We start from the raw sequence: 117,519 nt of genomic DNA, 5'->3' as shown, positions 1-117,519 counted from the left end.
GCACCACAGCAAGAGCCTTGGGGACAATCTGAGAGGGAGAGAGGGGCCAGGACAACCATGGGACCCTGCCTGGGCCACTTCCATTCTGCAGGGAGGGCTGTGCCGGCTCAGTCTCACACAGCACTTTCCCTGCTGAGAGCACGTGTGTCCACAGAGGCGACACTGAGATAGGCAGCCCCAAGTAGCAAAAATGCTGTGATGCCCATGAGGGAACAGGACCTGCTTCTCTGGGACCTTCTCATGAGCAGGTTACACCCCTGGAGAAGCCTGAGTGCTGGTGACACCCTGACCTTGACCCGGCCTGGGAGGTAGCACCATTCCCATTCCTGGGACAGAGCTGGACAGGCCCAGCAACCTAGATGCAAGCCGCCATCCCCAACACTAGGTGGCCTATTAAATCTCTGGCACCAGTGGTCCTATAACATCAATTTACACTTTACATAAAACACTCTGCAAGGTTGAGCTGTCTGTACATGGCCAACTCCCCGGGGGCTCTCGGGAAAACGGGCTGGCACAGAATCAATGGACACACAGCTGCACTCAGAACTCATCACAACACGGTGGCTTCTAATTGCAAAGCTACAAAATCAAGTCTTCAGAGAAAGTCTTCACTTTCAAAAGTGTTTTAATTACAAATGTGATCTTGAAGCCTGGATACACAACAACACCCTCTCAGAGGGAACCCACCACTCCATACAACTGTGCGTGCATGTGCCTGTGTGTGCGTGCAAGTGTGCGCACGTGCACATGAGCAGGTACACGTGCATGTGCGCACACGTGTTTGTGGGTGAGTACACAAGTACGCACATATACATGTGCATGTGTGCACATGTACACGTGTGCACGCGCGTGTATGTGAGTGCCCACACGCAGCAGATTGTCTTCCATTCAGAGTGGTACTATGATCTAAGCATTGATTATTCCTACAGAAAGAAAACAGTCACCTGAAAAGAACAAGTGCAGAGATGGACGTACACCTGTGCTTTGTTAAATAACCCTAAATCACCTGCAAGTAGCCTCTGCCCTGACCCCCCAGTGCACACCAGGTGTAGCCCACCTGTTTCCATGTTTCAAACATGCACGCTGGGGAAACAAGGACACAGTACTTCGGGTACAGGACAAATATTTTAACGAAGGACTCTCGTTTTGTGACATGGGTTTGGCCCGCAGTGACAGTGGAGCCCTGGTGACAAGAGGAGCAGACATGGCCAGAGGCCTGGCTCCCTTCAAGGCTGAAAGCCACCTGGGAACTTAGTCGACAACTCGCAGTATTTCTGGCCCCCTGGGTTGCCATGGCAATGCTTCCTTTTGTATATACAGCTGGCAATTAATGCATGTCTTGATCTTCAGCAAATCCTAGTCAAACAGTTTTAACTTAAATATTTAAATCATCTTTCCATCATTGAAGGTTGTCAAAAAACATGGAATCTGACAGCAACTCATTTCATTCAATCCAATGCTCTGAAGCACTCACTTTTGTTACCCTGATGTAGACAGCGGTTCCTGGCTATGTGCAGGGTTAGTTTCAAAATACATCTTTTCCTGTTATTGGTTCCAATTTAAACTACTTTGGACACTCCGTGATGCTGCATTCTGAGGAGCATGGTGCCCTTCCTGTTCCTTCCTCTAGTTACAAATTTATCCTCAAGGCTGCTGTCAGCTAAGCACACCCCAGCTGACCTGTCATGTGAAACTGATGAAAGAATGTTCCTTTCCAAACTTAGTGAAAACTGATGATCCCAAGGGAAGCTTTATGGAGAGACGGCTACAGTAGTGAATGTTTGGCAATCGAAAGTTCATTAGGATTAAGTCCTCAGCTGGGGATGGCAATTTCTCCATGAACTCGGTCCTCAGAAAGGCTAGCGCTGCCGTGACCGGAGCTCAGAGGAGCCAGGAGATGGAATCCGGCCTGGTAGGTGTCCCGGTCCCGGGACCACCCGGGACCTCAGTAGATGTCTGGGCAGCCTGAGAAATCCCGCTCGAAGTAGCCCCCCGAGTATAGCCAGTCGGGGGTCCCAGTGTGCGGGTTCCTGCCCTGGTGAAACCACCTGCAACACAGAGGAGAGTCAGGGAGCAGCTGGGATGGTCACACCACCACCAGCCTTCCTGGGTTAGGACAGAGCACCTCTAACTAAGCATCATCCCAGCAACGTGCATTTCTAAAGCCAGGCCGGGGCAGCCGCTCCAACTCAGCTTAGTGACATCACATCTACATTCACCCTGCACATCCCCCATGTCAGCCTCACTTCCCGACAAAACATCATGGATATGACAGAAAACACTTGGGCTGGGCCGCAACCAGAGAAGGGGTGCTGAATCTCAAGCCACCCCGTGACTTTGCGGGTAAGAACGGTCACAGTGCAGTTTCCATCCCTCTGAACATGCCAGGTCTGCACAGTCTGTTAATGGGGAGGAGGCAGGATCAAGGGCAGAGGGAGTCATGTAGCCTCCAGCTTGTCCTGTGAGCCAATCCAGTCACTGCCACCAGCTCCCAGCACAACGGTCACCGCCCGTGGCCTCTCTGTGCAGTGGGAGAGGGACGCTCTCAGTTTACCAGGGAGCGGGCTTGGAGGACTCACAACGTGGAAGTAATTTTCTCAGGACAAAATGTCATTATTTTCACAGTATATTTTTTAAATTGACTACTGTAAAAAAACAATGAAGGAACATTAACTATTTTCAAGCTATCGTTTCCTGAAACAAAGCAAATTCCATGTATCAAACTATTAAGAACATAGTATTAAATGTAACTGGAAACCCAGCCATTGAAAATTGGTTTTAAAAACGAGAGCCACATAAAAGTTACGAGGTGACGTCACTGGGCCCTGAACACAACAGCTATAGCAAATCTGGCTGGTAAACAGTGCAGAACCACACCGTTTTCTAAGACTAAAACTTTAAATTATGTGAAGTATTGCAGTCCCTATTAAATGTACTGTTGTCATGTTGACAATAAAAGAACAAATGACAACTAACTGGAGACATTCCTCCCTGGACTGCTTCCTCTGGGTAGAGGCACGTGTAGACACTCATGTGTGCACCCCGCTCACACAGCATGCAGCTCAGTGGTCACTGGATAAGTGCTCGCAGGCGTAGGAAGGGCGGCCAGCCCACTCCCCACGACGTGGCATGGCTGTGGCCTCTGTGGTGCTGTGTCATGTGGAGGGAAACGTGGGGACAGCACACTGCATGCAACAGCAGCAGGGGGCTTCCAGACACAGAGCACCACCTCTCTGAGAGCTGTTGTTTTCCCTGTTTGTGGCTTGGTTCTTGCTACATTCTTTTAAAAACGGCTATATTTGAAAAGCGCTCAGGGTCAAATACATAGGTGCCAGGGTGGGGAGGCTCGGTCTCAGGTGAGGTGCCTCTCACCAGCAGGTGGAACTACTTCTGGGAGCCTAGGCCTATCTGTGTGGTAGGCAGAGTGCAGAGCATGGGGCTGCTGCCACCATCGTAACAAACGTAGAGACAGCTTCCGGTCAGCCATAGCTGTGTGCAGGGGTCCTCCTCACTGTGCCAGGGGTGTGTATGTGTGTGTACAGGGGTTCTACTCGCTGTCCCCAGGTGTGTGTGTGGGTGCTTGTCACTGTCCCCAGGTGTGTGGGGGGTGTTCCTCACTGTCCCCAGGTGGGCGGGTGGCCTTCCTCACGTCCCCTTGCACCAGGCAAGGCCTCACCTCGTCTGCCACTCAGTGTCCTCCTGGGCACGCTCTCTCCGGGCTTCCCTCTGCTTCTCCTCCAGCCGCTCCTTCTCCTGGCTTGCCAGATCTAGGCCCAAGCATACAGGTCTGGGTAAGGAATCAGGGTGGACCGTGATGCCGCCTGTCCCCCATGTTCAAACACCATGAGAGGAACTGTCATCAAGAACCCAAGCCCAGATGCCCAGGCCTCCAGTGTTGAGAGACAACAGGGCCCCAGCCTGGCATCAACCAAGGGCACTTGCGAAGCTCCTGGGGCCATGTCACCAGCAGGGCCAGTGTCAGCAGAGCCCCAAACACGGGTCATACTCTGGGGCCGGTTCCCTCACACAGTTACATTCCACCTTAACCTTCAGGGTCTGTGGCTGCGCTATTCCCAAGGACTGAGGAGGCACCTGACCGTGAGGCCCCTCTCCTCCCGCCCTGCTGTCTGTACCCGTCCCTGAGCGGTTTCTTTACTGACACCCCCTGAAGCCAGAGCCAAGAGTGCCCTCCCAGACTCCGGGAATCCCATTCCTGACCTGGCCTAGAGTCCTACGTGGTGAGCAAGAGGCTGCCGCTCCTCACACTGACCCCTCTTGCTGCCCTGAATAGTGGTCGCCCACCGTGTGCCCCAGGTGCCAGCACAGGACCGTCTCATCCCATCTGCAGCAGGGCCCCCACAAAGACGCCCTTTCTGATAGGCAGCCCTGGTGTCTATGGAACCTAATACCAGATACCTGGGGCTTGCCTTCTGTGTGTACTCCACATCCCACTTTTCCAGTCATTTAATCTTGCTGTGATTTACAAAGGGATTGGTCAGCAATGGGCTGGAAATCTGAAAACCTGTTACCCAGGTCATTTGCAACCTCTGTGCTGGGAGACCTAACACCTTATTTGCTCATGAAAGGCCACTGGCATTCCTTCTGCTTGTCATGGGATGACTGCTGAGTCCCCAACATGCTCAGGCACGCACCCATGTTGCCGTTCTCCATGCTTCGGATGTCGGGGCGTAGGCGGCAGTCCGTGGGGGCCAGGATCTTCTCCATGCCCGTCTGCAGCTCATTGAGACTAACGGTAAAACTGGTGAAGTTATACATCTGAAGACAGACAGAAACCTGTAACCACCATGGCAGTGTCTCCTGTGCACCACCCGCTGGAGCCACACACACACAGGTTCCCTGGAGAAACCCCCGCCAAGGTCACACGGGGCAGGGCTCCATCCCTGGCCTGAGTCAAACCTGCCTCAGTCTCCTCTGGGCCCCCCGACTTGATGGCAACTTGTAGGTCTATCTCCCCAACATCTCTGGGGTGAGTGGTTTGTTTTATACATACTCTGCTATGTTACAGGACGTGATAATACAATAAAAACTATAATACACTATATATTTATTCTATCTATAACTCACAATATGAAAAATAAAACATAGCTTATTACATGTTATATTCATTACACAATTATTGTTATATATGTTATTGTATGTAAAAAGTTTATTATAAATACAAATTGCAAGTTTAATTTTCAAAAATAAATATAAAAATACATTTAAGCATCTAAATTAACAAGTCAGGAAAAGAACCCCTGCAAACCACTCTGGAACTCCTCTGAGTAAAGTGCAGAGGCGCAGACCTTCCTGGGCACACAGGGTGTCCCAAGGCCACCTCTGCCCGGTGTGCCTGGGGCCGCTGTGACACTGTGATATATGCAGACATGCGTGTCAGTTGTGTATAACATGCCACTGCGACCCCTGTAGAGAGAGCACTGCCTGTGTTGCTGGGAGGATGGGCACGGCTCACACTGCAGAGCTCAGTCCGATCAGGGGACAGAGGGCCTCTGTCTGCTCTGGGACAGTGACTGAGGTGGCTGGTGTGGACATGGGGTCAGGGCAGGTGTCGGGGGGAGCACTGACCTGGGCAGAATTGGGCGGTCGGGTATTGATCCTCCAGAGGAGCCTGCTGCCAGGAATGACCTGCACAGTGTCCTGGGCTTCAGGCACAGCGTCCACATCAGCATCAGCTTTCTCCGAGACGACGGCCTGAAATACAGAGCACACGTCAGTGGCTGGAGGGAGAAGGGCTCTGAGAGCACCTTTCAGACCCAGTACTGAGCCCGAGCAGAGCGAGATGCCCTGCTAAGGAGGGAGGTGCCTATGCCCTGCTGTCACCTGGCTGCCCTCGGTTTAAGAAGAGGCCAAGTCAGTGGTGACAGCTCTCCTCCCGGGAGCGTGGGCACCATGAAAGGATGCGCTCCCGAGTCTGATGGCAATGGCCAGGAGGCACCATCTAGAAGCTCATTCCATCCAAACTAAGGGTGACTCTAACAGCTCATTTCTGAGAGGGGGACTTCCCTCCATGCTGCCCTCAATCAAGACCTGGTCCAGACTCAATGATCTCATGGTGTCCCAGAACTTCTAGACTACACCCCACCTGGAGACCACACCTCCATAAAGATATCAAAGCCAAGGGGGCCTGGAGAAAGAAGACAGTGGTTATTCATGCAGCCCTTAGGGGGAAGGAAGTCAGTATGACAAACACAGCTTAAAGGCCTGACACCTGACTGTAGGTTACAGGGTTTGGTCGAGAGCTAAACTGGGACTAGACTCTGTCCCTTCCAGGTTACCCGGGACAGTGAAGTTCAGCATACACACTGAGGGTTATCACCCGTGGGTCTGACACACTGGTCTGCATAGTCTCTATGGAACGGAGCCTCACAGGAAAGGACACTAACGGCACAGGAGACACCACAGTGTGGAACATCGCATGGCTGGGAACGGCAGTGCGTCTGCTAAGTCAACACTGCACACCCGGGCGGTATGCCGTCTACAAAAGAGGACACCTCTGTGAACTAGTGCTCTTGGGTTCAGCTTCGAAGGCTTCAGGTCAACAGTACTGCAGAGCTCCCGGGAGAAGCCGCCCTGGCGTGGCTGTCTGACTGCCGACACATCAGGAGGATAAGTGCAGGAAGGACACTCACTCGATTTCCTAACAGGTCTCAGTTAGCAAGGGCAGGGACAAAGGGGTTTATTAAGAGGTATCCAGAACAAGGCATTTCCTGAAGAAAACAGAGGTGCCCCGGGTTCTACATCACTCGATGTGGGGGACAGACGCTGTGGCACAGGACCAGAGCCCTCCGCACTGTCAGCATCAGATACACCCTCGCCAATCCAGAGGACAACAGACAGCAGTTTCACTGACAGGCAGAGTCTGTGTATCATCTTCTCACAGGGCCCCTGCTGAGGGGTCAGGGCTGGTCTGGGGGGACTCCCCCAACAGTGCAGAGAGCCAGGACAAGAGAGAGACAGGGGCCAGGCAGCGCCTTACTGGCTGTGCCTTCCTCAGGGGCTCACTCCTCCGCTCCTGCTTCCTGAAGGAGTCATATGCTGCAGGGTCTATGCCCCACAAACATTCCGTCCACTTGCCGTAGATGATGAACAGCTTCTTTTTGCTGGAACGAAGGGGTTTATAAACCAAGTTAAAAACAATTATAAAACACCCACCCCAATGTGCAGCCCCCACTTCAACCATCAAATAAAGTCCCGTCTGGCTGTCTTCTAACCAGTCTTGGGCTATTGCTGCACAGAAAGGCAAAGAAGAAAATCTGCATTTTAGGATCTCTACTTATGCCATTTGACAATGACTATCCTAATTACCCAATGTCCTAATGGGCCAAAGCAAAAGCAAGGAGGAAGGTACAGCAGCTAACGGGGTGGAGACGGTGGGGACAAGAAGGGGCGGAAAGGTGCGTCTGTGTTTAGATGTGAAGCGCTATGTGCCTGTCCCCGACTGAATGCACTGGATTTCCAGCCCTTTCTCCATCAGCCATGCGAACAGGCCTCATACTGTCTGCTGTATCTTCATGACCACACGTCAGAGGCACTTCTGCCTGTCTGCCTCCTTGGGCAGTAATAACCTCTAGGGACCTTCCCAGATGAGCCACCTTCCAGCTCACAAAGGGGCAGCACCAGTGCTGGGCCTCTTCCTTCCTTCTGCACCTTCTGGGGGAAGAGCATAGTGGACGCTATGCTGCTGGAGATGTTGCTCTGCGAGCACAGGACCCCAGGGCACCCGAGTCGCAGGCCCAGCCTGGAGAGCCACCATTCCTCTTAGAAGACACAGCTCAGTGGACATGCTCTGTCATTAAGAGGCTCAGCATTAGGAAAGCGCTCACTTGAATTTGGGGTGGGAAAACAGAAAATCAGACCAGGGTTCACAGGCCTTTACTGAGGACTAATGGCGTGTCCTCAAGGGTGCTGCCACCCTACACACACAGTGGCACCCAGAGCCGTTCCTGTGACTCCACCAGGGAGAGGCTACCCTGACAGGGCTGCTGTGCTGTGAGGGCACAGTGGGCAGAGTCCTAAATGTAAAGGTGTTTTCCAGGCAGAACAGGCGCATTTCTGGCCCCCACAGAGCAGGACTGGGCAAAGACCTGCTGTTTCACATAGAAACTTGTTTCTAACTGAAAATGTACAGATTTTAAGAGCTGGACATGGCCCCAATTACTTATGGGGGGAAAAAATGAGAAAATTGAGACTCAAAACATAAGTAACCCAAGGGAAGGAGGCTCAGAATTTTGTTAAAAAGCTACTAACCATTTCTCTGCTCACAAAACCTATAAATTCCCTAATTTACGGACTGGAAAGAAACAGACCCATGAAGATGAAGCTCACGGAGCCATGTCTGAGCTTCGCTGATAGCCTGCCTGCCTGGTGGCGGGAGGACGCATGTCACAGTTCAAACCTCGCTCTAAGGCTGCAGCAGCATCCCTGTGGAAACCTCTCATTTCCTCGGGTCCACTTTACCTTTACCCTCGAGAGAGGATGACACGGGCCCCACCACTCACCACCCTAGAAATGGCACCAAAACTTCTTTTAGCCCCTGTTCTGCTCAGTCATTAAACGTTTTCTCCAACCAAACAAATGTTTCTCAACCAAACGTTTTCTCCATTTCCATGTGGTGAACAGACCTCACTGGGTTAACGCCCTCTTTTGCCCTCTAAGCCAACTCATATGTGGACCTACTTTTTGTCTTGAATGTGTCCTTCCACTTTGTGAAGCTCTTTTCCAAACAACCCACATGGTCTAAAGTGAAGCACACACTTATCTCCAGTCCTGTGGGAAAAGCAAACACGGGCCCTGGTTGTGGGACATGAGCCATCCAGAAAAGGAGAGGGAGAGAGGGAAAGAGGGAGACAGAGAGGGGGAGAGGAGGGAGGGAGGGAGGGAGGGAGGGAGGGAGGGAGGGGGGAGAGGGGGAGAGGGAGGGGAGGGGGGAGGGGAGGGGAGCAGATAGAGGCTGCCTGGGGCTGGGGGTGGCCCTGGGGAGTGACAGCCAAGGGCACGGGGACCTTTGCAGGGTGACTGGAAGGGTCCAACACTGCCTGGGGTGATGGCTGCACAGCTGAATACACTTATTACAGATCACTCTATCACTTAGGTGCCCACTTTAAATGGGTGGACATTACAGCATGTAAATTACATCTCAATGAGGCTGTGAAACAGAGCTGGTCAGCCATGGACATCCAGGAAGAAGGAAAGACAGCAGCATGGACAGGACAGAGGACGGTCACTGTATTGTCACTGGGAACCACACCACTCTTTAGTGTTGTTTAAAATTTCAAAATAAGCCCGGCCGGGTGTGGCTCAGCGGTTGAGCGTCGACCTAGGATCCAGGCGATCGGGGTTCGACTCCCAGTCAGGGCACATGCCCAGGTTGCAGGCTCGATCAATGACTCTCTCATCATTGATGTTTCTATCTCTCCCTCTCCTGTCCTCTCTCTGAAGTCAATAAAGATATATTTAAAATTTCAAAATAAGTTAACTTGTCATTGGGAAGAAAACTGCCTTTAACACGGAGCATGAATAGTGCCTCAATGCTGACCTGAACCGAGTCCCCCCAACCTAGGCCTGGGGACTCCCATCTGAGCGCCCAGGGTAGAAACTGAGGGGTGGAGGGACCAGGAGGGCCTGCTGAGCAGAGTGAAAGCAAGTCCCGCGGTAGCAGTCAGCGTGGCCCACAGGCAGCAGCGGGCTATTACCTGTGGTTTAGGATCTCCACTGTCCCGTACTGCTCGATCCAGAGCTTCCCGATAATCACGTTATGCACACAGCAGGTAGGGTTGGTCCAGGTGTAGGCCTCATTGTGTCTGTCAAAGAGGCCAGAAAACAAGCTCCTCAGAGCCAGCAAGCGGACACCAGCCGCAAGGCCAATTTGCCCTAATGCCTCAGCAGAGAACATTGCTTTGAACTCCCTCCAAAGGGCACTCCTTACTTAACATTCCTTTGAAATTTATTTATTCTTTCCTTTGTAGCAACAACAAAGCTTTCTACTTGATGTCAATAAAGACTGAGACAAAGAGAGCTCTCCTGTGAAGATGTGAGAGCCACCACCTTGCACCAGGCACTCCTCGTGGATGTGGGTACCTGCAGTTTGCAGCAACACTGCACACACCTCCCCTTCTGTTCCTTCTCCTCCCCAGTGGCCTGGCCCCAGGGGAAAAGCCCCACAGATGTGAGGTGAGCTGACCGCTGGATCTTTATCCCCAGGGAGGCTGTGTCAATGAGCCATATTTAAGGGCAAAAATCATCTCAGTGCAGAAGTATTTCATGACAAATATTTGCAATTCCTTGAATCTCCCAGGTGGAATTCAAACACTTGAATCAACAAGGTTTGCAACCTTTCAACTCTACATGCCGGGTCCCAGGAAAGTGAAGACCATCTGGCAGCCTAGTCTCCCTGAAGGGGCTGCTCCCCCAGATCCCCGTGGGCCTCTGGCAACCAACCAGGCTGGGCCTATGGGTAAGAGATTCCATCTGATGCTCCATTAGGAGCCTCAGCTCAGCACTGTGCCCACTGGCGTGGCCTGCACTCTGGAAGGCCAGGCGAATGCTAGAGACACCGCTTTTGCTTCAAGGTGTCTGATCAACATCGGACGAGGCATTTAGGTTTAGACTGGATGGGGGTGGGGCAACCTCAAAGGTGGCCCTCTATGTGCCTCACCTCCTGGAATACACACCCTCCTGGACTCAGGGCCAGTCTGTGTGACCAAAAGCACAAGTGGGGGGAAGGGACTCACTTCTGAGCTTAGGTCATAAAAGACACTGTGGCTTCCCTCCTGGTGGCTTCTCCCCTTGGGTCCCTGGCTCCGAGGGATGTCAGCACCAACTGCCAGGGAAGCAGGTGCTGTGCCCAGGACACCGCCTGGTCCACGTCCTGATGGCCACCTCATGGGACCCCAAGCAGAACCCCCTCCACTAGTCTGGCTGCTCAGAAACTATGTCCTGAGCTGCCGAGTGTGGGGTCCTCGCACAGGAGAGGTAACCTCTATGAGCAGTGTCCAGAGCACGTCCAGGTCAGCACTACCTGAGGGGTGTGCTTGGGGAGGGTTCTCTGCTAGAAGGCTGCCCCTGGGCACACAGTCACCTCCCTCCAGGGAAGAGCCCCCAGGGAAGAGGTTTCCTTCCACAAATAGCCACACTGCTTGGGGAGGCGGCCCAGACAAGGCTCACCTGAGAAGCTCCAGCGTGATGGTGCCCCGGGGCTCCGCCTCCACGCTCTTCCCCCAGAACTTGAGCTTTGGGTAGATGGAGCCATGGAACAGGAAGTCCTGACAGAGGCCTTCAGAGTAAAATGCACTAACGGGGGGGTGGTGGCTGACCTGCTCAGATATGAACCTGAACCCTAGGTCTTCCCTGGGTACAAAAACAAGAGAAAAGGAGAGCCCGTTAAAGAGCAAAACCTATGATGGTCGTATCAGCATGTGTCTCGGCTCTGCAGCTCGGTGGCCAAGCGCACATATGACTGCCGGGCCCTCATGTCCAGGAGAGGCACTGGGAAATGGGGCCCACTCCGCGCTGCCGCACATGGCAGAAATATGCAACATGTGTTCTGATGTCACATTTCCCTAACGCTGATAACACACACGCGTAAACTGGGCTCCGCGGGCCACTCTAAGCACACAGAGGTCTGCAAGCATCCCTGGTAGCACACTGCAGTCCCAATGCTCAAGGGCTGCCCACTGCTCCACACCACGAGCCATGGCTCCCAGCCTTTCCGAGAGCTCCTCTAAGGCTCCTGCAAGGTTTGTGATGAGGTATCTCAAGCCCCAAGATATTTCTGTGCAGGAAATAGAATTTTTAGTACACTCTCTTATTCACGAAGAATGCTATTTTTTTAATTGTTCTGGAACTGTGAATACACCTACAGTTGTAGTCAGAGTTAGTTATAAAAGCTAAACCACATAATTATTAACTTAACTGGAATCTGAATTTCCAACCATTTACAGAGGAAGAAAAGTTGAAAAATTAGATTTTAAAAGGTTGCCTGCCAAGGTATGTAATTTACAAGATAAATAGTTGTCTAAGAAAGGCAGTGCTATTTTCAGCTTTCAGGAGCAGTCAGGGAGGACTTAGTTCAGTTCTGTGGCTCCCAAACTGGAAAGCTGCTTGGGTCCCAGGGTCCAGGACGCACAATGAGTCACAGACAAGGGCACACGGGGACCTGGAACTGAGATGGGATGAGAGAACACTGGAGTTTAGAAAGAACTAGAGTCTTCTCTGTCAGTCTGTGAACAGCTGGTCTGGGCCCACCCCTGGTCAGCCTCTGGACGGGTGCAGGATGAGGTGTGCACCCCAGCACTCAGCACTTGGGCTGTCTGTCCATGCTCCTTCAACCTACGTAGCTTATTTCCTGCTGACTTCAACTCTGTCATGTCATGCTTTGACTCTCTTTTCAAGGCATTTTAAGATGCTCTGAATGAACTGAAATGCTAACCCTCTGCTAGCATCAAGAGGCGGCCAGAATCCTGCCCATGGCCCTCACGCCTGTGGATGGAGCCAGACACCTGCTCCACAGAGACATCTGGACAACACTACTGAATTCAAAACAAAGATGCCCTTAGGGGTGACTCTCGGGCAAGTCTTTGGCATCTAGGCTTCAGTTTCCCTATTTCTAAACTGAAGGTGCAGGGCTGCTCCCTGCCATCCCTCTCGCTGTGACATGCTGTAACCCATGGTCATCTGCTGCACCCGTCATCTGCGAAGAAGCCCCGGGCGGCAAATACTGCTGCTCTCTCCCAATGCATCCAGCTTTCTCCACCTGGTGAGACTTCGAGAACAGGTGCTCAACGCCAGCCAACGCAAGGTCCCACCAAAAATCCAGATGGCATTTCCACACCATCGGTGCCAGAGAAGGGGCAGCTACTGCACCATCAGGGCGAGTCAGACACAGGTCCGCCTTTGGAGCGCAAACACTAATGTGGCTGTCCCACTGCGGGAACAGTGGACCTGCAGACGTTCAGGTCTCCCACGTCTCCAATGAAGATCCGCTGCACAAGGTCTGAGACCAGAGCTGACACATGCCTGGCACACACCGTCAGCCTCCTCACACACCTGAAGAGTACCTTTTGTAAGAAGACCTACACCCCAAATCCCACAACCACTCACTCACCTGATCATCACAACACATGCGATAAAGGGCCACAACCACAGTCGGAAACTTCAAAGCAACTATGCTTCTTGGAACCCAAGATACCACTGACCACATAACACACCATCATTTTGTTTTATGAAAAAAAGAAAAAATGCTCCAAATTAAACTATGACAGGAAGAAATGCTAAAACATGAGAAATGTCTTATCATCAATGAAGGACTATAATTTAGAGTTTTTAATTGTCATGGGAAAATGAATGTGGCATAATATTAAATGAAAAAGGATACAAACTAACACTGTTGCGTTATGTAAACACGCACGCAGGAAATCTACATACGCAAGCACACACATGGGAATCACACACACACACAGGAAACCTACGTACACAAGCACACACACAGGAATCACACACACGCACACACACAGGAAATCTACGTACACAAGCACACACGGGAATCACACACACAGGAAATTTACATATACAAGCACACACACAGGAAATCTACGTACACAAGCACACACACGGGAATCACACATACACACACACACACACAGGAAATCTATGTACACAAGCACACACGGGAATCACACACACACACAGGAAATCTACGTACACAAGAACACACAGGAATCACACACACGCACACACACAGGAAATCTACGTACACAAGCACACACACGGAAATCACACACGCACACACACAGGAAATCTACGTACACAAGCACACACACGGAAATCACACACGCACACACACAGGAAATCTACGTACACAAGCACACACACGGGAATCACACATACACACACACACACAGGAAATCTATGTACACAAGCACACACGGGAATCACACACACACACAGGAAATCTACGTACACAAGAACACACAGGAATCACACACACGCACACACACAGGAAATCTACGTACACAAGCACACACACGGAAATCACACACGCACACACACAGGAAATCTACGTACACAAGCACACACATGGGAATCACTCACATGCACACACAAAGGAAATCTACGTACACAAACACACACACGGAAATCACACACACGCATGCACACACACAGGAAATCTCCGTACACAAGCGCACACACACGGAAATCACACACGCACACGCACACACACACGGAAATCTACCCAAATGTTAGCACGGATTCTTTCACAGGACTGTCCAATTCATCTTTGTCACTTTTCTTAATTTTACACATTTTCTAAGTACAGCATGCTCTTGTAAAGACGAACTTGTATTTAATAAGATTCCAACAGACTCCCCCTGGGACCCAAAGGTGGGTGAACAGGAGTTACCGTACATGCCACCAATGCTCCCACAGCCCGGCCCTGCCTGTTTCGCTCTTTGACCTGGGGGCTCACCACACTGCCTGTGGGCTCTGGGTGGGACTCTTGCCCAGCCCGACTGGCCCATGGCTCATTCTGAGTGACTGCACAGCTCTCAAGGCATCGGCCCTGGTCTCCTCCCAGGCATGTGCTGCACTCCAGGACCAGAATGAATGCTGACTTCCTGCCCCGGCTGAAGCTGCCTGGGAGAAACTCCTTTGAAAGGGATTTCAAGTGCACTTAAAATAAGGTATGGATCTGGCCAGGTGGCTCAGTTGGTTGGAGCATCTTCCCGTTCACCAAAAGGTTGCAGGTTCAGATCTTGTTCAGGGCACATGCCCAGGATGCGGGTTCGATCCCCAGTCCAGGTGCATACACGAGGCGACCAATCGATGTTTCTCTCACATTGATGTTTCTCTCTCTCTCCCCCTCCCTTCCTCTCACTCTAAAGATCAATGAAAACATATCCTCGGATGAGGATTAAAAAAATAAGGTGTGGTCTGGTCACTGCATCACCAGTGCCGGCTGGGCCTACATGCCCGCAGGTGGCTGCGTGGTTGGTGGGCGGGCGGTGGGCAGCAGAGCCCTCCGCAGTTACTCCTCTAGATCACCCTGCTCTCTGCACGGCAGTGCCTGAGATGCTTGGTGAAGGGCAAGTGTGCTACAGGACCCATCTCCACTTCAGGTCAAACTACAAGCATGCTCACAGACGCTCCCTCTCCATTTCTGAATTTGACCCAGGATCCTATTTCAGACTGCTTCACATCACTAGAGCTTCGTTACAGACAGGACACACCTGTACGCAAATGTTCTACCCCATGGTGCTCCAGGCCTGCAGTGAGCTACCCTCCAGAGGGTCTGCGATCAGAGGGCAGCCTCAAGTTGCAGGAAGAGCCACACCCACCACCCTCCACAGCACCACATTCACTCAGGAGCCTGGGTCTCACCTGATCAGCTCATACGTCTCTCCTAGGAGCGGGTTGAACGGCTTGCCAGTCCTCTCCCACTGGGAAGCCACTGCAGACACCGCGAAGGCAGCCACACACTGCAAACAACGCACAGTCCATGAGTGGTCCCCCACCACAAAAGTCTCAGCAGCTGGGCAAGACAGCACCCAGAGTGAGTGTGAACTGTGCTGGCCCTTCTCCACTGGGGAGGTGCCAGGTCCCTGCCATGACGTGACCTATCAAATGGGGTCACGTCCATTCAAAGCTGAGGTCTGGCTTCCCCCTAGCGCAGGGCCCAGCCCACCTGCATCCTCTCCAGAGCCTGGGGCTGGCAGGAAGCCCTGTGCACGAGGTAGATGTGCTCCATGTACTCCGTGATCCGCTGCAGGAAGCTGAGGGGCTCATTGAAGGCGATGGGCATTGTGATCTTGGACAGCTCCTGCAGAGACAGCAAGGAAGTCATGGGCAATTCCCAGAAAGCACAGCCCCACACCCGCCCCACTCAGTCACTTCTCGGTGGCACATGCCTGCGGGACGAGATCTGAAATCCCCGTAGGCTGGGTGAGCCGACCTGGTAGGGAAGCCATTCCCCCCACATACACACACTCACAGCGAGCTGCACCCTGTTTGCCACAGGACGGCTCCCAGTTCTCTGCCTCTCCACACCCTCCGCTCCATTCCGGACCACATGAACACCCAGATGGCAGGAGCTACCACATCAGCCACCTCCAGTGGCCCATGCACCACTGCAGTGTGTCCTTGATGCCACTTCCAGATCAGTAGTCCCAAAGCATCATTCAAAAGAGTAATTAGCAACCCATCACGTCCAGAGTGACTTGGATGCCTTAGCCTGGCAAGGGAGACCCCCCACTTGGTGGCTCCATGTGCCCAGAGGCCTTTCAAAGTTGGCAAAGGCCTGCTTTCAGGCACCATATGGCAAAGCAAACAATGCAAGGGAGCAGCTAGGAAGATACTGCAGGGACAGTGGGGCAGTGCGCTCTGCACAGAGCACTTGTGGGCTGGCGAGTAGGGGGGGCTCTGACAAACTTAGACAAGGCAGAGGCCCCTCTAGGAGGAAGCCTCTGACAAGGAAGGAGCTCAGAACCAGCGTTGGGGGAGGGGCTAGAAAAGAGGAGGAGGGAAAAAGGAGGGGAGGGAAAAGAACGCAATAGTAATTTCAGGAAGAATGCTAGCCTGGTTCACATCTGGAGGAAACCAAGTGACGACAGAGTCTACTGCTTGCCAGCTCATCAGAACCTGACATCACTGGCGTGCCGTGGGAAGCAGCCCCACACCTGCTGGAGGGAGGGCAGTGGTGCCCCCTGGATTCGCTGCATGGGGCAGAAGTGCACGTGCACTCATCCTGGGTCCAGAAACAACCTGAGGCCCAGCAGCAGGCAACAGCAGAAGGGACAGAGCAACTCGGGAGCTCTGGCCGCTGTGGGTGGGTAAGGTGGCGAGAAGCCCGTGGTCATCCAGAGAAGTGGGGAGGAGCAAGAGCAATGCGGGGAAAGATAGACCACAGAATTTTTATCAGCTGCCTCTCAGGGAAGGGGAGGAACAGGAAGATGAATATGTATATAGAGAAATACACCTTGTTTGAAAGCTTTGACTTTGGACTTTTTTAAAACAAAAGTTACACTTAGAAAAACAATCTGCACACATCAAAAATAAAATGAAACAAAGGAGCCCTACGATCCAGGACACGAACACCTAGAGAGGAACCACTGGAGGCCGAAAGCACAGAGACGGGAGATGCACCCTGAGGACGGGAAGAGCTAGGGGGGCCAACTGACTGGTGAACACACTGTTGGGTGGAGCTGATCCTGCTCCCAGAACTGCTGTGTCTATAGGATTAAGCGAGTGAGGCACTGATTACATGCTAGGCTCAGCTGGTCAGCACCAGCATTGTGAACACCTGGGAGTGTGGGTGTCCAAGAAAAGGGACATACACGAGCCAGAAGAGGCTAGATCAATCCTGTCATCCCTGAAACAAATCAAAACACAACTGCTATCTCCCCTAAAAAGACCTGGGAACAAGAGCAATCCAGAAGCCTCCCTGGGGCCCCACCATGGTACTGGGTCCTCTCTCCCTGGACAAGTGGCTGACTACAGGTCTCAGACAATAAAGGTACAGGGTGAGCCAGAGTGTCTTTTGTAAGAGATTAGGGGCCTTGAAGAGGTTCTCACCGGTCAGATAGAACAGCCTGTGCGCTGGAGCATGTCTAGCAGGTTTAACCCCATGAGTTTAAAATACATAAAAAGACACTGTTTGGTTATACTGGTCATGCTGGGTGATCTAGGGAAGCAAACACAGAACCTGAGAGCCCTAAGGAAGACCTGGCCCTTGGGGCTGACCTGCAGCCCTGATGAACACAGGGGTCTTGGTGTCTAAACACCATCCTCCAATCAAGGACCTCGGTGACAATGAGGAAGCCAAGTCAAGGGCATGGCTCAGGTGCCAGCAATGCTGCTGTGAATCCTCCCCTGGGTGAGTGCACCATGGTCACCGTGTGAGATGTGACGTTACAGGAAGTTGATGAACAGTATGCAGGAGTCACTGCTGTTTTGCAACTTTCTATAAAGTCTAAACTTTTTCCAAAATAAATAGTTTAAAAAAACCATGAAATATTCTCTAGGAAAAGACTGACATGGATAAGGTCAACACAGGCAGCATTAGGACAGGCGATGGCCTGAGAAGCAGTGGTGCACTTCTGCCTGAACCCCAAGCTGGAGGCTGAGTCTCCAATGTGGCCATAAACAAGCCCACCATGCATCTGGGAGCGCACCCTCCCAAGAAATACAGCGAGGATTCTCACCAGCAGTGGAGAAAGAAGAAAAAAAAGCCTGTGGGCTCTGGACACCAGCTATCCCCTCTCTTCTGTCACAGACTCTTGAGCACCTGAGCTCCGCCTGCAGCCCGTGTGGATGGCCTGCTGGGGTTTGCCCCTTTGTGTGTGTCTAGAAACCCCACAAACACCCCGATTTCACAAAGGCAGCCAACCAGGAGCACATCCAGAGTTTAACCTAGACAGCTGTTTCCTCCTGTCCATCAGTAAACTCGCTTCCTCACCTCCTCCCCTTACGCCTCTGTGCCCCTCCTGTTTCATTATCTTTACTCCGTGCTGTTTATACACATGCCGAGTGAACCCACGGAGGTGCAGTGCTCAGTGCCAAGCCCAGATGGCCACACTCACCAGGCCTATGCACTTCTTCAGGATGCCCCACACGCTGAAGTCGCTCCTGGTGAACATTGGGGCCGGTAAGCAGGTTCTGAAAAGCAGTAACCACAGCACATGTTGTTATTAATCCAACATGAGGTTGCCTTACCACTGGCGACTTGGCGCAATGACCATTTTCTTCTAACTTCCCTAGCATTCCTGGGAAGAAAAAGACCAGCCTGTGGGTTAAGTCCCAAAGTAAGGACTGTGCATGGACATATGGAGGGCTCCCAGGAGATAATGACCATGACCACACTGGCGGCTCTCCTTCCAGCACTGGGACAGGCTGCCTCGTCCCTGAGGGGTAGCCGTTGCCAGCAGACTACAGCATAGCAGGACCATGGACAGAGGCAAGGCCACAAGGAACCTGAGGGACCAAATTAAGAAAACTTCAGAAACAGCTGCTCACCCCTTTCAACATGGGTGTGTTCCTGAGGCACATTCCTGCACGGGCAACCTCTTGCCAGCCAGAGGCAGCCCCACAGTCATGTCTGCACCATGAGAACCTGTTTACAGCCAACTGGGTGGAGGGGCCTCTGGCTAAGGGTGGCCTGGTCTCCCTCCCAGGAATTTGGTTAGGGTAGACCCTGGCTCTATCTGGGATGGAGGTGCAGATTTGGAAGAGGCACGTGGGACCGTGATTGAAGGCTGAGCCCACGGTTCCCTGTGTCCCAGAAGCCACCTGGCATCTCCCTGTGGAACCCGGATCTGGGTCAGCTGCTCTCTTGTGTCTGCCCTCAGGACAGGAGGCCCGTAAGTGGCCACCTCCACTCTAGCATTCGGCCTGGAATGATGACAGCAGGGCTCTTGCCCTGTGGGACCCTGAGCTCCCCCTCAGGGTGTCACCTTAGGGTGGCTGGGTCAGGGCACACTGTTTATCTTCAGGAAGGAGAGGGGAGGAGGAAGGAGAGAGGAGGAGATAGAGGCAACAGGAGATAAAATGGAAAAGAAACTGCTGTTTACTGAGCACCACGTGCCAGACTGCCGGGAACTGACACCTGGTCCCTTGGGGGCTTTCATCTGGGCTGGATTGTGAGGGGCCGAGAAGGGAGCAGGGAGACAGGAGGGGAGAGGAGACAGCAGAGATGGAGGCGGCAGAGTGGGCAGGCAGGCAGAATCTGAAGTGGGGGCCCTTGAAGACCCAAGAGAGGCCCCTATGGTTAGGACCAGAGACAGCAGGGAGGGGCCGGAGGAGAGGACGCTGGCTCTCAGCCTAGAGGAGGGTGACCATAGTGTTCACTGTCCTAACTGAGGTACTTCTGAGATGGGAAGGGTGCTGTTAGTGATGCTCGGAGAGAGGGGACTATGGAGACATCCATCTGAGAGTTTTAAGGGAGGGGAGGGGGTGGATGTAGCCTGGTCAGACCTGTCCTCTGAAAAAGTGACTAACTGCTCACAGCATGAAGAAAGAGGGGGCATGGAAGCAGTTGCGGGGTGACTGCAGGAGACCCAGGGAATGGTGTGGGCTGGACTGGATGTGACAGCAGGCAGAGGGCTGGAAGGACACAGGCGTGTGCGTCAGGTGGGTGACAGGATAGGGAGGAAGGAAGGCGGCTCAGGGCTGACTGGCTGACATTTGCCTGACCAGAGTCACAGGGCGCCGAGGGAGGGCTGACAGCAGAGGTCTGGCCTGCTGTGGGCAAGGCCACCTTAGCATGCAGGAGGTGTGCCAGCATCTGAGCAAGTGACCAAACAAGTAAAGGTGTGAGTACTCTGGGGGCAGGCGTGGAGTAGGCAAATGGCCTAAAGCTCAGAGCAGGTCGGGGTGCTGGAGCCGAGATGGAAGCCCACTCGGGGTGAACAGAGCCCAACCCAGCTGAAAGGCATCAGGTAACCAAGATCAGAATCTCCTGGCTTGTGAACAAAACGCTGGGAGAAGACTGGAATGTGCACTGAAGGAGGTGGCCCCCCTGCAGTGCGCCAGGTCCCGGGCATAGCACCAGGTCATCTGCTGCACTCAGGCCTCCCAGCACTCAGGAGCAGGGTGACCCTCCCGCCTCCTACAGCCGATGGGACCAGGAGTGACACAAGCACCAGCACTGATCTCCAGCGCCAAGGAGGGCACTGCATTTGGACTCAGCACGCTGGGGGCCATCGCAGACACAATGGAAGATTCTGACACACACATGGGACGACTCACCTGTGCCTCTGAACCCCATTCTCCTGAGGGGGCCTCTCCCCAGCTTTCCTAACGCCATTACTTCTGCTGGTGTCCACAGGCAGCCCTCCTGGGACTCTCTGACTGGCTTCTGGAAATTCCCCAGAAGAGTTATCAGAGTCAAAGCCTGCAGGAGACAGAGTGGTCATTTTCGCAGGATGTGGATGATGAAAGCCTGCCTCCCAGAATTCCATGCAAACAGAATATCAGAAGCTCTGGACTCTTCTAATGGGCACGTTCAGAATAATTAAGTCTGCTCCCCAAGAACCAAGGGCAGAGGCTCAGAAACAGGAGAACTTTGGGGAGCTTCCTGAGCGAGACTCTCCACTCTGGCTGGAAATGCACTTCCTCCAGGTTCCTTTAGGCCTACTGGGGACTGTCCAGTGACCTGAGGTTCAGTCTCAGGCCCTAGAACAGCGTCCCATGGCTTTAGTCAACAGCTTACACACTTCTGGGCAGGCGCCTCTACAGCACTCAAACTTGGCCCTCAAGGTGGCAGCGTGTCCTGTCTGCACACCTCGCCCTAAGATCCAACCCACTGGACTGGCTTCTAAGGAAGGAGGACACTGAGCCATGCAACTACCAGAACTGATCGGACCAATGATGATCACCGAGCAAGCGAGTGACCAGTTTAACTAGAGCACTCCTCCAGGACCCTTCCCACCGAGGGGCTTCCTGGCAAAGGAACAGGCAACAATGGGGAAAGAGGGCATGTTCCCTCCACGAGAGCTGGTACAGTCACTGTTACACACGAGCTCTGCTCCAGGGCAAAGCAGAGGGCGCTGCAGCCCCCAGGGCAAGGCCATTCCAGCCCGGCGACGACCCAGACTACTTCAGGGGGGGCTTGCGCTCACAAGATGCTGAGGGTTCCGTCCACCGCCCCATTTCACAGAAAGGAGAGCGAGGTCCAGCGTGTAAGATTAGGCAGTAATTATTGTCAGACCCAAAAAGTACCACGTCCGCTGCTAAGCCTCCGTGGGAATACGCACAATGTCTTCTTTCACAGTCTCCTACATTGACAATTTACACAACGTGGTAAGGAGAGTCACTGGCAATGATTTTGAAAAGATGTATTAAAAATGAACTTCTTGAATGGTCACTGTTTTCTGAACAAGCCTCTAATGTTTGCTCCCAATCCCAAAAGCAACATCTACTTGACCCCCTGTCTCAACTTAGCTTGAAACGTCCCTGACTTAAGGGAATGTCCACAGGGTCTGCTCCTGCCCTATGCCGGGTGGCCTGTCCCCACACCTCCCTCCATGCTGAGAGATCTACATGGACCATTCACTTCCATTACAACCTGGACATGTGCCCAGAAACAGGCCACATGCCACTGACAATCACGTTGAGGTCCTGTCTCAAATAAAGTCAAAGCTCTGTAAACATGTATTTACTGGGGGAAAAGGGAAACATACTCAGGAGGAGAAGCCTGGAGCCCCTGTGACCTGATCCCTCAGACGCTAGCCTCTAACAGGCCAGCATGGGAAGCGTTAGCCCTCAGTCTGTACATGGTTTTCATGCACTTTAAGACCTTTCGTTTTAATGGTACTGATCCTTGGAGGAAGTAGTTGCCTGTTGAAGTCATTCATTCAGTAACTGCTGGATTTAGAGACTTTTTAGATGTTAAGAGGTGAGCCCAGCGCTTCAGACAGTGAAGCAGATGGTCTGCCTTTCTATGACTGCTTCAATGCACAGGGACACTTCCCTTGCTCTTCCTTCCACTGTTTGTTTTGGACAAATCATTCACCTGCATCTTCCCCCCTCAGGCCCACCCAAACACTGCACTTTGTGAGCTCCAGGCCTCTCCGGGAAAAACCTCTGGCAGAAGCTCAGAGACGTCCAGGGGTCTTGGTCACACTGATTCCCAGCAAAGAGGGACACACTGAGGCTGGACTCTCTGGCTGCAAGGGCCAGGAGGCCCAAGGGCAATCCCTAACTCGACACTGAGTGAGGGCTCAGTTTCGCTGAGGGCTGAGGTGTGAAGAGGTGAGTCACAGACATGCCTCATGGGGAACCTCCACAAGGCACCCCCAACCATGAGATGGCGTCAAACTGTGCCCCTTCTCCTCGGTTTCCAACAAAAGTAGGTCAGTGATCTAGGCTGCCTGTCCAGGCACCGGCTCTCACTCCTTTGGGAGGGAGAAGCTTGGCAGTGACTGAAATATACCCCAAGAGCATGCTGACAGGGCTCAGGGGACAGCAGTGTGTGTCTCGAGAACAGTGACAACTGTCACAAAGGACAGTTGTGCTGGGCACCACACCATTTTGGCAGTAACTATACAAGTGGTCCCCCTGACTGCACTCGGAGAGATCATCACTCAAAACCTGGCTGGTATGGCCCCGTGGTTAGAGTGTCGGCCAGGCACCAAAGGGTTGTGGGATCGATTCCCAGTCAAGGGCACGTACTTGGATTGCAGGTTTGATCCCTGGCCCTGGTTGGGACAGGTGCTGGAGGCAACCAACTCTCTCTCTCTTGCTTCCCCTCCATCCCTCCCTTCCACTCTCTAAAAATCAATGGAAAAAATATCCTTAGGTGAGGATTAACAAAAAAACAAAACACTTTTTTTTTAAAAAGACTAAAAACTCGGTTGCCCTTTTGTATTATCTCCTGTAGCCTAAAGCTGAGCTTTCTCCCCAAATCTGGGAGTCAGGCCTGGGAACATGCTTTCCTGACCATCCTCACATTCTGAAGATTAGGTCTGCGACCCGGGTGCAGGTATCTCGCTCCGTGAACTAGTGAATGACGGTCCAATGCATTCTCTGCGCTCACCTGTGACGGCATCGAAGAACTCCTCGTCCCCATTCATCCTCCGGCAGCCAGGAGCCCTCCCCCAATGTGCAATCTCCTACTGAATCATCGCCCTGGGTCTACATCGATGGCGTAAGGTGCTTCACAGGGGGAGCTTTGCAGGGTAAAATCCAATAGGTGGTGGAGATCTATGGGAGGGAAATATTTGGCATACTTAACTTTCAGAAGTTTTATGGCTTAGAAACATTTTTTCAACTATCCATTCATCATTTTTTAAATCAATCTCAATTACATCTTAGCAAAGAAATAAAATGATCTCATAACAAATGCATGGCCCTGGCCAAAGGGCTGAGTTGGTTGGAGCACTGTCCCATGCACCAAAAAGGTTGTGGGTTCAATTCCCTGTCACGGCACATGCCTAGGTTGCAGGTTCAATCCCCAGTTGGGGCACATATGGGAGGCAACCAATCAATGTTTCTCTCTCACAGTTATGTTTCTCTCTCTCCCTTCCTCTCTCTGAAATCAATTAAAAAGCATTTTTTAAAATAAAATAAAATAAATTTTAAAATGCATGATTTTAGAAAATATGAGAGGAAACATTTGTATATTATTGATGGATGTACAAATATCCATCAGTGAACAGATCAGTAAGTAATCACTATTTGAAGTTATTTTTATTTTAAAATTATCTTTTTTTTAAATTAAATATTTTTTTATTGATTTCAGAGAGAGGAAAGGAGAGGGAGAGAGAGAGATAGAAACATTAATGATGAGAGAGTCATTGATCGAGCCCACAACCTGGGCATGTGCCCTGACCGGGAATCGAACCCCGATCGCCTGGATCCTAGGTCGACGCTCAACTGCTGAGCCACGCCCGGCCGGGCATTTTAAAATTATCTTCTACAGTTGTATAAAGAATGATAAAACAATAATCTGGGACAGTTACACGAACAGGTAAATTTCAGTTCACACGTCAGGGGCTCCAACGCAGCTCAGGAATTGTACTGAAGGTCACTGCAGGTCTTTATCAGAGCAGGCAGGTGGTTATAAGTGAAAAATCATGTTAAAACATGTTTCACATCAACACAAAGCCAATTTTCAATTCGGAGAAGTTGCTGTGTAAGTTAGCTGCTATTAGCATGAACTGAAATCAACTTAAATTTCCTCAAAGTTATTCTGGCTCAGTATTAACTCATGCACAGGAACTTGTCCCATCACGAAGAGCAGCATCTTATAAATGGCAGGAGGCTAACGCCAAGAGCACCCTTGTCCCCAGGGTCTGGCTTCTATGAAAGTGAGCAAGGTCTAGCTGTAACTGTGACGGCAACATCAGAGGGGGCCCCGGGCTCTCCCCAGAGTGCTGAAAGGGTTGGGGGGCAGGACTCGCCCTCCATCCTCGGAGTGGCCGGACAGCCCGGTGGCTCCAAACTGTGCACACGGAGCTTCCACATGGTGAAGCAAACCAGTGTAAGCTCCCCAAATCCTTTCCTGTTTCTTTCCCACCTTCCCCCAACCCTGGGGGACAGGCACCCACGCGGCTTCTGGAAACCCTGGCAGGGCCCCACTCAATGGTGTGTGACGCTCTCCTCGGAGACTAGAGGAGCTGTCATCACTCACTTCTAGTCCCTCTCTGATACGACAAGTCCAGCTACAAGAGCCAGCCACTTGTCTGCCCTCTAGCAGCCGCCAAAGAACCCAAGGCTCCTTGGAGGAGAACGGGCTGACTCCAGGACTGGAGTCCTCCTATGCACAGCCAGAAACTGTAAGGACTACTGGTGATGTCACAACACCCAGGGCAAACCCCAGAGGCTCCCCTGTAACAACAGACAGATCTGAGCACCAATACTGTGCGCTAGACTGAAACATGACTGGTGTATTTCTGTCCTTAGTTCACAAAGATGCTGAACCAGAAACGACTGGAGATGCCAACACATTCTTTTGCAAACTAGTGAACAAGGAGAATGCACCAAGCCTCTACCTGACTGTCCTGTGCAAGCTGCCTGTATCGCCCTGCAGCCAAATGAGAGGGTGGTGCGTGTCACTTTACAGAAGAGACGATGGTGAAGGCTCGAGGCTGAGTGAGCACAGTGACGGACAGCACTGATGAACTGACACGTGGGCCACCACAGTGGCTGCCATCGTGGGACTAGTTGCATATGTTCCTCAGGTCTGCAGTGAGTACCTACTCCCAGTCTCTTCACAGGGACACCAGCTGGGGACACCCCACCGTGCCTGTCAGCTTCCCACAAAACGCCTGCTCCACTGAAAAGAGCCCATTCAGCTGGCTTTAAGGTGCCCACTCTGACTATGCCATCTGTGCTGTCAGGACCCTGTCAGACCCAAAGCGTCCCACCTCCACTCCTATGAACGCTGGTCCTCAAGTCTAACAAACCTACCTCTACATTTTTCTTAGAAAAAATATCTAGTCACTTAGGAATCAGGCGATTGGCTAAGAGCTTGTAGTCCTGGGGGCTCATGTCCATGGTTGGCTCACTAAGGAGCAGAGTTGCGTGTTCTTTCTCTTCTCTATAAAAATGGGCAAGGCGGCCAAGACGCGATCTTCACAGAGTATGGAAAGTTCACCAATGATACAAAACTCTGGACCCGCTTTGGAAGTTAAATATGAAATAAGAATTCCAATTGTTCAAAATAATATAAATTCTATTTAATAACTTAAAAATACATTAGCAAGCAACAACCATACAGAGGATAAACGAAGAGAGGACTTCCACGACTCTCTAAGCCAACGTGACCCAACAGACACACAGCACACACATCCTCCAGGGCACATGGGACACTCTCCAGGACAAGTGAGGTCACATATCCATCCCAGTAGATTCAAAAAGTCAGGTATCACGCAAAGCACCTTCTCTGACCATAAGAGGATGAGTTAGAAATCGACAAAAGTAAAACTCACAAGACTGTAGAAATTAAACAGCATCGTTCTTAACCTTAGAATCCAGGAGATCACAAGGGAAATTGAAAATGCTCGGAAAGGAGTGAAAATGAAAACACCAAGGCCAAGCAACTTAAGGAACAAGGTGAAAAGGCACTAAGGGGAAAATTTACATTAAAAATAAGAAAGGTATCAACCCAACAATCTAACTTTACAACTAAAGGAAGTAGGGAAAGAAACAATAAGTAGCAGAAGGAAAGGGAGATCTGAGCAGAGGTAAATGAAAAGCAGAGGATGGAAAAACAGAGAAACCAATCAACCTAAAAGTTGGGTCTTTGAAAAAAGTCAACAAAATTGACTAACCTTCAGCTGGATGGACAAAGAAAAAATAAGAGAACACTCAAATTACTAAAATTGGAAATGAAAGTAGGGACATTACTACCAATTCTACAGAAATAAAAAGGATTATAAGAGAGTACTAAAAACAACTGTACATCAAAAAATTGTATAGTCTCACCCTGGCCAGTGTGGCTCAGTGGTTAGCTTTGGCCTACAGACAGAAGGGTCTTGGGTTCAATTCCCCACCAAGGGCACATCCCTGGCCCCAGTCGGGGTGTGTACAAAAGGCAACCAATGGATGTGTCTATGCCTCTCCCTTCCCCTCTCTCTAAATGCAATTTTTAAAAAAGCACATTTTGCCCGGCTGGGCGTGGCTCAGCGGGTGAGCGTCGACCAGGATCCAGGCAATCGGGGTTCGATTCCCGATCAGGGTACATGCCCGGGTTGCGGGCTGCAGCCGATCAATGGCTCTCTCATCATTGATGTTTCTAGCTCTCCCTCTCCTTTCGTCTCTTTGAAATCAATAAACATATATATATTTTAAAAAAAAAAGCACATTTAAAAAAAACATACTCCTCAAAGGAATTAAAGAATATGAGTAAGTGGCAACACATCCCATGTTCATGGATCCAAAGATTAATATGGTAAAGACGTCAATACTGCCCAAAGCAACACACAGGTTCAGTGTGATAGCTATCAAAATCCCAATGATGCTTTTTGCAGAAATAGAAAAAATTCACCCTAAAATTCCTATGGAATTGCAAAGGACTCGAATAGCCAGGACAGTCCTGAGAAAGAACAAAGCTGGAGGACCCAACTTCCCGGCTTCAAAACCTACCACGAAGCTAGAGTGAGCAAAACCAAGTGGTCCCGACAGAAACGGACAAGCAGACCGACGACAGAGAGTAGAGCCCAGAAGTAAACTTTCCCATACGTGCCCAAGTGATTGCGACCAGTGTCAAGACCGTTCAAGGGGAAAGGAAAGTTTTTGCAACAAATGGTGCTGGGAAAACTGGACATCCACACGCAAAGCGGTAGAGTTGACCCTACCTCACACAAAAATTACACAAAAGTATACAAAATACACAAAAGTTAACTGGAAATGAATCCAGGACCTAAGTGTAAGAGCAAAGAGTATAAAACTCTCAGAAGAAAACAAGGGCACAGACTTCATGACACGTCTGGGCAGTGACTTCTTGGATGTGCCACCAAAGGCCTGGGAAAGAGAAGAAAAAATGGACCAATTGGACTTCATGAAAATTTTTAAACTTTGTGCACTGACACTATCATCAGAGTAAAAAGGCAACCCACAGAATGGGGGGAAATATCTGAAATCACACATCTGATAAAGAGTTAATATGCAGAATACATAGAGAACTAAAACTCAACAACAACAAAACAAAAATGGGCAAAGGGCTTGAATAGACATTTCATTTCACCAAAGAAGATGCACAAATGGCCAACAAGGGTGGCCTTGACAGACAGGCGGGGGGACACCAGCTTGGCCTGGAGGAGCCAGGGGACCAGCACTTCCTGCTGGGACCTGACAGGTTAGGGCCTACAGCCCTGCCATCCACAGGGTCCCCCAAATCCCTTCCTTCCTCTTCACCAAACTGCTTAATCAACAGTGAGTGCCAGAGGCACACCACGCACTTCAAGGAACAGGACCGTGGGATCCAGAACAATCCAGAACAAAGTGCTTCCAAACCCACACGTGATGAATGGAAGCTCTCCCATGCAAACACGTATGTGTGATGAACCCTGTCATTCTATTCCATAACACAGAGAAAAGCAGTTCCAGAGCAGGGAGAGAGGAAGGGAGCTCAGGACAGCAGCCCATCCACCAAGGCACCATGAGCCCTGAGAGCAGCAGAGAAATTAGTCAGTCAGCAGGGCGACCTGCCCTCTGCTTGTCCACCTTTAAGAGCAGAGCCAGGGCCCTGGACCAGCAGGTGGTGGCTAGATAACTGGAAGACCGGGCATTGAAGCCCTGGGGGGCGCGGAGTGTGAGGGAACCCGCTGTATCCCCACAGCACCCATCCATACAGCCCTTGGCGTCTATGCAGTGGGGCAGGATGCTTCAGATGCCATCTGCAACTGACACCCTTGCCCTTTCACCTGCTGCCCCTCCCACCCCAGGTCCTTCCTTGTCAGCCCTCACCTGAGTTCCACCTGCTCAGCCTCGGAACCGGTTTCACTGTGCTGAGAAGTCTGTCATCCTAACCCGAGACTTGCCCTGCTCACTCCCAACTGTGCTTCCTGAGCATTAGTGGGGGAGGGTTTTAAACCAAGGTCAGGAAAATCCCCAGATTACTACACCACTCCCCTAAAAATGAGAGAAAATAAAACGGAAAAAATGACAAACTTCTGTTCACATTCATTTTCCCAGGAAGATGACTCAGGCTCTCCGTTAGGTTCTCAAAGGGGTCCCTGATTCAGAACAGGGTTATGACCCTACAGGGGTCCCAAGCACTGCTGAGGGCACGGGCCACAAAGCGGGATGCGCTACTTATCCCTGGGCCACCCTCCCAAAGCCACACTTCTTATGTGGTTCCCAGCAGCTGGGGTGAAAAACCTACAAAATCAGCCAGGGATCTTCTATCCTGACAAACATCAGCGGTCAACCGCACGCATGGCTGCCTTTGAGACAGAACCTCGGCGACAGTGGGAGCCACAGCCGGCACAGGGAACTCCCATCTCCCTCCCTCCTCACAACCTGCTCCCCGTAACAAGGTGTAACATTTCCCATGGCTAATGTCTCTGTGGGATTGGCACTCGGTGCGTAACTCACGAGTTCAGTACGAGGTGGCCGGCCCTTCTTGGGTGGCTCACAGGTGCCCAGTTAACACCTGTCACTGCTGCAGTCCTTCATGTGCTACTGCTCACTCTCCAAAGAAGCCAGTTGAACATTAAATCACACAGCCACCCTGGTTTTAAGGCAGGAGTGGAAGTCACTTTCCACAAAAGCCCAGTGGTATAGGTACCAGATTACAGCTGATGTTTCCCACAACCACCCTGGAAGCAGCCTTCGTGTGTTCAGTAGAACACTCAGTGCTCACTCGTGTACCACGGCCTGCCCTCCCCACTGGCTGCCATCCTCCTTTCTAGAACCTGAAGTCAGGACAACTTCCCCACAGACTGTCCACAGGCCATCTCTCCCCAAGCACCCCACACCAGCCTGGAACAAGCTTCTCCCAGCACCTTTTAAGGCCAGTGGTCCCGCCCCTCTGGTCAAAGTACAAGCTCAGACAGATACGCCCACCTGAAGGAGCCATGGAAGGGAGGTGCCCAGGTCCACAGAAGCCCACCTTTCCCAACGCCCTCATTCTCAGACCCCACACTGCAGGGCCAGGGCTAGCTCAGCCAGGACCATCCTGGAGTCCAAGTCTCAAAATAACCCTGCAAGATTCCACTGACACACAGAGAAAGAAAGGAGAGAGACACATGCAAACATCAGGCAAAAGTCTGCCAGCGTCCCTGCTGCTCAGAGTCCCTTCCAAAGGCTACTCCACTGCCTACCTCAGGACCCAGTCAAAGCACTTGTATTACCAGAGGTCCAGGTGAAAGCATGGTGAAGCTCTGAGATTCTGCCACATATCCTAGGTACTTTTCTGAATTTGGAGAGAAAGGTAAAGAAGCACCATGACATTCACGGGCATGGTGAGGTGACCGTTTAAGCACACAGTTATGGCCCTGGCTGGTTTGGCTCAGTGGTTAGAGTGTTGGCTCGTGGACTGAAGGGTCCCAGGTTTGATTCCAGCCAAGGGCATGTACCTCGGTTGCAGGCTCAATCCCTGGCCCAGGTTGGGACATGTGCGGGAGGCAACCAATCAATGTGTCTCTCTCACATTGATGTTGCTCTGTTCCTCTCTCTCCCCCTTCCACTCTCTCTGAAAAGCAATGGAAAAAATATCCTTGGTGAGGATTAAAAAAGAGAATTAAAAATGATCACATGGTTATTAAGGAGAGCTGTGGGCATGAGCCAGTCCTCCACACCATGCCTCCAAGGTGGGCGTGACCCCAGCAGTACCAACAGCTAAGATTTACTAGCAAAAACACTTTGAAAACATAAACATTATAGCAGAGATATAGATTAACCACTGTCCATGGAAACTGAACTTTAAAATGTCAAACTGGAACCTGAAATATTAACTATTAGGACTTAAATATTCCTTAATATTTAAGTCATGTTCAAATACTAACTTCCTTTCTGTCTTAATAAGCTAAAAACCAACCTTGAAGTGCACCAAGTTTCAGAATCAAGCCTCACACTTGACAGTTAGTGCCAAACACTAAATGAACTGGAAGCACAGCAGTGACCAGGAAACACCCCGCAACCCCACTGTCGTATGCTGTCCAGGGCACTAGGCTGAGTGACAACAGGTCCTCATGGGTCCAGGGATCTTTTTACAAGCACAACCTCACTTGAACAGTCATGATTTTCAAGTATTACTGCAACATTCAATAGAATGCAAACCTGCTTACCAAAGATTTCCTTGGTTTCACTTCTAAATTGCATTTGTGTGAGTCTGTGAGTCACCGTCGGGTGGGGTCAACTTCCACGCTCTCAGGTTAGCGAATGAAGGTGAATTGAGCACCTAGTACAACACCAGACACTCCCTTACATTTTCTTCACACATACTCCTCATAATTACTCATTTTGAGGGCAAAGATGCTGGAGGGGAGAGCAGGTAAGTAACTTTCTCTTCCCAAGTTAGAGAGTGAGGGGGCCAGAACAAGAGAGCCCCCAGCCTGTGCTCTCCCCTCTGACCCCCAGAAAGAGTCTTAACCTCTCGAATAAGCCCTACATGCCTACATATGCCACAGCCAAACCCCCAGGAAAAGATGAGGCCTCGGCTACTCACAGGATTACAAAAGCAGTCACTTACAAGAGGCAGGGAATTCCTGTTCGAAGACAGTAAAAGAGTGCATAAAATGGCCCTACCCAGTTTTGCTCAGTGGTTAGAGCCGCAGGCTGAAGGGTCCCAGGTTTGATTCCGGTCAAGGGCACGTACTTCGGTTGCAGGCTCCATCCCTGGCCCTAGTCAGGGCATGTACAGGAGGCAACCTATGGCTGTGTGAGTCTCACATCGATGTTTCTCTCTCTCCCTTCTACTCTCTCTGAAAAGCAACAGAAAAAAAAATATTCTCAGGTGAGGATAAAAAAATTAATAAAATTTTTTTAAAAGTATATAAAATGTTTCAAAACTTTCCCCACCCAAAAAAAAAAAAAGAAAGTCTTTTGTAATTAGCTGGACATAGTAAAATTTCAAAGTTGAGCAACTTTTAAGCACAGATCCTATCTGAGACTCTTTTGCTAGCATTTCCTGGTGGGTATGGATAAGAGCATCTAGGATGAGTCAAGTGGCACTTTTTAAACACCAAAGTGACATTGCGCATTAAAATGTCAAACAGACAAGAGCCTGAGCCCTAAACACAGGTAAGAGGAGGAGAGGGTGCCCTCCGCGTACACTAAACAGCCACCCGCATTAAGTTCATTAACAGCCGAATCCCCAGTGACAACCTCATCCTTACACTGTGGACATCCAACATCACCCCTGCTTCTCCAACTCCCCCTTTACACCATAAACAGCAACAACTTTGCCACTAACCAAGGCAAGGGGCTTCAGTTAAGTCTGGGATAGCTCGATGGAGAATTACTTTATTTTAGAAGAAATGGTTTTATACACATTTGTGCTCACAAAAAAATGAAAATCCATTATCCCTGTAGCAAGAAACAAAGTTCAGACACACCGTAATGCAGCACACTTAGAATGTTCTAAAGAAAAATGTTGAGAGGACATTGTAAATGAAAATTTTGGTTTGAAAAGACAGAACAGAGATGTATTTATTTAAGTGTGTGAACTCTGGAGCCAGACTGCCTCCCTGCTCCATAACTCAGTGCTGTGTGATGTAGTGTAAGTTACTTAGCCTCTCTGTTCCTCAGCTCCCACATGTGTGAACTAAGGGTCACGTTAGTACTGGTTTTGCAGGCTGTTGTGAAGTCCACATGGATGAAGCGACTATAAGGTGTTCTAGCCATCCTGGAGCAACTGCCACATGTCATCATCACCTTACGGGAGGGCACAGGAAGTAAATAGGTAAGGTAAATTCTATGAAGGAGATTGATCTGTTTACTCATCACTCATAATCATGTTTTAAATGACAACACCAGGCCGGCACTGGGCCTGCTGGACAAGGAGGAAGTGCAGCAGAGAAGGCTCCGATCTTCAGCAAGAGGAAAGGGAACTAACAACTTGGAGCACCTGCCTGTGCCAGAGACTGCAGGAGACGACCTCTCCTCTGCTGCTCTGACAGCCCTGCAGGTACCTGGCACCTGGCACAGAGAAACCAAGGCCCGGAGAGATGGGAAGGCACAGCCCAGCACGGTCAGGAGCGACCTGGGCTCCCTAGCTCTGTCCTCTCGCCACCTCCGGGGGACGCAGGCAACGAGAGGGCAGGGAGTCCCAGCACACAGGCTAGGGCAAGAGCTTCGGGCTCCTGGGCCAGGGCGTGCCCCAGAGCGACCCTTCAGGGTAAGAGCCCCCGAGACCTGGGCACAGCTTCTTGGGAGGTGACCCTCGCACTCAGGAGCGCCCAGAGCGAGTGGCCACCCAGCTCCCGTCCGTCCGCAGGCCCAACAGTCGTGACCGGCGCAGGCGCCCGGAGCAGGCGGGAAGCCGAGCCGCGGGGCGCGCTCCCGGCGCCGGGAGCTGAGGCGGAGGAGGCTCTCCCCTGACGCGGGCACCTCGGGCGCGCCGCGGCGAGCTCCGCCCGGGACCCGCGGTCGGCGAGGCCGGCCCCCAAAACAACAGCGGGGCGGGGTGCGCGCGGGCACGGACGCCCCGAGATGACCACACAGGCGGCCGCGGGGGGCTGGGTCACCGGCGGGGCCCTTCCCGCCTTAGAGACGCGAGTAGCGCCAGCGGTCCAGCAGCCCCCCGGCGAGCCCGCCGTACTGAATGCCCGGACCGCGCCAGGGGCCGGCGGGCGCCCGGCCCCCGAGTTCACCCGGAACCCGACTTCCGGCTGCGCGCCTGGTCCGGCCGGGGCCGCAGCTGCCCAGGACGCGAGGTCTCGACAGCCGCCGGGGTCCCAGGCCTGCCACCCCGCCGCCGGCGCCAACTTTCCTCTCAAGTTTCCCCTGGGCCCGGACTCCGGGGTCGGGGCCGGGGCCGGGGCCGGGGCCGGGGCCGCGGGGCGGGGGCGGGGGCGGGGCGGGGCCTGGTCCCCGGGCGGTGGGCGCAGGGCTCCGGCTTCCGCGGCCCGGCCTCCCCGCCGCCTGTCCGCGGCCCGGGCCCTCCCGAGGCCGGGAGCTGTTTCTGGCTCCGTGGGGTCCGGGCCCGGGTCCCGGCCGAGGTCACTCACCTGGACCGCGGTCCGTCCGGCGGCCTCCTGGCCTCGCTGCCCGCCCCGCCCCCGCCCGGCAGGCCCGGGACCCCGCCCCGCAGGCCCGAGACCCACTGACACCGAGGCGGAAGTGCGGCCGGCCGCCCCGCCGACTGACAGCTCGCGCCAGCCACTCGAGGCGCCCCGAGCCCCGCGTATACCACCAACCACCCAATCAGCGCTCGACCTGAGAGCGTCGCTGGAAGGCGGGACTATGCTAATCACTTCGCCAAAAAGACACCTCACGCCCATGCAGAGGAGTGACGACGGGGAAAACCAATCATAGCATGGGGAGGCGGGGTTATGCAGATATTGACCCGAAGTGGGCGAGTCAGAAGTAGGAAGGGGCGAGGCTCGGAGAGCTGAGTTTACAAACACCGAGTCAGACGGCTGGCGCGCAGACGCTGCGCGTGCAAGTGGCTCTGTGCCCAGCGCTCGCAACCCACGAGGGCGGGCGGAGGCGGGAGTCATCCTCCCAAAACTGCCTCGGTCAGCGCAGGCATCTGCAGGGCTCCGCACCGCCTAAGCTCCTTGGCATGCCCTTCACCGCTCACCAAAACTCGGCGCCTATTTACCCTCTGGCTGCATTCCTGACCGTTCACTCCCGTTTAAAACCTTTGGGGGTTCCCGCTGACCTGCAGTGGCTCCGTGGTTAAGCCCAGGAGCTCTGGAGTCAGATCCCGAGCTTGCATCCTTACTAGCTGTGTGGCCTAGTGCCTATGAGCACCAAGATTTTCCTTTGCAAACCAGTGCTTTCCACCCTTATCTCATTTGAGTCTTGGGTCTGGTTGGGGGCTGGTAGAGTAGCATGAACCAGGCTGACTTAGGGGTGAGCAGGTGACCCTGTGCTGGCCAAGGAGGGTCAGCCCTGGGGCTCCTGCTGGGGGTCAGAAAGCTCAGGCCAGAGGGATGGCTGAGGTCAAATGACTCTCCCATCAGCTCACAGACCTTCCCAGAACTGAGGTAGGTGACAGAAGGATGTAAGTACAGGGCTACTGAGGCATCTTGTCACCATGAGTGGAGGGGGCACCTAGGAATGAAGCCAAACCAGAGGAAAGCACGAGCAAATACTCTTAGTCGCCTGGGACCAGCTGCGCCTTAATCAAGCTCCATTCCAGACTTTTCAGTTATCTGGCCAGCTCCCTTTTCCTTTCTGTTTAGCCAGTGAGGTGGATCTCAGAGCACTGCTGTGTCTTGGCAAAGACCCCACTCACCACTGCCTCTCCCACAAAGCCAGCCCCAGTCACTCCTCTGCGCTCCCTCCTCAGAATGTGTTTCCCCATTTCTAGCAGCGGGGGACTGATACACAGGTCGGCCCCAGCAGGAAGAGGGTACCCTGAGGTCAGGAGCAGGCTTTGGCTGTGGCCGCTGGTGCCCTGTGTAAACAGCAGGGCACAGTGAGTGGACAGGGCCTCTGTGGCAGGGGTGGGGCTTAGGCAGCATTTCTGGGATCAGAAAGCCAGCCGTACCCCATCCCCAGGCTGGGCCAGATCTCTGGTAGGCCTGCTGTCAGTGGGTGCTGGCAACATCTAGAGACTGAGAAGGATCTCTCCCAGCCTCTGCAGCCTAGAGAAACCAGAGGAAGGAGGGGCTGGGCCTCAGAAACAAAGGCATTGCCATGGTTACCCCTGAAGAAACCAACTCCAGCAGGAGAGGGGAGGGTGTGGAGTGCATGCCAGCCCTCAAGCCTGGACAAGGACAAGGCCGGTTGCCACGGAAATGCTTGCTGGCCTGGCCCAAGTCTGGTGCAGAGTCCTGGAAAACCACCACCCTCACCCTGACTAGTCCCTAAGACTCTGACCCTCATCCAAAGGACAGGCCCTGGAGAGGCTCAACCTATCAGCCCAACCCTTGGCCATGAACTTGGGGGTGAGAGATCTGGGGCCAGAGGAGAGGCTGAGGTCCAGTGAGTCCCCAGTCAGCCCGTGGACCACCCCATGTTATCCCCTTTTAAAGAGGCAATAATAAGCTGGGCTCCCAACCACTGTTACCTCCTCCAGGCAGGATTGGACAGGAACCCTCCCTCAGTTGGTGACTGGAGGGAAGATGCCTTGGGACCAACTCAGGAGCATTTTTATGATCTTCACTAGGTGAAGAGGCTAATTCCAGAGGCAAAATTCCCCAGGTATGGGATGAAGGACAGGAGCAGAAAAGAAAACAAAGGTTTGGGCCATGAAGTAATGACAGGGCAACAATGGCAGCTGGCATTATCCAGTGCCTGTGATTTATATGCCTCATCCAGTTTCACATTTGCAACAGCTGATCGAGTGGACATGTGTCACCATTCCCACTTTTCAGGTGAGCAGACTGAGTCTACAGCAGGCAAAGGGCAGACCTGGCCCGCCGTAAGGAAGTGGCCTTCAAACATCTCAGACCAGGATCAGCACCTGAACAAGATGTCCAGATGCTCCTGAATGGCTGGGGCCTCAGGGAGTTCTTGGGTCATGATGGCAACTGACTGATGACTTACTTGCTCCATGGGGGGGATCACTGTGTCCCCCATCCTGAGCACTTGGGTCTGGCTCAGGCCCTAGACTCCTCTCAGGACCCCAGGGGACCATCCATGTGTGGTCCTCAGAGTTTGAGACATGCTGGTCTGGTCTAATAGATCATTTGGGGGTGACTGCTCCCACCAGAACTGCTCTCAGACGAGGCCAACACCAGGATTGGGCCCCATAGTCCTGTCTGTCTGTGACTCCTCAGCCAGGGGTGATCAGAGCCTCCCTATCCCAACCCTTCTGAGTCAGAATCAGTGGCTATCATGGTGCATGACCCCCGGAAGGCGGCCAGCACGCCCTGTGGGCACGAAGCCTGGAATGCTGGGGTCGGAGGTCCCGCCAAGTAGGAGGGCGCGGCCTGGCTTTGCCCTGAGGAAGCATATACACGTGCATCACCCTTGAGGATGCTGAGCAGAGACGATTGCTCCACGATGGACGGGAAGCTGAGGCTCAGAATGGGGCGTTTTGCCCAGGGCCACAGAGCAGAGCAGAGCAGTGACACCAGCCCTGCCTGCAACCCACTGCCCTTTCCCTGACTCCACTCTTACCTCCCCAGCAGGTTTCTGGGCCTGGGCTAATCTCTTATCTCCGTCTGTGGCCAGAGCTGCCTTGTGAGCTCCATGAGGGCTGGGCATCCAAGAACGCTGGGGCCCGGCATTACTGACCCGGCCTTTGCCCCTGAGGGGCCAGGCCTGAGAAGCTGGCTCCTCTCCCTCCTGCCCCCACTCCCTTCTGCAGATTGCTGTGGAATCTTCCACCTAGATGCAGCCTGGGTGGCCAGAGGGCGGTGGCCACTGCATCCTGGTCCTGCCCCTCACGTGGCCCAAGCTAATCCTTTCTCACACAAATTCCAATCTCCTGTACAGCCCTCGGCAGCCTGTTGTCAGAGAGAGTATTTTTAGTGTTGAACCCACCACCTGAAGAGAGCTAAGTTATCAAAAGCAGCCTCAGAGGGCTTTTTCTTTTTTTCTCCCATGGCTTCAGGACTTGAGCAATCTGCACCTGTTAAATTCTGCCAACTTTTTGCTCCGCAGCTTTGTCACGCCATAGCCTGGCCTCTGGGAGACCAACCCGGCCAGGAAAAAGCAGGCAGGAGCCAGCCAACCCACAGGAGCAGAAAGGGTAGAGCAGAGGCCTCGCCCCAGAATAAGCAGGAATGAGGGGGCAGGGTGGATTCCGTGTCCCACTTCCAGCTCTAGTAGCAGCCCCAGCATTTATTGAACACTTTCATTGTGCAGGCACGGGGCTGTGTACCTTTCAGTGAATTGTCTCAGTTAAATGCCCCAGTCACTCTCTGAAAAGTTTCCCAAACCAGATGCCATAGAACCCCAAGACCTTTCTGTCTCTTATTCGGTATTTCTGGAGGAAAGGGTTCTGTAGTCAAGTGGGTCTGGGAAAGCTATTTAAACAAAGCCAGCCTGGCCGGGCGTGGCTCAGCGGTTAAGCATCGACCTAGGATCCAAGCAATCAGGGTTCGATTCCCGGTCGGGGCACATGCCCAGGTTGCGGGCTGCAGCCGATCGATGACTCTCTCATCATTGATGTTTCTGTCTCTCTCTCTCTCCCTCTTCTTTCCTCTCTCTGAAATCAATAAAAATATATATATTTTTAAAAAAACAAAGCCAATCAGTGACCCCCCCCAAAGCAGGGCTTCCCAGGCTCTGCCCACTCTAGTATACATTGGAGCCTCTGGGATACAAAAGGGCCTGCTGCAGACTCAGGATTTATTAAAACTGGGAGAGTTTTCTATGGAATGTCTTGCAGGGTGCTTGAGTGGCCACCCACCTTGCTGGGAGTACATTTGGGCCAACTTGGCTGCCTGCCCTTTAGAATTAGAGCTGCAGGGCAGGTAAGGTACCAGGCATCATCAGGGACCCAGTTCCTACATTATTGTACCCCACTTCTAGTGCTAGCTTTCATTCTCCTTGTTACCTCATGGCCCAATATAGCTGCTTGTGCTCCAGCCGTCACATGTATATTTGACTAGGAAGAAGGAGAGAGGAAAAGAACAAAGAGAGATGCTGCTCCACCAGGTGAGTCAGCTCCCTTTGAGGATCTGTCCCTGAAGATACACCAGGCACTTCTGCTGACATCTCACTGGCCAGAACTTCATCCCATGCTGCTCTTGGTGCGACAGCAGTGTTTTAGCTGAGTTCACTGCCAGCCTGAATAAAACAGAGGACCCACGGGAGAAGATCATGGGTGGCCATTTGTCAGAAAACCTGTACAGACCCCTGACACCACCCAGAGCCCTGTGGCTAGGCCTTCCTTTGGCCTCTAGGGGTCCTCCAGCTTCAGCCAGGGCAGATCCAGAGTTGTGGACACCTCAAGAGGTGTGGGTTCACAGCCCCTGGGAAGTGGGGCAGTGCCAGATGCAGGAAAGAACTCTCAGCTCTCAGTTCCTGACACCCTTGCCACATGCAACCTAGGCTCCTACTGCGAGCCCCAGCAGCATGCGGGGCAGGAGCCTTAGCATCTGCACTCACGGTGGGATGTGGTTTCTGTCTTCCTGGCTGTGCTCTGAGTGCTGGCAGCTGGTTTCCTCTCGCAGTATCTGCTGAACACCTGCTGCCCTGCTGGCTCTGCATGGGGCAGGTGACACCATGAGCAAGCACAGACCCAGGGGACCACAGGACAAGCAAGGAGCTCTGCTCCTTCTCTCCCCATCCTTCCCGGGGCTTCCCACGAGTGTGGGCGCATCACTGCACACACAGAGACCGGTGCGGCTGGAGGGAGCGGGAGGATAGACAGCTGGGCTGGGGGTAAATTTAACTTTCTGGAGCTGCAGGCCAGCCCCAGTGCCAGGGGAGCTGCCAGGCGCGGAGGTGGGAGGGGAAAAGTTTAAGCATGCCTGGGGAGGGGGAATGGGGGCGAGGAGGGCAGTGTGATCCATTTCTCTTCCTGCCAGCAGGGAGGGGGCTGGTGGCAGGGGCCCCGCCTCCCTTCCTGGCAAGAGCACCCATGCTCTGGAGGATGGGTAAGAGAGAGCAGACATTTGGGTCCTTCTGAGGACAGGCATGCTCTCCCCTTCCATAGGTCCATCAGTCCATGGGAAAGGAAGTGGGGGGGGCCGGACCAGACAGCAATCCAATCGTGGGCCAGGCCAGGTCAGGTCAGGTCAGGTCAGAGCGGTTGCCAGGCACACCCCAGACTTGCCTTCAGGGCTCACAGTGGAGGGCCAAAAGGGGGCCCCAGCAGTCTGGACTGTGGGCTGGGAGTGTCAGTGCTGCAACCTGGGCGGTCCTGTGGGGCTCCATGCTCAATTGATTGCTCTGCTGTCGCCATTTGAAATTCTTAACTTGGGGGAGGGGCCCGAGTCTTCATTTTGCACTGAGTCCCCCAATTCTGTAGTCATCCTGAGTGAGATGGGTTCAGTGTAGGACTTGGGGCCCACAGGGTATTATTGCTCTCTGGTTTGGGGGCTTCAGGAGTTGCATATCTCCAGCTGGGTGACTCCATCCCCTCCAGGTAGAGTGGCAGGCTGGTGAGCAGGTCAGCCTTGTTCTGGGGAAGAAGTGTAGGGGCTGGTAAGACGCTTCATGATGGGCAGTTTGCCAGCACTACCCCAGCCCAGGGAAGGCAGTCTGTCCAGGAGTCTCACGGCCCAGGGCTCAGGGGACCGTCAGGGCTGGGTCCTCTCCAAGGTACCTCCTGGAGACAAAGCTAGCCTGGCACCCCTAATCCCTCATAGGCCTCAATAACAACGTGACCTTCCAGGTTCCTAGTCAAGCTGCACATAGTAGGTGCTCAATAAATGCCCCTGGGTGCCTATAGGAGGTGGGCGGGATGATCTGGTCTGGGCAGATGGCCAGGGTTTAGATGGAGCCAGCAGCCCCATACAAGTCCAGGCTCTGCCACTTGTTAAGAGAGAGTCTCTGTGACCCTCAGTTTCCCCAGGGCTTGGCAGGGCCCAGGAAGTAAGGTGTGGGAAGCTCCTGGTCGAGGAAGACATTTGGGATGAACATGGAGGGCCAGAGGGGATGGGAGTGTCCCTGTGACAAACATCTGGTGCTCTGCTCACCATCTACCTTATCTCCTAGGAACAGTTCCAATCCTCCAGTGAAGGCCCCCACCCCCAGGCTGACCTCACCTCTAGCCCCAGACAGGGGCACGTGACTAGCACCTGGGACATCACTGCACCACTTCGGAATAGTCAGCCATGCCCTAGGCTTGGGCACAAGGCCCTGCATCTGATCCCAGGGCTGAGAGCTGTGGGATGTCAGCCTGGAGGTGCCACACCAAGGGAACAGCTGCATGGGGGGGAGGGAGGCAGGCCTGAGATAAGGGCTGAAAGACACAGGCTCTGATGGGCATCATTGGACTCCTGGATCCAGCCATACCTGAAGGAGATATACCACCAGTGTACTGTCAGATGCATGCCTGGTTGAGCCACAGTTTCTATGTCTCCTTTTCCACATGTGGGCAGGACAGCCACCTGTCTGGACAGGCCTCTGGATCCCTCCTTTCTCCATCAGGGCATCCCAGGCTGGGACCACCCTCCAGATGGTGCACAGGTGAGTCACTCAGGGTCAAACTCCCAGAAGCCCCAGATGTTTCCACCAGGTGACTTTTAACCACTGGCTTATCCACTATTGCACCATTGTACAGATGGGAAAATTGAGCCCAGGGACTAGAAGAGCCTCCTAGTGAACCTCATTACTTGTCACAGGGGCATTCCCAGCTCTGCTTGAGTCAGCCAAGTGAATTTAGAAAATGTGAGAGGATTATTCAGTGCCAGGAAATGGCGGGCCCAAACTGAGGTCTGGCAGGGGTGTGGGGGAGAGGACAGGGCCTGTGGAGAGGCCAGGGGGTCCCACCTGAGTGGCAAGCACCCCTCAACTCAGGGTCATGGGGAAAAATTAAGTGGCCTCGTTGTCAGGGCAGAGGCAGAGCTCTGGTCTGTCGCTGAGAGCTGGTACTCCACTGCCCTTAGTCCACACCCAGAGCGGCACCGTCTGCTCCTGGCCCTGGTCATCAGGTTCCTCGCTGCAGGTGAGAAGAACAAAGGCACAAAGCTGCCTGGCCAGGCAGATCCTGAGCAAGCCTACGGCCTCCTGAGCAAAACCCCAGCAAGGCTGAAGGAGGGCCTGCCTCCGGGTGTCCCAGCCCTGCCACGCCCCTGATGACCCCAGCCCCTTCCACCTGCTGAGCTCCTGCCCCAGCTTGGCCTGGTGGCTCCCAAGCATCCAGGGGGCTGCCAGGAGGGACAGCTTGTTTCCCGTGGCTGTGTGAGTGTGTGCAGCCAGTGAGCTGTCCCCACAGGGAACGGGGAGGACTAGTGCCAGCTCCCCCAGGAACCCTGTCCCTGGCCCGAGGCAGGACACACCACAGAGCTACACACAGACCCACAGACGTGAGAACAGCCAGACCCACATGCCACAATACACAAAAACGTACACACATAGACACAGACAAACACAGAGATACACACACAACTTTCTCTGCTCCTGGGAGTCACCCCAGGCCCCCTCCTCCCTCCTTCAGAGCTTCAGAGGACATCTTCATTAACTGGATCCCGAGCCCCCAGCACTAAGACAGTGACCCATTTGTTATTTTCCTGACAGGCACAGGCTCCCCAAGAAGCCACCCTGAGTCCCCGGGGACTGGGAGAGTAAACAGAGGCGCTTGGGGGCCAGGCTCTGTCTCCTCCTACAGGAAGCAGCTCCCCCCATGGGCCCCTCCTTCCAGCCCCTGTGCCCCCACAGAGGCTGCCTCTGGAGGGAGAGGGGCCCAAGGTGATGCGCAGGTCAGGGCTCTGCTCATTTGCCCAGGGGATGGGACTGGGTGGAACTGTGGACCTAAGGTCTGCAGAATGGATTGGGTCACCTCATCAGCATTGTCATCAGGGCCACCCCACCTGGTCATTGCAGGAGAGACCCAGGGCAGGACAGGAACCCCGAAGGGAGGGTGAGGCTGCGCGATGGTCAGGCTGGGATGAAGCACTCCTGCTGGAACATGCCGTGATGGTGGCACTGTGGGGAGAGGGCTCAGAGCAGGGACCCACTCCCGTGAGGGCGGGGCCTCCTATTGAAGGCAGGTGGCAGCCAGCAATGGACCAAGGGTTGGCCAAGAGTCCAGACAAAAGAATGGCTTGGTCTCCACCCCAACCAAGGCTGAGGGAAGGGAACTTTGGGCCTCCCCTGGGGGATTTCCCATAGAGCTCTCAATGCCCAGGCCCACCATCAGGAGGACAATGCCAGGGCTCCTCGGCACTGTCCACAAAGACACTATTGGGGGAAGGGCAGAGGCCCCTCACAGGCCCCCCGGGGAAGCTGCTGGGATGACTATGGCTCCACCTATCTGACACCCCTCCCCCTCCATCTTTCCTCTCCCATGTCCCACGACCTGGCCTACTGACCCACATTGCTGCAAGCCCAGGCCAGCCACCGGAATTATTTGAGCCAAGCCAACATGGCTCATTCTGGGGTGCTGTTGGCAGCTCCCTCTTCCTCCTGGGGAGTGAAGGAAAAGGCAGGAGAGCAGTGGAGCTTCAGGGAGAGCTCTCAGGGAGACAGGCCCTACTGGGAATGAGGTAAACACAGGGGAAAGACAGATGGAAAGAAGCAGCTGTTCTCCCAGCTCCTGGGTACAGCTGTGTCTGAAGCCTACCTCCTGGATTTTCCAGCCGTGGACAGCAAACAATAAACACTCCATTCCTTAAACCTCTTTGAGTTGTAGCCAAACCGCAGTAACTGTATCCTTGGTTCTCCTGTCCTCTCTCACCTTCCTGCCACTGGGACCCCGGGCAAAACTCATCCCTGTCCCTAAAGGTAGGGGAATCAGACTTGGCCTTTATTCCAAATCGGTGGCCTCAGGAACCATTCTGATCACACCAGAGCCCTGAGCTGATCAGGACACACCCGGAGCTGGCTCAGAATGTCACCAGGAAAAAAAAAGACCAGGAACAAAAAAGGAAAATCTGCATTTCCTTATTTAAATGAGCTGCTGCAGAAGGAGAAAGCAAACATCCGTCCCTTTAGAGGGGTCACAGCGCTGGCCCTCTGGAAACGCGCCTTGGCTGTAACTGGCAGGACAATTGCCCGGCAGCTGGCCTTGGCCGCCCTGCTCCGCTCATTATTTCTCATTAGTGGGCCACGTCCCCATGCACAGGGCAAGAGCTCTGTGGAGACAGCTCTGGGCCTGCAATTGGTTGAAGGAGAAAGGTTCCTGTAGCACAGTGAGAGCGTGGAGGCAGAGCCCGCTGCCCCATGACAGCGCATAGAACACACAGGACACATGGGACAGCATCTTGCTGGCCTGATGCTGTCTCTCCAGCCCAGAGTTCCTCTGGCCCCAGACCCAGAAGAGGTGGGCAGGCTGCTACTGCAACAGGCTCTGATTCCAGGGCCGGGGCTGGGCCCTGGGGGGCCTGACAACCTCCCTTCCAGAATGTCCAATGGGCATTAAGCTCAATGCACTTAAATCAGAGCACCCTGTTGTTCCCCAACCTTCTCCTCCCACAGACTCCCTGGCTCAGTCCTGTCCATGAGATCCTCCGAGATGCTTGAGCCAAAACCCTGGAGTCAGCCTTGACCTCTTTCTTTCTCCCATACTCCCCAGTGTCACCTTCAAAAGACATCCAGGATCTGGCCAGGTGTTCACTTCCATGGGGCCCTCCGCCCAGCCACCATCATCCTCACCTGGATCACGGCGGCAGCCTCCAAACTGCCTCACCCTCTAGAGACTACTGCGCCCTGAAGCTGATGGAGCCTCCAAGGTCTCTCGAAACCATCCTGGGTTCCCACTCAGCACCCTTCCTCTGAAGAGAGGACCGCGCCTGCCCTCTCCCCATGCCCACCCTCTGTGCTCCAGCCACAGATGCCCATGCGCGCCTCTCATCCCCTGCTCCTGCCTCCCTCCCTCATGCAGATCTTGGCTCCAGTCCCCTTCTCAGTGGGGCCTCCCTGGCCACCCTTTCAAAAGCAGAATCAACCCTGGCCGGTCTGGCTCAGTGGTTAGAGCATCGGCCTGTGGACTCGAAGGGCCCCGAGTTTCAAGGGAATGTATTTATGTACCTCAGTTTCAAGCTCAATCCCTGGCCCTGGTCAGGGTGTGGGTGGGATGCAACCAATCTATGCGTCCCTGTCACATCGATGTCTCTCCTCTTTCCTTCCCCTCCACTCTCCCTAAAAAATCAACGGAAAAATATCCTCAGGTGAGGATTAAAAGAAAAAAAAGCAGGACTTGGGTCATCCAGGAAGCAGCCACCAAGACAGGGTCCCAGGTTTGGAGAGCATTGAGGACACCTGCAGAAACTAAAGGGTGAGGGTGCAAGTGAGGAGCTTTGACATTGGTGCATGTGCTGACACCTGTGGGGTGGGGGGAGAAAGGAGAGGAAGGGGAGGGGAAGGGGAGGGGAAAAGGAGAGGAAGGGGGGGAGGGAAAGGAGGAGGGGAGGGGGAGGGAAAGCGGGAGGGGAGGGGGAGAAGAGGAGAGGGGAGGGGGAGGGGAAGGGGGAGGGGAGGGGAAAGGGAAGAGGAGGGGAGGGGAGGGGAGGGGGAGGGGAGGGGAAAGGGGGAGGGGAGGGGGAAGGGAAGGGGAGGGGAGGGGAAAGGGGGAGGGGAGGGGGAAGGGAAGGGGAAAGGGGGAGGGGAGGGAAAGGGGGAGGGGAGGGGAAAGGGAGGGGAGGGGGAGGAAAAGGGGAATGACAGGGGAAAGGGGAGGGGAGGAGGAGGGGAGGGGGAGGGAAGGAAAAGAGGAGGGAAAGGGGAGGGGAGGAGGAGGGCAGACTGTGGGCACCTCCGTGAAAGGCTGGGCCAGCCCAGCAGTAGCCACGGAGCAGAGAATGGCCATAGAGGAGTAACACATGGAGCCAGCACACTGCCATCCCCACTGGAAGGGACATCTGCGCAGCGCACCTCCACACGCAGCGAGCGGCTTCTTTCGCCTGCCCATGGAGGCTCCTGCAGGGATGCCCCAGCCTCTTTTCCTGGGGGTAGACGCAGAAGACAGGGGCTTGAGGCCCTTTCTTAGCCAGTGCTCGTCCCCTCCCTCCTCCACTCTCCAGCAGACGCCCCACCTCTGCTGTCACCACTGCAGGTCCTGGGGGCCCCACCTGGGACATGACCCCTGCCCTCATTCCTTTGGGGCCTGAGTGCTGGTTACTGTTTTGTCTCAGACTGTGGGAGCTGCACAACCCTCTCACAGCCACAGTCACTCAGGGCGCACTGTGGCGCCAAGGGGACCCTGATGCCACACATGGACCTTGCCTCCTCTTGCTGATGGGAACAATCAGCACCAACAGAAACAGAATCATGACTCTTGCCTGCTGCTCCCTGGGCCCGAGGGGCTCAAAATGCCCCGGAGGCAGCAGTAGTTGAGTTCAAGGAGACCCTTCCCTGTGCCCTGGGGAGAGTGTGCTCCTCGGGGAGGGGACCTTTAACCCTGCAGAGCCCAGAGGGGTGGAGGCACAATTTCCCCAGCGGGTCACTGGGAGGGAGGAGCCTCCACTTGGGCCCTGGGCGCTCACGTTCTTCTTGGAGATGCGGTCTGTGTGCGGATCTTTCAGGACGCACCCGGCAGGGTGCTGCCCATCTTCAGCCTGAGCCCTTGGGAGGCTGCTCCTGTGCCCTGTGAGGCAAGCAGCTCCAGGACAGTGTGGCAGCAGCACAGCCCTGCGGCCTCGTCTGGGAAGTGGGCCCGGGCGGGGTGCGGTCTGCACAGGATTCCACACCTGTGGATCAGGCCTCCATAAGCCCCTGGATGGTGCTGCAGCCTCTGTGGGCAGGGGTCAAGCCCACACCTGAGCAAATATGTGAGGCCTGCCCAGCACAGAAGGGCCCGGTGTGGTCAACTCGCCAACAGGTGGCGGTTTCTTCCCCTGGAAAACGTGCTGTATTTGGGGCTCAGGAGGTCTGGGTGGCTGGCGAGGCCGACATTCAGAGGTGCAGTAGCTAGAACAACCTGGGGAGGTGGGGGTCCACGCTCCTGGTCCCTGCATGGCCTCAGCGCGACCACCTCATGCCTGTTCTGGGTGGCCTGTGTCAGGGGCTCGCTAAACCACCTCTTCCGGATGGATGCCTCCTGGTGGGTGTTTGCATGTGATATGAGGGCCTTCATGCTGGGGCCACAATCACACATCCATCCACATGGTTCCAGCCCCAAATCCCTGTCTCCACCAGGTCCTTGTCCCTCCAGGCCCTGACCAGCCCTCCAAAACATTGGCCACTTTACTGCCCACACAAGGTACAAGACCAGGAGCTTGAAGTCCCAACCACTGGGAAGATAAGTCCTTTGCCTCATCTCCAGCTCAGCAGCAGACCCCAAAGGCACTGCCACCAGGGGCTGTCAGCTCACTGCACCCCACATGGAAGGCTCTCTCTCGAAGGGAAAGCTGAGTGGCACATCCAGCCCTGGGCCTGGCGCTCTCCTCCCCAGCGTTGCTTCCTTCTTCCCGGCCAGCACTTAGAGCCTGCACATGCGATCCTTATGACTGCATTGGAGGCCTCGCTGTGTCACAATGACAGCAGGGGGCCTGATGTTTAGTGGACGCTCACTAAGACCTGTGGATGGATGAATGGACGGATGGATCACTCTCTCCTGGGTGAGGGTTTGCAGGCTTTGGTTTTGTTAGTTGGCTAGGGTTCGTGTGAATGGGGCATTTTCCCAATGGCATCCTTGTTGGACTGAACATAATTGCACCCCAAATGCCGGCTTTTTCAACAATAGAGAAACCAGAGCCCCAGGCCACTCCCTCTGTTTGGGAGTCTGAGTGAGCAGAGAGTAGGGGACTGTCCTCTACCCCAACCCTCAGCCAGCCTTTGCCAGGGTCCCCCACCATCCTGGTGTCTGAACACTGACTCCTCAGGACAGATGCCCCAGGCAAGATGCACTGTGGCAGGCACATAGGGACCTGCCTTATTCACCGGGAATTCCCTTGACAGGGTTTGGCCTGACCTAGAGGACACTAGGCTCCAAGGGTTGATGCATTTGCTGGCTTCAGGGGCCTTGACCTCAGGACTTCACCAGGAGTGTGGCCAGTAAGAGAGGGGCACCTGGCCTTTGGTGGTGGTGTCTGGCTCTGTACAGGGCTCACGGGTCCTACCCACCTCATAGGGTGAATAGGGGGCTAATGAGGTCATGCATGTAAGTGCCGTGAGGGGGCGCTCACCACGTGGGCCACTGCCACCCTGAAACCTGAGCCAACCCTGTCACTTCCTCTCCCAAACACCTAGATTTACAGAGGAAGATGGTCTCACAGCTGGGTTGCCCAGTGCTTGGGTCTGACTGAGCCCATTCCCCACTCCAGCTGCTGTGGGGTGAGAGGCCACCAGGGAAAGCTACGGAAAACTGATAGCCACAAAATAGCTGAGGCTTTAAAGGGGCCGCCGCTACACAGGCTCCCCCTTTTCTCAGTTCTCCATCCTGGATGGTAAGCAACACATTCTCCTCCACTGAGACTGGGGAGGGGCTCTCAGCCGAGGAGTGCGAGAGCCAGAACTCCCTGCCCCAACCCCCACTCAACTCCCTCTGCCAAGGACAGGCCAGGGTGGGGGCCCACAGCCCCAGGTAGCCAGATCCCGCCTCGGGACGGCTGGGGAGGATCAGGGCCTGGTCGAGTCCGTTCTACACGGAGTGCGGGGAACCATGAGCCCTGGCCCAGCACCAAAGGCACAGGGAGGTCTTAGTGATGAGGGTGATGGTGTTCAGCAGCCCTCTCTGACCACTTCAGGAACTCTTTCCCTTGCCTTGTCTCACTCCCAACTAAGTGCCCAGTCCTGGCACAGAGCTGCCCACCAGTCATGTTGGGGTGCAGTGAGGGGGCAGCTGGAGGAGCTCACAGGAAGAGCAGGCTCTGCTGGTGGATGGCAGGGGTACAGCCAGGTGCTCAGGGAAGGCTTGCGGGAGGGCAAGCTGGAGCCCACACCCATGCCCCAGCACAGGCTGCAGGAAGCGTGGAATAGTGGGTCCACTATGGTGAGGGACCAGGGTCTTCTCCCCACAGCTAGTTCTGAAGAGGGGGTAGAGGGAACCCAGCCCCCCACTCCCCAAAGTTTCTGAAGCACCTCTTGGGGCTAGTGGGAGGGGTGGTGGGCAGGATCCAGGAACTGCTGTAAGTACAGGAGTGCCAGTGTGTCCCAGAGCCTGGCGGCCCCGCCCCCCACAGACACGCTCATTCCTGGCATCTCTGAGGCCGATGGCACGAGAGTGGGGAGTCCCTGCTTCCCTCCCCCTCTGGCACTGTACCCGCTGCTGTCGCTGTCTGATGTGTGTGTCTAACTGCCGTTTCGACGCCCCGGAGTGATGCCGGGTGACTGTTTCTGTGGTCTGTGGGTGTCTGTGTATCTGCACGTAGGTGTGTCTGGCTGGCTGGCTGTGAGTGTCTCAAGCTGAATCTGTTTTTGACCCCGTCTATCTGAACGCGCCTCGGGGAGGGGCCCTGCCTTCCTTTGCCTCCCCTCCCCCGCCCTTCCACGGGGCTGACGCGGCCGCGCGGCCTCGGTAGTGCCCCCAGAGCAGGGACCTCTTCTATCCCCGCAGCCGCGAGCGCCCCCCAGGGGGCCGGTTGCTGGGCTCCACGCTGCTGGACGCCCCCCGAGCCCCGGGTGCGGGCACTCCCCTCCCGCGGGCCAGCTGGCCCTCAGCTTTCCTTGTGTAACTCCACGTCCACCTGGACCCTGCGCCGGTGCCGCCCCCGGGAGGCTGAGACCCAGAGTCCCGCGCGGGCGGCGGGGGGGCGCTGTGCCTGGCAGAGCGCGGCTTCTCGGACGCCCCTACGGTCTTTTCTCTTTAAGACGTTCCTGCCTTCAGACCCGCTGGCCCCGCGGATGAATGAGGGGGTCCCGCGGGGCAAGTTGCCCCGAGCGCGGCTGTCCGCGTTCCCCCCGCCCCCACTCCAGGTCCACAGGCATCGGCGCCGACGAGGGCAAGCCACGGGCCACCCGGACCGAGGGCACGGGGCAGGCCGAACGGCCGAAAAGCTGGGTCCTGGGCGCACAGGCGCGCCGGCAGCGGGCGAAACCCCAGGCTCGCCCCGCCGCGGGCCCGGCTCCCCGCCAGCGGCGGCGAACACCCGGCGGGGCTCCGGCTGCCGGCGGGCACGCGGCGCTGTCCGTGGTGCTGCCGGCGCCGGGCGGGGCGGGGGCGGGGCGGGGGCGGGGCGAGGGCCGCAGCCAATGGCGGGGCGCTGCGCCGGGCGGGGGGCGCCGGGGCGCGGGGCTGGGCGCCGGAGCACTGGCGGCGCACCGCGGTGGCCGCACGGGCTCTCCGGCGGCGGCACGGGCTCCGGCTCCGCTCCGTCTGCAGCGGTCGTGCAGCCGGCCCCACTCGGCTTGGAATTCGGCCCCCTCGGCGCCGCCCGCCCCGGCCTCCCTCGGCGCCCGCGGACCATGCGCCGGGCACCCCCCGGGGAACCCGGCCCGGCCGAAAGCCCGCAACCATCAGGCTCCCGGGCCGGCGGCCCTCCTGGCCACCCGGCCGGCGGCCCGCGCCCTGCCCCGCGCCCCGGCGCCGCGTGAGCTGGCGGGGCCATGGAGCGCCCGCCGCCCGACGGGCCGCTGAACGCGTCGGGGACGCTGGCTGGAGAGGCGGCGGCGACGGCGGGCGGGGCGCGCGGCTTCTCCGCAGCCTGGACCGCGGTGCTGGCCGCGCTCATGGCGCTGCTCATTGTGGCCACGGTGCTGGGCAACGCGATGGTCATGCTCGCCTTCGTGGCCGACTCGAGCCTCCGCACCCAGAACAACTTCTTTTTGCTCAACCTCGCCATCTCCGACTTCCTCGTGGGTAAAGCCCCAACCCCCCCGCGTCCTGGAGCGCCTGGCCCGCCAGGCCAGCGGGAACTGGAGGGCGGGACGGGGGAGCCTTTTGTGCCCGCACGCGGCCCAGCGGGGGGCGGGGCGGCGGGGGGCGCGGGCAAAGTTCTTGGCCTCCGCGCCGCGATCGCGGGCTGGGGCGTGAAGCTCCTGGAGAAGGGCCGGGGGCGGGCGCCAGGGGGCGCGAGGCGCGGCGGCCGCGGGTGCGGCGCCGGCTCCTGCGGTAGCCAAACAAAGGCTGCGGCGGACTCCGGACGCGCGGAGGGCGCTGGGGGAAGGCTTGGGGGAGGGGACGTGGGACGGGGTTTTAGAGCCGCGCCGTGGGAGGCGCAGTGGGGAAGGCGGGCTTGGGGTTGGGGGAGATGCTCGCGGGAGAGCGTCTCACGGATCCCCGCGCGGCCGCGGGCTGCGGGGCGGGGCGCGTGGAGGGGCTGGAGCGCCAGACACCTGTTGGGCTGCGGGGAGCGCGGCCGGACGCTCCAGGGGGCTTGGCGGGAGCGGCCACGTGCCCTCCGAGTCAGGAAAAGGCCTTCTTGGTTTCCGAGCTGAAGGGGCGAGACTGCCCAAAGCCGGGGTAGGGCAGGGTCCGGCGGGCCGGAGGAGAGGGAGGAGATGCGTCCTCTCTTTGCGGACTGGGAGGGCTGGACAGAACGACGCCTGGGAAGTACTGACGGACCAAAAGGGTCCTGTACCCGAAGTCCCCCACAGGATCGTCCGCCCTGCACCCACGTCCAGGGGACGCTGGCGGGTCGGGGGCTGGGCTGGGGTCGAAGGCCAGTTCCGGGGCGGAGGGCGTGCCCAGGAGACCGCGCGGGTGGGCGAGAGGCGGTGCCTGCGGCGCCGGCCGGCTGTGGACGCCGTGGCCCTGCTCTCCCACAGGGGCCTTCTGCATTCCGCTGTATGTGCCCTATGTGCTGACGGGCCGCTGGCCTTTCAGCAGGGGCCTCTGCAAGCTGTGGCTGGTCGTGGACTACCTGCTCTGCGCGTCCTCTGTCTTCAACATCGTGCTCATCAGCTACGACCGGTTCCTGTCCGTCACCCGCGCTGTGAGTCCGTGCGGCTGCCGCTCCCACTCCTGGGGGGAGGTGGCCAGGAGTGGCCCCAGGAGGCCCTGGCAGGGGATGGCTGCTTCTGAGTTGTGGGTAGTGCCGGGTGGGTGTGTTCCCTGCTAGCTTCACGCCTGACATGCCAGGCGCTCTATACAGCCAGTGGCCATTTGCTGCTAGTAGACTGGTCCTGGGACAGGTGGGAGGCGCTGTCTGGACCGGGCGTCAGACGTTCCTGAAGAAAGGGTCACTTCTCAGGACAGGTCCAAAGTCTTCGGAGCTGAGGGAGGACCTAAGCCACAGGCCCTCGGTGGTACCCCCTTTCTGTATGTGTGTGTCCGTGTCTGTGTGTCTGTGGGCATCCCAGGAAGACAGGCATCGGCTCCGGCTCCACAAGATCCCCTTGGAGTGAGGGGCCACCATGAGCTGGGGCCCTGGACTACCTGGGCTTCCCATGTCAGCACCTCCTGGGCACAGGCTGGCAGCTGGAGAAGAGGTCTCTCCATGCCTCTTGTCTTCTCCTTGATGGCCTTATCTGGCACCCCAAGGGCCCTATGCTTGGGGGCCACATGTGTCCTGTCTAGAGAGTGTGGAACAGAGTGCAGAGAGCATGGGTTCAGGGCCAGCATGCCTGTGTCGAACCCCAGCTCTGCCCCCTTTAGCTGACCCACCTGGTCTGTCCCTCCCTCCCTGAGCCGTCAGGAAGGAAAGTGGGGAGAATACAGGGGTTGTTGTGAAGATTAAATGAGATGGTACCCAGAAGGTGCCAAGCTCAGAACCAGCATCCTGCAGGTGCTCGAGAGACAGGGACAATGACAAGCTCACAGTGGGGGGATGGTAAGTACACAGCCGGGCCATAGGACAGTGTGAGGTGCTTCAGCCAGCTCAGGACTCCTTGGGGGAGGGGAAGATGGGGGCAAGGGAGAGGAGGGAGAGGCATCCCTGCCAGGCAACAGGCCAGAGGCTGCCAGGAGCTCCCAGGCCCATAATTCTGGCTGCAGCTGGTAGCAGCTGGCGGGCCTGGGCACATCCCCTTCCCTCCTGACCCAGCATGTCCACGGCAGGTCTCTTACCGGGCCCAGCAGAGCAACACGCGGCGGGCGGTGTGGAAGATGGTGCTGGTGTGGGTGCTGGCCTTCCTGCTGTACGGGCCGGCCATCCTGAGCTGGGAGTACCTGTCGGGCAGCAGCTCCATCCCCGAGGGCCACTGCTACGCGGAGTTCTTCTACAACTGGTACTTCCTCATCACGGCCTCCACGCTCGAGTTCTTCACGCCCTTCCTCAGCGTCACCTTCTTCAACCTCAGCATCTACCTGAACATCCAGAAGCGCACCCGCGAACGGCTAGACGGGGTCCGCGAGGCCTTCGGCCCAGAGCCCCCACCCGAAGCCCAGCCCTCTCCGCAAGCCGTGCGTGGCTGCTGGGGCTGCTGGCAGAAGGGGCGGGGGGAGGCCATGCCACTGCACAGGTACAGGGCCAGGGTTGGCAAGGCAGCCCCTGGCACCCAGGCAGGGGAGGCGGCCTTGGGGGGCAGTGGTGGGGGCACCGTGGACTCACCCACCTCCAGCTCGGGGAGCTCCTCTCGGGGCACAGAGCGGCCTCGCTCACTCAAGAGGGGCTCCAAGCCATCTGCGTCCTCAGCGTCACTGGAGAAGCGCATGAAGATGGTGTCCCAGGGTATCACCCAGCGCTTTCGGCTGTCACGGGACAAGAAGGTGGCCAAGTCACTGGCTGTCATTGTGAGCATCTTTGGGTTTTGCTGGGCCCCGTACACACTCCTGATGATCATCCGGGCCGCCTGCCATGGCCACTGCATCCCAGACTACTGGTATGAGACGTCCTTCTGGCTGCTGTGGGCCAACTCGGCAGTCAACCCGGTCCTCTACCCTCTGTGCCACTACAGCTTTCGCCGCGCCTTCACCAAGCTGCTCTGCCCCCACAAGCTCAAAGTCCAGCCCCACAGCTCCCTGGAGCACTGCTGGAAGTGAGCTGCCCTCCACAGCCACTCCGCGCCCTTGTTCCCTGGGCAGCCGCCTCCCGGGTGCGAGCCACACCCTGTCTTCGGCCCACACTATGGGCTATGGTGGCCTCTCTTAGATCACCTGCCTGCAATAGAGGCAGCTTGGAGGGCTGGCCGAGGGGCTCTTGCTGCCCGAACTGGCATGTGGTGCCCACCCTTTGCACAGTTACTGCTTGGTGTTTTTCCCACAGCAAGCGCTTGGTGTGTGCTCCAGGCTTCCTGACCCAGCAGTCTGCCCCTGCACGTGTGCACACCTGCACACACCTGCACACCTTCCCTTGCTCCAGACATACCTGGGCCACTAGCTCTGCTGCCGTCTGCCCCCTGCTTAAGCCTGGGCCCTCTTTCCTCCAACTCTCTGCCCTCAAAGTGCCAACAGCTTGCTGCTGTTCTCTGCTTTTCCCTTTTGGGTGTTTCAGGAAGACAAGAAGAAAACACATCTGTGAACTCGATGTTCCTTGGATGTTTAATCAAGAGAGACAAGATTGCAGAGGAGCTCAGAGCAGGATTGGCAGGTGGGGGCTCCCACGCCCTCTCTCCTCATGCTGCTGTTTCCGGCTGAGCTATGCCAGCTGCTTCTGCCCACCCTGCCCCCAGCTTGGGTGCTGGGCCCAACTGGTGGCTCTGAGAGTGGCCAAAACTTGGGTGCCTGTTTGGTCCGTAGGCTGCCATCCCACCCCCTCTGTTCAACCAGCGTTTCCTGGGGCTGATGGGGCAGAGGGCCTCAGCCCTGCCCTGAGGGTCCCGAGGCTCTCAGGGTAGTCAGAGGGGACCAGGCTCGGGTGCCTAGTGGAGGGGCTGCTTAGCCACATCCACTTACCACATGGGTGCCCTGCATGCTCCGCTCCCACCATGCTAGCCCTGCAGACTCTGAGGTCCATAGTAAAGTGTATTTTTTTATTGGTGCTGATCCCTGAGGACTTTGTGTGTGTGGGGGGCTTCAGTGCGGCCCTAGGGAGACACAAGACCACCCCGTGGACGTGAGGCACAGGCCTGCTCCTCCCCCGGCCTCAGTGTTTTCTTCCAAGTGGGGGGACTGTGGTGGGGAGAAAAGAGCAGCCTGGTCTGAACACCAGGGTTTAATCCTAGTAAAAGGCAAGTGCCTGGCAGTGCCCTACCTGCTGGACCCCACCACCTGCTCAGGGGGAACTCACTCCAGCCTAAGAATCCACCCGTGGCCCCACCTGACGCCGCCTGCCTGCCTCCAGGACGAAATTCTCATCTTTCTTGGCCATGATCTTCCATCTGGGGAGCTTTGGGGGGGGCGGGGGGGGCTGGAGTTCAGCCTGAAGGGTGGAGGGGAGGGTGAGCAGAGGGAGGGGTGGCATCTCTGGCAGAGGAGTCCTCTTGCACAAAGGCCTGGAGGCAGGACTGAGGGTGCCAATGAAGAGGACCTGACATGATCCCAGTGGGTTCTGCAGAGGGACAGACTCTGGCCTCACACCAAGAAACAGGGCAAGACCAGCTCAACTCTGGTGATCAGACGCAGGTGGGTGGGAAGCCTCGAGGGCCCAACCTTGCCGACAGCCTCTCCTCTGTCCCCACAGTGCTGGCCCTGCCTCCTACTACTTCTGCCCACAGTCTGTCTTCCCACGAAGAGACTGTTACAGCCAATGCCATGGTCCCATGGCCTTTCTAGGGTGAGAGGCAGGTCGGTGCAGACCCTCTGCGGTGGGGGCCTTCCTAGGTCAACAATTCCTCCTCCCGCAGACATCGTGTCACCCAGCTGTATTGCACTTTTATTTCCCAGGAATCCCAGGAAACTTCCTCCAGACTCCTCAGCTGGCACCCACCCCCTCACTCACTCTCCCTGTACCTTGGGGACCCCTCTGGTCCAGGCAGGCCCCTCCCTAGTGACCAGAGAAAGGGGCTCCCCTGCAGGATGGTGCTGTCGTGAGCAGAGGCTGGAGAGGGCTGCAGGGGAAGGTGGTGCAGGGACAGTGGACACCACCATCTGCGGAGCCCAGAGCTCAGGAAAGCCCCTGCAGGTAGCTCTGGAGGCCCTGTGGTGCTCCTGCAGACTAGCCATTGGCCACTCTGCTGACCCTGCACTACCTAGCCTGAGCCCCCCCCCCCCCTCGGCCCTCTGTCCTGCAGCCCAGGGCCCAGGCCATTGGAGCCAGGACAGAGGGCCGTTCTCCATTCACCACAGTGGTGGCAGCGCAGGGGGCCACCTCCGTGCAGACACCTTCATGCCGACAGCACAGCCAGAGCCCTCCCCGCCCCTCCACCCAGCCCTGCTAAATGGCTACACATTGGAGGGTAAAAGCACAGGCTTTCAAGCGATTTTGCCTCCAATCTCTGGAAAGTGCTTCTCCGGCTCCTGCACGGGGATGGAGAGAAGAGTCACAGAGCCAAAGAAGCAACTGGGCCTGGCCCAGCAGTAAGCAAACATGCCAGAGGCCTTTCTCCTGAATCCCACACTGGGCCAGGGACAAAGCCATCCACCCACTGCCCCCTACCCCATGGGTGTTTATTGAGCACCTACTGTGTGCCAGGCCAGCTGCTAGGAGGCACATAAACAAACAGCTGGCAGGTAAATGGGGCCACTCCCGTGGTGTTGGGGCTGCAGGGCAGTAGACCCAGGGGAGGGGGTGGCCCAGTTCATAAGCCAACCAGCCTCTGGAGGAGCTGCCATCTCATTCATTCCACTCTTTGGGCAGGGTAGAGGGCTTCCTGAGAGGCACAGGCTGGGAAGGAGCAACACTGGGGACTCAGCCACAAAACTCTGCCATGCAACCCCCCTCTGCCACCTCGGTGCTGTGGATGGCCTGGCTCCCAGCAGGGTCACCTGCCAGCCTACCCTGTAGCCAGGCTGGTAGGGCCGAGGGCCAGCCCTCAAGGTGGAGGCTGCAAGGTCTTCCTAACTGGGCCCCTCAGGCTGGCACTGGCTGCAGGTGCCCTGGTGCTAGTTCAGGAGATGCCCCGGGAACAGCTGTGGGCACATGATAGGTGAGGGTCCTCCCCAGCCTAGAATAAAGACCCTATGCTCTTAGGGGGCCCAGCAGGCATCCCCTGATCTTTTCAAAACAGGCCCGGTTAATCAACAATCCTTTTGGGGAGCAGGGACATGACCGGGGAGGGCTGGGCTTGCCCCGGCAGGGATGCTGGGGCCCTGAGACATTGGGGACCCACTACCTCCCTGCATCACCCATCCCAGCCTGACCCTCATGACTGGGCTTGGGGTGCAAAGAATCTTTCCACCAACACGGCAGCACACCACATCCTTGAAGCCACCCCACAAGAAGTACTCACTCTTTCCACTATCAGACACAAGAACTGGGGCTCCAGAGATGGGTTGACACACTCACACCCCACATTCAGCAGTCGGTGGGGCCAGGACTCCACCTGCCCACTCCACTAGGTTCCCCCCTGGGCGCCACGGGGCCAGCGGCATGTGAGCTGGTCCCCACAGCATTGTGCCCTTGGGGGGACCATCTCAGTGCTCCCAGGATGGGGAACAGAGTGTATCCTGAGGCATGTCCCAGGAGGGCTCCTGGGAGCCTAGGGACCGGACCTCGGTCCTATTGGGCTGACGGGAGGATGCTGCCCCCAGGAAGGCAGGCATTGTGTCCAGAGCTAGTGCTCCAGTTTGAAGTTTGTCAGACAAATCTCAGAGGGGCACAAAATTATCCTTCAAAAGAGAAAACGGCTGAACAGCTTCAGGGCAGATGATTCTCGCGGAAATGGCTGGAAGGGTGGCAGTGGGGACGGGAGTTGAGACAGCATAGGATGGCATTTCTGGATTGAGTGACTTGGCACCCACCACTTACCTTTTGTAAATATCTTCCAACTAAACGAAACCCGGACACAACTAACACCAGCCACCCTTCACTCCATTCTACACACCTGTCTCCCATTCCCTGGGTGAGGTCCTGAGGCTGCAGGGACACAGGCGGAAACAGGACAGAGACCCTGCCCTATGGGTGTTTCTGGGGGCGAGGCAGAGTGTGTGTGGCAGGGTGCAGCCACTGAGAGGAAAGGCCTTGGACATGGCGTCCTGTGGAAGCCTCTGTGGGCCCAAGCAGTGAGCGGATTCAGACACCACCTCTGCTGTAAAACATGGTACCCATGGTGCCGCACAAGGACAGGGAAGGGCTTATGTTCCAGATGCAGGCTCGAACCCCATTTGCAGGTGCTGACCACCTTGAGAAGGACCCCTGTGGCTAACCCCCTGGGCCCGGGCCCATCTCCTGTTTCCTCCCATCACCCCACTTCCTCCCTGAAGGGCCCTCAGGGAAAGTCAGAAGCATCAGACTTTTATTTGGGGAAACTGGTTGTAGAGTAGTCTGTTGAACAAGTGAGTGGGCAGCAGCGCACGGTCCTCACTGGGACCCCTGCAGTCAGCAGGGCGGGGTGGCTTCCAGAGCACCCAGCCTCTTAGCTGCCATCACTCAGAACACAGAATTGTCCTGAACTAGCTGGCCTGTTCTCTGCACTGACCAGAGGCTGGTGACTGGTGCAGGTCCAGCAGTCTCTTTGGTCCCTGAAGTGACAGTGCAGTGGGGACCTAGCCCATGTCGGCAAAGACATGGCCCCGCATCTCCTCTCGGAGTCCAGCCACCCTGAGCTCAGTTAATAACTCGCAGATGAGCGTCAGAAGCTGTGTCCCTGGACCGGATATTGGGTGCATTCAGTCGTGAAGCCGACGCCACGTTCAGCTCCCAGAACTTGGAGAGGTCTGGGGACAACAGGGGAGGCACCTCACTGCTCAGACAGCATCTGAGCAGAGAGTGGTGCCTGCAGATGCCGCCTAACCCCAGTCACTCTGTGGGGCATGGTGACAACTGAGGACCCGCAGATCCACCTGTGACAGCTGCTCATATGCAGGCTGGCACTTAGGAATCGGACTGGTGCCTTTGGCTCTGGTGCCGTTGTAGTCTCCCGGCACACGTGGCAGCCTAGTTCCCTACTACTCAGGGCACTAATTACAGGGGGGAGCCCACCTCAGCGTGCCAGAGAGCAGGCTGCTGGTGCAGGAACACCAGGAGCAGGCTGCCAGGGAGTTGCAGGGTGGCCCAAGCTGAGCAGGAAGGCGCTACTTGCAGCTCCAACCATGAAGAGCCGCGTGCTACCACCTGAGTGGCTGGCGGCCCTGGGCCAGCTCGGTGGCCACGTGCTGGTCATGCAGCTCCTTGATGCGCAGCAGCAGCTCCTCCAGGTTCTCACCAGTGACCGCGGACAGGGCGATGGCCTTCCTGCCCAGGTGAGCCTGCAGTGCGGGCAGGTTGGCTCGCGCCTGAGGGAGGTCGATCTTATTGGCAACAACAACGTGGGGTCGCTCAGACAGGCCTGGCTTGTACTTTTCCAGCTCGTACTTCAGGTCCTCGATTTGGGTCCAGGGCTCTGGCACCGCCAGGTCCACCACGAACAGGAGGAAGCCACAGCGCTCTATGTGCCTCAGGAAGGCCAGCCCCAGGCCCCGGTTCTGGTGCGCACCTCGGATGATGCCTGGCACATCGGCCACTGCAGGAGACAGAGCAGGGGCCCATTCTGCGAGGTTTAAGACTTTCCTTTGAAGGAACACCTTAAACCCAAGTCGCATGCATCACTGCTTGGTGACTCAGGCCCACTGCCACTGAGGCATTTTGGCTTTGAGTTTCACAAAGCCTGAAAATATTTGGGTGACAGGCACAGTGACAGATCTGTCTAATAAGGAATATTTATTCACTGGAATTACACACTCATCTTTCTGGTTTCAAAAATTATTTTAAGGGGGGGAACCAGTTTCCTGTAACCCATTAATAATTTGATTACTGGTAGACGTTATCACAGAGTACTTGGTGCCATATAAACAGCGCTACCTACCAGCAGGTTTGCTATTTTTAATAAGTATGTTATCTTCTGGGAAAAGTTTCCTTCTCTCAGAACGGTACCAAGAAAGCTTTAAAATCACACATGGTCTCTGTGACTGGCCCTGCCGAGTTCCCAAGATGAAAGACAGTAAAGGCAGCAGGAAGGAACAACCTCCTCAGGTTAGAAATTTACATTCCAGTCCCTAGCTGAACCCACAGACACCAGGCACAGGGTGGGAAGGAAATGTAAACCCTAAGGAGGCGACAGAACCACAGCTGTTACTCTGGGAAGAGCAATGCTGTGGGTCAGACAGGAGGCCGTGGGCCAACGGGCCCAGCTGCCCACCTCATTTACCCCACCTCTGAGAGGATCCTGGAAGTCTACCTGCTACCTGTTGGTGGTCCTCATAGTGCACAGTGCCCACATGGGGGTTCAAGGTTGTGAATGGGTAGGCGGCCACAGCGGGCTTCGCATTGGAAATGGCCCGGAGAAGCGAGGACTTGCCTGCATTGGGGAATCCGACCTGCAAGACAGGGGATGTGCTGCCATTTCCTCCGTGTGGGACAGACCAAGATCAGGGTGAGTCTCAGGATCGCGAACCACACAGGTGAGGGCACAGCTCCCATTTGAGGCCACAGGATGCCAACCGGAGAAAGGTGAGCCACTCCTTTCCTTAGGCCAGTGGCATGTCCCACCACCAGAAACCGGTTTTCCACAGCTCAGTGCTACCTCCTCCCACCTGGGGCTTTTGGTGACACCCACCATGCCAGCGTGGGCCACGGTCTTGAGCTCCAGGAAGAGTTCTCGCTCCTGCCCGGGCTCCCCCGGGGTGCAGGTAACGGGTGCACGGTTATCGTTGGCCAGGAAAAAGCGGTTGCCCTTTCCTCCTGCCCCGCCCAAAGCAGCGACATACTCATCTCCCAGGCACGACAGGTCAGCCACGACTTCGTTTCCCTCCTTCACTAAAGTGCCCAGGGGAACCTGAAAAATAATGCAGCATTTGTTGGTTGACAGGGGAGCATGAAGATAGTGGAGAGACTAGGTGTGTTTTCCCAGTTTTGGAGGGGAGTGTGTGCGTGGGTACAGCAAGGTGCCCCTCTATAGAGCCACAGGGCTCCAGAAGAAAGGTCCCAGCCCTCCAAGGATTTCATGGGGTGATGACACCCCTGTGAACTGCATGGAAGGCTTTTCAAACTGTTTCTAACAGACTAGGTGAACTGAAACATCAGAATGCTGAGCTAACCTGAGAACAGTAACCTCCGAGCTCAGAGAGCCAGAGAGGGTGGGGACAGAAGGCGGCTCCTGGGCCCAGATGAGATTAACAGGGGACCCTGCGGGTTCTCTCTTTGTAAAATGTAATGATTTTGTGATTTTTTTGAACTGGTCACACACAAACATGGTATAAAATCAGTATGAAGTCTGAGCCAGGGTTTGCTCTGTGGGAGATGGCTGCATGGTTCAGGCCACGGGCCTCCTGTGGACCACAGCACAGAACCTGAGGAGCCTGAAGGTCTAGACTTGAAGACAGGATGGGCTCTGCAGCTGGGGCTTACCCGGACATAGAGGAGAGCGCCACTCCGCCCAAAGCAGTTTTTCCTGCCACCGTCTTCTCCATCAAAGCCCTGGTACTGGGACAGGACTGAGGACAGTGACTTGACTTGCCGGTCAACTAAAAAAAGTGAGAGCGAGAACCTTCATGTTCCTTTGTGTTAAAAACAAAAATCTGCTCCGCTTGGGCTCAGAGGATGAGCATCGACCCATCAACCTGGGGGTAATGGTTCAATTCCTAGTCAGGGCACATGCCCGGGTGGTGGGCTTGATCCCCATTAGGGGTATGTAGGAGGCAGCCTATCAATGATTCTCTTTCATCATTGATGTTTCTATATCTCCCTCTCCCTTCTTCTTCCTGAAATCGATAAAGACATATTAAGAAAAAAATCAGCTGCATACTGCATTCCTTTTGTCCAGTTTAGGAACACTAGGAATGTACATGGAGACAGAAGTTACTAAAGTAGCAACATGCTATTTTAAAAAGCTATAAATTCTTATTTTAAAAATACTACAGTTTCTGAAAAATTGTAAATTACCCATAATGTCATTAATTTAAAAATAATTGCCCTAGTTGAGTTGGCTCAGTGTTAGAGTGTCAGCCTTCAGACTGAACGGTCTTGGGTTCAATTCCAGTCAGGGGCAGGTACCTCAGTTGCAGGCTCGATCCCTGGCCCTGGTCAGGGTGCATGTGGGAGGCAACCAATTGATGTCTCTCTCATATCAATGTTTCTCTCTCTCCCTCTCTCTCTGAAAAGAGATGGAAAAAATGTCCTTGGGTGAGGATTAAAAAAAAAAATTGCTACACTTTATTATGTTGTGAATGTTTATAATTTAAAAATAGCTATATTTTACTGCTGGGGTATTTACCCACTTTTCAGTTTACTGAGCATCTGTGCTCAAAACGTGCTGAGTAATCAATACCCTCTAGACACTTACTGAGACAGTAAAACACACTTACCCTCTGACTATCTTACTGTAATGTCAGGTTTCCCGACACTAAGGTATCTCTGTAATTAATAAGAACAACCCACTATCGAAGCTGGGCTTTGCCACATTACTTAGATGTGGGTACTCACAGAATTTAGTAAGGAAAACGCATCCATTTTTGGATTCCCACTCCTGTTAGGATAAGAAGGCAGAAACGTTCTGTCCCAACATGAGCGGACACAGCAATCTTGCCCAAGCTGCCCCCAGGGCACCTGCCTCTCAGGATAACATGGCCACCGTTGCCTCCGTCGCCACCATCAGGGCCCCCGAACTCCTTCCGGGGCTCGCTATGGAAGCAGCTCACCCCATCGCCTCCACGTCCCCCTCGGACAAGCACCCGGCGATGGTCCACAAAATGCCTTTTCTGCAGAGAGCACAGTGCCCAGCTCATCATTAATGCCACAGTCCTCTAAGAGCCAAGTGGCCCTTTAAACACACATTCCTACCTACAGTGGTCTTTAAAATTAGATGTTAATGATGTTACTATCCATAACCTCTCCTAAAACGCAAATGTAAAAAACAGTTCCCAGCAAATGTGAAACACACTCAGTGACAGGCTCAACATGTCCAGCTTGAGGAAACAGGGTTTAGAAAACACTCCTGCAACAAAGCGTCTTTCCAGCTTTTTTCAAACAGAAACGGGTTACTGAAGGGTGTTTTCTGCAGACTGACTGAATAGGGCTCGTTTGTAAACATAGCGAAGCAGACAGAGCCCCTTATTGGAGGGCAAGTCTCTCTCCAGGTCCCCAAGGGAGCAACAATCCAGCTAAAGAATGGAAACAAAGCAGGTTACTGTTTAATAGTTATTTGCACACCCAAGTTCAGCTACCTGAGAAGCCAGGGTCATCCTGTCCCAGGACCCAGCCTGCTTCCTACGCTATGTGCAAGGACAGACTGGCCAGTACCGGGCCCCTCCACCCACTACCTACTCATACGCAGATCTTTTTTTTAAGAAAACATAAATATTTTAAGATTCTTTGGCACCACCACATGGAAAAAACCATAAATTACTATTTTTAAAAACTCAATATATAACTTCATCGTATGCCAACATCATCAAAATCCACCTGATGGGGAAAGCAGGCTGAGGAGCAGAGTGGAGGGTAAAGCCAAGCTCCACTTCCACAGGCGGGGCAGACAGTGCTATGGAAATTGCTCTGCCCCTTGGCGGTGTCCCCACAGGAAGCTCTGCTGACCAGGAACCCTGCTTAGGAAGAAACGAGGTGAGGCTTAAATACGGCTTCTCTTGAATTTAAGTAAAGCTCACTCGTGTTGTACATAAGTTAGGAACATCTGTGACACAGGCGGAAGGCTCACAGGCCGCAGGGAAAGAGTCTCGTTGTTACCTCTAGCCCCTTCTCTTCGAGGGCTAGTTTCTACAAGAGCTCAGGCCTCCCTTTCATTTCATCATTTTCAAGACCTACCTGTGCCCCTCCGAGAACATAATCAGGGTAAATGAAGACATGATAACCAGAACTCAAGACAAGGTCCTGTGAGAGGGAAGCTGCGGACAAGTTCCTTCCCGGTTAGAAGTCTCACCAGTTTTTTCTCGGAGAGCAGTTTCTTTCTGGAAGGTTCCTTGGCGCAGTCTGCACAGCCAAGTGAGAGCAGCTTGGGGAAAGCATGCTGCAGGAGGAGCCGGCCTAGGACTGCCTGTGGGGACAGAGTCCAGCGCCCCAGGCCCTCAAATGCACCTCGCTGTCCCGCTGAGAAAAGCCTCGAAGGTATCATGATTCCCTAACAAAAGTAAAATTGGCAAAATGAGGTTCCTGGTTTCATGTGAACATCAAACAAACCAAAATCTCCATATATATGTTCTTGAAACAAGTAAACTAATGCCTGTGACTTTTCCCCATCATCCACCACACTGGACCCTGAGTCATGAGGAGTTACCTGTCCCGTTGGCCTACATGCTACCTGAGGGCGAGATTTGTGTACACAGGGTTTATCATTAAACCTCCCTTGACCCTGGAAACATTCCTCCAGGGAATGTCAACTATGGGCTAAATGGAACTATCACAAAGGAAATCAGAGCCTCAAATCAAAATTCCTGAAGAATGAAAGCACCAGTTTACTCAAACACTGCACTGTTATCTTGTGCAGTTTAAATGTCAAACTGGAGATGGAAGAGCTCTTCCGAACAGTGCATAGGTAGAAGAAATCAACAGAAAAGTTACAAAATATCCTGACCTGAGTGATCATGAATGACACTACAACATAGCAAAGCTTATGGGATGCAGCTAACTGAGCGCTCAGGGAGAACTCACAGTCACCTGCCTCTATCCACGGGGGACACAGGGGACACGTGTCAAGACCCCCTGGATAGTAATGAACCCTACAGATACTATGTTTCTTCCTATAGTACATACCTGCGATAAAGTTCAATGAATAGATTAGACACAGTAAGGGATTAACAATAAGATGAACCATTGTAACGACATGCTGTAATAAGTCATGTGATGGTGGTGTCTCTCTCTGTGACACCGAGGCAGCTACTGAGTGACTAACTGGCAGGGCATGGAGTGTGGAGACGCTGGACAAAGGGACAGTTCACGTCTCGGGTGGGATGGAAAGGGACGGCAGCAAGAGGTCTCATCACACTGCTCAGAACTGCGTGTGATTTAAAGTTATGAATTGCTTATTTCTGAAATTTTCCATTTAACATTTCTAATGTTACCTGACTGCAGGTAACTGAAACCACGGAAAGTGAAACTGTGGGTCAGGGGGAGCAAGCGTAGCCATAAATGCTTCTGTTAGTAAAGAAGAAAGATAAAAGCTCAGTGACGTGAGGTTCCAAGTCCAGAAACCAGGAAAAGAGCAGAGAACACAGAAGGAAGGAAACAATGGAGGGTAGAGGTGGACCTAACAGGTAAGTGGCAACAGATACCGCAGTGTAGCCCAGACACATGCGGGAGCCAGGGGAGATGCTGGTCACGTGGTGAGCAAGCAGCAGAGACAGGGTGGTTAAGCTGCGAGACAAGGAGCACTTGGGTGGCCGCAGCCACCACGGAGATGAGGCTCTGCCTGCAGTCCCAGAGGGCGCGGGCCCTGCTGACATGTGACTTTGGGCTTCTAGCCTCCAGAGCAGCGAGGGGATAGACGCCTGTGGTTTTAAGCCGCCAGTCTGTGGTTATCCAGCTACCCTACGAAGCTAAGACCACGCCCAGCTCAACAACTGATGGAATGATTTGCTTATGCTTGTTTCTTGTAAATGGGGACATAACCGGCACTTAACCTTGCAGGATTGTGAGAATTAAGCGAATTAATGGTGTGAAGCCTAATAAACAGTAAGTGCTTAAAAAAAAAAAAAAAAAAAAAAGGAAGGAAGCAAAAGCAGAGCGGACAAACTTCTCACTAGAGGGGTCAAGAAAGGACACAGCCCTGGCCAGTGTGGCTCAGTAGATAGAGTTGGTGGAGCAGGGTCGCAGGGTCGATTCCCGATCAAGGGCGGGTGCCTGGGTTTTAGGTTTGCTTCCTGCCCCTGGTGGGCATGTGCGGGAGGCAACCAGTGGATGTGTCTCTCGCTCCATGCCCCCCCTTTCACTCTCTGAAAAGCAACATCCTCAGGTGAAGATTAACAAAAGAATAAAAATAAATAAAAGGAGAGGAAGAGAGCACAATCACAAGGCTGGGAGCACAAACAGCCACCCCACAAGCCCTGCAGGCACAGGGCCAGAGGACCCAGGCGGCCTGCCGCCACCTCATCGAGCTCCTAAAAGAAGCACTTACCACAGAGACACAAGGAGAAAGAAACGGAACCACAAAGAAGAGATAGGAAACCTCCACCACCCGCAACCACTAAGGGGCTAAACTTGATGAATTTGAAAAGAATGTTCTCAAAAGAAAACTCCAGGCTCAGGCTGCTTTGATGGCAAATTCTGTCAAACATTCCAGGGAAAAGGAACAGGAATCTCACGTGCACCTCTCCAAGAGACAGGACTCGAGCCGCACCAAACCAAGTCATGAGGCCAGAGGAGTCCCAGGACCCAGATCTGATATCATGGGGAAGGGATCAGGTCCCCATGACCCTCATGAATATAGAGGCAGACGATCCTGACAAAGCTGTGTCCAAATGTGTCAGGCACTTCACACCCGAGGACCAAGCAGGGTGACCCCTGGGACACAAGGTGTCATCAGCAATCAGATCCCACACGGGCCGTCACCCCCATCTGACAAAAGTCACACCCACTGATAAGTAGGGAAATGAAGCATGACTGGGACTAGAAGGGGACATCATCAACCTGACAGAGGCCACAGCCGACACCATGCTGACTGGGGAAGGACGGAACTGCTGCCTGGGGATGGAAAGGCAAGGATGCCTTGCCCACCACTTCTATGCAACACTGTCTTTTAGACACTACAATAAAGAAATTTTTTTTTAAAAAAAGGAGAGACAAAATGTAGGTCTGATTGTTTCCATAGAAATCTACAAAACCTGATTAGAATTAATCAGTGAACTGAGCAAGGTTGCAGGTTACAAGGTTAATACACAAAAATCAATTGTATTCTTATATACGAACAGCAAACAACTGCATTGGCAGTAACATGGGATGGGCAGAGGTGGAGTGTGAAAGTAGGTGGTTAAGGAAAATAAAAAACAACTCCCAATAACCAACACCCAGCTAAGCCCACTGGGAGCAACGCCATCCCTGCCAAGGTGTTGGAAACTAAGCTTCCCTGCCCTGGCAACACGAAACCTGAAGGTGGACCGCAGAGGAGGTGATCAGTGGCAAAGCCAACCAGGCCTGACCTCTCTGCCTGGCCTAATTTGGAGTACTTCTCCCCTTTCAATTTCTGGTTGGAAAACCCACTGACCTTGTACCTGCCAGGTAAGCTATTCATCTGTATCTCACACTGTTACATGGTCTTCATTTTCCTTCTAATGCAGTACCTGGCTGTCCAATAAGGTACCCACTAGCCACGTGTGACTACTAAGTTTAAATCAATTAAAATTTTTAAAAATGTAAAAACTCAGTTGCTCACTCACCTAAGCCACATTCCAAGCACTCACAGCCACATGTGGCCAGTGGGTACCAAACTAAACAGGATAGATGGGAATGTGTCTGCCACCACAGAAAGTGCTACTGGACAGCACTAGTCTACCCTGGTGGTTTACAATGTACAAATTCAGAACAGTGAACTCAAACTCCTCTCGTTTACTGGGCCAGGTGACTGGAGTACAAAAGGCAAGACTGTGAAAGCACTGGGGACAGACATCCTGGGATGGGGCTTTAGAAAGACTGGAGAGCCAGGTGGCAAGGGCTACACTTTAGACATTGCTACTTTGTTCCATCAAGTGTCAAGCTCAGTTCTACTGGGCTATGGGAATTATTATTTGCCAGGAACCTCTGCTAAAACCTCATATGGAAATTTTTATATTTACTCCTTACAACAACTGTGTAAGGGGGCAGTAGTGCATGCGGTGTATTTTGTTTGCTTTTCCAGACCCACTTTAGACCTCGCTACTTCAAGGGAGTGCCCTGCCTGACTCCCCTTAGCTACCTCTGGCAGAGACTAAAGGGAGGAGCAGGAGGCCAGGAGGGTGACCTCCCTGTCCCCCTCGAATCCCTAGACTGAAGGGGAGCCCTCTTTGCACTGCTGTCCTCTGTTACTGACCCTCCCCTTATGCTGGTGTGGAAGCAACTCCACTGTAGCTGCTCCAGGTCCAAACACCACCTCTACCATTTCCCTACAATCTCCCTTTAAAAACTCTCCTTGCCCTGGCCGGTGTGGCTCAGCGGTAGAGCACAGGCCGGCACAAGGGTCTCCAGTTTGATTCTCGGCCCACGGCGTGCATCTGTGTTGGTTTGTTCCCCCATGTAGGAGGCAACCAGTGATGTCTCTCTCTTACATCCATGTTTCTCTCTCCCCCCACCTCCCTCCCTTCCACTCTCTCCAAAAAATCAATGGAAAAAATATCCTTCCGTGAGGATTAACAAAACCAACAAACAAACAAACGAAAAAACCCTCCTTAAACTACTCTGTGATAGGGCCACGATTCCTCACCCTTACATCGCTTATGCCCGTTTTGAAGCAGGGAGGCTGAGGCTAGGGGCTAGGAGGCTTGCCGAAGGCGCACGTGCCCTCTGGCCCTGCTGGCGGGCGCGGGCCTGGGCTTCGCCCCCAGGCGGGGCTGCCCACAGCCCCGGGCAGCGCCGAGGGACCAGCGCTGCGCTGCTGAACTGCTGTGTTCTCCCCTAAAACACGTCCGAGTGCGCCTGCGCGGGAAAGGGTCACGGCCCGCCCCCCGTGGGGCCCGCGGCCGGCGTCGGCTGTGGGCTGAGGGCCCGGCCCGAGTCCCGCAGGCGGCCCGGCGGCGCCGCGGGAGGCAGCCGGCCGACGTCTCCCGCACACCCCCGAAAAGCGGTGGGTAAACATCCTTGGGTGAGGGTTAAAAAGAAATTAGAAAACAAAACTGGTGTGTGCTTACGTCTTCCTGCGCCTCTAACGGCGATGAACCACCCGCGAGAACGTTGAGCGCTTAGGTCAAAGGCCCGAGCGCCCGGGACCCGGGTGCAGCCCCGGGCGAAGCAGCGCGCGCGGGGGGCGGGCCGGCGGGTCGCTCGTGCGCGCTCCGCCGGGCGCCCGGCCACTTCCCAGGGCCCACGCCCGCGGGGACCGTCCCGCTACACGAGGGACGGGGCGGCGGGTCGCCAGGTCCGTGCCGCTGGCCCCTATTCCGAGCCCCTGCCCCCTCCCAGGTTCCCCGAGGCCCTGGTTCCCTCGCCCACACTCACCTACTGGGAAGGGCACATCACTTCCGGGGCTCGGCCGCCGCGGCGGCTCATTACTTCCGGGGCCGGTGCAGGCCGCGCCTGCGCAGGGTATCGCCCGGGCGCATGTGCGGAAGGCTGCCCAAGCTCAGCCCGCTGCGGACTCTGCGCGGCGACAGCTCGACCGCGCGGGGCCGGGGACCGGGTCGGGCCGGGGGGCGACCGGGCCTGGCCGTCCAGCGCCGGCGCCGTGCGGGTTCACGCCAGCTCCCGTCCTTAGAAGGACCCGCGGCTCGGCCAGCCCGTCGTCCCCGGTCAGGGCTGGTCTCGGGTCCTCAGCGGCCCGCCCCCACCGCACAGCCTTCGAGCCCCCCGCGGCGTCCGCCCGCTGTGGGCCGAGCTCCCAGCGAGGGGGTCCAGGGGGGGCGGGCAGGGGACAGTGCGACCGCGTCCCGCGGGCGCCGCGCCGCAGCCCAGCGGGTAGTGAGCTGACCGGACCGCCTGCCCTCTGCCCGGGGGCCCCTGGACGCTGCCCGGGCAGCAGGCCCGCCGGGAAGGGGACGCCCCAGGGAGTCACGCGGCGGACTTGGGCATCTCGTTCACTTGAGGAAAACTCACTTTTTAGGATGACTTGAAGAACCAGTTTATTAATTACACCAAAAGCATAAACAATTTATACGCCAAACTCTGGCTGGGAAAAAAGTGAACCGAGAAAGATGATCCTGAAAAAAACGTCCTGTGCTCACAACGAAGACGAACTGGGCCTGTCCGGTCAGCAGAAGGGGGGTGCTCCCGGCTCAGGGATGGGGCGCGGCAAGCAGCGCCCGAGGCGCGGGGCCCCCACAGCCCCTCCGCCTTTCAGCAGCGGGCCCGGGGCCAGCCCGAGGGGCGCGGAGCCCCCGGCGCTGCCGCAGCCGCCCCGTCCAGCGCCCCCTGCCGGGCCGGCGGGGCCTGGCCCTGCCTCTCCCGCCGCCCGCGCCCGGCGCCAGCCACTCGTTTAAGCCCGAGCTGCTGCAAACATCACAGAAGAGAAAACAGGACAGTCAGCGACAACTGCTGGCATCACCCCCCCATGTCACATAAAAACGGACAACACATTAAATAAACATTCTGTTATTAATCCTTAAATATGTTAACACCAAAAAGCATGTATAAATTAGGAAATCAATGTACAAACTATTTCACAAAGTGCTTTTTAAAATATGTACACAACATTCAAGAAATTCTTAATGTAAGACATTTCAGATTGAAGTTTTGGGATAACTTTCAAGTGTCCTTTTCTTTCAAAAAGTATCCACACAGCACTTAAAAAAAAACCACAAACCCACACACGTAAAAGGCATATTCCCAGGATGGCAAGGAATAAAAATAAACTAGATTCACAGTTATCTAAAATGTTTAACATTTTCAGTGGGAAATTTTAGTCCCTGATTAAGTTTGCAAATTAGTTCTCTTAAAACTGTCAGGAAAGGAAACAAAATCCAGAGGGAGGACGCTGCCCACCCGGTGTCACCCCGCAGGAGGACCTCCCACCCCAGCAATTCCATACAGCTATGTCCTTTTAGGCCCTTACCAGTTAAGGGCTTTTGAATAAACGCTTCTATCCCAGTAGACCTGATGTATCAAGAACTGGATGTTTTTTGTATTTATTTTTGGTTGTTCTTGGAAATATGTCAGCATTTATCCAAAGATGTTTTTAAAGGATTCACAGTTAAAGTGGATATTATTATCCAAGTAAAGACTGATAAAACATCAGTCTTAGTGAAATGTAGGATTTTCCCTCTGACCAGACTTTTCCAAGTGAGCTGTCTTTAATGTGTGCACAGAATTTAAATGGGATTTAACGTCCTGGGAATGTAAAAATTACCCAAGCTTCCTACACAGAACCTTCCTTTTCACTCAGAAGAACACAGTAAACTCACTGGGGTTCTTTTAAAAAACGAGATGTGAGTTTCAGATATTCCTAAAAGAAAAGGAATGCTTGCTTGGAGATCTAAACAAGCAGGTCCTGGAAGAAATAACAAAATGAACAACTGGCCAACTGTGTGGAAAATTTGGGATCACTATTTTTAGCTATAAATTTAGAATGGGGAATAGTAAATATTCAAATCCCCAAAATGACTATCAGATAGAAACAAGGGCTGGAGACCAATGTCAGGGAACCTCCTCTCTGCCTGCAGGTACTGCACCTCCCTGGGTCATATTTGCAACATAGTCACGATCCCTCTTTACTTTTTAAAACAAGAACATGTAACTTTTTGGATAAAGGGAATTGGCTAGAGACACAGGCCATGAGCAAGCTCTGGAAACCATGGGGCAGGGACAGTTTGCAGCTTCTCCACATGAAACATTTATGCTTTAACAGAAACAGACCCAAAATACAGATGAAGCCCCACCCCACTGAGGCACAGGAAGGGGCTGCATCCAGGGTTGTGCAAGCAGGTCCAGCTGCGGGGTCGCCAGTGACACAGGTTTACAATCCATAATACCACTGCGCGAGGAGAGCTGGACCTAAGGTCTGTTTATATGGATACACCAACTATGGCATCTTGTAGATGTCCCATTGCTGGGCACAGAATACTCTGATGGCAAGAAGACCCCTAAAGCTAACTAGAAACATTGAGGGGAACAAAAAAGGGCTGGCATTTCCATTCACTGTACGGACATGATACTATACAGAGCACCAGGCACGCCACACCGTCAGAACGAGGTCCCACGGCCCCGGTGCACACTTGGCATCATACCCAGAATGAAATGTGCACACTTCACGAGACACGTGTGGGGCGAAGGGGCAACCGACAGGCCATAGTTCATCAGAACCGCCACAGGCCCGTCCACCATGGAAGGATGCACCACTGCAAAGCTCCACCAGGAACACTGTCCTTTACTGCTGGTAATTTCCATATTGGCCCTGCAAGAGACCAGGACAGAGATTATACCCCTGTCATGAGCAGAAAGTGCTATCTCAGCCAACCTGCAGGATGAGACAAGGAAGGAGGCACAGCAGGCGAACAAGCTGATGGCCTCCTGCCCAGATCTACCAACAGGGTGGTCACTGGCTTTTTCAGCGTAGAGGGCCCCCATGCTGGTCTGAGCCAGCCCAGCCACCCTTCACTCTGTCCCTTGGCCCCTCTGGGCCCTCCTTCCTAGAACTATTGGCCTGACTCCATCCCAGCCCCCAGGCAGCGTCCAGCTCTAAAGGCGCGGCCACCTGTGTGTAGCTGCTGTGTGTCCCCAGCTCTCAGCTGGGAGGCACACATGAGCCTCCACGGCAGGGGAGGATGCTGGAATCTGAGAGGTTAGGAAGCACAAAACCAGCTGTCCGGTCAGGGTGAGCTGTCGAGGTAATTTATAAAACCTTACAGGGTCAGAGATCAGCCCCCTGGAAGCCAGCCGGTTCATCGCATCACTCCTTGTGACCACAGAGAACCTTGGTTGTGTTCTGACGGACACGCAGACCTGCACGAGGGGAAAGCTTGCCTGCTCGTAGCCATAGGGCCGCTGCTGCTGTGCGGACGGGCCGGTCTGCGACGCCCTGTAGCTCCCATACTGTTGGCCTTGTCCTTGCTGGTAGCTGGAGTACTGCGAGGGGGCTCCCTGGGCTGGCCCTGGGAACACACCAGCCGTGAGGCCACCCCAGTGCTCCCCGCCCCCTGGAAAGCTCCGGACGACAGACCCAGGCTCCTCAGCAAGCGGGCACAGCCAGTGCGCTCCCTGGGCCAGGCTGGCTGTGCTGCACCCCCAGCCGAGCCGCTGTCCAGCACCCCCGCTGCCCCACACACTCCACATCACATGCAGTGGTGACTATCACCAGGTGAGTTCACAGCAGCGGGTGGGCACACTAGCAAGGGGCAGACAGTGATCACTCCTGTGGAAACTAAGCTGAAGGTTGTGGGAAGAATTCAGAAAAGCTGGGCGGGGGCAGCACTGTGGTCCCAGAAGTAAATAAGTGCTCGGAAACAGGATGGGGCACATCCAGGGTCCCAGGAGCCATCGCTGGGATGACGCGGACAACAAATAAACAAGCGCTGAATCACAACCCAACGCGAGAGGCTAATGTCCACGTGCACCAATACAGTGATTTTTAAATTCTAGTTTGCCTTTATTTTTTTAATCCCCACCCGAGGATATTTTTTCCATTGCTTTTCAGAGAGAGCGGAAGGGGGGGAGAGAGAGAAACATCGATGTGAGACAGACACATCGACTGGGCACCTCCTGAACGAGCCCCAGCTGGGGCTGGGGATCGAGCCTGCAGCCAAGGCGCATGCCCTTGGCTGGCATCGAACCCGGGAACCTTCCGTCTGTGGGCTGACACTCTTACCACTGAGCCAAACTGGCCAGGGCTGTTTTTAATGTTATTTCATTGTAGTTGGACAATGTGCTACATAGAATTTTTTATATTTACAAATTCTTTTTTTACATTTCTGTATGTGACTGATTTTTGTGACATTTCTGTAGTAACTAAAAGTAAAGTGTTGTCTTCTGGGGCCCAACCATGAAGTTGTCTCCTGTAAATGTCGGCTAGTGACTCAGTGGAGGAGACAGACCTTCTGGACACAAAGATTCTGAACAATCCATGCAGACCACCCCTGCCCCCAGTGTGAACTGTCCTCCGGGGCGTGTTCCAAAGGTCAGAGGAGACAGACGCCCCCTGACCCAGTCAGCACCGGAGGTGACAACAAGGGCTCCCTATCTCTGTGGCCTTTCCAAAGCCCATGACTCAGCCTCATCCTGAGAAAAACATCAGACAAATCCCCCGAGGGACGTCCTACAAGGTACCTGCCTGCCCTCCTCACAACTGCCAAAGTCAAGAAAGACATGGTGCCCTGGCGGGGCTCACGGGCTGCAGTGCCGTCCTGTGTGCCACAGAAAGGTTTCAAGTTCGAGTCCCGGCCAGGGCACATACCTTGTGGGTTTGATCCCTAGTCAGGGCATGTAGGGGAGGCAACCAGTCAAGGTTTCTCTCACATTGATGTTTCTTTCTCTCTCTCTCTCTCTCTCTCAAAATCAATGAACACATACTCAGGTGAGGATTTACAAAAAAAGAAAAAAAGAAAGGCAAGGAAAGTCTGAGAAACTGTTTGAGCCCAGAGAAGCCTAAGATTCCAGCTGGGTCCCCAGACAAAACAGGACACTCAGGGAAAACGAGTGAGATCTGAATCCCGAGGGTTTAGGCCACAGCGATGGACCGATGTTGGCTTCTTAGTGTGAAAGCTGCACCATGACAAGGCACAAAGCTAACAAAAGAACTCTCCTCTCCTTGCAGCTTTCCCGTAAATCTAAAGCTATTCCGAAGTGACAGCGTAGCAAGTGAGTGCCAGGACGACAGCACTGCTGTGGGGTCTGTGCAGGGAGTGCCCGCTTACCGTAGCCTGGCTGCTGGCCTGGGTAGCTCTGCTGGTTGGGGTACTGCTGTTGGTACCCCGTCTGCTGCTGGGCCGCACCCTGCTGGTACCCTGCCTGCTGCTGGCTATACTGCGAGTTCCCTGCGGAGTAGAGGAGACGTGGAGTTGATTTCTGCTGTTTGTAGCTGCCCAGGACCTGTTCCTGAATGTAGGTTCCTGTTAAACCCATTAACCCACAAGCTGGCCTAGTCTGCCTCCCCCTTTGGTCTCTTGGTGAATTTGGCATTTGAGGGTGGCTTGCACACACAGCCTTGTCACAGGGCAGAGTCTGGACCCCGTGGCCCCAACGTGGCCAACCCTTCCATTTCCTGAATGCACCAGGGGCTTGGGGCCCAGGCACAGCCTGACCTCCCACTTCCAGAAGTCATTGTGACCCCACAAAGCTCTGCCCCTACTCTGAGCGTGTCCAGTGCTTGCAAGATGGTGCCTGAGCTGAGGCACACTACCCACCCCACCACGGTGAGCCTTACCACCCTCATAGTAATGCTGCGTGGGCTCCTCAAAGGACCGGTCGTAGCTCTGCTCCGAGTAGGACGACTGCTGATAGGCGTAGTCACCATGCCCTGCAAGCAGACGAAAGCAGACAGGATAGCTGGCAATCAGGGGCCTGACCACCAAAGCTGGGGCAGGGGAGAACGGGAATAGCCGTGAGCCAGACCAGCAGTGCTGTGGGGTTGGGCATTGGCCAAAGCTGGGCAGGATCGGTTCCCCAAAGATGGAACCCATGAAGGAGCCCACCATCAGTCCCTATAAGTAAAATACAGACAGCCACGCTGCCCCTGGGTTCCGGAGAGGACTGCCAACATTCAGTGCCCGACACATGACAAGCACCAGTGCCACTGGCTGTCAGCACTGCTGCATGGTAATCATCCCACTTTCCAGGCTGCAGGATAACCCATCAGGGGAGCTGGGGCCCCTCCGGGGACTCATCACCGCTATGTGGGGGGCCCGGCTTGCCTTGCGTTGGTGTCAGCCACCCCCGGCCCGATCACGCCTGGTCCCTGTCAGGGAGCCCCTCTCCTCCCTAGCCATGACTTCCTACCACTGCAAATGCCACCTGCAGGCCCTGGGGCTATTAGAGATGACTGGAAGGTGAAGGGAGGAGGAAAGCCCCCTACAGACATTCCCACCGAGCAGCTGGGAGCCGAGTGTTAGGAGACGTGAGCAGCGGGCCAGGCCTTCCTTCCTGGGAGGCGTTTCATAGGCAGCTGCGTCCGCCCTCGCAGCCACAGCACCTGCTCGGAGGGTCACACGGCCGGGCCTGGCTCCGCTGCCTCTCGGGAAGAGAAGCGAGCAGCCCAGGGGGCCAGTGGCCATGGCCAGTCCTGGAAGCTTCCGTGGGCCCGTCACTCAGGCGCGGGCGGGGCCTGGGTGGGCCGGCGTCGGGCGAGGTGGGAGCGCGGTCGGAGCCTCACCGTCGGCGTAGTACTGCTGGCTGAGCGGCTCTGACGCGGCCTGGCCGTGGCCGTACTGCTCGCCCCCGTAGTATTCCTCCTGGCCCAGGTACTGCTGGGACGAGCCTGCGGCGGGCGGGCCGGGGTGAGCTCGGGCCTGCCCCACGGGCGCCTCCTCAGAGGGCCACGTCAGGACACCCCCCCACGCCCAGGGACACCGGAGCACTGTCCCCACAGCTGGCCCTCCAACCCTGGACTGTCCACTTACACACAGCCGCCCGCCCACGGCCCCGCCCAGGGCTCCAGCCTCACCGCCCCCAGGCAGGCAATGGCTTTCCAGCTTGAACGTTTCCTGGCACCATGCAGCTCCAGCCCCCAGCGTCCTTGTGCAATCCAATGAATCCACGGTCTCACCCCCGCTCCCCTGGCCCCAGGGAGGAGCACACGGGCTCCCGGTGCAGGCTGTACCTTGCTGGGAGGGCCGGTAGGGCGCCATGGGCCGCTGCCCCATCATGCCGCTCCCCTGCGCACTCTGGCCCATCATGGGGATGGACGGCTGGCCCTGGTAGTGCTGGCTCCCGCCCTGCGCCGAGTTGTAGTGGGACGAGGCAGCCTGCTGATGCATCATGGACACTGGGCGACACGACAGACCCAATAACCCCGGGAAGCTCCCGGGCGGTGCCCCTGCCCCCGACGGCTCCCTTCTCCCAGGTGAGCCTTCCCTGTTGTCCTGCGGCTCCTCCTAGAGATTGTCCCCTCCGGTCCCCGTTACACTTCCTACCAGCAAACCTCTGTGCCAACCCTTACAATGTGTAACATTCAGAAAATGCCACACGGCTCCCAGCCACCTGCCTGTCCACTCTGTCACCCTGCTCAGAACCCTCTCATTCAGCAACGCCCAACATAATGGGATGTGAGCCACAGCAAGAGTGAAAAGAAATAGGTAAAACCTGTTTTAGTAATACTCTTTATTTGACTTAATATATCCAAAATAGGGTCGTTTTCAGTATGTAACTAATATTAAAAATCGAGGAGATGCCTCACACCCTCTTTTCTGGCCTGAGCCTCTGAAATCCAGTGTCTAAGACTCATGTGACACCTCAGTTTGGACCTGATGCTCCCCAAGTGCTCAGAGCCCCGAGGCCACTGTGGTGGACAGCCCAGCCCTTGGGGCCCCTCTGGGGAGAATGCCCGGGCAGCTCAGCCACCCTTTACCTCCCACCTCTCTGCTCCACCGTGCCGCCCCCCACCTGAGTGACCCCGGTCCTGTCCTCTCAGCAGGGCACAGGCTACCTTCTTCTAAGCTGTGGGCCCCCAAAGCTGGGCCGCGCCTGACTTATACCCACCAACCTCCAGCCCTGGGAAACCTCCTGGAGGAGGGGGACCCTTGGGACTCATCCTCTCTTCCCTCAGCACCAGCCCAGAGCCCAGCAGGAGGGCAGACTGTGTGTGACCTGCACATTTTGGAGGGGCATGGGCCTGGGACGAGGTGGGGCATTACCTGGGTTGGACTGCATGTTGATGTTGGCCCGTGACACGTAGTTGCTGATGGCACCTTGGCCCTGCAGGGGCACACTCTGTGAGGCAGGTCCAGAGTGGCTGTAGCCAGGCCCTGAACCGTGGCCACTGCCGGACATGCTCATGGAGGTCGTGGGCAGCGTGCTCTGTGCCGTCTGCTGCATGGACACGTGGTTCGGACCTGCCAGGAGGAACAGGTGAGGATGCCTTCGAGCATCTAAAGGCGCCTCTGATGGCAGGCCTGGCCCCCCTGCCAGGCACGCTGGTTTCCCTCAAGGAGATGAATTGTATGTGTACTGTTACACTGTCACTAATAGGTCCCAGCGGCTGTCAACAGTTCTAGGTCTGGAGACAGGAGCATTTTCATTCTCATTAGAAAGTCCCCATGAAACCCCATGTTGTGATCTGAAGTGGCCCTAATCTGAGATGTGGATCACAAGAGATCTGGATTGAGGGCTATGCTCTGCATGCTAGCCCCTCGCTCGGGCACTGCAGCTGCCCGCAGCCAGGATCTCTGGGAGGAGAGGGCTCTCCCGTGCTCAGCCCTGCAGGGCCACCTGGGAGCCTGTGTTGGTGCCACTGTTGCAGGAACCAACTGCAAACCCAAATGCCACCCCTGGGGTGCTCACCATTGCCGATCTGGCCCTGCATGAGGGAAGTCGGGGGCAGGCCAGTGCTGATGGCGTCGCTGAGGCTGCCCTGGGAGTGCAGGCCCTGACTGGCACTGCTCTGGGACAGCGCTCCGGGGCCCAGGTTCATGTTCTGGCTGGGTGGCTGTGGGCGACAAGAGGTTATGGGAGGAGGGTCAGCTCAGAGAATGACTACCAGCCAGCAGCCACTCCAGGTACTAGTCCAAATGACTTCTCTTATGATGGGAGTATCCGCCCCATCTCACCCCCTGTTGGGGACCTTGGCCAGGCCAGGTAAGACTTCAGACCTCTGTTCCCTCGCCAGCAGTCTGAGGCAGTGCCTGACTGCGCTGGGACACCCCCCCCCAGCACTCACGGCAGGGAGCAGGGACTGCATGTTCTGGTTGGAGTCTGCGATCGTGGCCAGGTAGACGAGGTTCCGGTGCAGGATCTGCTGATACCTGCAGGTGAGGGGCATGCAGTGAGCAGGGGAGCCTGCAGGCCAATCCAAAGCCAAGTTCACCCAGGACAGCCTTGCCCTGCAGCCCGCCCAGAGATGTTGGCCCCAGAGGACCCCTGGGGACAGGGCAGGCAGCCGAGTGCTCTGCAGTATGAGTTGGGCCAGGTGGAGAGTGCACTCCTGTCCGATGACAAAACACTGCAAAGACTCCAAGGTGGTGGCCCAGGGGGAGGCGCTGCCTGGCCTCTTCAGAAAGAGGGTGGGGACAAGCCCCCCTGCAGATGAGCCTGGCTGACTCGACGCTCACCCCCCGAAGAGGTGCTGGGAGAGGAGGAAGCGCAGCTCGATGTGAGATGCCCCAGGTGGGTACAATGGGCGCACACGTCACCCACCAGGTGGCTCTGCTGCCCAGCTCACGCATCTACTCTGTGTCCACACCTGAGGTCCTACCTGGATGGAGCTCACTGTCTTCTCGTGTGTCCACCAACTGCTCACAGAGCTGCCAGTAGTGTCCAGCCTGGGCCTCTCCAGCGGCCCTCTCTCCTCCCACACTTCCATTTCCCTTCAAACTTTCCACTCCTCATTGGGGAGCAACCTGGGGGCAATGTGACTGTCTCCCGGGGGACAATGTTCAGTGGCTTAGGTGACTTCCACAGACCAATGTACTTAGGCCACTCAACGCCCCAATGGAGGCCTTCCTGGCACTGGGCAAAGACAGTCTACACTCCCCGACAGCCGGGCTGGGGGCAGGCACTCACTGGGCACACTCGGCCGTCTTGCCCTTGCTCTGATGGTCCAGTATGCACTGTATCAGGTGGTGGTTCTCGTCCAGCATCTGAGGGAGAAGCAGACATGAGCACGAGACGTGGGTGCATCTATGGTGCCCTGCTGTAGGTTATGGGCCGTGGGCTCAGTCACTGACTAGATGTGACAATGCCTGCTGTCAGCATGCGGGCATTCTATATATACACTGCCACTCTTATGTATACCTCAGCCAGCAGGGCCGAGCCCTTTCTACAGCCCCGTGCTAAGCACACAGCCCCTACCACCCCATGGTCAGGCCCCAAGTTCTCTTACCTGCAGATGGGATCCCACGGCCCCCAGAACCCACCCCCATCTAGGGCCCCTGAGGACAATGCACCTGTCCAGCTAGGGTGAGTTAAGCATCTATAACACGGATCCAGGACTCCAAGACCTGTCTGGAGGGTGTGAGGCCCTCAAATGCCAGCCACACAAGAGTCCCTCCCAGGGGAGGCAGCTCTCATCCCTACAGAGCATTGCAAGACCTACAATAGCCACGTCCTAGGACGGCCATGCAGTACGGCTGGGAGATCCAGGAGGAGGTGATGGGAGGAGCCAGAGAGAGAGGACAGCCTAATGGGAGGGGACGAGGGGATGGACATGTGGCAGAGACCGGTGAGCACACAGGATGGCCAGCTGGGCGGGCCCAGGGGAAGCATTCTCCACCTGGACATGGAGAGGCGGAGAAGGGTGTGGCTTACTCACGGCCACGCATGCAGCCAGCCTCCTGCTCTGGAGGGAGCAGGAGAACCGAGCCCACAGCAAGTGCCGCTTCACATAAAAGGCCTTTGCCCAGAAACTGTTGCCAAAGGAAAAGTTTATTTCTTTCGTCCCCACCAGGTTGTACCCAGTCATCTGGCCCCAGAGGTTCCTCCAGACATGCTCAGCTCTGCCAGCCTAAGCGAGTGAGGCCCTGGCAGCAAGGGGGCAGAGGGACCCACCTACCTGCCACCGTGTGTGACCCAGCACATCGTCCCAGTGCCACTCCCTCCCTGTGCAACACGGCCGCCTAACTGGGCTCCGATGGTATGTCCTGCTTCTACAGAGCCCTGGGCCCAAACCCACCCACGGAGGAGATGGGGGCACAGAGGACCTGGCCCCCACTACACTGCAGGGCCAAGATCAGCTGCGCCCTGCCCCCCCTTCCCTGCCGCATCTCAGCCTGAGTCACCAGGGCTGGTTCCTCTTGCTTTGATTTTTATTTACATTATAACTTCCTCCTCATGCTTTCCACTCTGTCCCCACTGTGGAGGTGGTGCCCCAAGTCCAGCAATTCCCACCTCGGCCCAGGAGCAGGCTCAACAGGGAGCCACCAGGGGGCGCTGTGAGCCCAGAGCTGCCTGCCCTGCTCACCTGGGGCAGGTGAAGGGTGCTCCCACACATCAGGAAAGGGCATTCCGGTCATTCACACATTATGATTCTTTTCTCCAGATCAGTTAACAAAGGAAAACAACTGTAACAGAGCTTTCTTTCCTTGGAAGCTTCACGCCCCCAGGCAGGAATTCTCTCCCAAGGACACCCAGTGCGTAAGCACTAAAACATTTTCAGTACGGGATGTTCACTTCGGCACGTCCTGGGGGCTAAATGGGCAACGCCAGGAGACTTCTGTGGAGACTTATGCAAGTTACAGTACAGCCATGGAAGATGTTAAGCAGCATTGCAAAGGTTTTTGTCATCTTTATCAGCGTGAGAAAATTACAAAGTTTATCAGCATGAGAAAATGTTACAAAATTTATCAGCTTGAGAAAATGTTACAAAATGTTTTTTAAAAAAGAAAGAAAAGTGGGACACCGAATACTGTCTCAACTAAGTTAAAAACATTCAGGAAGCCCTGGCCGGTTCTGCTCAGTGGTTAGAGCATCGGCCTGCAGACTAAAGGGTTGTGGGTTCCATTTCGGCCAAGGGCACGTACCTTGGTTGCAGGCTCGATCCTGGGCCCCGGTTGCGGTGCCTGCGGGAGGCAACCCATCGACGTGTCTCTCTCACATGGATGTTTCTCTCGCCCCCACCCCGCCCCGAAAAGCAATGGAAAAAATATCTTCAGGTGAGGATTAAAATTAAAACACACAAACACACACACAAAAACACTCAGGAAAAGTCCACAACATGTGGGTAAAAGGGCCAGGTGGGTGCTCACTGGGCCGAAAACCCTCGCAGACCTACCCCAGTGAGTAAGGGATGGAAAAGGCAAACACTCACAGGGACAGGGGGGATAGGGCCGAGACAGCTGTGCTGCAGCAGGATTCTAGAAGCAAATGGACAAGTGATAACAGGATTAGAGATCCTGGGGTGCTGAATGTGACACTGAGCCACACGGGGGAACCCACAATGGGGAACCCTGGCTGAGATCCCTGGACCTTCCCCACTGCGCACCTGGCAGGAAATGGGGAGTGGAGGACTCAGGGAGTGAGAAAGGCAAAAGATAGCCTGAGAAGAAAGCTATGAGGACACAGAGGGCCCTGTCCAGCTCTGTGCACCATGAGGACAGTGAGAGAAGACACCACCAAGAACCGAACCTGCAGCACCGCGACCTTGGACTTCCAGGCTCCAGAACTGTGAGAAAGAAATGTCTGCCATTTAAGCACCCCGTCTATAGCAGCTAGAGCCCGATGAGGATGACAGAGCCTAGAACTAAAAACATCTAAGAAGCAGCCACTTGGTTTAGTGATGAGAAGGACAAGAGGGTATTGCTGGGAAGCGGGAACAGAGCAGGAGGTAGAAGAATCACACCTCGCAGCTCTATAACTCTTCACGTGCATGGGTGGTATTGATGAGTAGAGTCTAACCTAGAAACAAATGTGAGGAGGGAAACCCTGGCTCTCCCTAGGTCACTACCCAGCTAAGGGGGCGATCCCCACCCTCCCCAGGGCTGGCCCAAGGCCTGGAATGAGGGGACAGTGCCCCTTCCCTGAGGAGAAAGCACTTTTAGTAACAACTGCCTAAAACGATCGGTTAACCGTTAAGGGAGGTTAGGAGTCCCCAAGCCATTTGCAGTTGTGGGGACAGCTCTAATTTTTGAAAATAGTCCATGTACCTTCCTTACCAAATTAGACCACGTTCTGGAACACATGTTCCACATCTGAGAGAGCACAGAGAGCCCACCCTCCACCCCGTGCTCCTTGGCACAGACAGGGCTGGCCCAAACAATGGGGCAGGGTTGCCCCAGTTTCGACCTGTCCCTGGCTCTCAGATCCTGGGCATGGCACCTGCCCTCACTGGCCTCATTTTCCTATTCCAGGCCACATGGCAAGCATCCCAGATGCCCACCTTCCTATCAACTCCATCCTGTTCCCATGGAGCTTATCTCCCCCTGGACAAGGTACTGGGACAGAAGAAGACACCATTCCCACCCTCCTGCAGAGAAAACCAACCAAGAGCTGCAATACAAACAGTAACAATGAAAGTTACATTTATTTATTAAGCAATTACCTGTGCCAAGTAGCAAGGAGGCACCTGCATGCCAGCCAAGGCCTGGTGCTCAAGGGCCCCCTCCAAGGAGCCCAAGCCCAGCCTTGCAGTTCATGGAGATGGCCCAATGGTGTTGGGAGCACAGCACTGGACAGCAAGGACTCCCTGGTCCCAAACCAGTGGAGAGCTTTGCAGGGCAGGTCCTGGACTCCAGGCCAGCTAGCTAGGCCTGAGGGCCATGAGATTTTGCTGGGACACTTCCTATCTCCATCTCAGGGTCCCCTGTGGTTCTCACCAAAGCACAGTTCCAGTTCTGCCTGCATCTCACCCAGCATGAAAACTGCTTGGTTGCCACAAGCTAAACCGCCTTACCCCCGCCCCCACAAGTTCCCCAGTTCAGCTGGCACTCCCTGCCCCTCCATTTTGCATCTCATGCCTGCTCCTTGCTCACCATGTGCAGGACCACCTGCAACTCCCTGGATCTTCCAGACCCTCCCACCTCTGCTCCTTGGTTCTCCTTGTCTGGAACACCCTTTCCCCACATGTCCTTTGTAGTGGGTTGAACTGTGACCCTCAAAATAGGTTCAATCCAAACCCTGGTACCTGGCAACGGGACCTCAGTTGGAAATAGGGTCTTTGCAAACATAGCAAAGTTAAGATGACGTCAGACCAGATTAAGGTGGGTCCTAAATCCCATGACGGGTGTCCTTATGAGAAGAGGGAAATTTGGACACAGACAACAGAGAAGAGAAGCCACATGAGACAGAGACAGAGATGGGGATGATGCTTCTGCAGGCCAAGAAGCAAGGAGGACTGCCAGCAACCACCAGAAGCTCAGAGGAAAGGAAGGAACAGATTCTCCCCGAGCCCCAAATAGGAACCAACCCTGATAGTAAGTTGATTTCAGACTTCTAGCCTCCAGAACTAAGAAAATAAATGTCTTCAGTTTTAAACCACCCAGTGTGTGGTACCCTGTTACAGCAGCCAAAGGAAATGAAGACATCTACCTATCCCAAACACTTCCACTGACATACCCTATGTCACAGGCACTGTAGTATGTACTGGGCACTGACTGTGCCAGGCACTGTGCCAGGCTTGGGCACAGCAAAGAAGTCAGTGACATGCAAAGTTTGTGATCCCACTTCTAGAAATATATCCTAAGAATCCTGAGATACTAATCAGAAAGAATATACGCACCCCTATGTTCACAGCAGCATAGTTTACAATAGCTAAGATCTGGAAACAGCCCAAGTGCCCATCAGTAGATGAGTGGATAAAAAGCTGTGGGACATTCACACCATGGAATACTATGCAGCTGTAAAGAAGGATCTCGTACCCTTTGGGACAGTATGGAGGGACCTGGAGAAAATTATGCTGAGTGAAATAAGCCAGGCAGAGAAAGACAAACATCACATGATCTCGCTTATACGTGGAATCTAAAGACCTTAATAAACTGATGAACAGAATAGATTCAATGACATGGAAGCATAGATGAGACTGAAGAATGTCAGAGGGAGGGAGGAGGGTGGGTGGGTGGAGGGGGAGAGATTAACTAAAGAATTTATATGCATATATGCACAACCTAAGGACACAGACAATGGTGGGGAGAGGGACTGGGGAGGGGGATGGGATGGGATGGAATGGGTCATTGGGGAGAAAAAGGGACATCTGTAATATTTATAAAAAAAAAAAAGTTTGCAGCCAGTGCAATGTGTCAAAATGCTACACTCAGTACATGTCTGCCAAGACAGCATGAGGGAGGGGACAGTTGAGTGGGGCCTTGAAGGGTGAGTAGGAATTTGTTTGGCAGAATCCTACCCAGATACGGTCTAAGCTGTATACTTCCTGCTCCCTCACTACCACACAGCTTCTGAAAAATTCTGGCTTTTCTCAATGCTCTGAGCATGAGCACACGCTGTGGACACGGCTCATGTGAGTGTGGGACACGCACCTCTCATGCCCTTTCAGACTGCCAGTAAAAGAGCCCTGGGTACATAAATTCACTGTCAAAACACCCAGGCAAATATACAGATTGCTGGCTCAACCAGGTCAAATCAGATGACAGCTTAAACTGAAGACCCATTTTCAAAGGGCAGCAGCCTGATTTTCTGCCTTAGGCTGCAGTCAACAGGTTTCCTTCTTTTTTTTAAAAAAAATATATTTTTTATTGATTTCACCGAGAGGAAAGGAGAGGGAGAGAGAGAGAGAAACATCAATGATGAGAGAGTCATTGATCGGCTGCAGCCCACAACTCGGGCATGTGCCCTGACCGGGAATCGAACCCTGATGGCCCGGATCCTAGGTCGATGCTCAACCGCTGAGCCACGCCCGGCCGGGCGACAGGTTTCCTTCTTGGGAGTGGTGCTTTTGCCTGGAAAATTTGGGGAGCTTTACTAAGGAGAGGGTGCAAAGCACAAATAACTGGGTGAATGTTGAAGGCAAAAGTGGCTTCAGGACAGCAACTCTGCTCATCACACTTAAGCTCCAAAAGCCAGGGTGCCCAGAGACCCTTGGGATTGCCAATGTATGTCTCTGAGCAAGTACTCGACGTCTGCCTCGCCAAGTGTTCCCACACTGAGTGTCAAGGTTGGGGCGGACCCTGGAGCCACTGTCTGGGTTTGGCTCCTGGTTCCATCACTAACCAGCAGGCACTTAGCTGCCCTCTGCCTGTTTCCTTATCTATAAAATGAGAATGATAGTAACCACCACGAGGAATTAAATGAGTTAATATCTGCAGAGCCCTCAGAACAGTGCCTGGTATGCAAAAAGCACCACATAAGTGCTTAATAAACAAATGAAAGTGCCTGACACTTTTAAGTCTGTATTTCTGCTGCTTCTCAGCTGGCCTCTTTCCTGTTTAGTTTACTGAGGCTCCTCATCTACCAAACCAGCCAAGCAAAGGTCCACAAAGTCCTGGCATCACGGAGGAAGGGGGACAGGTCATTGGGGTGAATCCCCTCAGGGAAACAAGAGGCTCATGGCAATCAATACTGCTGTTAATCCCACAAATTCCGAGTTTAGAAAGAAATCAACAAAGCTACCAAAAACGTTGAGAAAATTCTATAGCAAAGGTTAAAACCGTTTTCTTCTGAACTCGTCTTCTAAAGAGAAACAGCAGAAAATTTTAAACCTGAATTTCAAAACTTAAGGGTTTTGCTAAAGGTGCCCCCAACTCCATGTAAAGGTTATCTCTAGACGACCACAGGCCAAACTTCCGAACGCAGGGAAAGCTGTAAAGCCGATCTGCCCAGTTTCTGAGGTGAGGACGGCCTGGGAGTCACGCTGAAAAACAATTTGCCGCGCGCACGGGGCCCAGAGCTCGGTCCGCAGGTCGGCCGCGAGGTGTCGAGCGCGCCTCCAAGGGCCAGGGATCGGCCGGAACGCGGCCGGCGTCACATACTCGGGACGTGTCCCTTCGTGCCCCGGGGTGCCAGCGCCTTATTGAGGGGTGAGCATGGCCAGCTGCTGGGCCGGGTCCCGGTCGCCCCGTGTGCCCCTCCACTCGCCAAGCTGGGCGCTGGGGCCAGGGGGCGCCCGCTGCGTTGCGCCACTGCCTTAGCCAGTCAGGCGGGTCCCTCCTGCGCCTGGCGTGGCCCGGCTGTTCCCGGTCCCCAACAAGCAGACACCGTCCCACGGACACCAACTCGAGGGCGCCAGCCCAGCCGCCCTGCGCCCCGACCCGCGGCGCAGGGTACCCGCAGGCGGCGGGTGCCCACTGCGCCCGGCTTGGCGCGCGGACCCGCCATCCCGCGCGCCTGCCCGCAGCCCGCTCCTAACTTGGCGCAGACTGGCGGCGGGCAGCTCGCGGGGTCCCGTGGGGTCACGGCCGTCGGCTGCGCCCCGGCTTTGTTTGCGCCCCGCGCCCTCCGGCTGCCAGCGTCCCAGCCCCGCGCGCGCCCGCCCGCACCCCGCGCCGCCCGCGGAACCCCGCCTACCTTCTGGATGGTTTGCTGCGTGACCTCCCCTTTGCCTCTCGGCCGGGCGGACGCGAAAGCCACCGACATGGTCCAAGCGCGGGATCAGCCGGAGATCATCGGGGTTTCTTCTCCCGCTGAGCTCGGCCACCCGAGGTGTTCATTCTCCGCAGTCGCTGGGGGGCGGGGGCACGGGGGGGCCCGTCGTGGGCTCGTCCGCCCGCAGCGCCCGCCACGCTGTCCCCGGGCCCACCACCGCGCCGCCCCTCATACCCCCGGCCCCCAAGGCCCAGCCCCGCGCGTCTCCTCCCGGCGATCGCCCCGCGCCCCGCGCCCAGCCCGCCGCCGCACCTGGCCGCCCCCCGCACCTGGCGGCTGGTGGACCGTCCCGGCCCCGCCCCGGAGCGCGCACGTCCGCCCGACGCCGCCGACGCCGCGTGACGCCAGCAGCGCAGTGGGCGGTGCCGGGCGGCGGGCGCGGGCCGAGGGGCGGGGAGTGGCTGCCGAGCGGCGGTGAGTGTGCGCTTTTCCTCGGCCGGGCCGCGCAGCCGCCGGCATGAGCTACGACCGCGCCATCACCGTCTTCTCGCCCGACGGCCACCTCTTCCAAGTGGAATACGCGCAGGAGGCCGTGAAGAAGGGCTCGACCGCGGTGAGCGGCGAACCCCGGGCCCGGGCCCGGCTGGGGGCGGCCGGAAGCGGGCGGGCCTGGGGCGCTGCTGGCGCGCGGGGCGGCCCCGGGGCGCGGGGGACGCGGGAGGTGCGGCGAGCCGGCCGGGGCTCGGCCGGGGGAGCGGGGGAGGCTCCGGGGCGTGGGGCGCCTCGGAACCCGCGAGGCCCTGGCCTGGCCGCTCTGCTGGGACGCGGGGAGGCCCCGGGATGGGGGCGGGCGCGGGCCCGGTGCGGCTGCGGACCGCGCGGGTGTCTAGCGGGAGCGCGCCCCTCGGTCCGGGAGGCCCGGAGCGCGGCTACTGCTGCCCACCGGGTGGGGCCTGGGTCCGTCCTGCCCGCGAGAGTCAGCCGGCGGCGCCGAGAGCCTCCCCTTTGTCGTCGGGTGCGTTCCGTCCGGTTGATCCGGGATTAGCCCCGGGGCGGTAGTTGGGCGCGGAGGAGCGGGCGTCGGTGGAAGTGGAAGGGGCACGTTGTGCCCCGCGGGTGCCCTGGCGGGGGCGCCCCGAGCGGCGGGCTCTCACCGCCGGCGCCGAGGCGGGGGTTTGCTGGTGACGGACGGTGCTCTGCACACCAGCGAGTTGGGCGTGATCGGTGATCTTCCAAGGGCCGCCTTCCCTCCCCCGTCGGTAGCGCGGAGCGGGCCTGGGTGGTGACGGCCATCTTGGGGCGCCCTGCCCCCCAGGAGAGCCGGGCGGCCGCGCTGCGGGCGGACTGGGGCATCTCAGGGCCGGCAGAGGCGCCCGTGCTGGGCAGCGGGACTGGCTGCCCACTGGCTCTGAGTGTTAGGCAAGCAGGTAACTGGGGTGCGTGCTCCCAGACAGGCCCCAGTTAGGGGACTTCCTCCGCGAGGAGAGCGTTCGTCCTGGGGCGCAGGTCGGCGGAGGTTCTCGGTATGAGCTGCGCGGCCCCGCCGATGGGCTGGGCTCCCCGGCCGCCCGCCCTAGTCAAGGAGCCTCCTTCAAGTGGGCAGCGAGCTGGCCCTGCGCCCTGGTGCCCTCCGAGCGGTGCCTCTCATTCGGACCACCGCCTGAAATTTAAATTCATGACGTCTTGGACACCCTGGTCACTTTGCTTGTTCGTCAGTTTTTTTTGTTTTTTTTACCACCCAGTATCTCAGAGATTTGAGCTGGCGGGCAAAGAAAGCCCACGATTCTGTGAATTTTGGTGTTTTCATTTCCTGAATGTCTAGAAATTAAGGTCTAGCATCCATCTTGTGGCCTAATTCAGCTTAAAGAGCACCCCCCGAGAGTCTGCAGGCCCTCTCCCTTCCTCCCGCATCTGGGGCCTGCCAGGGTGGCTGGCTCTGGGCAACCCACCTAGCATCTCTGAGCCTGGGCCTGTCCCTGGGCAAGGCTGACGATCCCATGAGAGGGTAGATGAGAAAGCATCTTGAAATCAGACACCACTTCTCCACCACGGGTCATTCTGCACACCAGGAGGCATTTGGTAACCTGTGCAGACATTGTTCATTGTCCAAGACTGTAAATACCATAGTGTCCAGGTAGACCCCACATCAAAGAGTTAGCCAGCCCAGGGCCTGGAGCGCCCAGGCCGACAAGCCCCCGCTCTGAACTAAGAGTGGGTGTTGCTTCTCTGAGGGATTGACCCCATTTGTGTCTGTACCTGCCTTGACTCAGGGTTAGCTGGTGGCAGTGACTTCTCCATGTTTTTGGGTTTAATATGTTCTTTATTGATTTTAGAGAGGGAGGGAGGGAGAGAGAGGTAGAAACATCATTAAGAGAGAAACATCAACATCGATTGGCTGCCTTCTGCATGCCCCCTGCCAGGGATCCGGCTACAGCCCTGGCATGGTCTCTGACTGGGAATTGAACTGGTGACCTCTTGGTTCACGGGTTGACGTTCAACCACTAAGCCACACTGGCCGGGCTCTCCATGGTTTTGTTTGTTTTTTAAATGTTTTTATTGATTTCAGAGAGAGGAAGTGAGAGAGATGGGAACATCAATGATGAGAGTCATTGATCGGCTGCCTCCTGCACGCCCCCCCTACTGGAGATCGAGCCTGAAACCCCAGCATGTGCCCTGACCAGGAATCAAACCATGAGCTGGTTCATAGGTCGACGCTCTACTGCTGAGCCACACCAGCCTGGCTGGCTGTCCATGTTTTTAATGCATTCTTCTCCCCTGTCCAGTGTCAGCCATAAACAGAGCACTGACCTCCCATGATAGTTGATATAGGTGTCCGTCCCCACAGCTGTGCACATTGGTGGGGTGGGCAGGTGGTGGTGGGAGTCACTACCACAGAACCATGGCTTTCAGAACACCTGGCTTGAACGCTGGAGTTTCGGGCTGCAAGGCCTGTGTGTGACTCATTCAGTGGGTTAAAGTGACACCTGTACACACTGATGATACCGCAGTTACTGGTTAGTGATGTTGTCATTGAAGCTACATGTCAGCATTGTAAAGGCACAGGCCTGCGCGTGGTCCCAGCAGCTGGGGGAGCTCTGCCACAGCAGGTCGGTACCCATGGTTGGCCGGTGTGGCTCCCACAGAGTGGCCGAGGACTCTTGCTTTCAGAGCTCCGTGCCTGCTGCACACTCTCAGTCCCCTCCCTCCCTCCCTCCCTCCCTCCCTCCCTCCCTCCCTCCCTCCCCCCTCCCCCTCCCTTCTTAATATGTCTTTATTGATTTCAGAGAGAAGGGAAGGGGGGGGAGAGAGAGGGAAACATCAATGATGAGACATTGATCAGCCACCTCCTGCACACCCCCGACTGGGGATCACGCCTGCAACCTGGGCATGTGCCCTCACCGGGAATCAAACCTAGATCTGGATCCTAGTAGATGCTCAACCACTGAGCCACGCCTGCCACACTCAGGGCACTTTATGTGCTGTGTTGACTTTTCTTGAAGGTTGGTGTTCGAGGAAAAGACATTGTTGTTCTTGGTGTGGAGAAGAAGTCTGTGGCCAAACTGCAGGATGAGAGGACGGTGCGGAAGATCTGTGCCCTGGATGACAATGTCTGCATGGCGTTTGCAGGTGAGCCTGGGGCCAGGAGAGGCTTTGGGAGACCTAGGAACTGGGTAAAGCCATTTCCTTTAAAGCAATGGCCTTTAAGTAAAGGGCCACGGTTTTTTGGTGGGGAGGCTTCCTGCCCTTGGTGGCTGGAGCAGAGGCTGTAGAAATAACTCCCCAGGGTGTGGGGTGCTGCTGTTACTTCCGCTGTCATCAGTATGTCCCTGGTTGTCGTTACTGTCTAGGGAGAGGTCCGGCTTTCCACAGCTGCTGTGCAGTGGGGGCCAGCAGGCTCTATGTTCTCAGCACACTCCTTGGCGGGTCCAGTTTGGGAACATCCTGGTTCTGCACTTGCCCAGTTTCACGTAGCCCAACACACACAACTCTTTGTGAACCCATGGAGGCTGAGCAGGCTACCCAGTTAGTCGGGTCGGTCTCGCAGGTGGACTCTGAGCTGGGCTTTAGAGGACTGGTTTTGGAATGCTTGCTGTCTGCTTATGTGATCTGTGTCTCTGACCGTGGCCAATGTGATGATGTGCTCTGCTGTCCCTGCAGGCCTCACTGCTGACGCCAGGATAGTCATCAACAGGGCCCGGGTGGAGTGCCAGAGCCACCGGCTGACGGTGGAGGACCCAGTCACTGTGGAGTACATTACCCGCTACATCGCCAGCTTGAAGCAGGTGGGTCCCACCTACGGCTCAGCTCTGGGCATGAATGGTCACTGCTTGTTCCTGGAGGGTGTCCCGCTGTGTAGTGGGTGCTAGTGCGTGTCACTGCAGGGAAGTTGAGGCCTGCACTTGTCTTGTGCCCAGCCCTGCTTGTGCTTGTGTTTGCTGTCACTTGCCTGTGTTGGTGGTATTGTTCTCGTTGACGGGTGGGGGGCAGTCCATCTGCCTGTTTCTGGAGGGAAGGGATAGTTTTATCTTGCCTCTCTGCATGACGGTAACCAAGGAGTTGGGAGGGGCTGAAAGCCACCCTGCCCTATGGGGAATGGCTAGTTGTTTTTAAAACCAGCTGTGTAGCCAGATGTGTGTCTGCTGTCCCACTTCCGCATGGCCTCAGCTGTGCTCCATGGGGAGACCCTGGACTCAGCGTGGCTGAGAAACAAAAGATGAAAGGGACACTGCTAGCAGTCACTAATGTCACTTGTTTAAACAAATAGTCTGGAGAGGGGCCTGGGATTGTGCTCATCCCTCACTAAGTGCAGTGAGGATGTCTGGTGGGCTCTGGGGCCTGTTGTGCTGAGACAACGTGACATGTTCCTTTTCCCACCAGCGCTACACACAGAGCAATGGACGCAGGCCATTTGGCATCTCCGCCCTTATTGTGGGTTTCGACTTTGATGGCACCCCCAGACTCTACCAGACTGACCCGTCGGGCACATACCACGCCTGGAAGGTGAGTCCCTGGAGAGCGGGACTGTGGCTGCATTGCCACAGTAAAGGGGCTTGGGAGGCCATGGGGTGGGGCCATGCATCCTACAAGTGCGTGTGCACACACAGCCTGTTTGTCCCATGACACTGCTGCTCACGTGGCAGCAAGCAAGTCATTGAACGGCCCTGTTTGGGAGGAAAAGGCAGCGAGCTATAAGGACACGTGGCTTAAAGTGAAATGGCCACAAGTCTGTCAATAATGAAATGGTATATATTATTGGTGAGAATTGGTACAGGTCCAAATAGCCCTTGGCCGAAGGGGGGGCCCTGGCTGCCCGCACGGCAGCGGTATCATTGGGCTGGCTCTGAATCGTCACATCCTATGCGTATAACACTCTCCCAGGCCAATGCCATAGGCCGGGGTGCCAAGTCGGTGCGCGAGTTTCTGGAGAAGAATTACACCGACGACGCCATCGAGACGGACGATTTGACCGTCAAGCTAGTTATCAAGGCCCTTCTGGAAGTAGGTTTGCCTTTGTAATCTGGGCTGGGTGGGGTGGACAGAGGGCTTGCTCTGCTCTACCAGCTCCTGCATACAGCTCGCGCAGTCAGGGCCCAGCTTACAGCCAGGCGCAGGTTTCCTGGGCTCCAGCTGCTGCGGGAGCAGAAATTAGGACTGGGAATACTGGCTGGGAGTCCTGGGGTCTCGGGCTTCATTGAGACCATGCAGATGCTGATCGGTGAAGCCGAAGAGACAGAGAGGGGCTAATTGGTGGCCAGGTTGGGGTCCAGGCAGCAGGGGCTCAGTGTTGGGAGCCCAGCTGCTGTGCAGGAAGAGGGACCAGAGACCCAGCCAAAATATGACTGCCAGGAGACAAGAGGGAGTGCAGAAGCTGTGGGTGCTGGGATTTTAGTATGTCTGGCCTGTCCCCTCGTGTGGCAGTACTGGGTTTGTGTGCACAGATTATCATTTAAGGAACTTAGCAGAACTGTTTGGTCCTAAGGTGGGCGCAGCTGTCTGATACTCTTCTCTCCCTCCCTCCCCCAGGTAGTTCAGTCAGGCGGCAAAAACATCGAGCTGGCTGTCATGAGGCGAGACCAGCCCCTCAAGGTAAACCCACGTCTGTTGCCCTGTTTTCGGTGGAGCGCTCCTGGGGATGGGCAGGGCAGTGCTGGTTGACAGCGCTGCTGGCTTTGGCACCAGGCAAGGCTCCCCGCAAATGGGTGGGAAACAAGAGCTCCAGGGCTGACCTCCGAGGTCACAGATGGTGCTCGCGTGTTCTGGCACGCGGACGAGCCGTCAGCAGCTGTGCAGGTTGGCTTCTGCTTTTCATTAATCCCCTCATGGAGGCCACATGGCCTTGTGCTGCAGAAGCAGCTGTAGGGAGTCCAGGGAGCCCCCTCCCCATGGGGGCCCTAGTGCACTGGGGCACCTGGTGGGCTCACCAGAAACACTCTCTTTGGTAGATTTTAAATCCAGAAGAAATTGAGAAATATGTTGCTGAAATTGAAAAAGAAAAGGAAGAAAATGAAAAGAAGAAACAAAAGAAAGCATCGTGACGGATAAAATACTTGCTAGGAGCGATTTTTAAATGCAAATCATGGGTGATGCGCGAACCAACGTGCAGGCGTTGTCCGTGTCCTACAATAAATTTCCATGTTTTTTAACTTCGCCTGTTTTACGGCTATGCATCTTTTGGGTAGAATTATGGTAGCTCTTGAGGAAGTGGCGCTGACCCCTCGTAGTTAGCCTCTAAAGGCTTTCCTGAGTGTGAGTTTTCCTCCCCGGTCCTTGTTGCCAGGCTCCAAGACAATAGCCACTAACCGAGTGGGGGGTGTCCCTTGGGGCCTGTGGAAGGCCTGCAGGGATTCTGAGTGCAGGCCGTTCCAGGGGTGGCATGGATGCTGCAGGCAGAGGCATCTGGCACTTCTGGTTGAGGCGGGAAACACTGTTTCCCTCCTTTAGAGGTTCCAGATAGGTCGATGGCTTCTTTGGCCTTTGTTTGAGCTCCTAATTAAGGTCAGGGGCAGGAGCACAAACAGCCTTCAGCAGCAGGTGTGTTCAGAACCAGCCTATGTTTATGGTTTCACTAGGTAAAGTATTAACGTTTCTCACATTGTCTCCTTTGAGGTTTCTGGTGCTGGCTGTTCCCAACCCTCTCGCGTTTTTATTTATGCCTTCATCTGAGAACGTGTGTACTGATTTTAGAGAGATGAAGGGTGAGAGACAGATACACTGATTGGTCGCCTCCTGCACGAACCCACACCTAGGGTGTGTTCCCTGACTGGTAATTGAACCTGTGACCGTTTGGTGTACGGGATGGTGCTCCCACCAACCAAGCCACCCAGCCAGGGCTCCTCTAGCCTCTAGGCCAACAGCAGTGTTACAGTCCTCACTCTCTACAGATAACCCTACTAACAGGCCCTTTTGCAGCCGCCCCCCCCCGCAAGGCCATGGTGATGTGACCAGTGACCTTTGGGCTGGTTGCCCCTTACAACTCTGCTTCCAGGATTCCAAGGCCCCCTTTTCTGCCTCAGTCTGCAGCTTTTCTTACTCCACATTCAAGGGCACATGTAATCTACCTTCTAAAAAGGAGTCAAGAAACCCAGATACGTAAGGTCAGCATAAAATGGGTAATTGTCAAAATGGCTTTCAGTTTTAAGACTTGAGTAGCAAGGTTAGTCACAGGTGTTAACTATGACCTGCCTATATGTAGAAACTTGAGCAGAGAAAATACCTGTTTAGTGCAACTGTTGAGTTACCCAACTAGTTTCAAATTCGTACCCTGGCTGCCTGAATCTAGCATGTGCACCTCAGAGGATTATTTTCATTGGTCAAAGATGTTGCCCCAAAAATTGAAGATTGCAAACTTGTTAAATTGTGAGTGATGGCCAGGCCCAGACGTTAGAGGCCTGCTGCCCAGTCCTGCTCTGGGCCTGACTGGACAACAGGCAGGTACCAAGGGAGGAGAGACACAGCTGACCAATAAGGTTGCTTCTAAAGTCACCCAGAAACCCATCATGAGTCAGAAACCAGCCCTGTGTGGTCCAGGGCCCAGCCCTGGAACAGGTTCTCAAGAACTGGGAACACGGAAGCTAGTGGCCTGGAGGCTGCGGTAAAGGGCCACTTCTGAAGCAGGTTCATCTGTGAACCGAGTTTTGGAAACTACTTTGTGTCAGGAAAGCAGAGCCATTCACCCCGGAAGGGTGGCCCACAGTGAACGGGCCTGGCATTTGCCCACACCAGCTGGGTCCAAGAGCATCAGAGTCCCCCAAGGCCAACCCGCTAGGGGCCTGCCAGCAGCTGCCTGGGAACATGCTGGCATGTCAGGCGTAATGGGCTTCAGGCAGTCAACAACCACTTTCAAAGCAGAGAAGGTTTTAAAGTTTGTGTGTTTATTTTAATTACAATTTACATTACTCCGACAGAGTAGCCCCACTGCTACGTTCTAATTCTTAGCCATTAAATCCTACAAAAATAAACCCAAGCTTTTACACTAACTTAATCAATACAGAACCAAAATCTTTATAGCTATTTAGGCATTTAGTTACCAAGGTGCTTATGTTCACCACGATGCCCTGTCATCAGGGGTGCATGCTGTACTAAGCTGACCCACTTACTCATGCAACAGTTTATATCCCACCTCCCTCCACACATCTACAAAACAAACACAACTATGTACAACTCCGAGGAATATGCTCGGTCAGCCGAGCTTACAAAAAAGACTGGCTCACTTCCAAGAGAATGAGACTCGAACAGTGGCTGGAGTCCAACACTGGCCAAGGCAGGGGCTGGCAGGGCAGAAAGGGTGGGGATGTCACCCAAACCCCAATTCTTATGGAAGCCAGGCTCTGAGCAACAAGCAGTTCCCAGTTCGTGTCCAAGGCCCCTTCTTGTGCCTCCAAGAGTGCCTCCTCACCCTGTCAGACCCCAACCTTGAAACCACCACCCTGGACATCAGGCGGTCTGTCTGCTCACAAAACATGATCTGTGGCACCCCCATGTTCCCTGCCCAGGGCACACCGACCCCACACCCCCTGGGCTGGCCCTGCCTTGCTCCTTAGACCCCACCAGTGGCAGTGGGGGTGCAGGCCAGCAGCACCAGTGCCAGTGGGTGACAGAGCTGTGCCTGGCTGCCACATGGCCAAATGAGATTTGGTTCCACTTTAAAGTCAAAGCTGTCAAAAATATACAGTCAAAGTGAGGATCAAGCTTTCGCTCTAGAAACCATTTTGCAAAACACCAAAACCTTAGGTTAGACTGTGCATAACTAAAGAGGAAAGACCCAGAGACCTCAGAGAGGTCTCCCTAAACGCTCCCCGAACATAAGCAGTTCTAACTTGGACCATATCCAAGTTCCGTGACATCCAAAACAAAAGCAGTAAACAATGACACAATGTCTGTCTGCCCAGTTAAGTGCAGCGTCCTCACTCAGCTTCGCCTCTGCCGCTGCTTCCACAAGAGCCTGCAGGAGGGGACATGACACCACGTGAGCACACTCAGCAGGTGCCTCCCACCCCATAAGTCCAGGGCTTTCCAGATACCCCCATCACAGCCCACCATGAAAACTATTTCTGTACACATGCCACAGGAAGTAGATCCAGGCCCCCCCCCCCCACCTGCTGAGACAGGTCAGCACAATAACCCACTCACTGCCCAGGCCTTAAGGGACACAGTCACCAGGGACCTGTTAAAAAGGCAGGGCCAGCCTGCACCGAGACCCTGGCTTGTCACAAGCTCTCCTGGCTGACCCCACTGGAGTGACAGGCACCCAGCCCTCCTGCACGGAGCCCACTGTGACGCTGGGGCCCCAAGTCCCTAAGGCCCCTCGTGATTCAGAGGGTCGGCTCTCAGCTTTTCCTGAAGAGGTTCCAAGCCTGGGTACCCACATCTCCATGCCCTCCCCTCAGGACCCCGCAGGTCCCCAACTCACCTCCAGCTGCTGCTTCACACCCGGCCAGTCCCGGCTCTGTGGGAAGTCGGGTTGCGCCGGGTGGTGCCGCTGCCCCTGCCCCCTCGCAATCCACCCCGGAATCCACGGCCACGAAGAAACCTTCCCGACACCCCAAAGGTCTCCGTGTTGAGCTTCCTCTCCTCAGCCCATGTGGTCCGCCTGGAACTGAACCAGACAAGGGCAGTGAAACTGACTGCAGAGGCGCCCACCCCAGCTTTCCAAGCCCGGAGGAAGGACAGTCGCTGTGTTCCTGGAGCCATTCAAGGGGCAACTCAGCCAGCCCCCTGCAGCCCGACATCCAACACTATAGGTGCTCTGGGCCGTATTTCCAACCAGGCCTGTTCCTCACTGGACTGGGCTGCTGGGCACGGAACTCACATCTTTGTTCCCTCACACAAGCATGTGACACTAGTGTGCTCCAAAGGAAGCCTCGCTGCTTGCTTGGTCCAGGCTTGTGCAGTCTCTAAGACCTGGAGCATATCACAGACCCCTCCAAAGAGGTTTCTACTAGATGAGGGATCTGGGCTAGATGGGCAGGGTCCCCAAGAACGTGCTTATGCTTTGGGGGTGCTAGAGACCAGCACAGCATGGCTCCAGCACCCTTTGTGCTCCCTGAGCACCTCCAGTGAGGACCCGTGTCTTCTTACAGGCCTCTTCATGTAAAGAAACAGCAGCTGAGTCCCAGCTGTCTTCGAGGCCAACAACTGACTCTCCTCAATCCTGCTATTAAACCCATCAGCCCCACCTTCAAAACAGTTCAGAAGCCAAGCCACACCCACCCTCCCCTTGAGACACCAACACTATTTGAAAGGTGGCCACCTGCAGCCACTTTCACCGAAGACCCACGTGGTAAAAACATCAGGTGGCTTGCATCCTGGGCTCCCAACCTCTGACAGCTCCCCGCAGCACAAAGTAAAAGCCACTCATTACCATGACCCACAAATTCTTGTGTGGATGCACCCCATCTTCATTGCTTCCCCAGCCCTCTCTCTGACCCGGCTACAGCATGCACACTTCCCACCCGCTCCCCACAAACAGGCTTGAAGACCTCAGCATGCTGCTCTCTTCGCCCACCACACTCCCAGCCCATTTTCCCTTCACCGCCTGTTCTCAAAGCATTTGTATCTTATACATGTATCTCCCACCTCATCCACCTTTCCCTGCCAGAAAACCTGAGTGCAGGGAGGTGGGGATCCCCAGCTTCCTTTCTGCTGCACCCTCCGTGCTCAGCAGTGTGCCTGGCACTCCGCTCACAGAGTGGATGGATTTGAGTTTCTATAGCTGCCCATTCTGCAGACTTCTTTCATGGTCTAGCTTGTTCTCGGGGCAACACCTGAGCACCAGTTATCAGGTGCTGAAAACAAAGCACACAAGGGGCCCCAGACTCAAGCATCTGATGAAAGAACACCCGGAACAGAACACTCCTAACACTCAGACAAGTTGCCTCAGGCCTCCAGGGTCAGCTAGGGACTAGTAAGCAAGTCCATAGTCACTCAGCTGTGAGTAGGGCCAGCCAGCCTTATGGGGAGGGTGGAGAAGCCAGGAGGGAAATGGGAGTGGAGCTCGGGCAGACCCCTCAGTGCCTGTGACTGCCAGGGCCTCCCATGCTGCCACCACTGGGACTGATATATCCACTGTGGCAAAAATGTGAATAGGATGGAGAGATCTGCCCTGAACTTGAGAGCTGAGTGTCATCATCAAGAGAGTGAGCTTGTCCTCAAGATTTGAGGCAGTGTGTGTGTCTTCCCACCAGCTCACTGGAACCTCAGCCCCCTCCCCATCCCCCTGCTTCCGACCTGGTCTTGAGTTCAGAGGAGATGTTGTCAAAGAAGGACTTGGACTTGTCGTAGTAGCAATTGGGCCCCAGGTGGTCCTCCTCAGCAAGGGCCTCGTCACTCTGGGTCACCACTGCTGGATCCTTTTCCTCCCCTTTCTCAGCTTTGTCATCTGCACAAAGAAGCAGAGCCCACAGAGCTGCTGGGAGGCAGACAAAGCACCTTTGTCCCGGGCAGGCCCCGTCGCCACTCAACAGCCAACTGACTGCTCTGTGCTAAGTGACCTCTCTCTCCAGCCCCTACCCGCTGGCCTTGACTGCCTGGGCCATGCCATCCATCCTATAGGGTACAGCTCCCACACTGGCCCCCAGAGCCACAGCTATCTTTCCTTTGGCTGGCTCTGTGGATACTCCTTGGGGAACAGGGGCAATTTTCACATGACAACTCAGACCTTTGAAATTGAGCTTCTTCTTAAATTCCTTGTCCAACTCCTCTCGGTTGAACTGGGCATTTGCACTCTCAAAATCAAAATCACCCTCAAATTTGATCGTGTTCTCCTTGATGTTAGTTGGACGGCTCTGCCCTCGGGAGCGATTCCTTGTTCGTCTGTTCCCTGTGAGGAGAATGACAGTCATGGCTGAGGAGCCACCAACCCGACATGACTGAGTGCAAGGCAGACAACAAAGAGGGGAGAGAGGAGAGAGCACACCGAAGCCACCAGGGAGCCCCAGCACCCCTGAAATCGTACCCAGAGAAGCAGGCAGGGGCAGGCAGAGAGCAGGCCCAACAAGGCAGCAGCTGTTACCTGATCTCCTCCTCTGGGGCCTCCTGTTCTCGTCGTTCACCTGCCCTGGCGTTTGCACAGCGGCTGGCTGAACTACATCTAAGGCGCAAAAGGGGATAGTAAGGCAAGCGCCTGCCAGAGCAGAAGCCGGGATGGAAGCAGGTGGCACCACCCCAGGGGACATGCAGCAAGGGCCTGCCCTGCAAAAAGCATGTGGTATTTAGGAGAGGGCGCAATCCCTTTTACAAAGCCCCCAGGCAGCAGTGTGCATGGTGGGAAGCGGGAGCACATCCCAGGAGCGAGTGTTTCAGTACCGCTGGCGCTCTTGCCGCTGGGCGGGGCCGGGCGCCCGTTGAGCTGCACCCCCACAGTGCCCTTGCCACCGGGTAACAGCTTTTTGGCATTCAGGTTATCAAGAGAGCCAGTCTGGACAGCCTGCTCCACCATGGGGCTCTTGCCAACTGGGACGGATGGAAAACCAGCTCCTGGGTTGGGGAGAGAAGGAGGGTTGAAAACAGAGAAAAGGAGAAAGCTCCCAGCCCCCACAGACACTTCTGTTCAAGCTGGCACGTCAGGCAGGGGAGAGGCAACCACCCAGAGAGGGTCTACCCAACCCAGGCAAAGCTTCCCCCTCTGCGCTAACCCCAGCAGCAAGACCAGCTCAGCCCGGGAGCCCTGAACCCCAGGCTCTGTGTTAGGAAAGCCCAAGGAGGGAAAAACACCTGGCCACAAGCGAGCACCTCCCAGGTGGTTTAGAAATGGCTTTCGGAAAACCACACAAGCTGACCCCAAGGGAGCTTGTTGGTCCCAAGATGCTGGTGCATCCTGGGTGTGAGGATTTGTTTCATACTGGTCCACTCTGAACAAGAACCATCCCGGTCTGGAATTGTGCAGAAAAATGCAGTGGTCACCCATTGGAGTTAAGCTCTAGAATACTGTCATTTTTGCATAACATGTAATAAAAGCAGAAAGGATGAATGTCGCTGACTACAGAGAAGTACAGTCTGCAGTGCTCTTGAAAGTAAGGCTCATCATGAAGAAACGGAGGCTTCCCCAGGCTGCCCTTGGCAACAGAGCTGCACGCCCAGCCCCGAGCACAGAACGTGGATGCTCAGAAACCAAGCTTCACAAGAGGGTCCTCTGAAGCCAGAAGAGGACAGGGGATGGGCCATACTCATCAACTGTCTAATCCCCTCTCCTGCAGTCCCGGGTCTGTGGGTGGAAGTGTATGAGGGTCTGAGAGAGAAAAGACCAGCCCTAACCTTGGGCACCTGGTCCGGGAGCGGCAGCTCAGGACAAGTGAAAACAGTGATTTTCACTTTTTCCCCCAATGGAACAGAAACCAGAGAAATTACTACGACAAATTCATTGTAACTAGATCAAAGTACTCCTAGGGCTGACTGGAACAGCCTTGTCACTGGCATCTGCAGTGTCCCTACGATGGGCACTGCCCCAGAGCACTTCCTCTGGCCTGTCATCTTCCCCAGTACACCTTCCTGGAGCCACAGCTCTTGACTGCGCCCTCACATTCCAACGCACAGGGCAAGAACCTTGGGCCTGTGTGCTTTGTATGACACTGGCGGTGCAGGTAAACCATCATGCGCAGGAGCGGTTTTCAGGGTCCTAAGAATGGGTGTCTCAGTAATGTTTAAGAGGGGAGAAAGCATTACTCTGTGATCACTGAAGGACACTAGCGCTGGTGCAGGACACATGCAAAGCACAGGCTGACAGGCACCATCCTGGGCTAAGTTTCCACCACGGTGTGGGCCGACCTCGGGCAAAACGCAAAGAACCAACACCAGGCAAGGAGAGAAAACCTGCACTGGCAGGCAGGTGGTGCGCACCAGCATCAACAGGCCAGTCACCAGGCCACACTGTTTGCCTGTCAACAGCTCGAGCCAGTCACCCAGCTTTAAAGTGGCTTCAGTGTACATAGCCACCTGAGGTCCCGATTTTGACGGGTGAGGAATGTGCTCAGTGGGCTCCCCTGCAGTCTTCCCCAGCAATCCAGACCACGGCAGAAACCCAGGGAAACGGCCCTCTGAGCAGAGGGCAGTGCCCACATGTGGAAGTGACGGTACAGCAAGGGAAGGGCTCCCTGAGTCTTTCTAGCCCTTCTTTAAAACAAGACGCTAGTCAGGACTGTGTGCTGAACCAGAGATGCAGCTTAACTGATCCATGGCTCAGCCAATTCTGTCACAGCCACTGTCTGGTCTACGGTTTACCCCCCTCACTCTCAGGATGGCAAGACAGCGTGCAGTTCTCCCAAACTGCCGTTACCCTTGGAAGTGAGCTGGTGTGGCTCTGAGGACATGTCAGGCTCTGACACGGGCTGTGGAGATGGAGAGGAGCTAGGGCTGGAGGCTGCGGCTGAGGCTGGAGGGCTTACCAGCTTCTCTAAAAGAAGAGAAAGGAGAAAAGAGCACAAAGAAAGGGCACAGATAAGTAATGAGAAACTTGTCTTGCGTTTAGCAGGCTTGGAAAGAGCCAAGCGTCTGTCCTAGGACACTTTGCTCACACAAACCTGTTCTAGAAACACAGGGAGCCGGGCCAAGGGCACCACCACACTAGGAGCAGCAGTCAAGACAACAGGACTCAGAAGCAAGGGACCCACACAACCGTTGAGGGCCTGATCACACCCTATTGCTAGAGCAGGAGCAAGGTGGGCGAGGCTGCCAACCCCACAGCCTGACTGCAGAGCTTCGGCCAGGACTGGGTGGACCCTTGCTCTATGTGCTGGGATAGTCTTACTCCAGGGTTATTCAACCTGGAGGAAACAATTCTGAGTGAGGCATCAACAGGAGAATGAAGAAGGAAAAACCTGGCGGTGCTGTACTTAAGTTTTATATTTACAGGCTTACAAATGTGCAAGGAGTCAGGCGCACTGTGATTACACCTGGCAGTTATCAGGTCTTCACAGCAATATTCCACGGCCTCCCCCCAGACCCAGACTGACACTAACTGAATGTGGACTTGGTTCACCTGTTCCAAAACCCAGTCTGCTACCTCTCTTACTCTCAATGAGTAGTCACTGAAAGTCCCAGCACTGGAAGTACACAGTGTCCCCCATCAGGAGTCGTGGCCCACTTCCTGGAGGTCACCACACGCAGTTTAGCAGATAGAAACAGGTTACTCACCTAGACCCAAGGAAGCTGCATACTGCTGACTGAGCAGGGAGCTGGCCGCCAGCTGGCTGTAGGGCGGCATCCCTCTGAAGGGGCTGTAAGGCACGTGCGGCTGGAAGGAGGAGCCCGAGCCCAGGGAAGACTGGGCAAGGAGACACACAGATGAGAGCAGCGCCAGGCCCCCGTCACCCTGCCTGGAGAGCACTGTTCAGACAGGGACACACAGCCCGACCTGCCAGCCTGCTTCCTGGAGGCTTGGGTGATGCTCAGAGGACTAAGCTCCCAGGATGGTCTAAAGGAGCTTACAGCTGCCTTTTCCACATTTTATCCCCAGTTCCACCTGTCCAGGTAATTCTCACTTGAATTTCTCCTAACTCAATTAAGCCCTCTGCCTGCCATCAGGTAGTATAGGCTCTGCAAAGAGAAGATGTGTCATCCTTGGCTTTACCCTACCCCCAACAGAAAGAAGCCCAGGTGTCCCCATGCCCTCAGGCCCACTTGGGGGTTTCTCTGTGCAGTCTGAGCTCCAGAGGAGCCAGCGAATACTTAATTTACAAGTCAAGAGAAAACATTAACCTGGGTAATCCTGGGCAAAACACACCATAACACAGCAGGCAAATTCATTGTCCCACAGCACTGCAATTTAACATCTGGGCAGAGTTAGAGAACAAGTTCTGCTGTCCCTGCTAGCACCTATGCCACAGACACCACGCCACTGGGGCTTTGGGACTGACTCACCAGAAACTATGGGCAAACATGATTCCCCAAGTGCACTCACCCCCCCTCTTCTGACACTGACACACACACACAGCGTGTCTCACTCCACACACACTACTACATGCTGCAGAAGTTAAGCCTTTCCACAGCAACACCAACATCCTGGACAAAAATTAAACAACTTTTCATTAAAAAGCCATTCCTTGAGTTGAGAGCTCTGGCCAAGCAGATGACACCAAGTTCCACTTGGACTCCAGCACCCCTTAGAGAGCATGTCCCCACAGGCGTGGAGCCTGCACTCACTTGGACGATGGCAGGGTCCTGAGGGAGCGCATGCTGAGCTTTTGGAGGTTCACACACCGTGATGTCTTTGATATCGCTTCCCCGGAAGATGATGTACTCGTAAATTTCCTCTCTCGGAGGGGCAGGCCTATCTGTGGGACGGTCTTCAGTACCAAAAGACCTCACTTAGGACCAGAGGAAAAAAAACGCATTAGTTGTTGTCCTCAGCCAAATGCATTCAATCAACCCTCTCTAGCTGCAGCCTCTGCCTGGGTGCTATCCACAGCCCAGGACCCAGTTTCCACATTTCAACTATTCACCAGTGCCCCCCCCCCCCAAATTTTCAACGGGTAATACCTACAAGACCCCAGCTGGCAAAGCTCCAAGAAGTTCTAAGTCACAAAGGCAACAAGGAACAATTCCTGTCCCTGGCAGTCTCATGAACCAAATTTTGCGCTCACAGAACAAGGTCTGCTTTGCAGAACCCCCTCCACATCTTACTTGGCAGATTGAAATTGCAAAAGCTGCTTTTTGACTGGAACCTCACGAACATCACCCTGGGCAGTCCCTTTCCTTAGAAGTGAATAGATTGACAGTGTCATTCCTGCCCTTCTATCCATACCAACCTGGGAGGAGCTGTTACAAAAACAATGGGAGAAGGTGACCCAGAACTTGACCCACACCACCAGCTCCTGTGTCTACAGAGGTACTTCTTGACCCCTACTAGCAGAAACTCAACCAAGTCTCTCCTTAGATCTCTGGGGCAGGCTTTACCTAATGTGAGCACAACTCCTGCTGCAGACCACGGGCTACTTCGGGTCTGTTTCTCCAACTGGGACGTCATGTCAAATGTAGTCAAGTGCCAGAAGTACAGTGAGCACGTACCTCAAGACACTTAACTATCTTCTGGAGCAGTGTGATCTATGCCAGAACTTGAGCACTAGACTTTACAAGGAAACATGCCCAGAGTCCTGAGGCTCCCTCTGACGTAGGAGCATGAAAGCTCTGCCTTGACACTTTAAGGCCTAGTGTGGTATCTTGAGTCTACCAAGAGCCAAAGAAACAGGGCTTCTGTAGACCCAGCTGCACTCAGTACTTCTCTGGAAGAAGCAGAGAAAGGACACTCGCCATCTTTCCTGAAGGATGTAGACAAAGAAACTTTGCGGCCACCTCCTGCCTCAACAAGCCCAGAAAAGAGACACAATCCAGCCATCCTCCTTCCACTAAGTGTCTCAGGACCCTCAGTGTGGTTCCCAGAGCGTACGGAGAGGACTCTGTCACTAAAGGATAAACCCAGAATGTCTGGGATAGGGTCGGCAAGAGCTTTAAATGGGGGCACCTAGCTGCCGTTGCTCCTATCCTGGCATGAGGTTCCGATAAGACCTGGTGTTTGTTCAGGCTCAAGGCCTCAGCCGCTTAATAGTTTCCAGAAGAGCTAACAAGAGCTGGGTTTTCTCACCCCCAGCCTTCTTCTGGGGAGGCCCGGGGGAGACTCGGCCCCGGGCCCCGCCCCACCCCTCGCGTCCCCGCAGGGACCGGGTTTTCGGCTCCAGCTGCCCCGCCAGCAGGTGGGGAAGAAGCGGCCCAGCAACCGACCCCCACCTGCAGAGGTGGGAAGCGAGGTGGAGGAGGGGGCGGCGCCGCGGGCGTGGACCCGCCCCAGCCATCGGAGGCTGGGCGGGCGGGCCGCGCACAATAACCCCGGGGCTGGGGGAGACCACGGAGCCGGCCAAGACCCGGGGGTCGGAGTGGAGGCCGGGAGGGCGTGGGAGCCGACCCGGAGCGCCCGAGGGACAGGGGCGGGGGAGGCCCGGAGGGTGAGGGCCTACGGGGGGACCGGATGGGCGGGGAGGAGGGGACCTGCAGGGGAGGGCCTCGCGGGGGGGCCCGGGATGCGGGCCTGCAGGGAAAGAGATGGCCGAGGGCTGGGGGCCTGCAGAGAGAGGGCCCGCGGGCGGAGGGGTGGGGGCCGGCGGGGGGAGGAGGTGGTCGAGGGCGTGGAAACTGGGAAAGGGGAAGCGGGGCCCGGGGCCTGCGGGGGGTCCCGGGGTGGGGGTGGGGCTGTTGGCGGGCGGGGTCGAGCGGTTGGGGCGGCCGCGGGGCAGCTACCTTTGGCGAGAGCCACGGTGGAGTTGTCCGTGTCGATGGTGTAGAGGATGCCCTCGTAACGGATCTGCGCCTTGGAGATGAGGCTGATCTTGCTGCCCAGGTACGGGGTGCCCGACGAGCCGCTCATGGCGACGGCCGCCCGGCCGGGCCTGGCCCGCTCGCCTCGCGCGGTCGCCTCGCCGCCCGCTCCGCCTCCGCGCCTCCTCACTGCCGCCGAGGGGCCCTCGTGCGGATCAGCTAGCGAGCGGGGCGCGCGACCGGGGTCTCGGAGGGGAGCGCGGGGGAGGAGGGGCTGCAGCAGCCACATCCGGGGCCTCGCACCGCCCCGCCCCGCCCTGTACGCTCGCTGCCCATTGGCTCGCTGCGCTGGCTTCCCTTTAAAGATGGCCGCGCCGCCGGCCTGGGGGCGTGCCCCGCGCCTCGCCTGCGCAGTGAGCCCCGCCAGTCCGCGCCGGTTTTCGCCCTTTCCCCGCCCCTCTCCTTGGTCCGCTCCCGGCAGGCCCTGCGCGGCGTGGGAGCACGAGACGCGGCGGGCGAGTCTGGGGCGGGGGTGGAAATTGAGTGGTGTGGAACGCGCGTGCGCGGGTAGGCGGGGCGGGGCTGACGTGGGGGCGGAGTCGGCGTGGGCGGGGACAACTATCTAGGCCCCGCCCACCGCGCCCGCCGGCTCCCCGGGCCCCGGGGCTCCAGGCTCGCGGACGGTCGGCGCGGCCTCGGTTTCCCTTCTGCAGAGGCCCGCACGGGTTTCCCTCCCTGGGCCTTCCGAGGGTCGGCTGGCTAGGGTGCGTCTGGACCCTCCCCTTCCCCAGCACCGCCGAATTTCCGTCCTGAGGTTGAAGCGGGGTGGGGTCCCTGAGCGGCGGGGTGACGCGGGGGGGGCGCGCGGTCCCTGTCCTGGAGGGGTGAAGTCGGGGTAGGGGTGCCCCCCGCCCTGCCCCGCGGGACGAAGGCGGGGGCCCTTGTTCTCGGGGGGCGAAGCCGGGGGTTCCCGATCCTGGGGAGTGGAGGCTGGGGTCGGGGTCCACGCGCTTCGGGGCACCGGGCGCAGCGGTGGCTGCGGGTACTGAGCACCTCGGCGCGTCAGTTACTGAGCAGAGCGAGCCGAGCGCATCTTTTTAAATCCTGCCCCCTCCCAAACCCGCGACGGCGTTCCTGCCCCTTAAAATCAATGCGGCCGCCCCCAGGACCTCGCCGCGCCTCCTGCCCCGCGCCGGGCTGGCCGCCCCGCCCGCCGTCGGTGACTGAGCCTTTCCCTCCCGGCCGTGCGCATCCCACCGGGCCCGCTATTGGGCCCTGGAAAAAACCTGGTGGGTGGTGACCGCATTTTATAAAAATAAAACAGAATAAGATAGAAAACATCAGAGAGCCTCCCGCACTAAGTATTGCTTTCACTCATACTAGTATTTAAGTGGGTCCTTGCTCAAGATGTGAAATGCATTTCTTTCTCTTGAGTACTAAAAAAAAAGGGAGAGCTGCTGCAGAGAGCTTACCTGCCAAGCAAGGCAGGTGTTCTGACTCCCCTTTTTCAGGTCAGTCGATGGGGCAGGCTCCTGCCCTTTGTGAACCCCCTGGTCCCACCTGTACCTGGCAACATCTAGTAAGACAACAGTAATGAGTTTGAAAAAAGAGAGAACTAGAAGAAAAAATAGAGAAGTCTTCAAGATCTATCTGCCAGAATGCCTGCATGTTCCACAGTTGCTTCTGGCTCCTGGATAATCACACTGGTGAGAGTGGGGGCAGCCCAGCCCCAGTAAGAGAGGTCAGTGAGGTGGGACTCTTACTGAGCACAGCACAATCTTCCCCAAGGGTGCACCTGTCTGGAGTAGGTGTTGTCCCAGTTCTCCCGAGCACCTCACATCCTCCTTCCCCCCACTTTCAGTTCCAGAACATGACTTGCTGAAGGTCACGGATTCATGCCTCACCTGCAGTGTCTGAGCCTCAGCCTGTGTTGGGGGGTGGGGCCATATTCTTCCCTAACAGGAGCTGCTTCTGTCTTGGAAAAGGGAGTTGGATCCAGAGCCCTAGGACCAGGGTGGGATGCAGTTCCTGGAGACCTCCAAGAGCTCACAAAGCTCCTGCGTGTCAGTGCAACTGGATGGCTCCCTGAGGTAATTAGCCACAGTGCAAATACTTAGGCAGGGCAGGGCAGAGGCTAAAAATATGCATGGTACACACATCCAGGAATGCTGGTCTTGCCATTCATTCTGTAGTATCCTGCCTAGAGTGGAAGGCAGGGCACTTTCAAAAGGTCTGAGAAGGGAAGCAGTTGTGCCTGGACCTAAACTTGACCCAGGAGCCAACTGATGTGGCTTGTGTTCAGGGGCACACCTGCCCAGCACCTCCACCTTAAACAACTCTTCTTGGTGCCCACCCAGGCCTGAGCAGAGTGGTGTAGAGAGACCAGCTGAGAATCTAGAAAACCCTGTCAGGTCAGGCTCCCTGCCTCAGCTTCTCCATTTACCAAATGGAGATCATAGCTCTCCTGCATGTCTCACTGGTGGATGTGAGGATCCTGGAAGACAGTGCCCGTGAAAGGCTTTGAGGGGCCCAGGGGTCCCACACATCAGAGCCCTGGTATGCAGACGACCACAGAGGTAGCTGGCAAGGTTTCCACTGCAACCTTGAGCCACTTATTAAGCGCCTACTGTGTGTATGGAGGATGTGAAGCAGTCCCCTAATAAAAGCAGGTGTGACTGCATGGACACAGGACTCTGCCCTGGATGCCATCACCAGTCACATGGCCAGCGTCCTTCAGCAGGTGAGGGGCACATCACAGAAAACCATTCTGTGACTCTAACATACAACTTCAGAAAGAATGACCACACGACTATTGCTTTCCCAGGTATCATTGCTTAGTGGGCACAAAACAAAACAGGTGAGCTGATTTAAAGACATGTTAATAATAGGTGGGCCAGCCCTGGCCAGTGTGGCTCATTTGGTTGGGCATCCTGTGCACCAAAAGGCTGCTGGTTTGATTCCTGGTCAGGGCACATGCCCTGGTTTCCAGCTCCATCCCCGGTAGGGGGCGTGCAGGAGGCAGCTGATGGATGTTCCTCTTTCACATCAATGTTTCTATTTCTCCTTCTGCCTTCCTCTCTCATAAAACCAATAAAGATGTTTTTTTAAAAGATAATAATAGGTGGTCCACAGATACAGCAGAAATCAAGGCAGTGGTCTGCAGTGTAGGACTGAGCCAGTGAAGGAGGCCTATCCCCTCCTCTCCGTAAGGACCTGGCACAGGGAGGGGCAGATGTTCACCTAGCTGGGAGCCTGAAGGAGCCAGAAGCCAAGGAGTGGGAGGGAGCTAAGGGATTACAGAGGGCAGGGAGGGAGGTCAGGGCTGGCTTTGAAGGTGTCCCTAGGAGGTCATCGGGCAGGGAAGGGGGCTGGGAGGCCAGGGAGGTGGTTTAGTGCCCCTCCCCAAGCTGTGGCCCTGGATAAAGATAGGAAGGAGGGTGGAGCTGGTCTTTCTTGGCAGGAATTGTCCCTAGGTCTGACCTGCTCTCTGGATCCTGCTAAAATCCATCTGCAGCACAGGGCCAGCAGCTCCCTGCACCTTGCACCCCCTCATCTCTGTTCCCCTTCCCTGTGCCCCCTTCTCTACATTTCTCTCTCCACCTCCTCCCCTTCTCTTTCCAATTCCCTTCCCCTGCTCCCTTCTCTGTGCCCCCACCTGGCCTCTCCTGGGCCTGGCGCAGTCCACAGCAATGATGTGGGAAGCCAGCAGCTCAGGGTGCCTCCAGCCTACCCCCTCCACCCTACAAGCTCCACTGCTGGCCCGCAGTTCAAACACAGCCACCTCCTGGACCTTGCCTCCTGGTGGTTCCATAGGGAAATGGGAAAGGGTCACAGATCACAAGGCCACAGTGAGGGTGAGGAAATGGAATGTGGGGTGTGGACAAGGGGAATGTGGGGCCCGAGTGTTCCCCTGAGCATACTGCCCTGAGCACTTGGGGTGGTTTTTATTTATCAATAAAAGGCGGTTCTGAAGACTGAATGGCCATTTGAATAATTCATGGAGGCGTCTGCCCTGATGGAAGATTCTGGAGCACTGCTCATGGGCGGACTTCAGTAGCACAGAGGGGTGGGGGGAGACACACACACACACACACACACACACACACACACACACACACACACGAAGAATGAAGGACCTGATCCCTGCGTGTAGAGTCCCAGGCAGGCCAACACATGCATGCTGTTAGATGTCTGGATAGTGGTCACCGGGGCCTTATGGGTAGGGGGGAGCTTGTGGGCTGGCCATGGGTGCTGGTTACTTAGGTGTGCACATTCCATTGTGAAAATCCATCAAGCTGAACACTCCTGACATGGGCACTTTTATACATGTGTGTGTTACACTTGGAGTCAATTCACACTCTTGCTAAGTAGCCACGAGGGCCAGTGTGTACTGAGCCCCACTCTGCACTAGCCCAGTGCAGTCAGGCCACACCTAAACCCTTTCCAGTCCTGGGAGGTGGGATGCTGCACTTCAGAGGTGAGGAGACAAGCCTGGGCCAGGTGCTCAGCCAGGACCACACAGCCAGTGTCACAGGGCTGGGACTGTGGTGAGAGTCTGTGGCTGCTGACCTGGACACCCTGCCTCGCAGCACTCAGCTGAGGGACGAGACCAGTGTCTATGTGCCCCAGAGAGGCACATGGTCTTGGGGCTGCAGCTGGGCACTGGAAGAGGGAGGGAGTTAAGAGACTCCATCTGTGCATTCAGTCCTCTCTCAACCCTGTGTGAAGGATACAAGGTGCATCCTAGGGATTTGCCGTGGGAACCCACAGGATGTGAACTCCAAGGCTGGGCACTTGTCTTTGCCCTGCCTGATGGTACATGAGCGCCAGCCTGGCAGAGCCACAGCCCCAAGAGTAAAGTCCTGTTCATAAAGTGGTGGAGACCAGGAGAGATGGTCCGGGCTTCCTAAAGCTTGTCCTCACCCCACAGTGTCCAGTCCCACAGGTCCCCCCGTCCATCTTGGCGGTATCTGCTGGCTTAACCTAGCAGATCCTCTGGAGGTACAGCCCCTCTCCTCCAGTGTCGGCCCAGCTATGCTGTGACTTAACTCTGGTTACAGTCCTGGTGGCCTGGACAGGGTGTGGAGACAGCTCCAGAGAGGCACCTGTTGTCTCATGGGGGACAGAATTCTGCATCGCCTCCCAGGGGACCGTAGGCAGCTCTTGATGGGAAGGGGTGTGCCCAGTCTGCAGGCTCAGAAGGCTCAGAGACATCGGAGTCAAACTGCACGTACACCTTCAGGTCCTCGCCCACTGAGGTCCCAGGCTCCCAGCCAGGGCCCTGACGCTGGAGTAACTGTCAGGCTCAGCGGAGCACCCAGCTGCCTCTGAAGTTCACTGTGTCTCTTGCATCTGGATTTGAACCTGAGTTGTTCCGCTCTTCTGCCTGACAACAGGGCCCCTTCGAAGCTGCTAATGAGACTGGGCTTTCCACTCCATTTTCAATTGTTTGTTAATTGCCCTCCACTTGTCATTACGTCTCTAAGTCAATGAGACTCCCTTAACAACCCTCCAGGTCATTATCCCTCCCTCCTCTGCTTTTCAAACAGCTGGATCTGGTTGAAGCCTGACCCTGGGCCACCACTGGCCCGCACAGCCCTCCCCACCAGCCCCTCCCGCCATCACCGTCACTCAAGCCATCCCCAGGGAGAATCAGGGACCCTCCTGGCCTGGCTGTGTGTGTACCACCCCCGCACCAGGCACAGGGCCTCCTCACCGACGGGCATAAACCCATTTATCACCTGCTTTCTTGGACCATCCCACTCCTAGTCTCAACTCCTCCGGCCTCCAGGAAGCAGTGCTAAGGTGGAGTTGGGAATGCAAAAGGTTTCTCAAAAAATCACACCTTGTAGAGGAGAAAAGGGGGGAGCAGGACTGGGCAGGAGGGCCCATCGACTGGTGTGGTACCCAGTGGGCAGCTCCAGAGCACACTGCCTGTGGGAGGGGCCCCTGTTGGCAGAAATAGCTGCCCTGCACTGGCCAGTGTGGCTCAGTTGGTTGGGCGTCGTCTCATGCACCAAAAGGTTTGATTCCCCATCAGGGCACGTGCCAGGGTTGTGGGGTTGATTTCCTGCTTGTGGGAGGCAGCCGGTTGATGTTTCTCTCCCTCCCTTCTTCCCCCCTCCCTTCCCCTCTCTCTAAAATTAATTTCAAGAAAAAAAAGGAAGGAAACTCTGACACCTGTTACAACCTTGAGGACATTATGTTCAGTGACATAAGCCAATCACAAAAAGACAAAATACTGCACGATTCCATTTATCTGAGGCACTTGGAGTCGTCAGATTCATAGAGGCAGAAAGGTGAATGGTAGTGCCAGGGGCTGGGGTTGGGGGGTTATTATTTAATGGGGACAGAGTATCAGTTTGAAAAGATGAAAAACCTCTGGGAATCTATTACATAGCAATGCAAATATTCTTAAGTACTGAACTGTACATTTAAAAATAAAAATGGTTATGATGGTAATTTTTTTTTTTTTTTTTTACCATCACTAGAAGGAAGGATGTTGCTGAGATAGATCACTGTGCATCCCTGGCTGGGAATGCAGGAAACTTGGGTTCTGGTCCACATGCTCCCACCTCCTGGTGGCCTTAGGCAAGTTACTTGCCATCTCTGGGCTCAGGTTGCCTTCTCTTAGCCAAGGGTTTGTCAGAGGCTTTGCATCTCCAAGAGCTGAGTGTGTACAGTGAGCCTGACAGAGCCCCTCATCAACTTTCCCTCAAGTGTGACATCTGCAAAACACTGCACACATCAACACATTCTCCGAACGAAACACACCCATTCACTCTGTGACTAGACGACCATTTATTTACCTACTTCACTGCTGATGGACATTTGGGTTGTTTCCAGTTTTGGGTGGTTACGATCAGGGATGCTCTGGCCATCCCAGCCCTTTCCCTGGTGCACAGAGGACATGCTTGGGTGGGGTCCATGGGGACAAGGCCTGGGCCCCAGGCTGAGCACGGTCACAGCTTTGGTATAAATCTCCGGTTTCCAAGGTGGTGGAACCAACGCTCACTCTCACCAGCAGGTGTTTCTCTTCCTCTGCAGCTGGGTAGCCTGGGTTCTTGGAGTTTGGTCTTTGTGGTGGGCCTGTAGTGGGTTTCATTTGCATTTCCCTGGTGACCAATCATCTCCTCTGTGCTTGAAGTGCCTCTTCCAGTCTTTTGTCTATTTTCCAGTGTTCCCAGGTCTCACTCTGGGGACTGTCTTTCCATTCTTTTAGAAGTGTGTTTTAAATAAATAAATATATATACACACACACATACACATATACACACATATATATGTATGTATATGTATATGTTTTTTATTGATTTTTAGAGAGAGAGGAAGGGAGAGGGAGACAGAGAAAGACAGATGTGAGAGAGAAACATCAAGTGGTTGCCTGTACACCAACGCTCTGACCACTGAGCACACTGGCCGGGGCTATGCGTGGTTTTCTTTGCGTTTCTCTTAGTTGAGGATCTGGAACGTCTTCGATATGTAAATGTATGTCTTACATTCACTATAGAAAATTCCAGCCATTCTTTCTTTCTTATTTATCTAAATTTTTATTTATTGATTTTAAAGAGGAAGAGGAAGAGAAACATCGATCTGTCGTCCCACCTATTCACACACCGTTGGTTGATTTTTGCACGTGCCCTGACCCGGGCTGGAGCCCCACCGCCTGGTGTATCAGGAGACGCTTCAACCAACCGAGCACCCGGCCATTGTTTCTTTCTTTCTGGTTAATCCTCACCCAAGGATATTTTTTCCATTGATTTTTCAGAGATAGTGGATGGGAGGGAGGCGGAGAGAGAAGATCGATGTGAGAGACACGTGGATGGGGTGCTCCCCATGCACCCCGACCTGGGCAAGGAAGGAACCTACAACCCAGGCATGTGCCCGTGGCCGGGGATCGAACCCGAGACCTTCGGTGTGAGGCTGATGCCCACCACTGAGCCGCGCCGGCCGGGGCCATTGTCCTTTGAACACTTTCTTGCTCCATCATTTCTCTTCCTTTTGTGACCTCAGTTGCACATATGGAGATGGTTTCTTATTGTCCCAGAGACCCCCAGGCCCTGCGAATGCAGTCCCCACTGTCTTTCCAATGGAATCAACTATTGCTATATCGCCTAGTTCACTGGGTTTTCCTCTGACATTCCTCTCTTCTGTTAGGCCCATTCAGTGAACTTTATATTTACGATATTCTAATTTTAGTTCTAGAACTTCCATTTTTTTAGAGATAGTTTCTAGTTCTCTGTTGTGATTTAAAAAAAAAATCTTTTCACTTGTTAAAGGCACATTTTCTTTTACATGTGTGACTATAGTTATAATACTTTAAAATCCTTGTTTGCCAATTCCATCAGCAGGGTCATATGAGGGATTAATCTCTATTACCTCCTTTTTTTTTTTTTTTGAGAATGGCTCACATTCTCCGTTTCTTTGTATACCGAGTAATCTTGGATTGTATCTTGGATTGTATCCTGGACATTGTGTTATTTTGTATTGATGTTGGATTCTCTTACATTAACTCAGAGAGTGTTGATTTAATTACTTTTGTGTTCCTGTTAGCACAAGGCAGTTGACTCAGGGCTCAGGCTGCGTGTGCTGTCCCACGCACAGACTCAGCTCTCACCCGAGTCATTCCCCGTCCAGCTGCTTGGAGTCTGCCCCACACCTGTGCTGCAATGTCACCTGGAGATTTAGGCCCAGTTTACAAACAGAAGTTGGGGCTCCCCTTCTCCCATTGGTCCCCTCTGGGATGTCCCCTTCCTTTCCAGAGGGTGTCATTGCTCCAACTGTGTTCCCTAGCTCTTAGCGCCAGGATGGCGGGTGTTTGGTTGGTGTAGTATCTGCCCTGCGTGGCGGGGACTGTGGCCTGACCTCAGGAAGCTGTGAAAACAGGTAGCCCCCAGCTCTTCCCCTGCGGGCCACCTGCTTGCCTGTGCTCACCCTGGCTGCTGCAGGCACTGTCCTGTCTCGTCCAGAGTTCACAGGCTGGCTGTGGGGTGCAGCTCCATAGGAGTTTATGCCACCACACTGGAAGTGGAAGCCCCACAGGTCAATTTCTGTGAAAAAACCCTGCTGGGATCTTGAAATCCCTTTTGCATGGAATCTGTAGATTATGTTGGGGAGAAATGACATTTTTACAATATTGAGTTTTCTGATTCTTGAACTTGGTATATCGCTCCATGTATTTATTTTTTTCTGCAATTTCAATCATGTTTTATAACTTTGTGTCTACAGGTCTTGTGCTTGGTTAGTTTTATACTAAGGCATTTGGTTTTTGATGCTCTCGTAAGTGGTGTCATTTTATTTTTAAATTTTATTTATTTGTTAATCCTCACCTAAGGATATTTTTTCCATTTGACTTTTTTAGAGAGAATGGACGAGAGAGAGGGAGGGAGGGAGAGAAACATCCACGTAAGAAAGACACATCGATTAGTTGCCTCTTGTGCCAAAGCCACGACTGGGACCAGGGATCAAATCTGCAACCCAAGTACGTGACCCTGACTGGGAATCGAACCCAAGATCCTTAGGTATGTGGGCTGACGCTTCACCCACTTAGCCACACCGGCCAAAGCAGTGGTGCCATTTAAAAAGTTTAACCTTTTACATCTGAAATGCGATTAAATGGTGAATGCCTAATATTTTAGATGTAGCTATCCTGCCCGAGTGATCGATGCTCGCTACAGACTTGGACAATTGACTAACTGATGGCTTGGTGCATTGCCCAGGGCACCTGCAGCGAAGCTAAATGTTTTCAGGGATTGGGGCTTGGGCTTCATAAACTGAACACTGGAGCTGAGTAAGGGTCAACTTATGTTAGGAAGTAACCACAGCAATAAGCAATTCTAAGAAACCACACAATGGGCAAGGTGCTTAGAAAGTAGAGCCTGGCAGTGTCCTATCTGTCCAGGTAAGGGGGACTCAAGATGCCACCAGGCCATGAGAGGACTCACCCGAGAGCAAGGCTGTTCCTGGCTTGCACTGGGGTGGTCAGGGAGACGTCACGAGGAAGCTGGCCTGTTGGAATAATCTCAGGAGAGGTGAGTCCCCACCTGAGATTTGAAGTAGGCTCTCTTTGAGTGAACTGGTAAAACTTATGCACAATGGCTGTAGTTAGCCTCTGTGGGAGTCGGCCCAGAGTCTGTTGTGAGTCATTTGAGAATTGCTGCCAGCCAGCCCCCACCAGGGAGATCTGGGTCAGTCTCAGAGAGCAGCAGGCCTGACTGACTGTAACTTAGGAATGGGCATCTGATCAGTGGGGTCCTGCTGTTCCAGAGGCTGTGGGGAATGGAGGGGCCAGTCAGTTGGGGCAGCATGGTGTCTGTCAGCTTTAAGTCTGAGTCCTGGGTTTGTAGACCCTGCTCCCCTGACATCCCCCTGCAGGAGAGACCTTGGGTCATTGACTTGACCTTCCCAAGCTTTAGTTTCCTCTTCTCCAACACAGCCTTGGCTTGGCACAGAGGGAGAGCTCAGTGCATCAGTCTGGTTATTACGGTGGCCACTTGGGCAGATATGAGCATCACCCATTTCTTGGCAAGGCAGAACAGAGAGGGCCTGTCTTGACCAGTGGACTCCACTCCAGACCCATCGAGTCACCTGTTAGTGCTCCAGCTTCTCACAGCCATGTCCTGGGGCAAAGGGGCTGGTCAGGCTGAGTCCCTTCTGGTTTATCTGATAGGTCTTCTCTCCTCAAGTGGCAAACTGGTCACCTGGTGCACTGGGTTGAATACTGTCCCCCAAATTTATGTCCACCCAGAACCTTACATGTGACATTATTTGGAAATAGGATCTTTACACATGTGATTAGTTAAGGAGCTTGAGCTGAAATAATTTTGGGTATAGGATGAAATGAATGTACGGGTGTTTACAGATTGGTTATGTGCTTTAGCTTGTCCCTCGGGTGTGGATTTGTGCTTGACCAAGCACTGCTGGCTGGGGTGGGGTGACTCAGGTGAATAGCGCTCTGGAAACCAGGCCCCCGAACCCTCAGCTGCCATCTAGCTGTTTTTTAAATCCTCACTGGAGGATATTTTTTCCATTGCTTTTCAGAGAGTAGAAGGGAGAGACAGAGAGAGGAACATCAGCCCCATGCAACTGAGGTACATGCCCTTGCCTGGGATCAAACCCGGCACCCTTCAGTCCGATGCTCTAACCACTGTGCAACCCAGCCAGGGTACCTGTGCTTTCTTTAAAAAGCTGTTCTGTTATATAGTATTCCAGGAAGACAACAAAAGCACAGGTAATGTAACAAATGCTGTGTACCTTTCACACAGCCAGACCAAGGCTGAAATGATGGGCCCTCAGTGGTTCTTATATTTAAGTGAGCGTGTCTGGTACTTTCTCTACTTTATTGAAAAGACAATAAACTTAATAAACTTCAAGGGCCCACACAGCTGCCAGCTGGGGAGGCTGCCTTTTGCCCATGGCTTTGCCCATCTGCAGTGTGGCAGGCAGCAAGGGTGTACTGTTTTGGGTTCTGTCATTCTCACAGCAACATTTTTTCCTGTTTAAACCTGGTGTTTACATTTACACTCCTTTCATTCCCCCTTTTATGTTGTGTGCGATTTTACTTCCAAGCTCCAGATGTCATAACTGCTTATGGCAACAAATGAAACCACACAGACATTCAAAGAAAATGCCCCAAGTCCCCAGGGTGACCAAGGTTGAGTGGCTGGCAGGTCTCCCCTCCCCCACCTTAGGGGGAGGGGAGGAGCCAAGTGGCTTCAATCTCCAGGTGGGAAGAGCGCTGGGGAGCACCAGCTCCCAGCACCAGTAGAGCTGACAGACTGCCTGCAGCTCCCACCTTTTCCTGGGAGCTGGGAAGGTGGGGGCAGGGCACAGCTCTTAACTCCCACACTTCCTGCCGGACTCGAGGGTGCCCCGGAGGACTCTGGGGGGTGATGTCAGCACCAGTGCGGGAAGAGGCCTGGTGCAGAGGGGAGGGGCCCTGGCAGGCACCCAAGGACACACGGAGACTCCGGCGGAGGCCCAGACTGCACCGGTTGGAGGAGAGTCCTGCCGGGCCTCCGGGGGAACCCGGGAGGCCGCGGCTCCGTGGCCCTTGCTCTGCTAAAGCTCTCAGCGAGGGCGCGGGGGTCCGTGGGAGCAGGCCTCCCCCGCGGGCACAGGGCCCTGCCCGGGCCTCGGAGGCCTCGCGGCCCCCGCTCGCACTGCTCCCCTGACCCGTTCTGAGGGTACGTGTGGACCGTGCTTTCCACGGCAGACGCCCCGCGCGGCGGGCAGGGCCGAAGTCGCCCTGCTGACGATTTTGTCCTGCTCGCTTTAACATTTCCTAATTAGTTGTCACCATTTGAGATCTTACACACAATTCCACATTTCTGCTCCTTGAAGGCGCCCGGTGCGTCCCCACCCCATGCGGCTCCCGTTCTCTCCTGCCTCCTAGGCACTTAAGTTCAGGCGCAAAATACCGGCCACAGGCCTGCAGGATTCGCCCTTGATACTCTTCCCGGGGGCGCCTTTCCGGGCTCCAGCCCCCACCGCTCCTGGTCTAGAAGCCGGGGAGGGAGCACAGGGCCCCGGGACCGGGAGCCAGCTCGCCCGCTGGAAACGGCTGAGCCCGACCAGGGCGCGCTCGGGCCGGCGGCTTCCCCACCGCGCCGAGGTCCGGGCTGCGGCCACTGCTCCGCAGCCGGAGCCGGGTCCCGTGTCTCCCACGGCCCTTCCCAAAAAAGGGGAGAAGGAAACCACA

General features: G+C 55.2%; 6 protein-coding genes across 9 annotated transcripts; 2 read left to right on the top strand and 4 right to left on the bottom strand.

Annotated features, from left to right (window-relative positions):
- Positions 1-607: 607 nt before the first annotated feature.
- On the bottom strand, positions 608-34,175 carry OSBPL2 (oxysterol binding protein like 2). Of its 3 annotated transcripts, XM_087819217.1 has the most exons (14): positions 34,128-34,175; positions 23,546-23,712; positions 20,758-20,902; positions 18,594-18,669; positions 15,701-15,835; positions 15,397-15,494; positions 11,185-11,367; positions 9,714-9,821; positions 8,698-8,787; positions 6,998-7,121; positions 5,587-5,712; positions 4,653-4,776; positions 3,677-3,767; positions 608-2,048 (listed from the first exon to the last, which is right to left on the bottom strand). In XM_087819217.1, exons 2-14 carry the CDS (start codon positions 23,580-23,582, stop codon positions 1,946-1,948), a joined length of 1,440 nt encoding a protein of 479 aa, XP_087675343.1. In that variant the 5' UTR covers positions 23,583-23,712; positions 34,128-34,175; the 3' UTR covers positions 608-1,945. The 3 variants fall into 3 exon arrangements, with proteins under 3 accessions (XP_087675343.1, XP_016058026.1, XP_016058041.1); XM_016202540.2 differs by lacking the exons at positions 23,546-23,712; positions 34,128-34,175 and having other exon boundaries at positions 20,758-21,425; XM_016202555.2 differs by lacking the exons at positions 11,185-11,367; positions 23,546-23,712; positions 34,128-34,175 and having other exon boundaries at positions 20,758-21,429.
- A 15,940-nt stretch (positions 34,176-50,115) lies between these two features.
- Positions 50,116-53,431, top strand: HRH3 (histamine receptor H3). Its single transcript, XM_016203268.2, has 3 exons — positions 50,116-50,368; positions 51,277-51,443; positions 52,508-53,431. Exons 1-3 carry the CDS (start codon positions 50,116-50,118, stop codon positions 53,429-53,431), a joined length of 1,344 nt encoding a protein of 447 aa, XP_016058754.2.
- Positions 53,432-57,706: 4,275 nt separating this feature from the next.
- Positions 57,707-68,343, bottom strand: MTG2 (mitochondrial ribosome associated GTPase 2). The gene is made up of 7 exons (XM_087819213.1): positions 68,228-68,343; positions 63,337-63,534; positions 62,014-62,161; positions 60,813-60,928; positions 60,022-60,240; positions 59,644-59,782; positions 57,707-58,929 (listed from the first exon to the last, which is right to left on the bottom strand). The coding sequence occupies exons 2-7, from the start codon at positions 63,526-63,528 to the stop codon at positions 58,535-58,537; spliced, it is 1,209 nt and encodes a 402-aa protein (XP_087675339.1). The 5' UTR covers positions 63,529-63,534; positions 68,228-68,343; the 3' UTR covers positions 57,707-58,534.
- A 1,797-nt stretch (positions 68,344-70,140) lies between these two features.
- Positions 70,141-86,246, bottom strand: SS18L1 (SS18L1 subunit of BAF chromatin remodeling complex). Its single transcript, XM_087819212.1, has 11 exons — positions 86,061-86,246; positions 78,675-78,751; positions 77,833-77,917; positions 77,457-77,601; positions 76,811-77,008; positions 75,778-75,942; positions 75,331-75,435; positions 74,386-74,478; positions 73,877-73,996; positions 71,991-72,118; positions 70,141-71,421 (listed from the first exon to the last, which is right to left on the bottom strand). Exons 1-11 carry the CDS (start codon positions 86,127-86,129, stop codon positions 71,395-71,397), a joined length of 1,212 nt encoding a protein of 403 aa, XP_087675338.1. The 5' UTR covers positions 86,130-86,246; the 3' UTR covers positions 70,141-71,394.
- Positions 86,247-86,530: 284 nt separating this feature from the next.
- Positions 86,531-92,722, top strand: PSMA7 (proteasome 20S subunit alpha 7). Its single transcript, XM_087819211.1, has 7 exons — positions 86,531-86,691; positions 89,579-89,705; positions 90,237-90,361; positions 90,957-91,079; positions 91,458-91,581; positions 92,107-92,165; positions 92,522-92,722. The coding sequence occupies exons 1-7, from the start codon at positions 86,596-86,598 to the stop codon at positions 92,612-92,614; spliced, it is 747 nt and encodes a 248-aa protein (XP_087675337.1). The 5' UTR covers positions 86,531-86,595; the 3' UTR covers positions 92,615-92,722.
- A 1,707-nt stretch (positions 92,723-94,429) lies between these two features.
- Positions 94,430-104,974, bottom strand: LSM14B (LSM family member 14B). Of its 2 annotated transcripts, XM_087819209.1 has the most exons (10): positions 104,802-104,974; positions 102,714-102,877; positions 101,706-101,835; positions 100,849-100,965; positions 98,883-99,053; positions 98,590-98,667; positions 98,236-98,397; positions 97,806-97,956; positions 95,989-96,174; positions 94,430-95,520 (listed from the first exon to the last, which is right to left on the bottom strand). In XM_087819209.1, exons 1-9 carry the CDS (start codon positions 104,926-104,928, stop codon positions 96,003-96,005), a joined length of 1,272 nt encoding a protein of 423 aa, XP_087675335.1. In that variant the 5' UTR covers positions 104,929-104,974; the 3' UTR covers positions 94,430-95,520; positions 95,989-96,002. The 2 variants fall into 2 exon arrangements, with proteins under 2 accessions (XP_087675335.1, XP_087675336.1); XM_087819210.1 differs by lacking the exon at positions 100,849-100,965.
- Positions 104,975-117,519: the final 12,545 nt, after the last annotated feature.

Source organism: Miniopterus natalensis, chromosome 7, assembly GCF_054644295.1.
Source record: "Miniopterus natalensis isolate mMinNat1 chromosome 7, mMinNat1.hap1, whole genome shotgun sequence".
Lineage (NCBI taxonomy): Eukaryota > Metazoa > Chordata > Mammalia > Chiroptera > Miniopteridae > Miniopterus > Miniopterus natalensis.
This window is presented reverse-complemented; position numbering and strand designations above follow the sequence as displayed.

What these genes read in the sequence shown, in the direction of transcription:
- MTG2 (XM_087819213.1), bottom strand. Translation starts at nt 63,528, where the DNA reads ATGATACCTTCGAGGCTTTTCTCAGCGGGACAGCGAGGTGCATTTGAG. An exon ending in CCGTGGCCCACGCTGGCATG is followed by an intron (nt 59,783 to 60,021) that starts GTGGGTGTCACC and finishes CCTGTCTTGCAG; the next exon opens with GTCGGATTCCCCAATGCAGG. An exon ending in GGACCACCAACAGGTAGCAG is followed by an intron (nt 58,930 to 59,643) that starts GTAGACTTCCAG and finishes TGTCTCCTGCAG; the next exon opens with TGGCCGATGTGCCAGGCATC.
- OSBPL2 (XM_016202540.2), bottom strand. Translation starts at nt 20,969, where the DNA reads ATGGAATTCTGGGAGGCAGGCTTTCATCATCCACATCCTGCGAAAATG. An exon ending in AATGGGGTTCAGAGGCACAG is followed by an intron (nt 18,670 to 20,757) that starts GTGAGTCGTCCC and finishes ACTGCTTTTCAG; the next exon opens with AACCTGCTTACCGGCCCCAA. An exon ending in CATGGAGAACGGCAACATGG is followed by an intron (nt 3,768 to 4,652) that starts GTGCGTGCCTGA and finishes GCTTGGGCCTAG; the next exon opens with ATCTGGCAAGCCAGGAGAAG.
- SS18L1 (XM_087819212.1), bottom strand. Translation starts at nt 86,129, where the DNA reads ATGTCGGTGGCTTTCGCGTCCGCCCGGCCGAGAGGCAAAGGGGAGGTC. An exon ending in AAGACGGCCGAGTGTGCCCA is followed by an intron (nt 77,918 to 78,674) that starts GTGAGTGCCTGC and finishes CCTCACCTGCAG; the next exon opens with GTATCAGCAGATCCTGCACC. An exon ending in CCAGCAGTACTACGCCGACG is followed by an intron (nt 74,479 to 75,330) that starts GTGAGGCTCCGA and finishes GTCTGCTTGCAG; the next exon opens with GGCATGGTGACTACGCCTAT.
- HRH3 (XM_016203268.2), top strand. Translation starts at nt 50,116, where the DNA reads ATGGAGCGCCCGCCGCCCGACGGGCCGCTGAACGCGTCGGGGACGCTG. An exon ending in CATCTCCGACTTCCTCGTGG is followed by an intron (nt 50,369 to 51,276) that starts GTAAAGCCCCAA and finishes GCTCTCCCACAG; the next exon opens with GGGCCTTCTGCATTCCGCTG. An exon ending in TCCTGTCCGTCACCCGCGCT is followed by an intron (nt 51,444 to 52,507) that starts GTGAGTCCGTGC and finishes TGTCCACGGCAG; the next exon opens with GTCTCTTACCGGGCCCAGCA.
- LSM14B (XM_087819209.1), bottom strand. Translation starts at nt 104,928, where the DNA reads ATGAGCGGCTCGTCGGGCACCCCGTACCTGGGCAGCAAGATCAGCCTC. An exon ending in TGCAGCTTCCTTGGGTCTAG is followed by an intron (nt 100,966 to 101,705) that starts GTGAGTAACCTG and finishes CTCTTCTTTTAG; the next exon opens with AGAAGCTGGTAAGCCCTCCA. An exon ending in ACACCAGCTCACTTCCAAGG is followed by an intron (nt 99,054 to 100,848) that starts GTAACGGCAGTT and finishes TCCCCAACCCAG; the next exon opens with GAGCTGGTTTTCCATCCGTC.
- PSMA7 (XM_087819211.1), top strand. Translation starts at nt 86,596, where the DNA reads ATGAGCTACGACCGCGCCATCACCGTCTTCTCGCCCGACGGCCACCTC. An exon ending in GCACATACCACGCCTGGAAG is followed by an intron (nt 91,080 to 91,457) that starts GTGAGTCCCTGG and finishes ACACTCTCCCAG; the next exon opens with GCCAATGCCATAGGCCGGGG. An exon ending in GGCGAGACCAGCCCCTCAAG is followed by an intron (nt 92,166 to 92,521) that starts GTAAACCCACGT and finishes TCTCTTTGGTAG; the next exon opens with ATTTTAAATCCAGAAGAAAT.